The sequence below is a fragment of the Mesoplodon mirus genome, assembly GCF_964341445.2.
Source record: "Mesoplodon mirus genome assembly, chromosome: 16".
Classification (NCBI taxonomy): Eukaryota; Metazoa; Chordata; class Mammalia; order Artiodactyla; family Ziphiidae; genus Mesoplodon; species Mesoplodon mirus.
Genome location: NC_138992.1, coordinates 72488966 through 72633144, shown reverse-complemented (window position 1 = coordinate 72633144; position 144179 = coordinate 72488966). Strand labels below are relative to the sequence as shown.

General features: G+C 41.9%; 3 protein-coding genes across 9 annotated transcripts; 1 reads left to right on the top strand and 2 right to left on the bottom strand.

Annotated features, from left to right (window-relative positions):
- Window positions 1-3052: 3052 nt before the first annotated feature.
- CYP7A1 (cytochrome P450 family 7 subfamily A member 1) lies at window positions 3053-12020 on the bottom strand. The gene is made up of 6 exons (XM_082601180.1): window positions 11900-12020; window positions 10103-10343; window positions 8630-9207; window positions 6369-6499; window positions 4853-5028; window positions 3053-4235 (listed from the first exon to the last, which is right to left on the bottom strand). Exons 1-6 carry the CDS (start codon window positions 11977-11979, stop codon window positions 3936-3938), a joined length of 1506 nt encoding a protein of 501 aa, XP_082457306.1. The 5' UTR covers window positions 11980-12020; the 3' UTR covers window positions 3053-3935.
- A 37857-nt stretch (window positions 12021-49877) lies between these two features.
- SDCBP (syndecan binding protein) lies at window positions 49878-81307 on the top strand. 4 transcript variants are annotated; one of them, XM_082601346.1, is made up of 9 exons: window positions 49878-50027; window positions 65989-66054; window positions 70513-70591; window positions 71702-71811; window positions 74914-75072; window positions 76808-76983; window positions 78354-78525; window positions 79277-79368; window positions 80745-81307. In XM_082601346.1, exons 2-9 carry the CDS (start codon window positions 66004-66006, stop codon window positions 80797-80799), a joined length of 894 nt encoding a protein of 297 aa, XP_082457472.1. In that variant the 5' UTR covers window positions 49878-50027; window positions 65989-66003; the 3' UTR covers window positions 80800-81307. The 4 variants fall into 4 exon arrangements, with proteins under 4 accessions (XP_082457472.1, XP_082457471.1, XP_082457474.1 ...); XM_082601345.1 differs by having other exon boundaries at window positions 74911-75072; XM_082601348.1 differs by lacking the exon at window positions 49878-50027 and adding an exon at window positions 50237-50319.
- A 22-nt stretch (window positions 81308-81329) lies between these two features.
- NSMAF (neutral sphingomyelinase activation associated factor) lies at window positions 81330-143513 on the bottom strand. Of its 4 annotated transcripts, none has more exons than XM_082601342.1 (32): window positions 143350-143443; window positions 137273-137372; window positions 126978-127067; window positions 124026-124104; window positions 123859-123926; window positions 123743-123779; window positions 118114-118164; window positions 115514-115585; window positions 115176-115223; window positions 115019-115071; window positions 106010-106139; window positions 104274-104345; window positions 102491-102599; window positions 100299-100475; window positions 99189-99268; window positions 98439-98529; window positions 98277-98340; window positions 96281-96332; window positions 96057-96177; window positions 95533-95664; window positions 94760-94802; window positions 94284-94447; window positions 92731-92830; window positions 90394-90452; window positions 88110-88177; window positions 87289-87356; window positions 86757-86880; window positions 85745-85828; window positions 84722-84872; window positions 84179-84281; window positions 83951-84060; window positions 81330-83018 (listed from the first exon to the last, which is right to left on the bottom strand). In XM_082601342.1, exons 2-32 carry the CDS (start codon window positions 137341-137343, stop codon window positions 82924-82926), a joined length of 2766 nt encoding a protein of 921 aa, XP_082457468.1. In that variant the 5' UTR covers window positions 137344-137372; window positions 143350-143443; the 3' UTR covers window positions 81330-82923. The 4 variants fall into 4 exon arrangements, with proteins under 4 accessions (XP_082457468.1, XP_082457467.1, XP_082457469.1 ...); XM_082601341.1 differs by having other exon boundaries at window positions 92731-92839; window positions 143350-143442; XM_082601343.1 differs by lacking the exon at window positions 137273-137372 and having other exon boundaries at window positions 92731-92839; window positions 143350-143513.
- Window positions 143514-144179: the final 666 nt, after the last annotated feature.

Here is a 144179-nt window from a genome sequence, read left to right as displayed (position 1 = left end):
TCTCTGCCCGCGAAGGGGCTTCTAGTGTGTGGAAACCTTTCCTCCTTCACGGCTCCCTCCCACTGGTGCAGGTCCCATCCCTATTCTTTTGTCTCTGTTTATTCTTTTTTCTTTTGCTCTACCCAGGTACGTGGGGACTTTCTTGCCTTTTGGGAGGTCTGAGGTCTTCTGCCAGCGTTCAGTGGCTGTTCTGTAGGAGTTGTTCCACGTGTAGATGTATTTCTGATGTATTTGTGGGGAGGAAGGTGATCTCCATGTCTCACTCCTCCACCATCTTGAAGGTCTCTCCTAGGCTTATTTGACCTTACAACTGGTTACTATATATATATTTTTTAATTTTAGGCCCCTGTTTCAAATAAAGATCTTGGCTAAATGGGATGATTTAGCCTTCCAGAAAGTTCTAAATTAAGGTTGTTTACCAAAAAAATTATATCTGAGTTTTGTTTTGATGTAGTCCCCTCACATGCTTTCTTTTTTAAAGTGAAAAAAAATCTCATATACTAGTGCATTTTTTAAAAGTTAATAAAATTGTAGAACAAAATAGCCTGTGGGATTGCTCTACGACAGGAGTTGGCAAACATTTTCTGTAAAGGACCAGACAGTAAATATTGTTGGCTTTGCAACCATGTGGTCTTTGTTGCAACTACTCAGCTCTGCAACTGCATTGTAAGAGCAGCTGGGGACAAGAGCTCAAATAAAGGGGCATGCTGTGTCTCAAGAAAACTTCACTTATGGACATGGAAATCTGAGCTTCGCATGATTTCTATATGTCATGAAAGATTATTCTTCTCTTGATTCTTTACCAACCAATAAAAAATGTAAAAACCACTCTTAGCTTTCAATCTATACAAAAACAGGACACCTTTGTCCCACAGTGCTATGGACTAGTAACCCCTGCTGTACAAGAATAAAGATGTAGAAAGATGTGTGGACACATTCAGCAAGTGACAGGCACTTCCCTTTATTCTGCTTCACAGATGTTGCATTTTTTTTAAAGATTGAAGGTTTGTGTCAACCCTCATCGAACAAGTGTATCAGCACCATTTTTCCAACAGCATTTTCTCACTTTGTGTCTCTGTGTCACATTTTGGTAATGCTTGCACTTTTCAAACTTTTTCGTTATTATTATATTTGCTATGGTCGATCTGTGATCTTGGATGTTGCTATTGTAATTTAGAGCATCATGAACCGTGCCCATATAAGACAGCAAAATTAGTAACTGTTGTGTGTGTTCTGGCTGCTCCACCTACAGCCTGTTCTCCTTTCTCCCTGTCCTCGGGCCTCCCTATTCCCGAGACACAACAGTATTGAAATTAGGCCAATTAATAACCCTACAATGGCCTCTAAGTGTTCAAGTAAAAGGAGGAGTCCCACGTCTCTCATTTTAAGTCAAAAGCTAGAAATGATGAAGCTCAGTGAGGAAGGCATATCCATGTTGAGATACGCTGAAAGCCAGGCCTCTGGTACCAGTTAGCCAAGATGTAAATGCAAAGGAAAAGTTCTTGAAGGAAATTAAAAGTGCTACTCCCTGGGACTTCCCTGGTGGCCCAGTGGTTAAGAATCCGCCTACTAATGCAGGCGACACGGGTTCGAGCCCTGGTCCAGGAAGATCCCACATGCTGCGGAGCATCTAAGCCCGTGCGCCACAACTACGGGGCCTGCGCTCTAGAGCCCGCGAGCCACAGCTAGCCCACGTGCAGCAATGAAGACCCCATGCAGCCAAAAATAAATAAATAAAGTGCTACTCCCGTGAACACAGGAGCAATAAGAGAGTGAAACAGCCTTATTGTTGATATGGAGAAAGTCTCAGGGGTCTGGACAGAGGATCAAACCAGCCACAACATTCCCTTAAGCTAAAGCCTAATCCAGAACAAGGCCCTAACTCTCTTCAATACTATGAAGGCTGAGAGAGGTAAGGAAGCTGCAGAAGAAAAGTTTGGAGCCAGCAGAGGTTGGTTCATGAGGTTTAAGGGAAGAAGCCATCTTCATAACATCGAAGTGCAGAGTGAAGCAGCAAGTGCTGATGCAGAAGCTGCGGCAAGTTATCCAGAAGATCTAGCTAAGATATTCATGAAGGTGGCTACACTAAACAACAGATTTTCAACGTAGAAGAAACAGTCTTTTATTGGAAGAAGATGCCATCTAGGCCTTTCATAGCTAGAGAGGAGAAGTCAGTGCCTGACTTCAAAGCTTCGAAGGACAGGCTGACCTTCTTCTGTTAGGATGATGAGTTCTTCTTATGGATGAGAAAAGAAAGTGGTATCTTGGGATGGAATCTACTCCTGGCGAAGATACTGTGAAGGTTATTGAAGTGATAACAAAGAATTTAGAATCTATACACTTAGTTGATATAGCAGTGGCAGGATTTGAGAGGACTGACTCCAATTTTCAAAGAAGTTAAAACCATCAGATGACGATTAGCACTTTTTAGCAATAAAGTATTTTTTAATTAAAGTATGTACATTTTTTTAGATATAATGCTATTCCACACTTAATAGACTAAAATATAGTGTAAAAATATAACTTTTATATGCACTGGGAAACCAAAAAATTCACGTGACTTGCTTTATTGGGGAGATCTGGAACCAAACCCACAATATCTCCAAGAGGTGCGTATATAAAACATATTAGGAAAGGAAACCACGTTAGAAATTTAGCTTAAAACAAATTTTCTGTGAAAGAATTTTGTTCATCTTGAGCCACATCTAAATAAGTTTAGTTTTCTTTGTATGAAAAGTAACCTATGTAGGAGATAATTCCATGATAATATTATTAATAAATTTAATTATTAATAAATTTAATAAATAGCAAGATTAAAAATCTTTAATGAATTTTATGAAGTGTGCTGGAGATTTTTGAGTGAATAATTATTTTGCTTTTTCTAAGAAATGAATAATGAACAAAATTGTTGCAGCTTATCAGTAGGTAAATGCTTTAAACATTCGGAATATTTAAACATTTAAAACATACAAATTCACACTTTTATTTCTGAAAGGTGAATCATTTCAACATTATCAAATGTTATAATATGTTCTTAGTATTTGTAGTACAAGGAAAAAGTTAAATATAATTTACATATAAATACATAGAGAAATATCAATAAAAATATTATAGCTGATAACTCCAGCACTTAAAATATTTTAAAAGAAATTATTCTTTTCATAGATGCATATTTAGTAATATCAGGAAAAAACTGCCTTTTATGAAAAAAAATTTCCAATTAATGTGAAATCTAATGATAGACAAGATCATTGAAACCTGACACAGACATTAGAGTTTCCAGCAAAAATAAATTAAAACCTAAAGAGAATATATTAAAACCATCTTTAATGTTCTCAGGACATCGAGATCGTCATTTTAAAAGCCATGAATCCTGGATATAAGGAAAGCTGAAAACATTTTCTTTTTATTAGAAGGCATGACATAATCCTTTAAAATATCTTTTATAATATACATCTACACGCGTAGGGCCCCATATCTGGTCAAAAAGTCATGCAGTTTCACTAAAACGTGAATGTGTATGTTTTGCATAACTGTTGGGTGGTTTTTATAAAAATAAAGCAGTTTCCTTAGGAAAAAAAAAGAAATTTTGCCAATTGGAATATCTTCATTCTGGAAAAAAAAAAAAAAAGACTTTTTCCTCTGAAAATAATGAAGTTCAGTCCGTGGCTATATGAACATTCACTGACTTATTGAAATGAAAACAAATGATTGTGCTTCTAGGAACTAGTTTTTTTTTTCACTTGCAGGGTCTGAAATAGCCTGTGCAAACCATCAACAAGATGTTAAGATTCACAAGCAAGCACCGGTGAACAGAACTGGACCTGCTGCATCCGTTCTACCACCAGTAAACATGTCTGTCCAAAGGGACTGGTAAATGATGATGCTCTGCAGTCTTGTAACAGCATCAGGGGTCCTCTTTTCCAAGCATATGTTCACAGATGTTTGAATTTATATCTAAACTCAATATCATTTAATGGTGGTAAAACGCCCAGGCCTGCACGGGACTGGTCCAAAGGGGGACATTGAACACAGCTCTCCACAAGCTCCAGTTCAAAATAGGAAAGCATCAGAATCAAAAATTGCTTGATTTCCTGGACAGCAAATAATCTTCCAGGACATATAGCTGCTTCTGACCCAAAGGGCATGTAGTAATACTTTAACTTGAGTCCATTACTGTAGAAGGTGGTCTTTGTCTTCCCATTTTCATCAAGATAGCGATCATATTTAAATGTCTGCAATGAAGATACAAAGAAAACAAATGTATAAGCTAGTTTAAAAGGAATTTATCTTTTTCTTAACCTGGAAGTTCCAAAGAGTAATTTTATTTTTTAATCCAATCTATGAGTAATTTAGCAAATACCCCACCTCGAATCAGAAAGTAATAAGAAACGGGAACTTAAGGAGAACTGGTGGGAAAGGGAAACCTTTATACCTCCTATCCCGCCTGGGCAGCTAGTTCCTCTCTCTGTTAGACAGAAGTAGAAAGAAGGATTCAAATCAGGAGCTTAGAAGAGTCAGTATATTAGCCCCTAATTCCCTGGATTTGGGAGCAGGCAATTTTTAAAGAACAAGAAGGCAGCAGCTTTATTATCACAACTGCAGATATACTCTAGTAGAGATTATGTGATGACCAATACCAGGAATAAAAATTAAGATTTCAAGCTGTCATCCCTATTCTCCAAATTAGATCAATATTTGACATTAATAAAAGAGACAGTCCCTGTGGTTTCAATGATCAAATGAATTCTGCAATGGTAAATTTCTTCTTTATTTCAATCTGGGTAGACATCACCTGGACACTGAAATTTTTTTTTTTCTGGATTCAGAACTCTGATGAACAGTCACTTACCAAAGGGTCTGGGTAGATTTCTGGGTCTAAATGCATTAACTGCGGATAAAGAGCTATGATGTCATCTTTGCGGATATTATAGGAACCGTCCTGGAGGTGCAAAGTGAAATCCTCTTTAGCAGTCCGGATGTTGAGGGAAGCACTGGAAAGCCTCAGAGACTCCTTGATGATACTGTCTAAAGATTTTAAAAGGAAGAAAGGAGGAGAGGTAAGGGAGAAGGAAGAACAAAGTATTTTTAAAGGCCATGTAATGTAGAGTCTGAAATACTCCTAGCAGCCTATAACACAAACCTAAAGAGACTGTGGGAAGCTGGCCAGATAAAAATTTCCCAAACTTTTTCTGTGCTGTGATCAATGATTCAGTTGTGTCTGGATGTATTTTTAACCTGACAATCTGAGTTAATAATCTTTTGGTAAAGATATGATCTTCTTGGTCATCAATGGGAACTAGACTTTCATAATTTTATGGAAAAATAATCTTATTTCTACAAGACACTAGACATCTAATACAATTGAAAAAATCAGTAAATCACTTTCATGTGAATTATTCAAAGTTTATCACTTTTGAGATTTAATATAGTAACACTTTTACATAGAAATAGTTTTCCAGATGTTTAATGCAGCTTCACTTCATTGTTTACAAGAACCCATTTTTATCATCACACTATCTGATGTTGTGTGATTATGCCCTGCATTCTGGTAAGGGCATAAAGGGATACAAAGAACACGCTGAGGATAGCTGAAATATATGATGAGAAAGTCTCGCCTGACCTTCCAGTCTCTGTCCTTTTAACTGTCATGCTTTAAGTGCTCCTCACATGACTGTGCATAAAATCATAGCCTGTTAGCAATTTATTTCACAAGTGAGAAAATAAGACCCCCAAAACTGAAACGACATGTCCGTGGTTTCTACGGCAGGGCAGAGTCCCACGTGGAGCCTGGGCTCCTTGCCTTCTCGTCCCTTCCGCTAAGACACACTGCCCCTGAAAGCATACATTGGTTTATTTCCTCTAGAGAAACGTAACAGAAACAAAGAGAAAACTCTTTCTTACTCTAAAAATATGGTACTTTTGTATTTCTGTAAAATCCAGAGAAGCAAACATTTTTTCAATGAAATAACCTTCCACCCCACCACCCAACCCACGCAGCTAATTGTGGTTTCATAATGGTACTTTTTCCCCTTTCTTTTCATGAAGATGAGTAGCCCGTTAACTATAAGACTGCTGGTCAGAGCAGTAACAAAGGAGGCAGAGTGGGCAGCACAGAGAAGAGGCTGAAAGTGCCGAGTCAAGAGGTCCACATTATCGCTGTCATTGGCTCCACCATCCAATCCCAGGCAGTGACTTCACCTCTCAGCGCCCATTTCCTCACTTGTTATATACAAGTACTGAGTTGGCCAAAAACGTTCAGGTTTTTCTGAACAAGTAAGTAAGTATGCAACAAGTAAGTGCATGATGTGTACTGACAATTCCTGTTGGGAGGATGCAGTGAATGACATGTCACAAAGCACACACACCTAGCACGGGCATGTCATCCAGTTGTATCCGGTTCAAATAAATCGGATTGTCTTCAAAGCTGATGTTTTGACCAGCGTTCTCTAGCATTTTATTCACTTCTTCAGTGGCCGCTTTCATTGCCTCCGGGTTCCTATGAAAGGTTAAGAGAAAGGAAAAGATGCACTGAACAGTTTTTTCTCTACCAAAAGGTCTGCAAACAAATAGGTGTTTCCCCTTCTTTTAACCAGGTGGTCAAGATACAGAGAAGGTGGGAAAGGGACATTTCCATTTATTTTTTACTCTATTTTATAGTTGTGTTTTAAGTCCTTGGATGTTAGCAAGAACTGTTGCCTTAAAAGTCTCCCATGGGGGCTTCCCTGGTGGCGCAGTGGTTGAGAATCTGCCTGCCAATGCAGGGGACACAGGTTCGAGCCCTGGTCTGGGAGGATCCCACATGCCGCAGAGCAACTGGGCCTGTGAGCCACAACTACTGAGCCTGCGCGCCTGGAGCCTGTGCTCCACAACAAGAGAGGCCACGATAGTGAGAGGCCCGCACACCGCAATGAAGAGTGGCCCCTGCTTGCCACAACTAGAGAAAGCCCTCGCACAGAAACGAAGACCCAACACAGCCAAAAATAAATAAATAAATAAATAATTTAAAAAAAAAAAAGTCTCCCATGGGCTTCCCTGGTGGTGCAGTGGTTGAGAATCCACCTGCCAATGCAGGGGACACCGTTTCGAGCCCTGGTCCAGGAAGATCCCACATGCCGCAGAGCAACTAAGCCTGCGATCCACAAGTACTGAGTCCTCATGCTGCAACTACTGAAGCCTGCGTGCCTAGAGCCCGTGCTCCACAGCAAGAGAAGCCACTGCAATGAGAAGCCTGTGCACCACAACAAAGAGTAGCCCCCGCTTGCCGCAACTAGAGGAAGCCTGCACGCAGCAATGAAGACCCAATGCAGCCAAAAATAAATAAATAAAATAAATAAATTTATAAAAAATAAAAGGGTCCTGCTACATAGAAGTAAAACTTTGACCAGACTTTTATAAATAAATGTTTCTAATAAGGATTAAATGGTTAAATTAGTCATATGCATGGCAATTGAGAAAGAAAATTGCATCCACGATAACAATTCTAAAGTACTGGCTAAAATGCCAAAGGAAATTTAAATTTACTCTTAACATGCATGTAATTCCATGTAGAACAGCTTTTCCATTTATATAATAATTTATTGTTCTAACACTTGATTTGTGGAATGAATGCTACTTCACTTTAGTGCATTGACGTTTACTGGACCCTCAGTGCCCCGGTAACATAGCCATATAACATGATCACAGCAAACTGAGTCTCAGAAATGCTTGACTGGTAAGTCTTTGCGTGCTTATTGTGAAATGGCTACTCTTACCTATAGGATAGAAAACTGGTGTTGTAACCTCACTGTAAATATGTGAATTTATTCCAGAAAGAGCTTTCTCAAGTAAAAACTTTGGAAGGCATTTAAACTTTGAGAAAGATTAGTAATGGTTTTTTATATCTGAAATTGTTTAAAAATTTTTTATATTAAAGACATAAAATTATCAGCCTTCAATGGAACTTTGGCATTCCCAATCCTATGGAATAATAATTTTGTGTCTATGTGACACTCAACATCCAAATGAACTGGAATAATTCAATAAACCATGTGAATGTCAAATTCCCAAAAGGCTATCACTCTGGGAAGACATCACATTGTGCAAAATATGTTACAGACAGGGTTTTCTTTTAATATACAGTTTTAAAAGGCAAACTAGCTAAATCCCATCAATAATAATATGATTCTTATTCATAGCTATCAGAGTTGGTCGAATAGGATGACAGCAATCACTAACAGTGAAAAAACAGTTAATGCACAGATGAATAAAATACAGGCACTGTTCTTTTCACTGACAATACGTCAGCAATCACATAGGATATTTTTATGATTATAAAGACCAAATTCATGGCCTTTAGGAGGTGTCAGCTTGGAGTTAAGAGCAAGGGCTCTGGTGCCGACAGCCTACATTGACCCTGTACCAGCACGTCCCTTTCCCTGGGAAGGGCTCTGCTTCTACAAGATGTGTTTACCAGTCACAGCTGTTTTTGGAGCGTTGGATGAGCTGATACACGTTAACCTTTTACAAGGGTGAATACCACATTCTTGATTGACAGCATGAGAAGGTACCACTATTTTTTTTTTTTTAGTTAAAATGGTTGAATTTCTGCTTTCACCTAAAATGAAGAAATGGATAATTTGCTAATTACCTAATCACTTGAAATAAGCTCCAGAAAGTCGCTGGAATGGTGTTTGCTTGCGAGGCCCAGAGGACGGCGAGGAACGACTTGGCTTTCTCCGCGTCGTCCAAGGCGGAGAGCGCGTCATTCAGAAACCTGACCAGTTCCGAGATGTGGTCTCTCTTTCTGAGTTTCTGGAGCCGCAAGCCCTCCGCCAGTTTCTCCCGGGCGTAGTGGCCCGTCTTGAACACGTGAATGGGGAAGCCTGCTACCAGGGCTGGAAAGATTTTGTCAAATTGCTTGAAGTGGTCCAGGTGATTTAGAATGAGTGCTTTTTGTGCATCTTGCCCTGTGAGATCTTTGCCAAAGAGCGTGAAATACCCTGCTTCGAACATCACTCGATAGCAAAAGGCATACATCCCCTCTGACATCCAGGCGGGCGTCTTGGGCTTGGGAACCACCTGGGGTCTCAGGACAAGTTGGAGGTTTTCCATCATGGCTTCTGTGAGGGAATTCAAGGCATCGCCCTGCAGAGTCTTGATGAGAGTTTTACTTATGTTGTCGGTGGTATTTCTATCACTGGGATCAATACTTCTGTGTCCAAATGCCTGACCGTAAATGAAATGTGTGAAAAAAGAAATTAAACCTGACCTAGGACCAGTAAATGTCTGAAACACAAATTAGATGCTTTCATGATTCTCTACTTGTTAAAACAAAAAAAAAGGGAAACCGGCCTTCCCACATGCAATTTCATAGCATTTTACAAACGGCCAAATCACGCCCTTCCTTCAAGGCCAAGTTTGAGTCCCAGATTATCAGTGACACTTCCCTCACAACCACTCTGGTCTTCTATTTCTTATTTTTCTTATGCTTCTGCATTTATTTGCACATTAATTTGGTGCTAATCAAGAATGTTTTTAATCATTAGTTCTCTTTTATATTCTTTGTAGATGTATCTTAACCAGACTTTAAGCTACTTAGTAGCAGAGACCAGTTCTAATATTTCTTTGCAGAGACTCACTTAATATTGATTAATTTTTTCCTATAAAAGAACCTCTTAGATCTCATCTAAGTGATGCCAAAATATCTAGTCAATTCCTTAACAAAATTAAACAATTGTGTGGCATGAGTATGGTAAAACAATTGTTGAACGTTAAGTTTCCAACTTACACTCTGGGTCTTGTGTAGAAATTGTTGACATGAGTGAGTTTATACCTGTCTTATTCATACCATGCCATCTGGTTCAGTAAAACATTTAATTTTTATTTTACCCTCATAAGCTGATTAAGAAATGACTATACCAATTTTGACTTTTTAAATGATTAATACCAAGAGATTATGTCTAATTTGGTTTATTGTGTTTCTAAGAATCTCCATGTAAGGGTAACTCTCTTCAGCATCTCCAGCTTTACATCTGAGTATGTCAAAATGATTAAATAGATTGACATAGAAAAAGGTAGAAAATAAAAAAGCTTAATGCTATATAAATGCAAACCTGGTTACCTTTGCAGAAGCAGTGAAGTGAAATTTTTTCCAATCAAAGTATTTTCCATGATACAGCACTTTATGGTATGACAAGGGATTGGTGATGAAGTGGACATAGTTTCCCATTAGTTTGCAGGTGAAAACATGACCATGTTTCCTTTGATTTGCTCTGAGGAACTCGAGAGGATTAGCACCAAACTGCAGAGCACAACCCAGATATGGAATCAACCCATTCTCCAGAGGCGGTTCACCCATTTTCCTGTAAGACACAAAGAGATGGTAAATATGGAAAATTGCACATTGTTCTTTATTTATATTTACTTACATTAAATTTTTTACCCCTGACTTCAAACCTCAAAACTCTATAGTTTATTGATACCTTTTTGGTGGGTGGGGCCCTGCTCCTTTACTAAAATAATGAGTTATATTAACCTAGTAACATGATACGTTGGTGAAAATGAGAGCTAAATCCATCCATCCATGCATTCGGCAAACACTGAATGTCTAATATGTGATCCTCATTCTTCGCATAAGGATAAAAGGATCAACCAGGCCAACAAGATTTTCCCTATCAGTGTAGAGATGAAACTACATTCTAGTGTTTATATTTTTTCTAAGCATCGTTTGCCTAAGTATCTCAAAATGTTTCATCTGATTGTTTTCCTAAAGATATAGAATCCTGAATGACAAAAAGGATTGCAGAATTGAAGTTTTCAATATCTTCATAGTTTAAATATATTATTATTCTGTAATGATAGTTGCAGAGGGGAATCTTTGAGAAATTAGCACATTATAAAGTGAAATTGAGTAAGGTAAGTATTGACATAGTTATTGGTTATAATTCAATACTCTTTGATGCTCTTTTCAATGTTTTTATTTAAGAATATAAACATTTATTTTCCAACATAAACCACTATCCCTCTTGGTAGAATAACATAGCATAAAATAATTCTTTTTATTTTCATAGTTTTCAGATAAGTGGTTTAATTAAAACTAGAAACTAACAGTCCTGATAGTTAATATTAAAATACCATAAAGGGCAAAACAAAACAAAAAAACCTGTAAAAGGTAGACAACACAGCAATCTACATAGCTGAAGATATGCTGTGGGTAATTCTGTCCTTGGGGGATTGACAAAGCAGAGAATATTTACATACCTCCCCCCCAATACTCTTTGAGGCAATCAGAAGTTAAATAAACCATGGCTATATATCTGATTCTATTTGTATTTCTTGAACCAATTATAAATGATATATACAAATAAAAGTGATGTCTCATACATTTAACAGTTTCCCAGTTCGCCATGGTTGATTATCATTAATAAGAAAATAGTAATAGAATGATGAATTCAGGCTCTATACTCTTTCCCAGCTTAGACTGAGTGTATACAAGAACTAGCTGAAAAAAGAACATTTAGTCAGAGCATCTATTTAATCCACATGATAGGAATTGCAGATCCACTTACCACTTATATCCTTACTAATACAGACTTTCTCTTTATATGCACACATAAACACACACACAAAGATCTCATAAAATTTCTGTCAGTGATGTTTAACAAGTTTGTCCATTTTTACATTACCACTAGTATATGTCAATACTAAAAAGGAAACTTAGCCATTATATCTTTTGTGAGATATAATAAAAAAGATACTTTCAAAATTTTAAATTAAAATTTTTTACTTTAAAAAAAATTAAGGAAGAAAATGCTAGCGTATGTAAGTACAGAAAACCAACTTTATGGTATAACAATGAAGGTAAAAGAACATTAAATGAATGAACAAAAATGCAATTTAAAAGTAAAGCTTTCCTTACCTTCTCCTCATTCCAAGGACAAGCCACAAACAACAGCACACTGCTACAACAATCCCCCAGATCAAAGAGATGCTCGTCATTTTGCAAATCTAACGCAAAACTTCTGAGGAGGAGAGTCTGTGATGAGAAAGGTAAGGGTGTCACAACACAGACTCCAGCTAGACTTTTATATATGGTAAGATGCTTCACTTGAGTGATCAAAGCAAACAATTAACCATCCTATTAGGAAAAAAATAAATAACTGGCCTTGAACTAAGTCCACGGGTATCAGAAGAGGTTCCAAAACAATCAGAAACCTGCAATACTTGATAAGTTGAAGGTCTCTCAAACATATGTTGACTTAACATTCAGACCTGGGAATGACAGCTAATATTACAAATTTAGTATGCTTATAAAAAGAACAAGTAAACCTGTTCAGGATGAACATACCAAATAAAGAGGTAAAATATAATAATTTAAAGAAAAATAAGCATACGTTATCATTAAGCTAATGATTTGATCTTGTTACATAAGAAGAAATCAATTTAAATGATTCATGAGAAATACAGCAGTCAGGTTCAAAGGAAAGAGAACTGGGTGAAATGTTTCTGCTGCTTCATGTTTCAGGGCTTTTGCAAAATCATAGGTATTTTACTATACATAGTAACATGTTACTTACCTAACATCCTCAAGAAAGTATCCCACGTAAATGCATCTTCCAATTAAGCATAGTTTATTTTAAAACACCAAAATTTTATTAACCATTTTATTCTAATTGAAAATATGTTTACTAATTTTTCTAATTGTTAAAGGAATGCAACTTCATTTCAAATAATTTAAGACTAACTGAAACATATCTTGGTAGAAAGTCAATTCATAATTTACCTCCTCAACGACTGCCCACTCAGAGGTAACAACTGTTAACTTTTTGGTATGTATCCTTCCAAACTTTATTTCTATACACACTTACATAGTAATTGAGCACCTATTCTGTGCCAAGAACTCTTCAAAGGTATTCTGGCTACAGGTTTCAATAAGATGGACTTATTCCCTGCTCTAATGAAGACACTGTTTCAGTAGGGAGACAGAAAATAAAATTTAAGACTTATGAATAAAATGAAACTAGGTGCAGAGAGCTATCAGGGGATAAAAGCAACTGTAGGTGTGCTGATGTGCTCCTCTGAGATCTGAATGACAAGAGGGGATCGGCCAGCTCAAAACCAGAAGGAAGAGAGATTACCAAATGCAAAAGTCCTGAGTTAAGGATGAACTTGTTCTATCTAAGAACCAGAAGGGAGGTAGGATTGGTCAGAGCAGAGTAAATGAGGGGAAACTTGGTTAAGATATAAGACCAGAAGACAGGCAAGAGCTAGGTCACATATAGGGACACCTGAGAGTAGGGAGAGAGATTCTGGAGGGCAGCAGGTCAAAACACTATCTTCAGCTACACAGATTGCTGTGTTGTCAGGTTCACAATTGAACTTGAGCCAGAAGCTGGGGAGGAAAGTCAGGGGTGGAAATAGGTATCTCAAGTCATCACCACTTGGATGGCCTTTAGAGCCCAAAGACCTTATGAGATCACCGAGGGAGAAAATAAAGCCCAAGAAAAGAATAGAATTTAACACCAGACCCCAGAGCAGCCCATTTCTTGTGGTTAGAGAGCAGGTGAAGAGGAGACGGGTAAGGAAGGACCTGGAAGAAAACCGAGAGAATACAGTGTCTCAGGAAGCAAGAGGAGGATGTACTTGAAGGAAGATGAGACCTTTTCTGCATCACGTGCTGCTTTGAGGTCAAGGAAGATGACAAGGAAAAGACCTCTGGATTTGACAACATGGAGATAGTTGGTGAGTCACACATAAACACGTGCAAAGATGGGGTTCTATTAAAGACTTTTTTATAGCACTAAAAAAATGACTATCTATCATATTGTGGATGTTTTCCGTGACAATACATATATATGTATTATATGTGTATCTGTATAGATCTCTTCATTTTTTCCTGTGTGTATAGTCTTCCATTGACTAAATGTACTATAATTTAGTTAACCGATTCCCTACTGGTGAGCATTTGGTTTGTTTCTGGTTTTTGGCTACAGAATCCATAGGTTCATTTCATCCTTTTTTGTCTCCTTAAACAGAGACCACAAATATTATTTCATGGGTGATTTGTAATCATAATTATGAATATCAATCATTGTGTGTCAGTAGGTAGACTTCTCAATCCATTTAGATTTTTTTAGGGCATTGTGCCCACTAAATATACTTAGGCTGATGTGCTTTTTTGAATCACTATGTCTGAGTTCTATATGACTCATTAAAAGCAGAACCTTTAGGTGGCCTGTCACAGCAGGATACCACAGTCAGAGAAAACACCAATCTAAGAGCCAGACAGTTTAACCCTTTGGAGTCATCTCTCAAGCAAACAAATGGAAACAAACAAACCAGTGAAAAAAAAGGGTACATGGGACCTCTAGGAATTACCTGCAACTTCCCGTGCATCTATAATTTTGTCAAAATTAAAAGATTTTCAAAATGGTAAAGGAGAAGTACATTCACAACTCCAAGAAAATGTCCTTAAGCCTTGTCTTCCCCACCCCCTCTCAGAACACCACAAACGCCTTTCGAATATAGCCTGGATTCCCCGTACCCTCATGTATTCTTTCTACTCCTTCCCTCACTATCCCTCTTCCAGACAACAAAAGCCCAGGATGCACACACACCCAGTTTTCTTTAGTGGGATGAGGAAAAGCAGAGGCATGAATATCCATATTCATATTTTTCTTGTTTACACACGGTTTATGTCTTCCTTCTAGGGATGTCACTTCTCGTTACTATCCCATGTCCACACATGGCTTCTATCACACCCCTAACATACAGCCTCTAATCTGATGGGTGGGGATTCAGATGTTGGTTACAGTTGTCACAACTATTAATAGCCTGCAAGGAAGTACCTGCAAGGTTTCCTGATGAGTCAAGTGCATCGAGTTTCGCGCTTGGATTCTATGACATCTCAATGTGTTTAGCATAGTGATTGGTGAAATGTAAGGAAATAAACAAACGTCAGCTGAGTTGGAAAGTCATTTGCTTGCTTTTTTACTCTCTGCTATGTTTCAAACTGTGACATTTTATTACACACACACACACATGCTGAGCACCTACTATGTGTATCAAGCTCTGCGTCAACACTGGGAACACAGTAGGAAACAAGAAAGCTGTGAGCTCTGACCTGTGGGGTTTCCACAGCATCAGGGGAAAAAGTATGCGCCCTGATACAGAAGGAGTATGTTTTAATTGCCAGAAGGCCTGGCATGAACCGAGTTTATTTAAACACTCTAATCCCTCCGTAGTCTGTCAGTTTCCTCTGTATTTGTAGAGTAGTGAAGGGTCCACACTGATGTACCAAGAAAGAAGTTCTGGGCCTCAGAGAATATAGGGCCCGAGTCCAACTCACCATCCCCATGAACAAATACATACAAAACATGGGAACTCAAACTAGAGGAACAGAAAGTAGAAACAACTGCTCAAGCTATCTGCTTAAGTAACCTGATGGCACACAGGTGGTTTCTATTCAGAACTGCAGTAAACATAGTTTGTGTGTGATTGCTCTAAATAAAATTAGCTGTGAATATGGTCAAACAATTGAGTCAACCAGTTGTTTTCCTGAATTCACAAGTGAAACCAACTTAACGGTGGAACGTAGATCACCTCAATTAATGCAAAGCTTTGTGCTTTCCAGGAGCATCACGGGGCTCCCGTGGACCAGGGCTCCTCCCCTGGATCCCGTGGATCAGGGCAGGTCAGTGGGAGAACAAAGTGGAAAGGGCTGGTGGGGAGGCCTTGTTATGATTAATTTGAAGCTTTCATAATAAGCTCATAGGAACTGTGTCTATTCACATGCCTTCAACTATTTTTTATGAAAAAAACAGTTTTTTATGGCATATACAGAATATCTTATTCTCAAATATTGTTTTGAATCTTAAACACATGGTGTCAAGGTTGTAAATGCCTAGCGTATCTAAATGTGTCCATTGAACAAATACAATTTCACAGGACTAGAGAATAAGGTGTTGATAAGTTCTATTTCAGAGAATCATAATTGTTAAATTAGTTTTGAGGTTTTCCCTTTTTAAAGCTTCTGACATATTTCCTACCTGAATGAAATAACCAACTCAGTTAGGCAGGGAAGGTATTTTAGCTCTTTTAGAGATGAGTAAATAGAGGCATGAAGGTTTAGTGGCTAATGTCACATAGCTTGACGTGGTTCAGATGATCAAGGGAGTGGCAGCTGGGGTTAAACCAGGGTTTGCGTCTTGGCCCTGCCACTAAGTATCCGCCTTAGCACAAGAGGCTGTCCTCCCCAAGTCTCTGCTTTGTTACCTGTAAAATGGGGATGATCACAGTGCATGACTCATAATAAAGATGTTGAGATGCAAGAAGGCCATGGTGTAAAATGTTTCCCCGAGGGCTTGGCACAATCTATGTTCAGAAATGTTCTTTGTCATTCGTAAGTGGCAAATCCAGGACACAACCCCGTATCTGAAGCTCAGGGTTCCTCCGTTACAGCTCAGAACCCCACAGGAAGGTCAGTGGAGCCAACGGGCACCTGACTACAGGTTTAGGAGAGAGTAAGCACACCATCTATACGTTCAAACATAAAGCTGATCCGTCAAACATGTTCTGAACACCAAGCACGTGAAAGGCACTGTTAGGGAATGAGGGGGAGATGGATAGATCACTCAGCAAATAGTTCATTCATTTATTCATTCCTTCATTCCTGTTACCTTAGCACCCACTTGATGTAAAGCACTTTTTAGGTGCTGGAGATACAGAGGTAGATAACTAGGCTGATTCAAGGGGACACAGCCAATCAATAGAACACATCCACTATTTAATTTCTGATAAAGCAAGCATCGTTTATATTATCAGAAAGGTCAGGCAAGGCATCAGTGTTTGTGCCAGGATCTTCACATGCTTGCTCATGGAACCCACATGGTGGCACTAGGAGATGCACACACACAGTTGCCTCCACGTACGGGTGGCTTCATGCTGTGAAGTTGTGGCTCCAAGCCTCTGCCATGCCATACCACCTGTCCCCAAGGTAAAGCAGGCCTGGGGGCTAGACTCAAAGGCTAACGGTGGCTTTGCTGTTAAGGCTCACCTTAATCTGAGCCTCCTGGAGCTTATCCAGGAAGCTCAACTGGACAGAGAACAGGTGTGAGGACGGTGGTCCTTGGACTCACTGGGCCCAGCCAAGCTCCCCAGGAGGGTGAGAGACCTCAGGGAGAGAGAGAATGAAGCAGCCAGTCAGGGGGATCCACTGAGCCTTTTCCCACTTTTTACTGGTTATAAATAGTGCTGCTACCAGAACTCACGCTCAAGTTTTCGTGTGCACATACGTTTCACGTGTCCTGAGTGTTAGAGCTAAGAGTGGGTTTGCTGGGTCATATGGTGACTCTAATGAAAGCGAGGGTAGTGTCAGTGGGATCCACTAAACGGTAACTTGCTTAAGAAATAATGAACTGTAACGCGCCTTCCCTCATCAAGCTTGATTTAATTGTCTTCCAAGGGTCACGTAGCCTAAACAAGTTGCTTGCCCGAGTTGTTGTTCAAGAACTCGGACTCAGCTGTGTCCACTCTGAGCTTGAGCCAGCTAAGACTGGTCGAGACCCCTGACCCTCCAGCTGCACGTGCTCAAATGTCTGATCAGTGCCCTTTGACCTCAGAGAGCCCAGCACTCCCCTCCCAGAAGAGGCATCCCGTGGAGAAGCACGTAGCTTAGTTGCACCTGCTCAGAACGAGGGTTAACTCCCCTTTTCCTTATCGCCAATCACCTTGCCCCACGCCTCCACGCTCACTCCCCACGCCTCAGCTCATTCCATAAATAGCCCAAGCGTTGGAGGGTGGAGGTTTGCTTGCTTGGGTGTCTCGTGAAGAAGCCGTTTCTATGCTGCAAAGCTCAGCGTCTGGGCGTTTGGCTTGCTGTGCTATGGGCGAATGAGCCTGGTTCCGTGACGCTATGTTTTAATTTTTTCGGGCAGACTGTTTCCCGCAGTGGCTGCACCATTTTACATTCCCACCAGCAAGGTAAGAGGGTTCCAGTTTCTCCATGTCTTTGTTAACAGTTCTTTTTTTTTTTTTTGCGGTCCGCGGGCCTCTCACCGCTGCGGCTTCTCCCGTTGCGGAGCACAGGCTCCGGACTCGCAGGCTCAGCGGCCATGGCTCACGGGCCCAGCTGCTCTGCGGCAGGTGGGATCTTCCCGGACCGGGGCACGCACCCGCGTCCCCCGCATCGGCAGGCGGACCCTCAACCACTGTGCCACCAGGGAAGCCCCAACAGTTACTTTTGTCTTTATGTTTTTAATGACGGCTATCCTGTTTGGTGTGAAATAACATCTCACTGTGGGTTTGATTTGTATTTCCCTAATGACCAAAAATGTTAAGCAGCTTTTTATGTGGTTGTTGGTCCTTTGTAAAGCTTTGGAGGATGTCTATTTGAATCCTTTGCTCATCCTTTAACTCAGTATTCGTCTTTTTGTTCAGCTGTAAGAGTTCTTTCCATGTTTTGGATGCTATACCCTTATCAGATATGATTTTCAAGTATTTCCTCCTGTTCTGCGGGTTGTCGTTTTCACTCTCTTGTTCATATCTTTGGATGCACAGAGATTTTCAATTTTGTTGAAGTCCAATTTACTTTTTTTTTTTTTTTTTTTTTTTTTTTTTGTGGTACGCGGGCCTCTCACTGTCGTGGCCTCTCCCGTTGCAGAGCACAGGCTCCGGACGCGCAGGCTCAGCGGTCATGGCTCACGGGGCCCAGGTGCTCCGCAGCATGTGGGATCTTCCCAGACCGGGGCGCAAACCCGTGTCCCCTGCATCGGCAGGCGGACTCTCAAGCACTGCGCCACCAGGGAAGCCCCTACCTGTCTTTTTATTGTTTACTTTGAGTGTCTAAGGAGCATTGCCAAATCCAAGGTCATGAACACGTAACATTTATGTTTTCTCCTAAAGAGTTTTATAGTTTTAGTGCTTATACTTAGGTATTTGGTCCATTTTGTGTTTAACTTTTGTATATGGTATGAGGTTGGGGGTCCAGCTTCACTGTTCTGTATGTGGATATTCAGTTGTCCAGTGCTGTTAGTGGAAATGAGTGTTCCACTGAAGTCTCTTGGCACCTTTTTGAAGAACCAGTTGACCTACAGGTAAGGGTTTAGTTCTGGCCTCTTTTCTTCCCGTTGATCTGTAGGTCTGTCCCCGTGCCAGCACCCCAGTCTTTTACTGTAGGCTTGTAGTCAGTTTGGAAATGAGGAAATGTGTGTCCTCCCGCTTTGTTCTTTTTGAAGATGTCTTGGATATTCTGTATCTCTTACATTTGCATATGAATTTTAGAACTAAACTGTAAATTTCTGCCAGAGAAACAAACTGGGATTTTGATAGGGATTGCATTCACTCTGATCAATTTGGAGAGTATTATCACCTTACCAATATTGTTTTCTGACCCATTAAAATGGGATGTCTTTCCCTTTATTTTGGTCGTCTTTAAATTTCTTTCAATGATGTTTTGTAGTTTTCAGCTTACTAAATCTTGCACTCTTTTTGTTAAATTTATTCCTAAATTATTCTTATGCTATTGACAAGGAAAGGGCTGGGGGGAGGCCTTGTTATGATTAATTTGAAGCTTTCATAATAAGCTCTTAGGAACTGTGTCTATTCACATGTCTTCAACTATTTTTATGAAAACAGTTTTTTATGGCATATACAGAATATCTTATTCTCAAATATTGTTTTGAATCTTAAACACATGGTGTCAAGGTTGTAAATGCCTAACGTATCTAAATGTGTCCATTGAACAAATACAATTTCACGGGACTAGAGAATAAGAAGGTGTTGATAAGTTCTATTTCAGAGAATCATAATTACTACATTAGTTTTGAGGTTTTCCCTCTTTAAAGCTTCTGACATACATTTCCTACCTGAATGAAATAACCAACTCAGTTAGGCAGGGAAGGTATTTTAGCTCTTTTAGAGATGAGTAAATAGAGGCATGACGGTTTAGTGGCTAATGTCACATAGCTTGGCGTGGTTCAGATGATCAAGGGAGTGGCAGCTGGGGTTAAACCAGGGTTTGCGTCTTGGCCCTGCCACTAAGTATCCGCCTTAGCACAAGAGGCTGTCCTCCCCAAGTCTCTGCTTTGTTACCTGTAAAATGGGGATGATCACAGTGCATGACTCATAATAAAGATGTTGAGATGCAAGAAGGCCATGGTGTAAAATGTTTCCCCGAGGGCTTGGCACAATCTATGTTCAGAAATGTTCTTTGTCATTCGTAAGTGGCAAATCCAGGACACAACCCCGTATCTGAAGCTCAGGGTTCCTCCGTTACAGCTCAGAACCCCACAGGAAGGTCAGTGGAGCCAACGGGCACCTGACTACAGGTTTAGGAGAGAGTAAGCACACCATCTATACGTTCAAACATAAAGCTGATCCGTCAAACATGTTCTGAACACCAAGCACGTGAAAGGCACTGTTAGGGAATGAGGGGGAGATGGATAGATCACTCAGCAAATAGTTCATTCATTTATTCATTCCTTCATTCCTGTTACCTTAGCACCCACTTGATGTAAAGCACTTTTTAGGTGCTGGAGATACAGAGGTAGATAACTAGGCTGATTCAAGGGGACACAGCCAATCAATAGAACACATCCACTATTTAATTTCTGATAAAGCAAGCATCGTTTATATTATCAGAAAGGTCAGGCAAGGCATCAGTGTTTGTGCCAGGATCTTCACATGCTTGCTCATGGAACCCACATGGTGGCACTAGGAGATGCACACACACAGTTGCCTCCACGTACGGGTGGCTTCATGCTGTGAAGTTGTGGCTCCAAGCCTCTGCCATGCCATACCACCTGTCCCCAAGGTAAAGCAGGCCTGGGGGCTAGACTCAAAGGCTAACGGTGGCTTTGCTGTTAAGGCTCACCTTAATCTGAGCCTCCTGGAGCTTATCCAGGAAGCTCAACTGGACAGAGAACAGGTGTGAGGACGGTGGTCCTTGGACTCACTGGGCCCAGCCAAGCTCCCCAGGAGGGTGAGAGAGAATGAAGCAGCCAGTCAGGGGGATCCACTGAGCCTTTTCCCACTTTTTACTGGTTATAAATAGTGCTGCTACCAGAACTCACGCTCAAGTTTTCGTGTGCACATACGTTTCACGTGTCCTGAGTGTTAGAGCTAAGAGTGGGTTTGCTGGGTCATATGGTGACTCTAATGAAAGCGAGGGTAGTGTCAGTGGGATCCACTAAACGGTAACTTGCTTAAGAAATAATGAACTGTAACGCGCCTTCCCTCATCAAGCTTGATTTAATTGTCTTCCAAGGGTCACGTAGCCTAAACAAGTTGCTTGCCCGAGTTGTTGTTCAAGAACTCGGACTCAGCTGTGTCCACTCTGAGCTTGAGCCAGCTAAGACTGGTCGAGACCCCTGACCCTCCAGCTGCACGTGCTCAAATGTCTGATCAGTGCCCTTTGACCTCAGAGAGCCCAGCACTCCCCTCCCAGAAGAGGCATCCCGTGGAGAAGCACGTAGCTTAGTTGCACCTGCTCAGAACGAGGGTTAACTCCCCTTTTCCTTATCGCCAATCACCTTGCCCCACGCCTCCACGCTCACTCCCCACGCCTCAGCTCATTCCATAAATAGCCCAAGCGTTGGAGGGTGGAGGTTTGCTTGCTTGGGTGTCTCGTGAAGAAGCCGTTTCTATGCTGCAAAGCTCAGCGTCTGGGCGTTTGGCTTGCTGTGCTATGGGCGAATGAGCCTGGTTCCGTGACGCTATGTTTTAATTTTTTCGGGCAGACTGTTTCCCGCAGTGGCTGCACCATTTTACATTCCCACCAGCAAGGTAAGAGGGTTCCAGTTTCTCCATGTCTTTGTTAACAGTTCTTTTTTTTTTTTTTGCGGTCCGCGGGCCTCTCACCGCTGCGGCTTCTCCCGTTGCGGAGCACAGGCTCCGGACTCGCAGGCTCAGCGGCCATGGCTCACGGGCCCAGCTGCTCTGCGGCAGGTGGGATCTTCCCGGACCGGGGCACGCACCCGCGTCCCCCGCATCGGCAGGCGGACCCTCAACCACTGTGCCACCAGGGAAGCCCCAACAGTTACTTTTGTCTTTATGTTTTTAATGACGGCTATCCTGTTTGGTGTGAAATAACATCTCACTGTGGGTTTGATTTGTATTTCCCTAATGACCAAAAATGTTAAGCAGCTTTTTATGTGGTTGTTGGTCCTTTGTAAAGCTTTGGAGGATGTCTATTTGAATCCTTTGCTCATCCTTTAACTCAGTATTCGTCTTTTTGTTCAGCTGTAAGAGTTCTTTCCATGTTTTGGATGCTATACCCTTATCAGATATGATTTTCAAGTATTTCCTCCTGTTCTGCGGGTTGTCGTTTTCACTCTCTTGTTCATATCTTTGGATGCACAGAGATTTTCAATTTTGTTGAAGTCCAATTTACTTTTTTTTTTTTTTTTTTTTTTTTTTTTTGCGGTACGCGGGCCTCTCACTGTCGTGGCCTCTCCCGTTGCAGAGCACAGGCTCCGGACGCGCAGGCTCAGCGGTCATGGCTCACGGGGCCCAGGTGCTCCGCAGCATGTGGGATCTTCCCAGACCGGGGCGCAAACCCGTGTCCCCTGCATCGGCAGGCGGACTCTCAAGCACTGCGCCACCAGGGAAGCCCCTACCTGTCTTTTTATTGTTTACTTTGAGTGTCTAAGGAGCATTGCCAAATCCAAGGTCATGAACACGTAACATTTATGTTTTCTCCTAAAGAGTTTTATAGTTTTAGTGCTTATACTTAGGTATTTGGTCCATTTTGTGTTTAACTTTTGTATATGGTATGAGGTTGGGGGTCCAGCTTCACTGTTCTGTATGTGGATATTCAGTTGTCCAGTGCTGTTAGTGGAAATGAGTGTTCCACTGAAGTCTCTTGGCACCTTTTTGAAGAACCAGTTGACCTACAGGTAAGGGTTTAGTTCTGGCCTCTTTTCTTCCCGTTGATCTGTAGGTCTGTCCCCGTGCCAGCACCCCAGTCTTTTACTGTAGGCTTGTAGTCAGTTTGGAAATGAGGAAATGTGTGTCCTCCCGCTTTGTTCTTTTTGAAGATGTCTTGGATATTCTGTATCTCTTACATTTGCATATGAATTTTAGAACTAAACTGTAAATTTCTGCCAGAGAAACAAACTGGGATTTTGATAGGGATTGCATTCACTCTGATCAATTTGGAGAGTATTATCACCTTACCAATATTGTTTTCTGACCCATTAAAATGGGATGTCTTTCCCTTTATTTTGGTCGTCTTTAAATTTCTTTCAATGATGTTTTGTAGTTTTCAGCTTACTAAATCTTGCACTCTTTTTGTTAAATTTATTCCTAAATTATTCTTATGCTATTGACAAGGAAAGGGCTGGGGGGAGGCCTTGTTATGATTAATTTGAAGCTTTCATAATAAGCTCTTAGGAACTGTGTCTATTCACATGTCTTCAACTATTTTTATGAAAACAGTTTTTTATGGCATATACAGAATATCTTATTCTCAAATATTGTTTTGAATCTTAAACACATGGTGTCAAGGTTGTAAATGCCTAACGTATCTAAATGTGTCCATTGAACAAATACAATTTCACGGGACTAGAGAATAAGAAGGTGTTGATAAGTTCTATTTCAGAGAATCATAATTACTACATTAGTTTTGAGGTTTTCCCTCTTTAAAGCTTCTGACATACATTTCCTACCTGAATGAAATAACCAACTCAGTTAGGCAGGGAAGGTATTTTAGCTCTTTTAGAGATGAGTAAATAGAGGCATGACGGTTTAGTGGCTAATGTCACATAGCTTGGCGTGGTTCAGATGATCAAGGGAGTGGCAGCTGGGGTTAAACCAGGGTTTGCGTCTTGGCCCTGCCACTAAGTATCCGCCTTAGCACAAGAGGCTGTCCTCCCCAAGTCTCTGCTTTGTTACCTGTAAAATGGGGATGATCACAGTGCATGACTCATAATAAAGATGTTGAGATGCAAGAAGGCCATGGTGTAAAATGTTTCCCCGAGGGCTTGGCACAATCTATGTTCAGAAATGTTCTTTGTCATTCGTAAGTGGCAAATCCAGGACACAACCCCGTATCTGAAGCTCAGGGTTCCTCCGTTACAGCTCAGAACCCCACAGGAAGGTCAGTGGAGCCAACGGGCACCTGACTACAGGTTTAGGAGAGAGTAAGCACACCATCTATACGTTCAAACATAAAGCTGATCCGTCAAACATGTTCTGAACACCAAGCACGTGAAAGGCACTGTTAGGGAATGAGGGGGAGATGGATAGATCACTCAGCAAATAGTTCATTCATTTATTCATTCCTTCATTCCTGTTACCTTAGCACCCACTTGATGTAAAGCACTTTTTAGGTGCTGGAGATACAGAGGTAGATAACTAGGCTGATTCAAGGGGACACAGCCAATCAATAGAACACATCCACTATTTAATTTCTGATAAAGCAAGCATCGTTTATATTATCAGAAAGGTCAGGCAAGGCATCAGTGTTTGTGCCAGGATCTTCACATGCTTGCTCATGGAACCCACATGGTGGCACTAGGAGATGCACACACACAGTTGCCTCCACGTACGGGTGGCTTCATGCTGTGAAGTTGTGGCTCCAAGCCTCTGCCATGCCATACCACCTGTCCCCAAGGTAAAGCAGGCCTGGGGGCTAGACTCAAAGGCTAACGGTGGCTTTGCTGTTAAGGCTCACCTTAATCTGAGCCTCCTGGAGCTTATCCAGGAAGCTCAACTGGACAGAGAACAGGTGTGAGGACGGTGGTCCTTGGACTCACTGGGCCCAGCCAAGCTCCCCAGGAGGGTGAGAGACCTCAGGGAGAGAGAGAATGAAGCAGCCAGTCAGGGGGATCCACTGAGCCTTTTCCCACTTTTTACTGGTTATAAATAGTGCTGCTACCAGAACTCACGCTCAAGTTTTCGTGTGCACATACGTTTCACGTGTCCTGAGTGTTAGAGCTAAGAGTGGGTTTGCTGGGTCATATGGTGACTCTAATGAAAGCGAGGGTAGTGTCAGTGGGATCCACTAAACGGTAACTTGCTTAAGAAATAATGAACTGTAACGCGCCTTCCCTCATCAAGCTTGATTTAATTGTCTTCCAAGGGTCACGTAGCCTAAACAAGTTGCTTGCCCGAGTTGTTGTTCAAGAACTCGGACTCAGCTGTGTCCACTCTGAGCTTGAGCCAGCTAAGACTGGTCGAGACCCCTGACCCTCCAGCTGCACGTGCTCAAATGTCTGATCAGTGCCCTTTGACCTCAGAGAGCCCAGCACTCCCCTCCCAGAAGAGGCATCCCGTGGAGAAGCACGTAGCTTAGTTGCACCTGCTCAGAACGAGGGTTAACTCCCCTTTTCCTTATCGCCAATCACCTTGCCCCACGCCTCCACGCTCACTCCCCACGCCTCAGCTCATTCCATAAATAGCCCAAGCGTTGGAGGGTGGAGGTTTGCTTGCTTGGGTGTCTCGTGAAGAAGCCGTTTCTATGCTGCAAAGCTCAGCGTCTGGGCGTTTGGCTTGCTGTGCTATGGGCGAATGAGCCTGGTTCCGTGACGCTATGTTTTAATTTTTTCGGGCAGACTGTTTCCCGCAGTGGCTGCACCATTTTACATTCCCACCAGCAAGGTAAGAGGGTTCCAGTTTCTCCATGTCTTTGTTAACAGTTCTTTTTTTTTTTTTTGCGGTCCGCGGGCCTCTCACCGCTGCGGCTTCTCCCGTCGCGGAGCACAGGCTCCGGGCTCGCAGGCTCAGCGGCCATGGCTCACGGGCCCAGCTGCTCTGCGGCAGGTGGGATCTTCCCGGACCGGGGCACGCACCCGCGTCCCCCGCATCGGCAGGCGGACCCTCAACCACTGTGCCACCAGGGAAGCCCCAACAGTTACTTTTGTCTTTATGTTTTTAATGACGGCTATCCTGTTTGGTGTGAAATAACATCTCATTGTGGGTTTGATTTGTATTTCCCTAATGACCAAAAATGTTAAGCAGCTTTTTATGTGGTTGTTGGTCCTTTGTAAAGCTTTGGAGGATGTCTATTTGAATCCTTTGCTCATCCTTTAACTCAGTATTCGTCTTTTTGTTCAGCTGTAAGAGTTCTTTCCATGTTTTGGATGCTATACCCTTATCAGATATGATTTTCAAGTATTTCCTCCTGTTCTGCGGGTTGTCGTTTTCACTCTCTTGTTCATATCTTTGGATGCACAGATTTTTAATTTTGTTGAAGTCCAATTTACTTTTTTTTTTTTTTTTTTTTTTTTTTGCGGTACGCGGGCCTCTCACTGTCGTGGCCTCTCCCGTTGCAGAGCACAGGCTCCGGACGCGCAGGCTCAGCGGCCATGGCTCACGGGGCCCAGGTGCTCCGCAGCATGTGGGATCTTCCCGGACCGGGGCACGCACCCGCGTCCCCCGCATCGGCAGGCGGACCCTGAAGCACTGCGCCACCAGGGGAGCCCCTACCTGTCTTTTTATTGTTTACTTTGAGTGTCTAAGGAGCACTGCCAATTCCAAGGCCATGAACACGTAACATTTATGTTTTTTTCTAAAGAGTTTTATAGTTCTAGTGCTTATACTTAGGTATTTGGTCCATTTTGTGTTTAACTTTTGTATATGGTATGAGGTTGGGGGTCCAGCTTCACTGTTCTGTATGTGGATATTCAGTTGTCCAGCGCTGTTAGTGGAAATGAATGTTCCACTGAAGTCTCTTGGCACCTTTTTGAAGAACCAGTTGACCTACAGGTAAGGGTTTAGTTCTGGCCTCTTTTCTTCCCGTTGATCTGTAGGTCTGTCCCCGTGCCAGCACCCCAGTCTTTTACTGTAGGCTTGTAGTCAGTTTGGAAATGAGGAAATGTGGGTCCTCCCGCTTTGTTCTTTTTGAAGATGTCTTGGATATTCTGTATCTCTTACATTTGCATATGAATTTTAGAACTAAATTGTAAATTTCTGCAAAAAACAGATTTTGATAGGGATTGCATTCACTCTGATCAATTTGGAGAGTATTATCATTTACCAATATTAAGTCTTCTGACCCATTAAAATAGGATGACCATTTATTTCGGTCTTCTTTAAATTTTTTCAATGAGGTTTTGTAGTTTGCAGCTTACAAATCTGGCACTCTTTTTGTTAAATTTATTCCTAAATTATTCTTATGCTATTGACAAGGAATTTTTTCTCAGTTTAATTTACAAATTGTTCATTGCTAGTGTACAGAAATAAGCTGATTTGGGGGTGTTGATTTTTCATTTTATGAACTTGTTTATTAGCTCTAAGGTTTTTTGGTGGGTTCTTTAGGCTTTTCAATGTACAAGACAGTGTTTTCTGAAAATAGAGTTTTCCTTTCACATGTGGATATCGTTTCATTTTCTCGCCCCGCTGCCCTGGATGTAACTTCCAGTACAGTGTTGAGTAGAAATGGTAAGAGCAGATGCACTTGTTTGGTTCCTGATCTAAGGGGAGAAGCTTTTAGTCTTCCACCATTAAGTATGATGTTGGCTGTGGATTTTTCATAGATACCCTTTATCATGTTAAGGAAGTGCCCTTCTATTTCCAGCTTTTTTAGTGTTTTTTTAATCATGAAAGGGTGTTGGTCTTGGGATTCATCCTCTTTTATATGCATACTTTTTCTGCATCTATTGAGAGAATCATGAGGTTTCTGTCCTTACTGTATTAATATGTGTATCATTAATTGATGTTTTGTACGTTGGACCACCTGTGCATTCCTGGGATAAATCACACTTACTAATGGTGTATAATGCTTTTCATATGTTGCTATATGCAGTCTGCTAGTAGTTTTTTTTGTTTGTTTGCAGTACGCGGGCCCCTCACTGTTGTGGCCTCTCCCATTGCGGAGCACAGGCTCTGGACGCGCAGGCTCAGCGGCCATGGCTCACGGGCCCAGCTGCTCCGCGGCATGTGGGATCTTCCCAGACCGGGGCACGAACCCGTGTCCCCTGCCTCGGCAGGCGGACTCTCGACCACTGCGCCACCAGGGAAACCCAGTTTGCTAGTATTTTGTTGAGAGTTTTTACATTTCTCTTCATAAGGAATATTGGTCTGTAGTTAATTTTACTTGTAATAACTTTATCTGATTTTGGTATCGGAATGAGAAAGTGATCTCTCCCAATTTGTGAAGAATTGGTGTTATTTCTTATTTAAATGTTTGGTAGAACTCAGCAACGAAGCTGTCTGGTTCTGGGCTTTTCTTTTCACGAATTTTTTTTTAAATTTCAACTTCAATATTTTTCTTGTTAAAGTTCTATTCAAATTTGTATTTCTTCCTGCATCAATTTAGATAGTTTGTGTCTTTCTGGAATGTGTCTTTCATTTGGGTTATCTAATTTGCTTGCATACAATTGCTCTTATCATTCCATTTTTTAAAAATTTCTATAATGTTGGTAGTAATGTCTCCTCTTCTTCAGTTTAGTAAATTGAGTCTCCTTTCTCTCTCTCTCTGTCAGTCCAGCTAAAGATTTTTCAGTTTTTTCCTTTTCAAAAGAACCAACTTTTGGTTTTGTTTACTGTATCTGTTTTTCTATTCTCAATTTCATTTATTTCTGCTCTGATATTTATTTCCTTGCTTGATTTGGGTTTATCTTGCTCTTATTTTTCTAGGTTCCTAAGATGAAAGGTTATTAGTTTGAAATCTTTTTAATATATGCAATTATGAGTTTCTCTGTAAGCACTGCGTTTGCCACATTAATTTTGGTATTTTTATTTCATTCATCTCAAAGTATCAGTATTTTCTACTTTCCTTTGTGTTTTCTTCTTGATCCATTAGTTAAGAGTGTGTTGTTTAACTTCCACGTATTTGTGAATTTCCCGAATCTCTGTTACTGAATTCTAATTTCATCCCATCATGATTAGAGAACATACTTTGTATGATTTCAAATCTTTAAATTTATTAAGACTTGTTTTCTCATCTAACATATATCTGTCCCAGAGAATGTTCTGCATAGACTTGAGAGGGTGTTGTATTCGGCTGTTATTGTGTGACATGTCCTATATGTTAGACACATCAAGTCTAGTTTGCTTATACTGTTGTTCAAGTCTTCTATCCCTGTTGGCCTCCTATCTAGTTGTTCTGTTATTGAAAGTTAGGCAATTCAACAAAAACAGAGGCTTTAATACCTGTTTCTCTCTCCAGTTGCGTCAGTTTTGCTTCATGTATTTTGGGGCTCTGTTAAGTGAATATATACCTATAATTGTTATCTCTTGATGGATTAACCCTTTTATCGTCCTAAAATGTCTCTAGCAATAATGTTTATCTTACATGTGCTTGATTTTTCTCCTATTGTGTATTTTAGGAAATATTAAACATGTTCCAACCATAGCACAAAACAGAAGGTAATATGAAGTTAAATTTTTGTTTTAGAGTTCATTTATTACTTTTTTCGCTAATGTACATTTGTGCTAGAAATCTGATTCTGCGTCATGTTTTAAAAATTTAGTGCTTATATCTCCCTCTAGTGGACAGCCATGTACACTGACACTTCCTGTAGTTACAGAAACCAGAAGCAACCCACCCTAACTCTTACTGTTGGAACCATGAACTAGAATCCTAGAAAGCACTGTGTAAACCCAACTCATAGAAACAGAGCCCAGTCTTGCACCCCACACTTTGGAGCCACCAGAACCTAGGCTTGTGGAGCCTCCGTTCCGTTGTTATAAGCCAAGGCACTGGTGTTCTCAAAACAAGGTGGCAAGCCCAGGAAGGTGCAGGACCCTGGAGAAGCTCCGAACCCAGAGACACCAGGACCAGTCCACGTGAGCTTTTCTTTTTTTGTAGCATGCGGACAAAGATGAGAAACCCAGCAGTGGGTCAGGTTGCCAGTCACAGCTGCTGGTTGACTCATGCTGACCACACGGTTGTTTGGCCAGGCGGTGGTGCTGGATCTCTATGTAATGCGCTTCCCCTGTGACTGTCTTCAAGAATTTTCCCTTAAGTTTGGTTCTCAGCAGTTTGGCAGTGATGTTTTTAGGGGTTTGTGTCCTTGAATCTCTGGCTTGTGTTCTTTCATTGACTTTGGAAAATTCTTGCCTGTTGTATCTTCAAGGAGTCTTCTGCCCTGTTCTCTTTTTCTGGGACTCCAATTACATGTATGTTAGTTTGTTATCCCACAGTTACTCTTTATTTTTTTCTCTTTGTGTTTGTTTGTGTGATTCCTACTGACTTATTTTCAAGTTCATTGATTCTTCTGTAGTTTCCAGGCTGCTAGTAAGCTTATTTAAGAAATTCTTCATCTCTGATCCCATGTTGTTTGTTTCTAGCATTTCCACTTGACTGTTTTATGGTTTCCATCTTTCTAATGAAATCCCCCATCTGTTAATGCCCACTGTCCATTTATTCCACTAGATCTTTTAACATTTTAATCATCATTATTTTAAATTCCCTGTCAGTTCTAACATCATGGTCATCTCTGAGTCTGGATCTGTTGAATGCTTTCTTTTTTTTTTTTCTTCATTTGAATGCTTTATTTCTTGAAGGTGGTTTGATTTTTCTTTTTGTAGAATTCATCTATGATGAGATTTAAGTTCCTCCATGTTAGGTAGCAGGAAATAAAAACTCATTGTGAGAGGATCTATACTGGGGACTGTGGTTCAGTAGGAAGGCTTGAATGTTTCTGGTCAAGAGCTGACTCTGGTTGAACATATGACTGAGGCAGAAAATGGAAAATCAGAATCGTGAGGGAGAACTGGAATTTCTCTGGTTTGTGCAAGCTGGAGCATGCAACCAAGGCGCACATAGCCAGGACCCTCGGAAGACTGCATCCTAAGACAAAGAGGTAACAAGAAAAATATCGCTTAGGCTTTTAAACAAATTTTTTTGTCTAGTATTTTAGGGGTTTTAGTGGAAAGGAGGAATTCAAGAGGTTAGCAGTGAAGTTGCTCTGATAATTGTTGATGCTCCCCAGACGATGGAAGGATGAGGGGTTTTCTTCTCTGGCCTGAAACCAAATCGGGGGTTTCAAGGATCTACTCCGGGAGCTTGTCATGTGCCCCTGGCATTCGGACGACACAGCTAATAGACTTGCTGGAGCCACGAGAGTGAGAGGAGACCTTCATAGGAAGTAGCCTCTACCGCCAGAATTGGGCAGGGAGAGTCTCTAGTTTAGTCATCTTGAAAAGGACACACCCAAAAGGATGGTCCGGGGGAGACGGCTCCAGTAGGAAGGGTGCACGTGGGATGAAACTTCAAAAAGCAGGAGCTGAGGGCGGGTTACAAGAAAGGGCTTGCTGGTAGGAGGTCCCCCAAGGACGGGCGCTAAGACTATACCGAGGGGACCATCGGAGAAAGCACCGAAATAGACGTTGGAGGCCAGATGACAGCCGCTCCAGCTTCTAAGCTCCACCCACAACTCTCCCTGCCTGGAGGGCGGGCGGGGCCCGAGGCTGTACTAAATTAAACCTCAGACCTGCAGTGCGGGGGCTGGTCAGGGCGGAGACAGAAGACGTGCGAAGCCCCTCCCTTTCTCGCTGCAGGTTTCCAAGCTCAAGGCAGACATTATCAGGTGGAGGGGAGAGGCTTAAACTGCACCTAAAGAAATCAAACTTTGAAAATAATCTGCGCCTAAGACAAGAGGAACTGGGATCTGCCCCCAACCCTCGGCTATTCAGGGAAAAAATGAGGTATTTTAAACTATCATCCCTAATAAACAGAGCTGCTTCAATAAGCCAGTTCAGTACATTTCTCTGGGTAATCATTTAATCTAAATTTCCAAGCGTGTGAATAGAGATGTACCTAGTGGGTTTTTATAACATTAAAAATCTATGGGGGGCTTCCCTCGTGGCGCAGTGGTTGAGAGTCTGCCTGCCGATGCAGGGGACACGGGTTCGTGCCCCGGTCCGGGAAGATCCCACATGCCGCGGAGCGGCTGGGCCCGTGAGCCATGGCCGCTGAGCCTGCGCGTCCGGAGCCTGTGCTCCGCAACGGGAGACGCCACAACGGTGAGAGGCCCGCGTACCGCAAAGAAAAAAAAAAAATCTATGGGGCTTCCCTGGTGGTGCAGTGGTTGAGAGTCTGCCTGCCGATACAGAGGACACGGGTTCGTGCCTCTGCACGAACAGTGAGAGTCCCGTATACCGCAAAAACAAACAAACAAACAAACAAAAAAAACCTCTATGCCTGTACTTACATCTCTTTCTTGTTTCTACTGTTTATATGTATCTTCTTGATCAGATTTATCTATTTTAGTGAGTTTTTCAAATAACAAACTTCTGATGATATTGGTCAAATCTATGTTTTTGTTTCCTGTTTCATTTCTGCTTTTATATTGATTCCTTCTGTTTTTGGGGGGGTTATTTGATACACTTTGCCTGTCTTCCTGAATTATATGCCTAGTTAGTTTTCAATCTTTCTAGTTTTTTAATGTCTGTTTTTAAGGCTGTATTTTCATTGAATACTATTTTAACACTTTTTAAATTCTTAACCAAAGATTGCAGAAACACCCTTTTCCTTTTACAGTATTCAAGTAAATTTTTTTCATAAGGCAGTGAGATTCAGAATGCCATGAGACAGGCTTCAGGTGAAATAGTTTTTCAAGACAGTCCCATTTATTTTTCACTTAAGATCATTAAGAAATTGAATATTCTCTGCCGTGATTTCCCAACCATCTTATATTTAGACTTCTCCAACATCATTTCAGAGTTGTGTACAGTGAAGAAACTTCCCTTTTTATGTCTTTGTCTTGGGAGAGACACAAGAGAGACCTTCACACACCAACTCTGTGAAAGAGCCTGGTCATTGAATCCAGAAATAATTGGCAGCGATAATGTTTAACTTCATAACTTTTCAATTTTTCTCTAGGAGTACCGAAAGACAGATTTCTTCAGTTTTAGGATGTGGTCCAAGTCAGTAAGCAAGAGTGAATTTCCCTGACTTAGACCAAGCTATAATGATTCAGCAACACATCTCATTTTTTTCCTCCTTTTGTTATAATTTAAACTTCCTCTTGAGAAGGGCGTGGCCTCAAATTGTGTGGAACTCTGCTCTCCTAAGTGACAATTTATTTGGTCTACCCTTTTTTTCCCAAATGAAGGAAGTACTGTGACATGGCAAATTGCCAAGAAACCTTAGCTGGCGAGACACGATTTCTAAAGATTTCTTAGCCTAGTCTACTTTTCAGCATTTACTGATTGGAAATTGATGGATGTATTTAGGGCATAATGAATCCTTGCATTTGGCCATTAGCCAAGATGAAGTGCAAGAAAATAGCTGTTATCTGGTTCAGCTGCAACAGTGAAATAATGACATGCAAAGGCAGGACTGTCATGCATGGGTGGCTTTACCCCGCTGCTTAGGGATAACCATCTATGAGTTCTAAACTGGTTACTAATTAGGCAATGTGTCCACCCTGTTTTAGGTTTGTTTAATGAATAACTTTATGGCCTCTCTATATCGTATTGACTTTTTATACAGCAGTAGATAACATTATTTTATTTTGGATTAAAGTGATAAAGATCTAAATTTTAAGCTGGTGGGCCCAGTGATGTTATTTCTGGCTCCAATAGTTTTGATCCAAACGTCAAATTCTCCTTTTGAGGTTTGATTTTCCTTCAGCCGATGAGGAGATATTTCCCATAGCCTCTCAGGCTGTGGCCTTCAAAGCAATATTGATAATTGATAATGACATTAATTGCTTTCAGTAAATCATCGTTCATCCTTCTTTGGATCAATGTAAGAATTGCCCAGCATTTTCCCAAGCAGTAGTGGTACAGTATGGCCCCCACTGTCCCTGAAGCTTAGAGCAAGGCAGATATTTTTCAGAAGATGTGGTGACAGAAATGCCAGCGTTCCCAAACCGAGCCAGTAAAATCTCCTATAGGATTAGCCATGTAGAAAGGGAAGCCATCAATCACCAGCATAAGTTAAAAATCGAAGACCTCTGGTTAGAAGAAAAATAGAGAACTGGTACTTCTGAGCATGTGGAAACTTCCTGGGCAGATTTCAGATCTTCATATACCGTGAGACTCTGATATCATACCCTAGAACTGGGGCATAGCTTTTATCTCTTATTAATTACCTGGTTGTTATCAATTCTGCTTCCTGTGTGACATATGTATTTAACATACCGTGACTCATTATGCAACACTACTTTCCAGTTTATCTGAACACATTTCATCATTGCACAGGTTGTCTGTACCTGGTCCACTATAGCTATTGATTGGGCACAGGTGTTATGCTGGATAACTTAACCCACAAGGATAACTAAATACTGGAAACTCGGACACTACACCGTGAGCTGTGCACAGCTGCACCCCTGCCCAGAGATTCCCACAGTCCCTACCCACCGTTCCTCTCCTCACCCACACCCCACCCTCCATCCGACCTCAGTCCCAGCCCATCCATTCCTACAGCCAGGTCAGGGTTTATTCCTTTCTATGCATTCTTATTCCAGGTTTGCATGTTTCTCTAGTCCACAGAATTTTTAAGGATTGGCTGCAATGAAACATTTCCACATGGCATCCCTGTTATATACCACAAATACAAAGTTGAAAAAGAATTTCTTTACTTAGCCAATAGTTTGCCTTGCTGGTAGAAATTTATTTATACTCGTTAACGCATATATGTGGAATCTAGAAAAATGGTGTAACTGAACTTGTTTGCAGAGCAGAAACGGAGACACAGATGTAGAGAACAAACGTACGGATGCCAAGGGGGAAGGGGGGTGGGATGGAGTGGGAGATTGGGATTGACATATATACACTAGTATGTATGAAATGGTTAACCGATGAGAACCTACAGTGTGGCACAGGGAACTCTACTCAGTACACTGTGGTGACCTGGATGGGAAGGAGATCCAAGGAAGAGGGGATATATTGTCTGTGTGGCCGATTCACTTTGCTGTACAGCAGAAACTAACAACATTGTAAAGCAGCTATACTCCAATTAAAAAAAAAAGTTTAGGGCTTCCTTGGTGGCGCAGTGATTGAGAGTCCGCCTGCCGATGCAGGGGACACGGGTTCGTGCCCCGGTCCGGGAGGATCCCACGTGCCACGGAGCGGCTGGGCCCGTGAGCCATGGCCGCTGAGCCTGCGCGTCCGGAGCCTGTGCTCCGCAACGGGAGAGGCCGCAGCAGTGAGAGGCCTGTGTACCGCAAAAAAAAAAAAAAAAAAGTTTATGCTCAAATATTGTTGGATATATTCTGGTATACCTTCTCACTGTGTTCACATTGGCAGTCATCCTAGCCATTGCTTTAAAGTGGAATGTGTAGACACCAATTACCAACATGATTTGTTTCAGCACATTGATTCCTCTTATCAGTTACTTCAAAGAAAAGTTTGATCACTTCTTTGCAGGTGGGTTTGCTCCCACACAGCTCAGCCTCTTCCCACAGGTACCTCCTAAACATATTACTGGGCATTTTAATACATAAATAGAGTCCTTGGCTGCTTCTCCGCATAGAGGCCACCGAATAAGGGGAGGCTGGTACACACTCAGTCTTTCCTAAATATAAGGGTGTATCAGATAGTTAAAAAGTCATGCCATCTCTCGGAGAGGGAAGAGTCTCTTCTAGATATGATACATGGAAGTCCAGCCTTGAAGAGTAGCTGCTATTATCAAGAGCAAGAGGATCAGGAAAACATACTGGAAAAGGAAAATAAAGGATCAACTTAAAAGATTGCCATATCTTAAGTTATGTTTACCATACATTCTTTCATCTTGCATGTTCGGTATTACTTGACCATTAATTTTGCACTTTGTGGCTTAGTTCCTAGATAGTTCATTTGGACAAAGCGAAGTTTCCCTTTTTACCTAAATCTTTTTGGCACATGATAAGTTGTGAATTCTTATTCTGGTTTATTCGGTAGATTGCTATCAAATTGTTTCCCTGGTTTATGTAAACAAAAATGTGTAAGACTAAGCAAGTAAAGTTTGATTCTAATCTGAATAATGAATGATAAACATCAAGTCCATCAACTTTGTTAAAAATGGTTAGTAACTCAGTATTTGGTATGTGTTTTGTTTTTGTTTAATTGATGTAGAAAAATAATACACTAAGTAAATTTAAAACCCTTGTTTCTATTTTTTCTTTACCCAAGAGTTACAGTTGACCCTTGAACAACAGGGTTTGAACTGTGTGGGTTCACCTATATGCAGATTCTTTTCAATAAATATACAAAAATATACATGGAGAACAAAGTGTGTAAGACTTGTATTGAAGTGGATAGCCTATCCTTACATAGGCATAAGGTAAGTGATATTTAATATTTCCTTACTGTTTTATAACTCTGCTTTCAAAGAATTACAGTACAGTATGCCTCTCTGTCATAATTGGAAGAACTGCATGTCAGCCTACCATCACGAGTAAGTGTTCTTTTTTGAAGTGTAACAATATTTCCAATACTGTATTATGAATTTGACTAATTCTGTGTGCCATGAGATTTTTATAAAGATTCATTAGTGTACAGACTGAGCTACTGTGAAGCAATCGTACTGATTTCATGAGGCTACAGTAGAGCAGTTATATTGCTGCTGCTTCGTTATCAGTGCTTGAATCGTTATACTTGTAAATATGAGTATTTTTCTCATAATACAAAACACTGCATGTTATATGTATCATCCAAGACTATTGATATAGGTACTGACAGATGATTCATTTTGTAAACAGAGGATGTAAACTTACTGTATCCATAAATACAGTTCAGCACTGTGTGTTTCCTCTTATGATTTTCTTAACACTTTCTTGTCTCTAGCTTTATTGTAAGAATACAGTATATAGTACATATAACACACAAAATATGTATTAATCTACTGTTTATGTTATCGGTAAGGCTCCTGGTTGATAGGAGGCTATTAGTAGTTAAGTTTTGGGGCTGTCAAAAGTTACACGTAGAGTTTTGACTGAGTTTGGGGGTCAGCACCACATTGTTCAAGGGTTAACTGTTTAAAAGGATGATTGTAAGTCTTCAAAAGGAAGAGGTGTGTTTTGTTTTGATTTATTATTTTGTTGTGAATTTCCACATTTTCTGCATTGTGGTCAGAAAATGTGATCTTTTATGAATTCTGTTTTTAGGGCTCTGTTTAAATTTTTTCAGTGTGGCCTAATCATCAGTTTGGTGAGTACTCCATGTGGATTTCATAATAAAGTACTATATATTTTTACACATTAAGAGTAAGTTCTGGGCTTCCCTGGTGGCGCAGTGGTTGGGGGTCCGCCTGCCGATGCAGGGGATGCGGGTTCGTGCCCCGGTCTGGGAGGGTCCCACATGCTGCGGAGCGGCTGGGCCTGTGAACCATGGCCGCTGGGCCTGCGTGTCCAGAGCCTGTGCTCCGCGGCGGGAGAGGCCACAGCAGTGAGAGGCCTGTATACCAAAAAAAAAAAAAAAAAAAGAGTAGGTTCCATATCTCTTTTAATAAGAATTATTAATTATACTAAATTTTTTAATATCCTTTGATATTTTGATTTCTGAGTTATAATAACCTTTCCTACTGTGGTTGAAGATTTTTCAATTTCTCCTCATCATTCTGTCAATTTTTGGTTGCTGTATATTTGAAGCTGTGTTGATAGGTATATTCAACTAGCCCTCAGTATCCACGGGTTTTGCAACTGTGGAATCAAATAGCCTGGATCGAAAATAATTGAAATAAAAATTCCAGAAAGTTCGAAAAGCAAAACTTGAATTTGCATACTGCCATAGCATTTACATTGTATTTATAACTATTTACATAGCTTTTATATTGTATCAGGTATCACAGGTAATCTAGAGATGATTTAAAGTATATGGGAGGATGTATGTAGATTATATGCAAGTACTATGCCATTTTATATGAGACTTGAGCATCTGCGGATTTTGGTATCCATGAGGGGTCCTGGAACCTGTCCCCAGTGGATACCCAGGGACAAATGAGTAGGTTCATGATTAAGGAATGACTATCTCATTAATAAAAGCTTTCTGCTGTATAGTCTAATTAGTTTTATATTTATGTTATTAACCTATCTTCTTTATATCTGTTTGCCTTGAATATCTTTTCCATGCTTACAATTTATAATTTTTTAATGTGTGGTTTTTAAAGACCAAAGAGCTGAAGTTTGGTTTTTATCACAGTATGAATGAGAGCTTCTGTCTTTTAACAGAATGAAACTATCCTTTTCATGTTTATTTTGGTTTCTCATATGTGTCCATTCTACTTTTTATTTGTCCATCCTATGTTTTATTTTCCAGTTATCACTTTATTTCTTATCCCCTTCCTACTTTTATTGGCTTGAGGGGTTTTTTCCCCTCTATATTTAATTTTCATTCTCTTGTGGCATAGAAGATATGTAGGTATATATGCACATATATGTATTTGAAATTATGTATATTTGAAATAATGTATATGTTATTGAAATTATATATGAGAATATAGACATAGAAGCAAACCTCCAGGATTATGTCCTAATAGTTCTGTATTCCAATTCTTACACCTAGAAGCAACCTGCTCTTCCAGATGTTCACTTACGTTTAACAGCTAAAATATAATCTGTATGTGTATATATTAGCTATTAGGAATTGACGTTTCAATGTTAGTGGTGCTCTCTTCTTGGATTTACTTACTTGGGCTTGGAGTTGCTGTGAAATGTGCTTGCCTTCATATCAGCTGTTCTGCCTGTGTTTTGGGCTAACATTTCCTTCAGGCCTTTTTTCTGGTGGGGCAAAAAGCAGTTCGGCACCTGTGCACGTTGCCTACGTGCTTCTGAGTGTCTCAGAGGGAGGGGTCTGTTCCACTAGGACCTGCTTCAGTGAATTCCCAGCAGTAGACGGCCTGCCAGTTGAGTCACAGGTGGCCATGGGGAGTGGTGTCCAAGGCAGGAAGCTAAACAATCTGTTTTCACAGAGGCCACGTGTGCTAGGGTGGTGTAGTCGCCAGAACAACGACCTCCCAAAGACGTCCACGTTCCAATCCCCAGAACTTGAGAATGTGCACATTCATGCCACTTCAGTGAAAGGTGGTCCCAGCCAAACCGGCCAGAGCTCTTCAGGTAAACCTGCTACCTCCTTCCCTGCCCCAGACTCAAGAGAACAGACAGGTGCCAGTCACTGCACAGATGGGGCAGCGTGGAGGTTTGCGTGCGCTTCCCTGGAACAGTGCTGCTCCGTCCTGTTGGCTGCCGGAAATGCAAAACAGCCCGGGCATGGAACTGCGGCTGGTGAAAGATGAAATATGGTTCAGAAAGGTGGGGGAAACGAAGCAAGCGAAGAAGGGCCCTCTGCCCTGAGGGACCCATGCCTGCGAGCTGGGAGGAAGGCCTGGTCCTCCTGGCTCCCCCAGGGACTCTTGGCAGTGGGTCTACAGGGGAAGGAAATCTCTAGGATTATGTCTTTCCAGTTCTGCACCCGAGCCTCCTACATCTAGAAACAACAGGCTCTTTCAGATGGGTGGGTGCTTCCCAATCACAAGGTGCCTTCTGGAGACTGGGCCCATCCCAGGACCCGACCTCACAGGGCCCAGATGCACCATCCCTTCACCACTTCTCTCTGACTCAGTATCAGAGCTGGTCCCCCCCTCTAACTTTACAGTAACTCTACTTGATGGGGGGGGCATTTTCTATACCTAGCCCTGAAATTTTATCTAAGTCATCATTTTGATTCTAGAAGACTCCATAACTTCAAATCTTAGAGGATTAGAGTATAGCTTCTTCTCCAAGAAGTCTCTGACTTCTTTAACTGAACTTGAATTGGGTCTTCCTCCTGTGTAAGAAATCTGCTTCAAGATGATTTTTCCGTCCCTGGCTGTGACTGGAAATCAAGTGGCAATCTCTCTATATAAAGAGAAAAGTTAAACAAGTGTGGGTTTTGGTGGTACACCCATGATTGGGCTTAAATCCTCATCGTGTGACTTACCATGAATTTGTATGACTAACTTTGCACATCATATTCATTATCTCTAGTGACAGCAACCAAGTTTTACTTACCTTTGACAGTTTCTGGCATATTAAAAATGCTCAGTATACATTAAATATTTTGAAATAATACTGTGGCAAAGAATGCCAATTGCCTGTCAAGATCCATTCTCCCTTCTTCTTTAATGTCAAAACCCCAGGAAATGTGCTTGGCTACAAGATGCTATTTCTTAGACCCTTCTGCAACTAGATGTGGCCAGTGAGATATAATTTAAGTGGTCTCTGAAGTTTCTCAGAAGGCTTCTGTTGGGTTAAGTGTGCCTCACATGGCATATTGATTATTTTGAATTCAAGTTACTTAGGAAATGGCCAACACAGGAGGAATACTCTGACCCTCCCTTCTGTCTACCCAAAAGCAGGAAATATACTCTCATGTGAAAGGTGCTCTCCCTGCATATGGAGGTGGAAGGACACGCTTGCCATCCAAGATCTGGATCTCAGGGCTGAGAAGCCTCTGTAAGTAAACCTTGTTACTTCTGTAATTGACGACAGCAAGCCCAAACTGAGTTTACATTCTTTACTAATTGGGCACCCAAATCTAAGCTTATTTGTCCTGTCAATTCCTCACAAATGTATTGTTTATTTGTCTAGAAAGTATAAAAGCTGCCTGCTTTGGCCACTTCTTAGGCCCCATTTCTATGAGGCCTCTGTGTGCACAATGAAAATTTTTCTTTTCCTCCTGTTAATCTGTCTTGTGCCAGTTTTATTGAGTCCAGCCACAAGAACTTGAGAGGGGCGGAGGGGGAAATTTCCCATTCCCCAACACTTCATAAAAAAGGGGGGCTTTTAGGCCCATCTGCTCTTCCTCTTCTTTCTGTCTGGGATGTGGATGTGATGGCTGGAGCACAGCAGGAATTTTGTATTATGAGATGATCTTAGTTCTGAATTTCTTTTATGTGAGAAAAAGTTAATGACTATCTTATTTAAGCTACTTTATTTTAGGTTTCTGTTTACAGCTGAACACAATACTACTAAAGCCTTTTTTCTTTTTTCTTTTTGGCTTGTAGAGCAAAAAAGAAAAGAAACATGGAGAGAGGATTGAGGAAACAGGATGCAAAAAAACAAACCAAAACAGTGTTAAGATTCTAGGGGTGGTGTTTGCCCTAAAGTCTTTCAAAGGACAAAATGTATGGTTTGTTCTGCTATCACATGTGTTTTGGGAATGGGAATTAGCTCCTACACAATTGATAAGTGCGGGGTGATATCAGTGTAATGATGCTGATATGGGATTTCCAAGAGACCGGGAGCAAACTTTCCTCACAATTAAAAAGCAAGCCATAGCAATATGCAAACACCTTAAGAAAGAAATCCTACAGAGGTACCTTCCTTTAGTGAAAGCAAGGACTGGGTTAGTGGTTTCAGGAACTGCTATGCATTTCCCAATGTTAAGTTATCTGGTAAAGCCATGAAGACAGCAGGAAGTTGCAAAAGTGTTTTCCTTTGTGTTTAAAAAAAAAAAAAATGAAGGCTCCTAAATCAGATATCTAATTTTGAGAAATCTGGTCTCTTAGAAACAAATGCCCCTATATCTCAAAGGGGAAAATGCAGGCCCCCAAGTTCAAAGGCTGCATAGGGCAGGCTCTAGTGGAGACTGACTGAGCTTTTTTTCTTTTTTTCTTTTGAATAGTTGTTTGTTGTTTTTGTCGGTGCTCGTGTTATAAAGTTGCATGGTGTGGTCTGCCCCAACCCTGTTTATCCCATGTGCCCTGTTATTTTTAGTGGATGCTTTTGGAGAATGCAAAGCTTTAAATGAATGCACGTATGACTTTATAAAGAACTGGCTGTTCAAAGGAAATAGTAAGGATAGCATCAGAGCAAAGCATAACCAAAAAAAGACTCCTGTCACATCTCAACACTAATTCTTCAGTCAAGGTTGGCTTTCCAAACTGCCACTTCTCATGATTTTATTCTTTTGTCATCGAGAATAAAATCTTGAAAAATGCAAAGCCTTAAACACTTTACCCTTCACACTCCTTTTCTCAGGAAGCTACTGGAGGATGTAGCTCTTCCAAAGCCAGGAGGGTGTGTGAAGGAAGGCGTGCAGGAGGCCAGGATGCAGGAGACCAGGGGTGTAAGGACCAGAGCGATGGTGATGGAGAGTCCCCAGAAAACAGCTCTGAGGCTGACAGAGGAGTAAATCACTCAGATGGGGCTTGGGAAGGGAGGTCTCAGGGGAAATGGAGAGGCTGTGCAGATGCGAAAGTCACGCCGTAAGGTCTGTTGCAGCTGGACTGGGGAAACCAGGAAGAGTTAGCTGGAAGACCACTCGGAACCAGTTCCAACTTGATTTAGAAACGAGATAGGATGGTACTTGCGGGTCACACATCCTGCGTCGGCTCTTAGGATTTCAGAATGAAAAAAGCCATGTCATCTTGTCCCTTTTCAAGGGTTCCAGTAACAACCCTGTTCTTCAAATAGGAGATTTACTTGTACTGCGCACGTGGAATGTTTCCTGCTGTTGTGCTAGTGGCCAAGCACAGAGTGCGACTCCGTCTCCCAGGATCCTGGCTGGAGAGCCCCATCTCTGCACCTTCCCACGGGCGTAAAATTCTGATCGTTCCTGTGGCTCCTCCTGAGTATCCTTATCCAGACCTTTGGCTTCAGGTAACAACGGTGCACCTCCTTCGCCCAGTTTCCCAAGTCCAGCCTAGATCTGACACCTCAAAGTGTCCCCTGCTCGTTTGATCCACCTCTTTTACAGATGTTAGGTTTACGGTCACATATGCCCCCCTTGCAGAGGGTGGGCCTTCTTAGGGTCAATCTTTGGAGAAGAGGCTAATTGGAGGAAACGAGACCCCCTAAAAACTGCCCGGTGTGACGGAAAGGAATTCTGGCCTTTACATTCTCTCTGGCCTTGTTTTGTTGCCTTTAATTGCACAAGCCATCTGCTTCTCCCCTAGTGGTTTTGAGTTACTTCTCTGAGTAATCTTTCTGAAGGCGTTTTCAGTGACAACGAGGAATCCAAATTTAAGTTAAAAATGTAACAGTTGGAGGGCTAATAATGCAACTAGGTGACTGTTCACAGGGTTGCCTGTGGAGCTGAAGGGAACACTGAGCTGGCAAAGAAAACTGTCTCAACTTCTCTTCTCCCGGCCGCTGAAATATTCCACTGACATTGATTATTACAGAAATCTGAAGTTCTGAGTTGTTAAAAATGGGGAAAACAATGTGGCTCATAGAACCAGGAAAATACGGTAATTCCAGAACTCCAGAAAAAGGTTTTGTTTCTTGGGAATTGTGCCAGGCATCAAAGACGTTTTAAAGCATAGCCCTAGCCCTCAGGAAGTTTCTATAAGATGAAGTAATGATTAATACAGAAGAAACCACAGGGGAGAAAAGCAAAGACCACTGCTGATCACATGTAAAATATGGTAAGGACTGTAACAAGAGCTGCAGGACAAGGGTGAGGTCCAAAGGTCAAGTTAATACAATTGCCCTACTATCCACACACACACGGAACTAAATGAATGGAAATAGGGTTCAGAAGTTGTGCATTTTCCTGGCTGTGTAAACACAACTAATATGGTTGATTCTGAACATCTGGAACACTTTGGCCACGTGTAACTTGGAACAGAACATTTGGCATCCTTTCTAAGGGTGTGTGCATTCACAACTTGGGAAGGAATCTCAACTAGAATTCCACAGTTAAAAGCAAATACAATTTTTAACATACTGAAAGAGAACTATCCTGTGTGGTAGAGAAACACCAGCCAATAAAAGATGGAACCCAGGGCAACACAAATGTCCACGTGGCACATGTCCTGTGGAATGTGGATGTATTCAGAGACTTCAGTGACTTTAAATTCTTAATGGAACCCAGATGCTCTTAAGTATTCCAGATATTATTAAAAATTAAATGGAATAAGAAGTGGCCACAAAATACTGTAGTGTTCCTATAATAATTGTTTTGAACAGTGATGAACAAAGAGCTGCCTCCCTTTACCAACATGGCTGTTTCAAACCTACACTAGTAAAATTTTATGTATATTATTGATTACTTTTTTATATTTCCTGTTATAGAAATCCTGTACCAAGGGGGGTAAGATATATTTAAATTTCTTTCCTTCTAATTATTATCCATTATGGCCAATGCAAGAAGGTAGAAAATAGAACCTTGAAAATGACCCAAATGACAATTGAAGCTCCTTGTTTTTAAAGTCGCATGTTATTTTACCTTTGCTTTAAAATTTTACAGCAGCCCCACAAAATATTTTGTGGTGGAAAGAAATTTCTAAATATCATAAGATTTGTTTTAATTTTTTAAGAAAGCAGAATTCAACATACACCTTTGAAAGGGGAGACAAATGCCATACGGTAAGTTAATTTAACTTATATTTGCAAGTTATGTTTGAACTTAATGGGATGTCAACCAACCATATTTGTATCAAATGTCAGAGACATGGCTCATGACTGTGATGGAATCTTTAGAACAGTAGATCACTTCACTAGGGGCAAAATAATCTCCGATGAAAGAACTTTACAAATAGCTTCGTAAAAATGGTAAATACATGGGGAAATGGTAATTTAGGATGAGAGACTATCATCGTTTACAGAGGAATGTTTCTATTATCAAATAACCAGCTACACTCGATCCAAACTTAAAAAGTAATATTTACTAAGGAATAATTACTTGCCGTTCACAAATGTCTAGGCTGTACAAAATGATTTGCTTCAATGTTCTTTTTAAACAGCGAGCAGGCCTTGTGCATTTAAAAAGTGATCGAGTTGCCAAAATATCATTTACATTTTTTTTTCCCAGGAACATATTCCCTTTTAAGTGAGATTCTCTAGAAGGTACATAAATTTGTTCCAGGAAAGTCAGCTGAGGAGTGTTTTGAGTGGCAGTTTCACTTCTGAACAAAGCATTGTTCATAACCTTGTTGATATAAAACCCTGAGGAGGGAAACGTATTCTGGAACAAAGGCTAACGTCATGAGTTTAGGGCAGTCTGGTTTGTCATGTGGCTGAGATTTTTAAAAGGAAGAAGAAGTTACATAATTCAAGTAGATCAAGTGGTCTGCAAGGGTTTGACTATTTTCGGTCTTGATGGTGAAGTTAAATCTTGAGAAATAACAACACTGCTAATTAAGATAATGTTCCTATTTCAGGAACCTTAAAAAGACAAAATTCTCAGTTCTGAAAACTGAATACAAGTGTATTCGCCTCTTTACTCCTTCCCATAGCAACATTATCAACCAGAAAGATACCTAAGAGGCATCCTTTTAAGTGAGAGGCACTGTACTTCAGGTTTCCACTGTACATGGAATATTAAAGAGATGTTAATGTGCAGTAATATCCTTGGGTAGTCATACCCTCCCACGGTAATTGTTAGTGTATATTCATATTTGTGGGTCTATTTTTGTATCAGACCACTGAAAGTTCTAAAGAAAGTAACATGTTCTGGAAAATAACTACATTTGAGCTGTAGCTAATATATTTATCACGGTTTGACTCTAAACCAATAATATTTTGATCTTACTATGTCTACACAAATATTATTCAAAGATGAGTCATGTAGAGTGATATGATTATGTCTTGGTCAGTTTTCCTCACTTATTTTTTCACTGCTTTGTACTCTAATTTCGTATCATTAATTCACCTCCCCGCTCCCAGAAGCAAGAATCCCTCCCAGCGTGCAAATTATTACTCTTTGGGGAATTCCCTGGTGGTTCAGTGGTTAAGACTCTGCACTGTCACTGCTGAGGGCGCGGGTTCCATCCTTGGTCAGGGAACTAAAATCCTGCAGTCTGTGTGGCATGGCCCCCAAAAAACAAAAACAAGTTATTGCTTTTTCTGGAACATTCCTCTTAGAGGCTTCTATCACCCAGTTTCACGTGGGACTGCATAGCCATCATCCTAGAATCTCCCTTCAACATCGTCCCTTTAACTCTTTGGGCCTCTCTCCAGTGCTCTGGGAACCTTCTCATCCCGTTTTCCTTTACTGTAGTGTTCTAAGTGCAAAAAAGTGTACATTTCCTTTGTCATTTACTTCCTGACAGAGGGAACATGAGAGAGAAGCTTGTTGATTCCTTGGTTGATATCAGTGTCTTCATTCTATCAAACTGGAATGACATAGTTTAGCCCAGTAGAGACTTCCAGGTTAGGCATCACTTTCCCTCATAATTTTGAAGGTATTGCTCCATTGTTTTCTAGCTTCAGGCATTTCTGTTGAGAAGTCCAATCTATTCTGATTCTCAGTCATGGGTATATGGCCTGTTTCTTCTACCTGGGAACTTTTAGGATCTTCTCTTTAATGTTTAAAATTTCACATCTTCAAATTTGCCTTCCTTGAACTCTTAGACTAATTTTTGTTCCCTTGTATCTTTCCATAGTCCCTTGACCTTTTTTGTTTTTTAATTTATTTTACTGAAGTACAGTTGATTTATAATGTTCATTTCTACAGTACAGCAAAGTGATTCAGTTATACATATATCTATTTTTTTTCATATTCTTTTCCTTTATCACAGGATATTGAATATAGTTCCCTGTGCTATACAGTAGGACCTTGTTTATCCATTCTCTGTACGCCCTTGAGCTTTTTCTTAAACACCCATCACAACTCTATTTGTGTAATTATTATATTTTAAATTAATAGACTTTATTTCTTAGAACAGTTTTAGGTTCACAGAAAAATTGAGCAAATGGTAGAGTTCTCAAGTACTCCCATCTCCCCACAGTTCACCCTTAACCTCTTGTATTAGTGTTGTACATCTGTTACAAATGAACCCATATTGATACATTGTTGCACATCAGGGTTCACCCTTGGCATTGTACAGTGTGTTCCATTCCATCAACAATTCTTTGGCACCACCTGGGTGTCCTACGATTTCATTCAATCTGGCCCTAGCTACCCAGAGTATGTGTCAGATCCTACAGGTTAAGGACAAGGTCTCTAACAAGACTGCACCCATATCACACAGGAGCCACAGATGGCATCCTCATGACGTCAGCACTTCTGTCCAGCTTGGTTATAAATTCGGTGATTCCCACAATGCACCTTCAAATTTGGTGCTTAGAGTGACTCACTGGAAACACTGTACTTTGGATTACGGTTTTATTATAAAGTACACAAATAGCCAGATGAAGGGATACACAGGGCAAGGTCTGGAAGAGTCCCAAGCGCAGAAGCCTCAGTCTCTTGAGTTGGAGGTGCATCACTCTCCTGGTACACGGATATGTTCACTAATCAGGAAGCTCCATCAAGCACTGGTGTTCAGACTTTTTATTTGGGGTTTCATGACATAGGCGTGATTGAGTACATTACTGGCCCATAGAGGAACTCAGTCTTCAGCGCCCTCCCCTTCCTGAAGGTTGGGGAGTGGGGCTGAAAGTACCAACCCTGTAATCTTGTGCTTGGTCTTTCTGGTGACCAGCCTCCATCATGAAGCTTTCTAGGGCCGCTATTCCCCCACTCACATTTCAGCCATGAGCTACCTCCTTAGCATAACAAGGACAAACTGGCACTCATGAAACTCCAACGGTTTTTGAAAGACTAAATATATATATATATAAAATTATACCACGTATTGTCTGTAATGTCATGTATCTACCATTATAGTATCATACAGAATAGCTTCACCATCCTAAAAAAAAAAAAAAATCCCCTGTGCTTCACCTACCTTATCCTTCCCTGTATTTTCCAAACCCCTGGCAACCACTGATCATTTTTTTTTTTTTTTTTTTTTTACTGCTGCTATCATTTTGCCTTTTTCCAGAACAGCACATGGTTGGAATCATATAAGAGGTAGCCTTTTCAACTGGTTTCTTTCACACACAATATGCATTTAAGGTTCCTCCATGTCCTCCACGGCTGCAAGTCTTTGAGCAGATACGTATTTTGCAAATATTTTCTCCCAGTTTGTGGCTTGTCTTCTCGTTCTCTAAACAGTGTCTTTCATAAAGAAGAATTTTTAAATTTTAATGAAGTCTAACTTGTCAGTTTTTTCTGCCATGGATTGTGCTTTTGATGTTGTACCTAAAAAGTTATCATCAAACCAGAGGTCACCTAGATTTCCTCCTATGTTACCTTCCAGAAATTTTATTGTTTTGAGTTATAAATTTAGGCCTATGATCTATTTCATGTTAATTTTTGTGAAAGTGGTAAGTTCTGTGTCTAGATTCTTTAAAAAAATTTTTTTTTCTTTTGCATGGGGAGGTCCAGTTGTCCCAGTACCATTTGTTGAAAAGACTACCCTTTGTCTATTGAATACGTTTGCTCCTTTGTCAAAGATTCATTGAATGTATTTGTGAGAGTCTATTTCTGGGCTCTGTATTCTGTTCCATTGATCGATTTTTCTAGTCTTTTGCTGATACCCCACAGTCTTGATTACTGCAGCTTTTTTTTTTTTTTTTTTTTTTTGGCAGGCAGATTCTCAACCACTGCGCCACCAGGGAGGCCCTGCATTGGGTCTTTGTTACTGTGCGCGGGCTTTCTCTAGTTGTGGCGAGCAGGGGCTACTCTTCGTTGCGGTGTGCGGGCTTCCCCTTGCGGTGGCTTCTCTTGTTGTGGAGCACGGGCTCTAGGTGTGCAGGTTTCAGTAGTTGTGGCTCGCGGGCTCAGAAGTTGTGGCTCACGGGCTCTAGGGCGCAGGCTCAGTAGTTGTGGCACACGGGCTCTGCAACATGTGGGATCTTCCCAGACCAGGGCTCAAACCCACGTCCCCTGCATTGGCAGGCAGATTCTTAACTACTGCGCCACCAGGGAAGTCCCTACTGCAGCCTTACAGTAAGTTTGGATGTTGGGCACGCACAGGCCCGTGACTTTGTTCTTCTTCTTCCAGTTTGGGTTGGCTCTTCTGGACTTCTGTCTTTCCATTACAAACTTTCGAATCAGTTTGTTGATATCCAAAATATAACTTGCCGGGATTTTGACTGTGATTGTGTCAAATCTATCAGGTTGGGAAAAACTGACATCTTGACAATAACAAGTCTTCCTATTCATGAACATGGACTATCTTTGCATTTATTTGTATCTTTGATTTCTTTCATCAGAATCTTAGTTTTTCTCATAAATTTTGTACATATTTTGTTAGAGTTATACCTAAGTATTTTATTTTTTTGTGCTAATATCAGTGATATTGTGTCCTTAATCTCAAATTCCAATTGTTTATTGCTGTTATATAGGAAAGTGGTTGGCTTTTGTATGTTAACCTTGAATCCTCAACCTTGCTATAATTGCTTATTAGTTTTAGGGTTTTTTTTGTCAATTCTTTGGGACTTTCTACATAACCATGTCACCTGTGAACAAAACCAGTTTTGTTTCTTCCTTCCCATTGCAATTATTTTAAAATGTCTATCAGACCACATTCTCTCTGAGGGCAAAGTTTTCATCTTATTGTCATCTCTTTTATGCTCAGATTTTTATTTTACCATAGATTAAATTATTATGGCACTAAATAACTTAGCTAGATATAAAATGCTTCTAAGTTAATGCTGTTTTGTCAAGTACTCTGTTACTCCATGGTAAGTACAGAAAACTTAGGCAAACTGTGCCTCAGTGTCTTTGCATGTTAAAGAAGTTGTTGTATCTGTCTTTGATGTAAGGACCAAATAAGACTGCTCTATACATCAAGTTCTTCGGACAGTGCTTGGAACGTAGTCCTTAAGAAATACAGTTTTTCAGTTTTTGCATTAGGATAAAGCTATTATTTTTGTGCACTACCACACATAACCTTCAACAACCGGCAAACTTCAGCTCAGACGGACAAAGAGTAATAAATGCCAAAAGTTGTAACGCAAAGAAGGCAGGAGTCGAGAAGGGTTAGCGGGAGGAACGTTGCAGAGCCCGTGGGAGTGGTGGAAGTTTAGGGCTGGCTGGGAAATGGGCGAACGGTAGGGTCTCGGGACTCTCGATGTGTCGGAGGTGACGGGGGACTAAGTGACCGTGAGTGCGGATGAACAGCAGTGAGCTGTGGGGGGATCCCGGCCTTTAGGCAGGGAACTGTCTGGAGAGCGGAGCAGGTGGGCGGGAGCGGCGGAGCAGGCGCACGCCTCGCCCCGCCCCCGCCCTGTTACCATGGGGAGCGGGTCACCTGACCGAGCAAGGAGACAGAAGGCGTTGGGGGAAGGCGCGGGCCGGAAGGCGGGGACGCGCGGCGCGGGCGGTTCTCGGGCGCGCACTGTCCTCTTCTCTCTGGGTCTCGGAAGTCTGAGCCAGTGACCGGCGGCGGCTGCTGCAGCGCGTGAGTCCCTGCGGCCTCGGTGAGCAGCCCTCGGGGGAACGGGAGACCCTCACGCGGTGTCCCGGGCGTGGGGCCCCGGGCCGCTGGGCGGAGGGCGTCTCGGCGCCGCCTTCCCCTCCGTGGGCTCCGCTCCACGCCCTTCCCGGCGCCCGGCCGGGCCCGGGGCGAAAGTTTGCGCGAGCGGCGTCCTCTGAGCGCCCACTACCCTGTGGGTTTCGGGGTCCCATCCGGGGGTGGAGGGCGAGCCTGGGGCCCGGCCGGGGGCGCCGCCCCCAGTCCCCGTCCGCCTCGACCCTTTTTGTTCGTGTCGGGTGAGCTCCTCGGGGCCGGGGAGGGGAGAGTCGCCGGCTGCGGGCCGTCCCGGTGCCGCGTTCCCGGGCTGGGCTGCGTCGCCTTCCTCGGTGGCCGCTCCGGAACGTCGGGACGTGGACGGAGGAAGGTGGTGTTCGTTACGCGGGCGAAGCCTTCCCTTTCGGGAAGGGGAGGGGGAGAGGTGTTCGCGGGGCGCTGGCTTCTGGAGAAGTTGGAGGAAAGGGAGAAACGCCCCCAGCAGGGTGCGCTCAGTAGGAATCCTCCCTCGAGGGTCGCGATTCTCAGCTTTCGTTTCAGGATTCGCTTGTAATACGAGGCAGGCGGAGGCATGTAGATGTGGATAAAGTTTTCCTTTTTTACCAAAATGGATTTATTTAAATAGGGAGTCTCTTAAGGTGCTAGTGTTTAACGGGAGATTTCTAGGTTTACCTGGTCTGTGTATATTATCTGTACAGCTGTTCACGGTTATTTTTAATATTATATACTTCTCTTAGGAAGTACGTTTGGTTTACGAAACTCACAACATCCAGTTGTTTCAAAGAAGAAACAGTTGATTAAAAAGGAAAGTTACAGGGGAACGCAGCCGCAGCCTGGTTAGCTTTATCGCCAGTATATACAAATGGTGAAATAAAATGTGTCCATTCTTTTAAGTTTTTCTCTTTGAGGTTGAGGGCAAATGGTAAAAATGTTTTTTTTTTTTTTCTGTTACCAATTTCGTTCTACGAACTTCTGTTCTTTGAACTGTGTGTAAATATTATAGATTAGATAGTTTGTGCTGCAGAATAAAAATAAGGATATGGACTGTCTTTTTTTTTTACATCTTTATTGGAGTATAATTGCTTTACAATGGTGTTGGAATGTCTTTTAATAGGTTCAGGAAAGAGTCATTCTATTATAATCCACATTTAACTTTGGCACCGTTAATTTTTAGTTACGTTTGGGCATTATAAGAAAGGATATGAAAATCGTGACTAAAACAGGAAGCATTTACTAATAGTTGGCGGTTGAGTGTGCTATTCAGTAAACAGTTCCTTTAATTGAGCATGACTCAACTATTTTTTCTTCCCTGTTTTTTTTTTCGTATTTAGGTACTTCTTTAGGTAGTAAATACCATAAGTTTCTAAAAAGAAAGATTCCCCCCACAAAACAACTGTTACATCTAGTCATAGTTATATTCACATTTATTCATTTCTCTCCAAGTGCTGCCAAGATTTTTTGCACATTTATTTAGTTTTTGAGGAGGTAAGCAGTTACAGCGTTCAACATTTAAGCAAAAAAAGGGTATACAGTGTAAATTTTCCTTCCTTCAAGGTCCTCTAGCCAACCGTATTCGCTTCCTGTAGGAGCCAGCTGTTCGGCATTCCTTAGGTATCGTTCCAGGGATATTTTATACCTGTACAACCATATAAATATATTTTCCCCCTTCTGTTTTTTTTTATTGTGGTAAAGTACACGTAAATTTTACCATCTTAACCATTGTTAAGTGTACAGTTCAGAGATATTAAATACACTGACATTGCTGTGCAGCCATCACCGCCGTCCATCCCCTTGAGTCTTTTCATCTTGTCACACTGGAAGTCTCTGCGCATTAAACGGTAACGCCCCATTCTCTCCTCCCCCCAGCCCCTGGCAACCATCCCTGTACTTTGTGTCTTTATGATTTTGATACTGCAAGTACGTCACGTAAGTGGGATCACAGTATTTGTCTTGCTTGTGTTTGGCTTATTTCGCTTCGCATGGTGTCCTCAAGGTTCATCCATGTTGTATCAATAGCACATTTCAGAGTTTCCTTCCATTTTTAAGGCAGGATAAAGTTCCATTGTGTGTGTGTGTGTGTGCACGCATATATATGTGTTGACATTTTTTATCCATTCATCTGTCGATAGACACTTGGGTTGCTTCCACGTTTGAGCTGTTGCGAATTATGCTGCTGTGAAGGTAGGTATACAGGGCTTCCCTAGTGGCGCAGTGGTTGAGAGTCTGCCTGCCGGTTCAGGGGACACGGGTTCGTGTCCCGGTCCGGGAAGATCCCACGTGCCGCGGAGCGGCTGGGCCCGTGAGCCATGGCTGCTGAGCCTGCGCTCCGCAACGGGAGAGGCCACAGCAGTGAGAGGCCCGCGTACCGCAAAAAAACAAAAAGAAAACAAAAAAAAACTTTTGTATATATTGTGTTAGGTAAGGGTCCACCTTCATTCTTTTGCATGTGGATATCCAATTTTCCCAGCCCCATTTGTTGAAAAGACTGTCTTATCCATTGAATGGTCTTGGCACCCTTGTCAAAAATCATTTGACCATGTATACGGGGGTTTATTTTAGGCTGTCCTGTTCCATTGGTCTGTTTGTCTTTATGCTAATACTATACCATTTTGATTGTTTTTTTTTTTAATTTTTTAAATTTTTGGCTGTGTTGGGTCTTTGTTGCTGCACGTGGGCTTTCTCTAGTTGCGGTGAGCGGGGGCTACTCTTCGTTGCGATGAGCGGGCTTCTCATTGCAGTCGGTGGCTTCTCGTTGCGGAGCACGGGCTCTAGGCGTGCGGGCTTCAGTAGTTACCATTTTGAATACTCTAGCTTTATAGTAAAATTTGAAATCAGGAAGTGTGAGTTCTCCAGTTTTGTTTCTAAGATTGTTTTCAATTTCTTTTAGCAGTGTTTTGTGGTTTTCATTGTACAAGTCTTTTACCTTGTTGATTAGATTCGTTACGTAGTTTATTCTTTTTGATGCTACTGTAAATGGATTTGGTTTTGTGTTTTCCTTTTCAGATGGTTTGTTATTTATGTATAAAAATGCAACTGATTTTTGTGCATTGACTGTATCCTGTTACATTGCTGAATTTGTTTTTTAGTTTTAATGCTTTTTTGTGGAGTCTTTAAGGTTTTCTAAACCCTAAACATATAAGGTCATATCTGAAAACAGAGATAATTTTATTTATTTTCCAGTTTGGATGCCTTTTATTTCTTTTTCTTGCTCTGGCTAGAACTTCCAGTACTGTGTTGAAGAGTAGTGTTGAAAGTGGGCATGCTTGCCTTGTTCCTGACCTTAGTGGAAAAATATTCAGTCTTTCACCATTGAGTATGATGTTTGCTGTGGGTTTTGCATATATGGCTTTTATTATGTGGAAGTTGTTTTTTTCTACTCCTGTTATGTTGTGTGTTTTTATCATAAAGCGGTGTTGAATTTTGTCAAATGCTTTCCCTACATCAATTCAGATAATCTTGTGTTTTTTTCACTTCATTTTGTTGATATGTATTACTTTGAACAATTTTCATATGTTGAACCATCTTTGTATTCCAGAAATAAATCCTATTTGTTAAAAGGTGTCTAATCCTTTTAACATGCTGTTGAATTCTGTTTGCTAGTATTTTGTTGAGGATTGCATCAGTGTTCATAAGGGGTATTGGTCTGTAGTTTTCTTTCTTGTGTCTTTGTCTGGCTTTGGTATCAGGGTAATGCTGTCCTCATAGAATGAAAGTGTCCCCTTTTCAATTTTTTTGCAAAATTTTTGAGAAGGATTGGTATTCTTTAAATGTTTAGTAGAGTTCACCAATGAAGCTATCAGGTTCAGGGCTTTTCCTTGTTGAGAGATTTTTGATTACTGATTCAGTCTCTTTATTAGTTTTGGGTCTATTTAGATTTTCTATTTCTTTCTGAGTTAGTCTTGATAGATTTTGTGTTTCTAGGAATGTGTCCATTTCATCTAGTTTATCCAATTTTTCAGTGTACAGTTGTTTATAGTGCTCTCTTGTAGAGAGACTTAATGTTGTATTTCTGTAGAAACTCTTGATAGTATTCCCACTTTCATTTTAACATGTTGAGTTTTCTCTTTTTATTTCTTAGTCCATTTAGCTAAAGGTTTGTCAATTTTGTTGATCTTTTTAAAGAACCAAATTTAGTTTTCACTGATTTTTCTTTATTATTTCTATTCTCTATTTTATTTATCTCTGTTCTAATCTCTGTTACTTCCTTACTTCTGCTAGCTTTGGGTTTAGTTTGTGTTTCTTTTTCTGGCTCCTTAAGTTCCCCCTTCCTTTTAACACAAATTTGAGCATACTTTATATACTGCACTTAAATAATGCTTTGTTTTTTCCAGTTAATGTGATAATATTTTGGACCTCGTTCACTATTTTCTGTATCTAGTACTTCCTCCATTGTTTAAAGAATTTTGCTATTATAGTTGGTGCTTCAGTGAATAAAATTTTACATTTGTTGCTTTTTGTATGTAGGTATATTTATAGACGAAAACCTGAAGTGGTATTGCTGGGTTGGAGGGTATCTGCATATACGATTTTAGTAGATATTGCAAACTCACTCTTTGTGGAAATTACACTACTTTACACTTTGACCAGTAATGTATGAGTGTTTCTCAAAGCCTCATTATCAGAGAGTGTTGTCCAGCCTTGGATTTTTGCTAGTTCAGTAGATGGGAAATGGAATCTTATGGGTAAAAAGAAGTTATACTTAGAGTAGACTTCATATGACCATATTTCTTAATTGCTTATCATCATAGTCTCCTGGGATATTTATTAAAAGAATAATTCCTACGTCCTTCCATGAAATCTGTGTCAGCTTGGTAAAGTATTTTTAATTAGTGCCCAAATAATTCTGATCTGGTGGTGAGCCAAGTTTTGAGAAACACTGCCACGAAGACTGTTTAGGACTTTATCAAAGTGTGTTGCTTGACACCATATGTGAATCGTCTGGAATGCTTATGAATCCACAGTGTACTAGAAAACATCATTACTATTTATCCCCTGGGTCCAGTGGATATTTTTATTTTTTATAATTTAGGTCATTTTATGAATAACTTGCAGAAGTGAAAATAAAGGCATAGGGAAACACGGTTTTACTAGAAACAGAATTTTAATAACAGCTTGAACATGAGAAACCAAAAATTTTATTCTAAGTTTTCCTGGTTTTGAAGGAATATATAGCTGAAACGGGCAACATCTTTGAGTACAACTAATTGCTCATCAACTGTCATCCATACAGTTGGGAGATATCCTTTTTATAAATACTGTTCCAGATTTCAGTTACATCTCTAGTATATCTTAGCTTATCATTACTTTTAGTTTTTTTTCATGCACTTGGTTGTAAAAACACAATACTGATTTTAGATTTCATATCCATCTCTAATAGGTTCTAACGTTACTGTTTGGTAATTTTTGTACTTGCGTTGTCAAAGTGCAGTATTTTTGCAAACTTTCATGGTTCATGATTTTGCAGGGATGACCATCTAACTTAACATTTGCAAAGAATTTTCATTTATACTTTTATAAATACCAATTAGAATAGTCAGTGCAACAGATTTTTAAAAATTTCCCTACATTGCTGTTTTCATCTGGTCACCTTTGTTTAAATACCTGCCTTCATTTGGCTACTTACAAACCAAATCAAGTAAGTTTTGCTGTAGAGATATAAAAGAGGAAAGAAGATGTTAAATATCCCTTTAAACAGGATCTAGGGACTTGTTTCAAAATATTGCATGATAAAGTGCTTCCTTCGGGATGACTAACTGAAAAATTGTATTTTTTAATTAAGTATAGGCATATTGTTTACTCATTGATCTTTAAGTTTGAGGAATCTCAATTAGGATATTTTCATCTGAAAACTCATAGTCTGAGGTTTGCTTTTGATCAATTCCCTCATCATAAAAGTCTAGAGTACAGCTATTTGTTTCTTTGTATTCATTTCTGATTTGTCTAATAAATGTTTTCCTCCAGTTTAGTCTCTGTGCCATCATGGGTGAAAAATGAAAAATCCCACATTTTCTACTGTGTTCAAAGAATACAGTTTAGAAAAAAGGCTACAGGGCTTCCCTGGTGGCGCAGTGGTTGAGAGTCCACCTGCCGATGCAGGGGACACGGGTTCGTGCCCCTGTCTGGGAAGATCCCACATGCCGTGGAGCGGCTGGGCCCGTGAGCCGTGGCTGCTGAGCCTGCGCGTCCAGAGCCTGTGCTCCGCAACGGGAGAGGCCGCAACAGTGAGAGGCCCGTGTACCGCAAAAAAAAAAAAAAAAAAGGCTACAAAGATGGTGTTTCCAGACTTTATACATTTTTGGAAGAGGATGCAGTACTTTGGGCAACACATACTGAAGGATGACATAATGTATTCCTAGAATGAATAAGAATGTTTCTACTTTTTGTTCCTATTGTCATTTTAGTTTTTTTTTTAGCATACTTGGGAATAAGGGATGAATAATGATTAAGTAATCCCTAGATAAAGTAGCAAAACTGTTTCAAGATATGGGAAAAATAAGTTCACTAAGATTCCATAACGGATCTTAGATTTATAAAGGAGTCCAGTTGAACCCTTGTGATATTTGTAAGGTAGGGTGATTTTACTCTATTTAAAGGTTTTTTTTTTTTTTCCAGTTCATCCTTCCCTCCCTTTTTTTTGTCTAAGAAAGAATAAAAGTCGTGAAATAGAACTTCTGAAAAAAGAAACTCAAAATTTAAAATTGTGTCCATTGGACGCTGATGGTATACAAAGGGTTAAAGGGCAGATTTCGGGACTCTATTCCAGACTCACTCTTTTAGTTTCTGGGGCCAGGACTCAAGAATCTGTGTTATTAACAAGATTTCCAGGTTATCCTTATGGACTTGAAGACACGATGTTTTAGGACCTTAAGAAAGTTTTTACTTTACTACCATATGGAAGTACTTTAGGTTTCTTCTCTGATAGAGCATTTCAGTTGTTGCCTGTGCTGTGAGGTGTTATCTCACTGTGGTTTTGATTTGCGTTTCCCTGATGATGTTGAACACCATTTCATGTATCTGTTGACCATCTGTGTGTCTTCTTTGGGAACATGTCTGTTCAGCTCCTCTGCCCTTTGTTTAATTGGATTTTTTATTTTATTTTTTTCGTTGTGGAGTTATATGAGTTCCTTTTTTAGCTTGGCTGTTAATCCTTATCAGCTGCGTGATTTGCAAATATTTTCTACCATTTGGTAGGTTGTCTCTTCAACGTATTGTTTCCTTTGCTGTACAGAACCTTTTTAGTTTGATGTAGTACCACTTGTTTATTTTCCTTCTGTTGCCTTTGCTTTGGGTGTTAAATCCAAATAGTCATTACCAAGACTAAGGTCAAGTGGCTTATTGCCAACGTTTCCTTCTAGAAATTTTATGGTTTCAGGTCTTATGTTCAAGTTTTAATACATTTTGAGTTGATATTTGTGTATGGTGTAAGCGAGGGGTCAGATTTCATTCTTTTCCATGTGGTTGTCCAGTTTTCCCACTTACTGAAGAGAATGTACTTTTCCCATTGTATATTTTTGACACCTTTGTCACAAATTAATTGACCATACATGCGTGGGTTTGTTTTGGGGCTCTTTATCCTCTTCTGTTGGTCTATGTGTGTGTTTTTATGCAGTATCATACTGTTTCAATTACTATAGTTCTGTAATATAGTTCGAAGTGAAAGTGTGATGCTTCTAGCTTTGTTTTTTCCCTCAAGTTTGCTTTGACTATTTGGGGTTTTCTATGATTGCATACAAATTTTAGGGTCGTTTCTTTTCTTTCTTTTAAAAATGCCTTTGGAACTTTGACAGAGATTGCATTAAATCATTAGATTACTTTGGATAGTATGGACATTTTAACAATATTAATTCCTCCAGTCCAGGAGCATGGAATATCTTTCCATTTATTTGTGTTGTCTTTCATTTCTTTCATCAGTGTGCTATAGTTTCAGTGTACAGGTCTTTCACCTCCTTATTTAAATTAATTTCTCTGATGCAATTGTAAATGGAATTGTTTTCTTAATTTCTGTTTCTGGTAGTTAATTGTTAGTGTATAGAGAGGCAACAGATTTTTGTGTATTGGTTTTGTATCTTCCAGCTTTACTGAATTTATTAGTTCTAACATTTTTTTGGTGATTCTTTCAGTTTTTCTACATATTAGTAACATTTCACCTGCAAATACTGACAATATTACTTATTCCTTTCCAATTTGGGTGCCTTTTATTTCTTTTTCTTGCCTAGTTGCTCTGGCTGGGACTTCAAGAGTATGTTGAATAAAAGTGACAAGGTGGGCATCCTTGTGACTACATTTTTACATCCCGCACCCCCGTTTATACTTTTTATGTCACAGTTTACATCCTTTTATCTGTGTTTTCCTTAACAAATGGTTGTCGTTAGTTGTGTTTTGTTTTGTTTTTAACTTTTGTCTTTTAACCTTTATTCTAGCTTTGTGATTAATCCACCATGTTTACAGCTTTAGGTTACTCTGAATTTTTTTTATATATTTACTTTTACCATTGAGATTTATACTTTATGTTTTCCTGTTACTAATTAGCACCTTTTTGTTTCAACTTAAATCTCTATAAAATTTCTTATAAGGCTGGTCTAGTGGTGATGAACTCTGTTAGCTTTTGCTTGTCTGAGAAACTCTTTACCTTGCCTTCAAATCTGAAGGTCAACTTTTCTGAGTGGAGTTTTTTTTTTAAAGATTTAATTTATTTTTGGCTGTGTTGGGTCTTCGTTGTGGTACGCAGGCTTCTCCTTGCGGTGGCTTCTCTTGTTGCGGAGCACAGGCTCTAGGCGTGTGGGCTTCAGTAGTTGTGGCACACGGGCTCAGTAGTTGTGGCTCGCGAGCTCTAGAGCGCAGGCTCACTAGTTGTGGTGCACGGGCTTAGTTGCTCCGCGGGATGTGGGACCTTCCCGGACCGGGGCTCAAACCCATGTTCCTTGCATTGGCAGGTGGATTCTTAACCACTGTGCCACCAGGGAAGTCCCCTGAGTGGAGTAGTCCTGGTGGCAGTTTTTTCCTTTCAGCGCTTTGAGTTCTATCCTGCCACTTGCTTCTGACCTGCGGTTTCTGCTGGAAAATCTGCTCAGAGTCTCTTGGGAGTTCTCTTGTACATATTAAGTTGTTTTCTCCTGTCACTTTTTAAGGTTCAATCCTCGTTTTGATATTTTAATTATAATACGTATTGGTGTGGGTATCTTCATCTCTTTTTTGGAACTCTCTGAACTTCCTGGATCTAGATGTCTGTTTCCTTCCCAAAATTAGGGAAATTTTCAGCCATTGTTTCTTATGTGAAGGAAACTTTCTTCACGTAAGTTTTCTGTCTCTTTCTCTCCTTTCCTTCAGAGAACCTTACGATGCAGATGTTGGTTACATGTCTCCTAAGTCTCTTAAGCTATCTTCACTCTTTTTGCTGCTCTGATCAGATGAGTTACGCTGCCCTGTCTTCTGGTTTGTTTCTTCCTTTCTTCAGATTCATTTCTTCCTTTATTCTGCGTTGTCTAGTCTGCTGTTGAACTCCGTGTTTTTTAGTTAAGTTATTGTATTTTTTAGCCTTATGATTTCTACTTGGTGCCTTCTTGTATTTTCAGTGTCTTCTGAAATTCTTACTTTGTTCATCCGTTGTTCTTCCGAGCTTGGTGAGCATCTTTATGACTGTAATTTAAAACTCTTTATCAGGTAAATCACTTTCATTAAGGTCTTTTTTACTGAGGTTTTATGTTGGTCTTTCGTTTGGGTCATATTCTTCTGTTTCTTCATTTTCCTTGACTCTCTTTGTTTAGATAAAACAACCACCTCCCCAGTCTTAAACGACTGGCCCTCACATAGACGAGCCTTCTCGTTGGGCCCTGCACTAGCTCTTGGTTGTGTCTCATGAGCTCTCGGCTTTCCCAGCAGCCTACTTTATTGCTTTCGGCTCCCAGTAGTTGAGGGTGTGTCAAGGTCTGTCACTGGCCCAAAGGGGAGGATCGCGGTCGGTCAGCACCTAGATTCAGGCCGTTGGGAAGCCACACTCTCAGGCAGCAGTTTTAAAAGTATGCGAATTTACCTGTTTCAGGGCAATATTGGGAAATAGGCATTTTTGTCTGCTCCCTCTGCACTGAGCCCTGGTAAGACTGCCAGTTAACTGTGGCTTTGTTTGCTACAGTCCTGTTGAACTGGTGAATACAAGCCCCGCTGGCCACCAGGGCCAGGCTAGCCAGGGATGTCCCCTGTGGGCGGCAGACGTGTACACTGGCACTAGGTCCTTCCTCAGAGACGCTGGCTGCCTCGGGTGGGACGGAGGGAGAGTGCACAGATGGTACCTGCTGGCGCTCCCAGTTTCTGGAGAGAATTATAGCCCCTGGGGTGTGTTTAATTACAAGCCTGCTTGCTCTTCAGGCCCCAGCTTTGAAGATAAGGTAATCGACCTCTTTTATAGGGAGTCTGGGGTGCATTTCAGACTGCTGTCTTTACACTGTGCCCTGGGGGAGAACCTGTTAAGAACTGTTTTCTCGGTAGGCCAGCTGGTGGGGCACCAACTTGTATGGGTTCCACAGTTAGACCATCACTGGGCCGCACCTTTGGGTCGACGGAGCCAGATGATGGCGCCATTGTCCTCTCCACAGATGCAGCACACTGTTGGCTTGTTGGTGGTGGAGGGGACTCAGGTCGGGTCTTCCTCACACCTGAAGCTGCCTTCGGGGTGAGCGTATCATACAGCTCCAGCCCCTTCCATGCAGCCGTCAGTAGGAGCCATGTAGTCCTGTGGGACCTGTGAATGTACGCCCTGCTGGCAGCCAGAGCCAGGCGACCAAGGGGTTGTCCCCTGGGCGGCAGCTACAAAGACCGGAGCACCAGATGTGTTGCGCCGTATTTTTTTTTTTTTTTAAGATCAGTGGTTCTGCAGTCCTGAATTTTCATCATCCCAAGATTTTTTAAAAAACAACTCAGACTAAATAAGCTGAGAAACATTATTTTAACTTGAACGATCGCACCATTTTTAAGAGGGGAGGCCAGTTGTAGTGGGTGGTTTGAGAGAAGGAATGAGTGAGTCGCTGAGAAAATGATGAGGGCTGCCATTTAGGTGACGTTAACTGGACATCTTTATAAGCACGTTTTCTACTTTGTTAATCAGAGCATTGCTGCCAGAAAGCAAATTAACTAGTTGTTCCAAAACAACACATACGGTATCTGAATTTCAGAGTTCTTTGGCCTGTGCACATATTTAAGGGCTAAGGAAGTTACCCTGACATTGCCCTGAGGAGGTGGAGGGTGAGATGGAAAACTTGATACTGAGGCAGAATAGTCAAAATTGTTTTGTCTTCAGTTGTTCTGGAAGAACCCAGAAACTGTTCTAAGCACTGAGAAATCTCTTAGCAGTAATTGATTTGGGGGGTTATTTTCTAAAGGCCTGCACCCCGGCGTGCAGAGGCGGTCAGTGAGGTGTGAGATGCAAGGCGGTTGCCGGAAGCATAGAGTGGGCCAAGCCTGGGTTTAGGGGTCAGTGAAGAGCACCGGTTCTTTCCAGGAATTAGACCAATGAAACAAAGTTGTTACTGTGTCAGGGATGTTGGGAGCAGACTGTTAGAGTAGCTGGCAAAGGTGCTGTGCCTGCTGATCTCAGGAGCAGCGGGAGCTGTAAGCTCTCCCTTCTGACTGGTTGCTCCGTCAGCTGAAGGGAAGGCCTGCAAAGAGAATTTTGTCTTTAGTTGGTACAGTCATAGTGTTTGATAGAGTTTTAAGTGAGAGTAAGATGGGAATTCTCACGCTGATGTAATGGAATTATTTTCAGAGTTCTCTTAAATCTCACTATTGATCGTTCTGAAGTTCCAAACATAATTGAAAGGATTTCGAGAGTAGCTTTGTGGTTCTTCAAAACGGGCTAAGTATTTTTTTTTAATATTTATTTATTTATTTGGTTGTATTGGGTCTTAGTTGTGGCAGGCAGGCTCCCCAGTTGCGGCTCATGGGCTCCTAAGCTGCGGCACGCGGTCTTCCCAGTTGTGGCATGTGAACTCTTAGTTGCAGCATGCATGTGGGATCTAGTTCCCCGACCAGGGATTGAACCCGGGCCCCCTGCATTGGGAGCGTGGAGTCTTATCCACTGCGCCACCAGGGAAGTCCCCAGGGCTAAGTATTTTTGACACTTAGCTTTAGTTCAAAGGTTTAAATATAGCATACAAGTGAGTTAATGGAGTCCTTCAAGAAAAATAATACAAAAATTTATTATTTTCCTGGAACGCTTTTAACAGTGTTGTTCGAAGTAGTAGATTTCTTGGGAGTTCCCTGGTGGCTTAGTGGTTAGGATTCCAGGCTTTCATGGCCCTGGCCTGGATTTAATCCCTGTTCTGGGAACTGAGTTCCCATAAGCTGCTCGATGTGGCAAAAACAAGCAAAACAAAGCAAAAAAACCCCCCAAAAAACATAAAAAAAACCAAACCCAACAAAGTAGTAGACTTGCAAGGTGAGACAGTTAGAACTTTCCAATAGAAGTTTAACCATATTTTATTTACTGTAATTTTGATACTGTTGGCTAAAATATTTAATAAACATTTGTTTCCCGTCACGATAAGGTATTGTGTTAGATAAATAAAAAATTAAATGTGGGCCTTGATCTCAAGTAGCAGAGTTAAACATAAACTAGCTGTAATGAAAGGCAGAGTGAAACTGCTCAACTGAGAGAAACAAATAATGTCAGACTGAAGTCATCAAAGGTGACCTCACAGAAGTCACTAAGATTTTGATAGAAAAGTCCTGGGGGAATATTCCAGGAAAAAGACAAAGCTTTTATAAAGATGTGGAGACACAGAAACACTTGACCTGGGTAGGAAATGGCAAGTCATTTGTGGCTGGAACGTTGTAATGTTTGGAAAGAAGCTGGATGGAATGAGACCAAGAAATAGTTTGAAGTAAAAACATTGAGGAGTCCTTTGTACTTTAGAAGAATGGTGAGATTTAATTAAGGTCAACATACTTAAAATGAACAAACTAAATTTTTTTAAAAGTATAAGTTGGTGATATTTGTTATTTTTTTTAAAAATTCTGGAAAGCCTATTTCTTTTCTTGGCCTGAGTGTGTGGGTATGAGTGACCTCAGAGTTGTTGAGACAACTTCAGTCAATATTAGTTTGAAGAAAAGCTTCTATGGGGAAAAAAATTGAGAAAACTACTCCGTGAGTTTTGAAATGAGCCACTCATCCAGTTCATTTTTCATGAGGAAAAATGGGATCTTGTAGTGGCCAGTGGCAGAACCAAAAATAGAAATAGCACCTGGATTACTGGTCAACATTAGTTACAGTGAATTTAAAACGATTGTGTTTATGATGTTGATAAAATGGTTGAAAGTTTAAATAAAATGTGTTTAAGGAGAAAGCTTCTAGGGAAGTGATCTTTTGAGACACAAAAGGTACTTCATTTTGTTTCCCCGGATTAATAGAGTTAAGCCATGTTTGTGCTTCCTCAAGCCCTGTTTTCCTCTTCAAAACTGTATCAGTCTACTGCTATTCAGCATTTTATTGGAGGTTCTCCCATCCCAGGGCAATTAGGCAAGAAAAAGAAAGGCAAGAAAAAGAAAGAACATGGGCAGAGGATTTAAGTAGACGTTTCTCCAAAGAAGATATAAAATAGCTCCTAGGCACATGGAAGATGCTCAACGTTATTAGTCATTAGGGAAATTCAGATCAAAACCTTGATGATGCTGCTTCACATGCAGTAGGATTGCTGTAATAAAAAAAAAGACGAGAGTGAGTATGTACTATGCCGTCTTATGGAAGGGCCTTGAGCCTTCACAGATTTTAGTGTACGCGGTGCGGGGGGCGGGGGAGAGGAGCTCTTAGAACCAGTGCCCCCTGCAGATGCCCAGAGACAGCCGCACTGGCCAAGATCGAGAGAAACTGGAACCTCTCATGTGCTGGTGGGAGTGTCAAGTGGTGCAGTCACTTCAGAAACCAGTTCAGTTCCTCAAAAAGTTAGGGTATGCCCATATAACCTGGCAGGTTTACTCTTAGCTGTATACCAAGACAGTTAAGCATTGTATGTTTACACACACATTTGGATATAAATGCTCATTAGCATTATTAGCAGCATTGTTCATAAGTCAGAGTGTAAAGCCATCCAACATGTCATCGACCGATACCCAGAAGTGCCATATCCATACAATGGAATATTGTTCAGCCATTGAAAAGGAGTGAAGTATTGGTACCTGCTCCAGCATGAATGGACTTTGGAAGCATGATACTAAGTGAAAGAAACTAGACACAAAAGGCCACATGTCCTGTGATTCCAAGTTAAATGTCCAGAACAGGCAAATCGAGAGGCAGAAAGTAGACTCATGCTTGCTGGGAGCTGGAGGGACGGGAGAATGGGTGGGCATGGGGTTTCCTTCTGGGGTGATGGAAATGTTGTAATATTAGACGATAGGGACGGTTGCACAACTCGGAATGTACTAAAAACTGTCAAATTGTATACTTTAAAAGAGTGAATTTTGTGGTATGTGAAGTGTATCAGTTTTAAAAAGAACTGTCATTTAGTATCCAACTAGGAGACAGAAACCATATAGTAATTTGAACAGTGAAAGTTTAGTGTACAGAATTTTTAACGATACCATGATTGAAGAAACAGGGATTGGCCGGTCAGAAGTAAAGAGGACTTTAAAGAATACAGGAAGAGCACATTTAGTGAGTGTCTGCTCACCCCAGGGCTGAGACAAGTGCCCCAGGATGAGCTGTCCTCTTCCTGTATCGGGATCCAGGCTTTGTTGGAGAGAGTGCAGCCGTCACTCAGTGGACGGTGAAGTTGCTGAGATACCAAACTTACTGGATAAGTCTCCTTTTGGGGTGCTGCACCTTGGAACTCGCTTCAAGCCACAGGAAGGGGTGCCAGGGAAAGCTACTCACGGGGGATGCCTTGCTGGCGACACCATTGCTGGGAACGTGCTCGACAGAGTATTGGGGACGGTTGGCTGCTGTGCACAGCAGAGGCTGGGTGCTTAGGCTGCTCCACGCTGGCGCCTGGCTGGAGCTGTGCACTGGAACTTAGAGAAGAAAACACCCCTTCTCCTGCGGTGTGCCTCCAGCTTCCTCTGCTGGCAGAGCTCAGCACCTTGCCACCTGGCAGAAGAGCAGATAATTAGAGGGCCCGCCTCCATTTCCATAGAGCAGCCAATCGTGGGTGGATTTTGATTGGGAGGTAATAAATTGATAAGTCAAACCCTGTACTAGTTTAGAATATATTCTGTTTTGTTGGGTTTAAAGGAAGTGTTCATCTCAAAACAGCTAAACAAAATTTTGGAGTGTATATCCCTGTAATTCTTTTAGAGAATTTTGTTTTAAATTACTACAAAAAGCAATTCATGGTCACTAAAAGTCATTGAACAATATAGGAATGTTTAAAATATAAAAATGTCCCTCTTATCCCTCAGTCCCTTACCATCTATTTCATTCATTTCTCTTAAAGATAGAACTATTGTTAACAGTTGTTGTGTGTTGTTTTTTTACCTATACATGCTTATGTAATATGTGTATATATATATTTTCCTAATAATAGAGGTTTTATACATAGATAACACGTATGAGCTGTTGCAGATTTTTGTTAGAAGGATGTAATAATACTGGCCCAGTTGCCAAGCCCTTGTGTAAGCTAGATGAGTCACATAATCGTTCTCTTTGACTTTCTAAACTTCAGAAATGAAGGGGCTTTTTACTAAGGGAAGTTTAAGATCTGTAATGGATGTAGTTTGATCACAGAAGGGAGGGAGAGGTAGTTTGGCAACCATTCATCAGCCAGCAGTTTTTAGTATAGCTACACGCTCATATTTTTCCATGTGTTTTTGCGAATTAAATGTCCCTTGTGTTAAACATTTATACACATTTATGTGTATGTTGCTGGCTGCATGTACTGTTTAAATTTCAATAAAATCTGAATCATAGAAATTTTTTATTTTTTCTTTAGGAAAATCCTGCAAAAATGTCTCTGTACCCATCTCTTGAAGACCTGAAGGTAGACAAGGTGATTCAGGTATGTTTAAGACCTTTAAGTACTTTTTTTCCCCCATGTACTCTGCCATACGTTCTGGTTATAGGTGAAGTGAAGCAAGAAACTTAAATAGTAGATGTATTTGTCCGTTTTTACACTTTATAAACTTTTCAATTTTTTCTAAAGTTTTTCTAACTAAAAAGTTAGAAAAGCTAGAGATTCTTCTTCATTTTACTGTGGATTAATGCGTACAGGTTATTATTTCTTTGAAACGGGACTTAATCTCTTCAAAGGTAGCTTGCTTTTATAACTAAGGTTTAAATTAAATACATTTTTTTTTTTTTTTTTTTGGCGGTACGCGGGCCTCTCACTGTTGTGGCCTCTCCCGTTGCGGAGCATAGGCTCCGGACCCGCAAGCTCAGCGGCCATGGCTCACATGGCCCAGCCGCTCCGCGGCATGTGGGATCTTCCCGGACCGGGGCACGAACCCGTGTCCCCTGCATCAGCAGGCGGACTCTCAACCACTGCGCCACCAGGGAAGCCCAAATTAAATACATTTTTAAGTTGGTAAAATATACTCCAACTTCTTAGACGTTCATTGTCTTGTTTAAAATTTGTACATTGTTCTTTTGGGTTTTCAGATATGACTAGTCTTTAACATAATTGTCTTCTCTGAAGTTAAAAATCATAGAAATAGGTACATGCTGCTTTAGGAAGAGTAGTAGTGTAAATGCAAAAGTGTAGTGATTTGTTTCTTTTTAAATGTAAGCAGCAGTTTACTTGTTCCTGCTCTAAGTGGCTGTATTAGTACAGTTTTTCTAATTTCATTAAGTCAGAAATTTTTGTATTCCTTTATGTAAGTATTAGTTTTGAAGATAGATGCTTCTCCTTAAGTGAAAGTTTGCGATTGGGATCAATTCTTGCTGTTCTGTAAATTTTTATTTTTCTTTTTAACTAGAGATAATTATACTTAATGAACCCATTGTGTTTCCAGTTTACTTTCAACTTGTTCTCTCAAAGTCAGAATTTTTTCAGCTGTCGTTTGTTCTTCTAATTTGACAAGATAAATTGAACTCCCGGTTATACTTCTTTATTCCTAAAATCTTTCTGATATGATAAATGTGATGAAATTCTTTCATTTTGAGTTGTTTAGTACTTCAGAGCTTCTTCTCCTAAAGATCATTTTACTTGAGGTCTTGACCTCAGTTTACTCTAAATGAGATTTACTTTTTAACAATTATTTAATGAACATAAAAACGTTTATTAGAAACTTATGAGAATACAAGAATACAAGTGTTTTTTAGGCAAAATGTTGGCCCTTTTAGGGTGAAAACCACCCCCAGCAAAAATAGTAACAAATGTGTAGCTGAAATTGTTAGCCGTGTAGCAGTGATTGGATAAAAAGGTGGGGGGGAGATCATGAGCACTTGTTTTCCATCATAGCTCCCCTATGGATGTTGATGGGTGGTTTGTAAAATCTCTGACATCCGTTCAGCTGCAAAGGCTTTGATGCCGGACTGTTTTAAGTGAACTGTTCGGTCATCTGAAATCTCTGGTTTTTTCTTTGGTATTTTGTCATTGTTTTTCTCATGGTTTTTATTTCCACAAAGTTCATCTGAACAGGCACTTTCTTTTTAAAAAGCTTTTATTTGAAATATTTACCCTTCAAGAATAACAGTTAAGCCATTAATGTGATATCAGAGCACTAAGTGATAGGATTTGCAGGTGGGTCTGAGAAAACGACTAATTTCCTTTTCTTCCTTTTTTTTTTTTTTTGGTTTTTATGGAATTGAACTTTAAATTAACCATAGTAGACTTTGAGCAGAGGTTTTTTTATTTTGAAAGCAGCAGAAAGAGAAGGAACCAGTTGATACTGGCAAATGTTGGATTGGAAGATAAAGAGGGCTACAGTCTACATCAGGCTGACCTCTTTAAGGAGAAGCACGTTATATGGGTATTTCCATTAGAAGACTTTTTCTGTCCTGAGCAGAAAGCTAGCTGCCTGGAGATGTAACAGCAAGTAAGGAGGGGGACACACGGTTGTTAAATTCTCACTGGATTTAAAAAGATTCCTAACCCAGCCACTGCAGTCTGGGGCTGGTTTTGTTTTATTTTTTTTCTTCATTTTATATGGTAGGCGATACTTGGGTTTTTGTTTTTGAGATGCCTCTGTAAAGGTGGTATTCATTTTCTCATCTTCTGGCCTTCTCTACCACGGCAGAACTAAATTGCAGCAGTGAACTGGCAGTTCCTGTTTTGTAAACTGTTTTACAATAACCATTAGGCTTGTGGCTTTCAGTATCATACAGTCCCTGCACCTCCCTGTCCACTGTGAGTCTTTGACAGGAGCCTGTGGTTGCCACACCTACGCAAAATAAGCTGGTAAGAAACCGTGATTTCATCAGTTTCCTGTCACAGTGAGCAGAGATTGACACTGCTGGCTCCACGAGCGTGGTGTCTCCACATGCTTTCTGTAATGGCAGAAACAACACGCTCTGGCATAACTGCGCTCCGTGGGGACCCCCTGCTTCCAGACACCATCCCCCTCCCACCCTTTTTTTAAAAATAGTTTGAGATTTCAAGTATGTGTGAAATGATGTGCTACATTTAGTGGCTTATAATCCTTAAGCCCTTATTGTACCATCTTTCTTTTGTTTTTACTACAGGATATATAGTAAGTATATAACTTTGTTTGCAGAGAGCTTTTTATATGTGTTCTTACTTCAGTATTCCTTGGATGAGAACAATAGCAGTGAACGAAAGAACAGAAAATAAGAGATCGGTGTAAAAAAGGAGTAACTTTTTAAAATTAGTAAATTCTGTTTTTTCAGAGCAGTTTTTAGGTTCACAGCAAAATTGAATGGAAGGTGGTTTCCATGCCAGTGACCCCTCCCATGCACCTCCCCCCCACCGACTCCACCTACACAGTGCATACAGTGCCGCCTTCCCCACTGCAGCATCCTCACCAGAGCCGTGTATTCGTTACAGTTGATTAACCTGCCCTGACACAGCGTTGCCACCCCAAGTCCAGAGTTACACTTGACGTTCACTCTTGAGGTGGTTCGCTCTGTTGGTTTGGACAGGTGTGTGGTGACGTACGGCCACTGTTGTAGTGTCGTGTAGAGTATTTTCACTGCCCTCACAGTCCTCTGTGCTCCGTCCATCCCCCCTCCCTTTTTTCAGATTGGTGTCTTTTGCTTAGTGACGTGCATTTAAGGTTCCTGCGTGCCTGTTCACGGCCAGCTCATTTCTTTTCAGTGCTGAACAGTATTTTTTTCTTAGAGATCAGCCAGGAAGCAGTCCACTGGCCACTAGCTCCTTCTAGCTGATAGTTGGTGAAAGAATTTTCGTAATTCAGCATACTTTGAGTCTGTGGATATGTTTAAAATTATAAAGATTTTCATGCTGCATTTTATTTCAGTTTAGATTGTGACAGATTATGAAACAGTAAATATTAAAGAATGACTCAATAACAAGCATATCAGAACATTTACAGTCCAGAGAGTGAAGCACCTTCAGTGGTTTTGCAGACTTTCCTTATTTAATTAAGCTTCCATCTCTCCAAGCATCTTTGGGACTACTCGTAGCATTAATTTCAGTGCTAGGTTGATATGTAGGTCTAAACTTCATTACTTAATCGACATATTTCTGACTAAGTAAAAAATGATATTAGAGATGGATCTTACAACTTACTGCCAACCAATGCCATGTGTCTATTTTAGAAAGGCAGATGTATCTGTAAAGGAAAAAGGAGCTCCTTCAGTGGAACACTTAAAACGACACAGGCTGCGAAGGCAGCCCTGGGAGGAGTTCCTGGCGTGCTTGCGCATGAGTCGTACCGATAAGTGTACGCACTGGCAAAGTTTCTGCAAGTTTGACAGTTATAAATTACATTACTTTACCGTCATTTTTATGTCCGTGATACAGTATGTGTTTTGCATACTTTGTATTATTTATGTATTTAGTATAACATAACCCCTTCTCATACTTGCTAAAATGTAGATAAAGGTTATTTCAGTGGGATATGCTAAAATGGCAAAATAAATATAAGTAACTTAATAAATATTTAAATTTTTAGGTGTTTTTCTGATATATGACGTTTTATATAAATACGGTTAAGCTTTTTTCATATGTAAATAAGATACTTAGACTAATTAGCAAAAGAATAATGAAAACGTAATGTGTGTAACCTTCATTTTATAATGCATTTTGAAAATATTAATTTGCAGTAGCACTGTGAAATATTGATTATATGTAGAATGGTGCTAAGTCACATTTTATACGATAGTGTTAAATATTTATAACATGAAATACATTTTTGATTTGTGGATTTTCTTTGAAAAATATATTGCTGAAAGTGTTTGGAATTAAAATTTCTTGAATAAAACTAAAGTGTTTTTAGTTTCTTTTTGGAATTACTGGATTTAACTTATAAATTATATAAGAAGTTTAAGTATCTGTATAGCATTGGTGTTAGAATTTTCTTCTTTTCTTTTTCAGGCTCAAACTGCCTTTTCTGCAAACCCTGCCAATCCAGCAATTCTATCTGAAGCTTCTGCGCCCATCTCTCAAGATGGAAGTAGGTTTATATTTTGGGTTCATTCTCCTTGAACAGAGATACTTGTCAGGCCTTCTTTTGCTGAAATAGGGAATCCAAGATTTTTTTTTTTTTAACACATACAGCATGAAATGGTGGTTAAAGCTCTAGTAGTAAGAAGAAAAAAAATGTTCATTTCAAAAAATAACCCTTTAATCAGGAAAGTGAACTGTGAATATGAAGGTGTGTTTTATGACTTAATGAAAATTAAGTTAAATGGAATTCGCTGGCTGAACTGTCCTCTGTCTTTGCAGGGCTCGGGGGTTGGTAGAGTTGAAATTTCCAGCCACCTCCTTTTGAGGGAACTTCCCAAATCCTGGAATCTCTCCCCGGGTTTCATATCCTTCTTCCTGGTCCGTTTTCCTTCTAAGTTCATAGGGATTCAGGACAGAACTCTTAAATAACATGACTTAAGATACAAAAGGAGTGTTAAGTGGGTTTTTATGGCCTGTCATCTTACAACATTGTTTCTTTTAGAAAATTAATTTTAAGTCACAAAGCATGTCAAAAAGAGCTTTTGGAAATAGTACCTGACTTTTACTACTCAGTTAAATACTGTCAGTATTTAAATGTACTGTTTCCAAGATTTCATTGGTATGTGGTTAACATTCCTAAAATGATATGACACTAAATAAATTTACAAGGTTTCAGTTTGTTTTTTTGTAGTTCAGAAGGATCATTTCATAGCTGTGTTTCCTGGATGAATTTAAAAAGTAGCTGACTGGACAGTGTACATTTTGGTCAGTTGTTCTTAAGTGGAGAATCAGTGGTATGTTTACAAAATTCCTAATCAAATAGGTTTAAGAAAAAGAAAAGGCAAGGTAATTTGGAAAAATTATTTCTACTCGAGTATTGTGAAATCTGAGGTTTCAGTTCAAATGTCTTATTTTACTTTCATCTTTAACTTTTTCTGTATTTTCCATTTCTAATTGTCATTACAGAGAGTGGGATTTTCCAAATTGCTAATTTAAATCCATCTTAGATTTTATAAGTTAAATGTAATTTTTTAACACAAGTAAAAGTCCATAATAACAACAGTTTTTGAATATTCTACCAATGTTTTTTCTTTATTCATTTATTCGTTTATATTAGATCTCTATCCTAAATTGTATCCGGAGCTCTCTCAGTACATGGGCCTGAGTTTAAATGAAGAAGAAATACGTGCAAATATGGCCATGGTCCCTGGAGCACTAAGTCAGGGGGTATGTATAGTGTGATTTTGAATTACTTTACACATCGATATAAGCTAACTCGTCTTTGTGGTTAACTCACAAATTTATAACTTTCGCATTGACCTCTTCTCAGGAATTTTAGATTGCCTTCTGGATATCACTTTTTACATAGTCTACTTATGTGCTGTGACCGCTTTTCTAATTTATTAGGAGTGAAAGATTCAGATGCCTCTGACTGGTCCATTCTCCTTCATCTTCTGCATTTAGTCAGTTGAAGACCTAGTGATTCTGTTTCTGCTGTGTTTCTTCTATTCATGTAATCCATTCCAGTCCTGGTATAACCCTATTCAGGGTTTCTGTACTTGTAACCTAGATTATTACAGTAGTCTCTGACTTCTCTAGTAACTTCTTATATCAAACAGTGTTAGGCTGTGCTGGACTCATCATTCTGAAATATAGGTCTGTCATACCTTCTTTTTGCTCGTAATCATCTAACATTAGTCTAAAGTTCCTTGTAATTAGACACCAAATTCTTGGCTTAAATGTAGTGTATCTCGGTCTTTTGTTAAGGTTATTGCGATAAGACCATAGAACTTTATAGCACTTGTTATAATTATAGGTAAATGCTTAACTTCATGAAGATGGGTCCATGTCTGTGTTGTTGCCATGACCGCAGTGCTTAACACAGTATCTGGCTTTTATTTATTCACCAGATGTTTATTAGAAACTTACTTACATCAGTCAGGACAGTTGGGACAATAGAAACCACACTAGATTTTTCAACAGAGATAACTTAAGAAATCACAGACAGGTTGTAGAATTTAAAAAAGCAAAAGTGGAACACAGATGTAATTGCAGAAAGTAGCTGCTTCTCCTAGGGCTGGGGCGCTACACAGGGTGGAGGTTGGAATTACCAGAGCTGACGAGCATGGTGGAAGAGCCCCGTGACCTGGGCCTTGGAGGCGGGGACCCTGGCTGTGGGTACTGGTGCCTCTGAGGGGTTGTACCAGGGAGGCTGGTCCTGGGTGTGTCAATAAAATCTGGAGAATGGAATCAACTGCTGTCGGCAGCATTAAGGGCTAGGCCCAGGCAGTGCTGCCAGGGGGCAGGCAGGAGGAACAAGACACATGCCCTCTTCCGCGTGTGCTGGGGTGCTAACCAGAAACCCCCGGCAGAGGAGTATGTCATCTGCACGGTCAGGCCCCAGCCGCACCAGCTAGGGTGGGTTTGGAGCGGACAGTAGCTTATACCTGGTGCTGCCCGCTCCTGTGACCATTCAGTATATCCACACGCTTCCTTAGAGTTTCCCCTTAAAAGATGCAGTTCTTCCTAAGGTTGAGGTTCAGCAAATATTTTCTATTAAGGGAACCATGGTAAGTATTTTAGGCTTTGCTAGCCACATATGTCAGTACAGAGAACTCGAAGGCCTTCAGGCAGAAGTGAACTTGGCAGACCCGAGAGACAAGGCCTAGGAGATGGGCAGACAAGGCAGAGCGTGGTAGCAGATGGCGTTGGCGGGGTGGGCGTTGGAAGGGTAGTCAGGGCCAGGTGGTCTGCAGCCTTGTAGACCATGGTAAGGGATCGGTCGGGCTCTGAGTTGTGGGAGTGACATAATCGGATTTACTTAAAAAAGGTTTCTGCGCTTGCTGTGTGGCGAATGAACCGAGGGCAAGATGGAAGCAGGGAGACTATCTGGAAGGTTACCGTAGCTGCCCGTGGCAGGAGCAGGCAGGGGTCACGTGGTGGTGATCGTGCGGTCTCAGTAAGAACACTAGGCAAGTGCTTAACAGAACTTGCTGGAAAGAATGAAGATTGCTAAAGTAAAGCCACTCCAGAGCTGCTCCTTGTCTTGTCCTATATTCCAGCTAAACTAAATAATTCATTTGCTTCTTAAGTTTTTCTTTTTCTATCCTATTACCTCATTTTCCTCTTATAGCTGTAATCATTGACTTCTTGTAACTCTTAAAGTTATATTTTCTGGTATTGTGTTCTAATTTGTAGTATAGCTCTGTGTGTGTGTTACTCTGATAGACCATCAACTTTAGAATATGGTATCATAATTACCATGAATTCTGAACGAACAAATTTGCAGTCTGTGGTACGTGTGTAACTGAGGTTCCCTCTTTCCCTGTCATTGCTGCTCTGAGCATTGCAATTATTAGGTAGATCAGAGCTTTTTATGACAGATTCCAATTAAGAAGCCTTGATAGGGCTTCCCTGGTGGCGCAGTGGTTGAGAGTCCGCCTGCCGATGTAGGGGACACGGGTTCGTGCCCCGGTCCGGGAGGATCCCACATGCCGCGGAGCGGCTGGGCCCGTGAGCCATGGCCACTGGGCCTGCGCGTCCGGAGCCTGTGCTCCCCAACGGGGGAGGCCACAACAGTGAGAGGCCCGTGTACCGCAAAAAAAAAAAAAAAAGAAGCCTCGATAATAAATAAGCTCTTCCCTCACTGTCTCTGGTAGAGGAAAGGGTCCACTTAAAACAATAAACCGATTTTGGTCAAGAAAACTTGGAAAAAATGAGGAACTTGAAACAGTGGTACCTGACGGAGTCCCTAGTATAGCTATTCTAGGGCTGTTTGGTGTGTCTATACAGTTGGTTAATCCATAGATGTTTATCACTGGGGACGACAAATACCATTTGACTGTCTTGTGTGTCCGCACTCGTATAACGTGCACTTTTCATCCTCACAGTGGAGCTGGGAGCTAAGAAGTTTTCCCCTTTTATAGAAATTCTGAAAGCGTAAGTAGATTGTTGAAGATCAGGCCCTATAAAAGAACCCTCTGGAAAATGCTGAGCGAATTTCAAAAGCATGATATGGCCTTTATAACGTACAAAGATAATTTAAGTTGAAGACAAGCCAAAGTACGCATGAAATAAATGCCAGTGAATTCAAGGCAGCAGACAGAGAGAGTCCCTTGGAGACATATATGTGGGAATAAGTTACCTGAAGAATTAGTTTTAAAAAAAAAAGTCATTTTTGCAAAAAATCAAATTTTATCTGAAGGAAATAATTTTCAGATTATATTTTGGGAAACCACAACTGAATATATTCAAGTAAATGATTATTTTAGATATTTTCAGGGAGAATGTTTCTAAATATTGACAGGTTGTGTATGTTTCTGCCAGCAGGTGGTAGCAAGAGCTTCCAGTGTGAACTACATGGTGGCTCCTGTAACTGGTAATGATACTGGACTCCGCAGAGCAGAAATTAAGCAGGGGATTCGGGAGGTCATTTTGTGTAAGGATCAAGATGGAAAACTTGGGCTCAGGCTTAAATCCATAGATAATGTAAGTATTTTTTTTTTTACTATTTATTTGAATTTGTCTCAATAGTTACTAAGTGATCAACGTTAGAATAATTTAAAATGTAGATGCTTTAACTGGTTTTAATGGTGCTCCGTGATCGAGAATGTTTTAAATCTGACTTTCCACTTGGAGATGCCGCCCTGTTCTGAAGAGGCAGTTGGCACTTCCAGCTTTACCTTGAATGAAATTGTTTTTTCTTTTTTGAGTCCTTTTCTTGGAATAAAGTTGACTAGTCTGCATGTAAACACAACATAGTTTATACAGGTGGAATTCTGGCACTGAAATAGGGCAACACGTGTGGAAGTTAAGGGAAGACTGACCAGTGGGAATCAGTGGTCTTGTGATGTGTGTTTTTCAACTAAATGAAGATCATGTAACTTGTTGTAACGTGGTTTTACAGGTCTGTTATTTCCATCCTTCAGTTTGGGTTTAATGAGGCATTTTCTAGGCACCAGTGACTTTTAGAAGTACTTTGGAGTTACTTTTGCCTCTCACCTTACCAGATGGAACAAATGAAACCCAGTTACTCTGAGGAAACATTTAGGAATGTTGAGGATGTGCCGAGTCTTTACCCTGATTTGTGGGTTTATGCGTTATTTATTGGATTCCTTTTCAGTCTTCGGTCTTCTTAGCTCAGTGTGACCACCTTTGCACATAGAAGAGGATGGTGTGGCCCATGGCAGAAGGGGGCTGAGGGCATTGTGTTTGTCTTCGCACACTCGTGGCTTGTGCAGGACACATGAACTTGCTGCTCTGGGAAGCTCGGACTTCTCTGCTCTCCCTTCCTGTTCGGTGGATAGAGTACAATGCTGCCCTTTCCTCTGTCCTAAAGGACCACACTCTTCACAGCCCGTCCCCCACAGCAGTTATCCTTGCAGCCGGTTTGTCCACTTGGCCGAAGCTCGTTGGTCCAGCCACTTCGCTGGGTGCCGCCTAGTTTTCAGGCACTGCCCTAAAGTGTAAGACATGCGACATCACGTCTGACCCAGCTTAAGATGAGAGAAAGGATCTAGCCTTATAAAAGCTTCCTTTTCCTTTATGCTTACTTATTTATATTGTGCTCAACATCTGAGATTGAGAGTTTACATAAGTAAAAATATCCCTGTGGGTTTAGTTCTCAGTTAATTGTACAGTTTTCTGTATTTACTTCATAGTAGATTCCTTTAAGAACTGGAATGGTATCGAATGTGCCCACCTTTTTAGGCTGTTAAATCTAATTGTAGTGATTATGCATCATTTAGCAAGTGGGTAAAGGAATTCTTCAGCTCAAAAGGTAGAGTTCTGACCTTAGACTCTCATTTTTTAAACTGTAAGAGAAATCACATAACTTCTAACACTTCACTCCCTTTCCCCTAAATAATGATCAGGTGCTAATTACCTGTTTGGTATTCTATCAAACTCATAGAAGCTTACATTTATTATAGTAATCTGACTTTATTTTCCTTGGTCTTTTTATTCCAAGATGGAGGGGGGTGATGGAGGTTGGTTGGCTGGGTCATGATTTGAGGTAGAAATTACCATTGAGATCTCACTTTTTTACCTATTTCTTAGGGTACTGCCTTGATAAAATTTTTAGTTTTGTTCTTGGGGATAATGACACAATACTCATGTAAATTTTTTTTTAATAGGGTAGATTCCTAACCAGTTGGTTCCTAATTTTCCAGCATTTTTAAACATGCAGCAGTGGTAAATGACCAGTGATTTTCCTCTTCTCTAGGGTGTATTTGTTCAGCTAGTCCAGGCAAATTCTCCGTCCTCGCTGGTTGGTCTGCGATTCGGGGACCAGGTGCTCCAGATCAACGGGGAGAACTGTGCTGGCTGGAGCTCGGACCGGGCACACAAGGTGCTCAAGCAGGCTTTTGGAGAGAAGATTACCATGAGCATTCGTGACAGGTGAGCTGGCTAAACCGTTCACCGGGAAACTCAAGACTGGTTTTCCTTTTCTTGGGCTTTTAAGATTCTGTGAATATAATATTTTGTTGCAGAAAATGATCAAATGTTATTGATTAGCCTTATACTCTTGCAGTTGTGCAGTGCAGGTTGTTCTTTCATAGTTTGACTTTTTTAAAATAGCATTCTGGTTTAGCATACACTTTATTTCAGAGCTTACAGAAATTTGTCCTCTAAGAAGCACTTTCTGTTTCTCTAGAAAACAGAAAAGAAGGATAGAAAGGTAAGTAAGCAGCAGGCAGGCTTCTCAGCCTTGCTTTCCGGTTTTCTGCTCAGGGTAGACACGTGGTGCAGGGCCCCTGCAGAACTCCACAGGGTCTGCCGGTTCAGAAAACCCAATGTGGCCTTTTGGGTGGATGAGGCTCTAGTTGTGAGGTGGGAGGATGGAACGCTTTCTTTAGCTTGTTTATTTATAATGGAAACATTCAGCACATGTACTGCGGGCTTCCTTCCCGGCCACAGGGGCGTTGAGGGTGGACCCTGTATCACATTGTTAGCTTTGGGGGTTTTATTTGTCTTAGTTAAACTTGTTTTATCTACCTGTGTGTTTCCATTTCTCACACATGGTAGGTGTTGAGTAAACATTTTGTAGACGAATGCCACCTTTGCTTATATCTAAGGGAAATTTCAAAAAGTAACTTGGACTAACACGAAGACATGACTGTTGTGAAGTTTATAACGTGCAGTTCGTATTTTGTCGTGAAACCTGTGCAGTCACGTGGCAGAGTTGTAGAGTGGGCAGGTGCGGCTGGTGGGCGGCACGTGCAAGCACACGGCCCTCTTTCTGAACCGCCTTTTCTCCTAAGGGCCTGGGGAGCTTCCATCTTGCTGCTTCTGTGGTTCTTCTAAAACAGAGCAAAAATATCTTCTATAAAGTTTTCAAAATCAAGATGTGAGAAATATTTTAAAGGTTCTAAATAAAATAAGTATTTCCTAAGAAAAATTAAGCTCCAGGAAATATTAAGAAGTTAAAAAAGATAAAAATTCATTTTTAAGACTGATTTTTGTTCAAACCTGTCTTCATGTTACATTACAGTGAGTCCTGTAATGTCAAGGAAAGAGCATATTGATAAACTGCATGAAGCGTTAAGTCTTTGATGCTTATAAGAAGGAAATTGTAAGTTAGGCAAACCATAATGGAGAGAATTTCTTAGAAAGTCATCTTTTGCACTAAATCCGTGCCATACGTACTAAGTAGCTCTTACTGGAAACAGTGAGTTTATTGTGACAAAGTATCCAGTATGTCAGAGTGGAAATCCATGAAAATGCTTACTTTGGAATTAAAGTTTTAATTGAAGCCATTATGTTTACAGGCCCTTTGAACGGACAATTACCATGCATAAGGACAGTACTGGACACGTTGGCTTTGTCTTTAAAAATGGAAAAATCACATCCATAGTGAAAGATAGTTCTGCAGCTAGAAACGGTCTTCTCACGGAACACAACATCTGTGAGGTCAACGGACAGAATGTCATTGGACTGAAGGTCAGGAGCAGAACTTACGACTCATTCTACTGCAGTTTTATTTTAGCAGGCGTCTTTCATGTCTATTTCACTGGTGCTGTTATTGACCAAAATGTAGAACTTCCGTGGGGTCCTGGGCTCTGGCTGTGCTCTCAGGCTGGGGCTACCACCTGGAATTGTGGCTTTTGTAGCAGAGGGAGGGCTAGGCTAGATCTCTGAAGTCCCTCGACCTAGAACTGTGGAGACCTGAGAGCATTGAAGATTTTGAGGACACTCTGGATGAATGATTGCTTTTTTCAATCCAGGAGTTGTAGGAAATGCGTAGTAGTTTATGCTCAGATTAGTACTTCATTCTTATGGCTTATTCCCTCTACCTGTTCCTAAATAGAACTATTTTGAGGTCTAAAGGTTTTCATTAAGACCTGCTCGTTTCATTAACCTGGGTTAAGAATATACAGTTAGCCGAGGGGCTATGGTAATATTGTATATGGGGACAGTGATTAATTGTAAGTAATGAAAACAATGATTTGTTGACTGATATTTTCAACTCAGTTTACTTAACAGTTACCACTGATGAAATTGTGATTCTGTTTAATTAAAACTTGGTAAAGAAACTAGAAAAACTATAAATACCAAGGGTCAGGATTTTAGAGACATTAGCAAAACCTGAAAGGACATTATATATATATATTTTTTTTACCAAGAATAACTTACGTTTTATATGTATTTAATAAAGCCTCAGTAGAACTAATTTTCATTGTGTTTTCAACAGGACTCTCAAATCGCAGACATACTGTCAACAGCTGGGAATGTAGTTACTATTACAATCATGCCTGCTTTTATATTTGAACATATTATTAAACGGTAAGTAGACAAATTCTTCAACCTGATGCTATGTTCATGTGACTTCATAGAAGCACTGTGCTTCTCAAACCTTTGGGTTTTTTTTACCTAAGAGATGACATTGGCATTATCTAGAAATTTGAAGTAAATTATTTAAATCAGAGGAGTTGGTTGGTAAGGATGACCCCTCACAAATTCCCAAGTATGGGATAAAATCCACTTCCTAAATTTTGATGTTTCCTAGTAGAAAAAGGTACACAGCAGAGGTGGGCAGGCTCTCGTCTCAGTTTTCAGTGAAATCGTAGATTGTGGTCTGCCTGCAGCTCCTCCACACCTACTTGTGGTTCACGAAGAATTCTTGCATGTGGGGTGCTGGAGGAACAGTCCTTTTTTTTTTTTTTTTTTTGGCTGCGTTGGGTCTTCGTTGCTGCGTGCGGCCTTTCTCTAGTTGCGGTGAGCGGGGGCTACTCTTCGTTGCTGTGTGCGGGCTTCTTGTTGCGGTGGCTTCTCTTGTTGCGGAGCATGGGCTCTAGGCACGCAGGCTTCAGTAGTTGTGGCTCGGGGGCTCAAGAGCACAGGCTCAGTAATTGTGGCTCATGGGCTCAGTAGTTGTGGCACACGGCCTTAGTTGCTCCGTGGCATGTGGAATCTTCCCAGACCAGGGCTCAAACCCGTGTCCCTGCACTGGCAGGCGGATTCTTAACCCCTGTGCCACCAGGGAAGCCCTGGGGGAACAGTCTTGATTCCCAGAAGCATCTCAGGAGGCGGCAGAGCGTGTGGGGTGTGCTGTCCGTCCTCAGGAACGGGGACTGGAAAGCTGAGGAGGGAGAACAGGAAGGGGGCGGCGGCCAGGGCTGTCTGCCCAGCAGCGTTTACACTCTGGCTTGGCTAAGCCAGTGTAGAATTCTTCTGTCAGAATCTACCTTGCATGTGGAAATAGAATTTAAGATATTAAAAACATACCACCTGTAAATGGTTTGTTTCAGCTTCTGGGTAGAATGCAGCTAGCCGCTCTTGGGGTCTTCACGGGGAGAGTTGTCAGGACTGATCCTGCAAGAGCTCACTTTTCTTAAATGTAATAGCTCCCACCCACTTGCTGCCAACAATAGTGGCATTGTCGTTTTCTGTCTGTCTTCTTAACTATCCAGCCTTACTATACAAAGATACAAGGACTTTTCTGTATCTTATCTAACTTTACTAGCCAGGATGCAGATAGCTTTTCACACTGGGTATTTTGCAAACAACTAGGTTACCTGAGACCCTTAGATCTGAACTCATTGAGGAAAACAAAAGCCCCCCCCCCCCCGCATTCCAACTTGATGTTGACAGTGCTAGTGTGGATTGGAGTTTTCTGGGAACCCAAACCTCAGTATTTAATAAAAGTGACTCTCTTGTAGGATGGCACCAAGCATTATGAAAAGCTTGATGGATCACACCATTCCTGAGGTTTAGAAGTCACGGCACAGTGGAAACTTCACTGAAGTCCCCCCGTTTACGTCTCTGGCAACTTACCTTATGTTATGCACACGAAGCTTTCTAGGAGCCAGCAAGCATATGCTGCATGAGGACCTTCCCGTCTCACAGTAGGGCTGGGAATCTTACTGTTGGATCTGATATCTTGTTCAGACTTCAAGATAGTTGTAGCCTTATCCTGATTTTACAGTTGAAAGACTTACTTTCATAGACTAGTGTCTTTACTGGAATCCAGATGCTTTTACAACCCGTGTCATTAGGATGACTGATGCTTTGCTGGAACCTGGGTATCAGGTAGCTGTTCATATCACTTTAGTTCTATGGTATATGTGCATTTTTACTGTTACCATAGTGCATTTAGAATGATTTTTTTCTTTCAGTTCTGTTTGTATAAAACACCAATTAAGTAACACTGGTTTCATTCCATGTAAGCATTATACAGTGTGTGTAGGCTGCAAGAGAATTGACTGTCATTACGTTTTAACTACCTTTACTTAATATGCTTGGACTGTCACCTTAACAAACAACGTGAAGCATCTAGACTAAAGCCAAACTAGTGCTGCCTTTCAAAACCCCAACGCAGTTCTGTTAAACTGAAATGGACGCCAGCCCAGAGCACAGCTGCTTCGTTGCATTTGAGATTTTCTAGTCCTCGTGCAATGGAAACGTTTCCTCTGGAAGTTACTGGTATCACTTTCTGAGACATGAGTCACATACATAATGTAAAAATTCTTGTACTAAATAGGATCAACTTTGTTCTTTCACGTGTAGATTAAGCGGGATAATACCTGGTTTGGCACTTACATGTAACCTAGCTGCTCTGGGATGTCTTACAATGCTGGCCTGGGAATTTGTTCCATTTCCTGACCCCTCCCTGCAAACAGAATGACAGTGACACTTCATCCTGATTTGTTTTCCCTTCTCTTTGGTTTATGCCTATTCTATTTTAATTGAAGATGTATAAATAAACTTAGATTTAGTCCGTCTGTTATTTGCATCATTGGAAACACTAGGCCTGGGGGAGAGTCATCTCCCAGAGCGGCCGCCACCCGGGAGCCTGAGGAACGCCCCTCTGTACTGAGAGGGCCTGAGTGTTGGGAGAAGGGCCCCCAGCCGGGAAGCCCAGCCACACTTACAGCTGAGCAGCGGGACCGCACCGAGCCTATTGATTCTCCCTGGAGGCACCCAGGCCGAGTCACAGTTAACATTCACGATCCACCAGGGTTTTTAAACAGTGTAGAAATCTTACGTCGCATACTTTCTGTCGTTCGGAGGTGGTCAGTGCGACTGCTTCCCAGCTTACCTCGTGCGAAATTCAGAGAAGCCAAGCACGGCACGTCTCTCAGTTTGATTCTCTACCTCGTTATCTGGACCGGTCTGAAGATAGTTACAAAAGTACAGGATGATGTTCACGATACTCAGTATGGTTTTCTAGAAGGATCAGTACTTAAAGTACCCAGTACTTTGTTAATAAATCATTTAAATGAGAAAATGAAAACTGCTTTCATTACAGAAAAATATTTTTAATGTCATAGAAAAGCATTAATAGCTATAATGAAATAAACTGTTCCCATACACAGTAAACTGTTATAAGAACTGCTGATCCTTCCCCAGGTTCTTAGAATCTGGGGCCAGTCGGTTATAGAAAAACCACTCCGTGGAAGCACACATCCCAAAACCCAGTGGGCAGCAACTGTGTCGATTAGGAAGACATAACAGAGTGACTGGGCAGCAGAGAATACTCACATTTTCTTGGAAAGTCCTTAAATTGTTCAGTGCTTTGGGAATTCCCCAGCTGGTTTAGTATCTCTCAGCTACGCTCTTTGCCACCCAAACTTGTCTTCTGACTGTCGTCGTCCTGGGATGCCCACCTGCCTTACAAACGTTAAGTTTTTCTCCCCAGTGCTGCCACATCTGCATCTGCCTTAGAGGATGACAACTAATGGCTTTCAGTGAAGTCACCATGATTTATAAAGTTTAAAACCACAGATTTCTCATGTGGTAAGACTTCTAATTACTATAATTGCACATTCACCAGTTCACTTAAAAGTTTGGTTTAAAAATGCATTACATAGAGTTCAATAATATTCGAGGAAAAGGCACTCAATACTGCAATTTCCAGAACATAATTTGTCTGTCTTCCCCTCCCGTGATGACACTGCTACACTGTTCGTTCATCCACATACACGTTACGGCACCTGCGAAAAGAGACGTGTGGTTAGGGGGTGAGCTGGCCAGGAGCTACCACGTGGTCTTGTCCTATAATACAATCTGCATGAACCCAGAATAACTACTCAGTACAAGGAACTTCGGAGGAATAAGAAACTATTTGAATGTAAAGCTAAAGCAACTGGGAATTGCAGAACAGAATACAAATATTATATACACCTGTGACAAAAGTCAGGCAGCAGATGAGAAGTAGGGAATTGGTGTGAGTTTGCCGGTTTACTTCCATTTCTATCAGGAGTCAAAGTGTTATTTAAAGCTTGTGAGCTGGGGAAGAAAGGCATAGACAAGTCACTTTAATGTATAATGTAACGAAGTAATAACCGCACACAACAGTGACAGAGGGAAGAGAGTAAGGTGGGCAGTCAGTAGATACTTAGAACCGTAGCCATTACAAGAATTAACCATAAATCCTCCAAGGGCTCTAGAGGAGAGGAAGATGTGCAAATGTAAGCAGAGTGAAAACCCGACGGGCAGGACGATGACGCACACAGCAGCGCGTCCTTCAATAACACGAGACACCTCCAGAAACCCAGCTGCAGAGTCTTCCCAGGAGGAGGCCCGGGAAGGGGGGGGTCGTGGGAGGAAGACTTCATTTCCACTGTAATTCATTACTTTTGTACTGTTTCCATTACTTTTGTATTGTTCCTTTCTACCCTGTGCATGTATTAAATGCACATGCAGCTTTTACTTGGCTTTTAATTCTCCACGTGGAAGTTAAAAACTTCCATTCTGGAGTCTAATGTCTCTCAACCCAAGAGATGCAGATGGCCTGGCCAGCCAGGCTCTGGAGGGGAACGTCCACAGCACAGAGGGGACACGGGGAGTTTTCTGCTCGAGAAGGGCACATCCGCTGGTGGGAAAAGCAGGTTTGGTGGAGCCAGGTCAGCGGCAGACAGCTTACCTGTGTGGCCCTGGATTCTCTCCCTGATCTTCCCCCCGAGAAGGTCCCAGACAAGCAGCTCACCGGACTGACTCCCGGATAAAACAGAATTTCCGTCCCAGAGAAAGCACCTGCAAGAAGGATTCAGAAATCATCGTTGGTCGTGAAGGAAAGGCAGAGCAGGCCCTGCGCCGTGATCGTGAGCCTGTCCGTAAATGTCTGCACCCCGAGTAACTCGAGAAAGTGCACCTCTGGGGCTCGTCCGAAGTCACAGAAGAGATGAGCATTCCTGTCTGCACATCGACGACATTTAGACAGCCGTCTTCTCCTGCGCTGAGGACGTGGCGACTGTCTGTAACACAAGGCGGAACGTGGATACGGGTTACAGCTTCACAAGTGTGGTTTAGATTAATCTGAGATTTTACTTCTGAATCCAGGGGCCAAATGTTCACTTGAGCTGCAGCTACTTGTTGTATTTAACCAATGATGACTAGCCTCTCCCTGAAACGCTTCTGTTCTTAAGACACTGGGCTGGTGACCCTTTGGTGTGAATTCATTTACACCTTATAAATTAATTTCTCCAGTGAGGTGAGGAATTAAGAACAGTACCTGATACTGCTTTTCTAATAGATACAAATACCACATAGACCGTATTTTACCACGAAGCAGCCTTACCCGTAGGCAAAACCTCTTTTATCAGCAAACAGTGCTTTTCTTTTTATATTCTTATATATTTCAAAATAATAATTCCAGTTCCCCTGGTGTTACCTGTATTAAAAAGGCTAATACTACCTGGGCTGAAAGCAGTATCACATACAGTCCCTGAGTGACATGGAATCTGGTGCAATACGGTGGCTGCAATAAGGTCCCAAATAGTCACGGTGCCTTCCTTGGTGCCTGAAACCAACAGTGTGCTTGCGGCGCTTAAACTGATCGTATCGACCTAGAGAAGAAAACGGACGGTACCTCCATTTAGAGTCATGGCCGTAGAGCTGCGTTTCCCCGGCCCACTCTGAACACCACCTACTGAATGGTAATTCATTTAAAAGTGAAATTCTTCATATGTCAGTGAATACAATGAAGTGTTGCTGGGGTAAATGTAACACCGCTTTAAAAAGAGCCTAAAATTGACAGTCTCAGAATGATAACTCCATGAGTAATAACCGGTGGCAGGGTGCAAGACTGCCTGAAGCACAGCGGCTCCACGATCATCTGGGGAGGTGGGGACCTCTCCGGGTCATACTCGCATGCCCTTCTTGAACTACACAGTAAATAATATGTCTCAACCCCAGTCTGCTGACCGTGCAGATCAGGCACCAGTTCACAACCTCAGAGGAAAGGCAGTACTGCAGGCCATGGTATGTGGCCATGACCTCGTGAAGACAGAGTGGGTGAAGAGGACGCGGTGCCAGCCTTGTGCGCCCACTGCATGCACCATGCAGACAGGTTGGTGTCCTCACCCTAGACAGAGGGCCCCCTTCTCCACCCTTGGTGTCAGAAAACACATCTAGTTGCCCCAGTAGTGTGAGAATACCCCGGTATTCAACGTCGTGCTCAGACACTGGCCTTTTGGAAGTCTAGCTGGATGGTAGCTAATTCTCAAAGAAACAGCAAACTGGAGGAAAAAAGACAAAGAAGACTTGGAAGCCCAAAGAGTCAGCTCCAAGAAAAGAGCTGAGAGTTCGCCTGTGCTCTCCCCTCTGATGAGCAGAATAAGCAAAGCAAAAGATCATAAACACACAAGTGAAGCCAAGAACCTCCACCACCCTGGACGGTTCAGCCGGGCTCCCGTGTGGCTCTGTTGCCGGTACTCACACTGACGTCGTGCTCCAGCTCGGCCAGCAGGTCAAACTGGTGTCTCCTGGAGCCTGGCGTCTCTGCAGGAACCCCGGACCACACCTAGGACGGGACCCATAGCAGAAGGTAGTTGCAGACACTATAAAAGCATTTCTAACACGTGCAGGAAAAACTCTCCTGACTGACCAACTCCCCAGCTGCCAACAAAATGAAATGCTGTGAGGCTCGGTCCCTCTGCCACCTGCCTGAGCTTTTATTCCCACCACCACGTGCTTCCCGAGAGTCTGCTGTACCCGTGTATGCTTCCGTCTCTTGCACTTGCTGCTGTGACTTAAGGATTGTGTGAACTAAAGAAATCAGAGTGCGGAAGTGTTGTGTCTTAAGGTTTTGAGAAAACTCAAAAAGGCAAGTCACCAAAAAAATTAACTGAAATCACACGTAGGCAAGAAAACTTAACCTACAAGAATGCCCCCCCTCAGGGGTGGGGGCACAGAGATGATGAAAACCTCTTGAAGGAATTCTAATGGTTTTAGGTTCTTGCTTTCTGTTTATATAAATGCAAATTGGAAACCAAAGAGGATGAATACTGCTGTGGTTTATGCAATAAAGTTGTGCAGAATTCCGAAGAAAAGGCCAAGTATGGTCCTACGTCAATAATGGTGAAGGAATGTGTGTTTCTGTGTTCTGACTTTAAATACAATGTCTTGCCTTTCAGTGATTCTCCACTTTAACTTGATATTCACTGATCAACTGCTAGTTCCGTAGCTGCTGCGTGAGGTAAGAGGGGCTGCTGTATGTTTCCCTCTAAGTCTGCTGTCTAATGAGCCACCCAACCCCCAGTGGAACACACAAGACAAACTCAGGAAAACGTCCTTATATTAAGACGTGCACACACTAAACACAGGCAGTAACCTTCCACATCCTTATACATCATTCACACTTTGTGAAAAAGTGACTGAACAGCAGGGAGCTGAATGGCTTATGATATTTGTATTATCCAAACATTTTAATTTAGAAATTGTATATAGACCTTCACGGTAGAGTCCCATGACGCAGAATACAGCCTGTTGTCACGCCAACAGATCTTACTAACAGCATCATCATGTCCCATTAATGTGTCTTGGCGTCTTCCAAATGCAATGGAATAAAAATAGCTAACATAAAAGATAATGAGAACTATTAAGACAGCATTCCAGCTTCATGTTAAGACTCTTAAAATACATTTTCAAGAAACTTTAGATCATTTAATGCTATACTTATTAAGGCCCACTGGAATTACAGATTACTTGTTCTCATGTTATTAAACCAAATACTCAAAATATGAATTTAAAACTAGAAATTTCCAGGTCTGGCTCATCTGTGTTTTCACCTCAATTTAAAAGCTTAGAGGAAAATAAGAGTCCGGCTGGAGAAATTACTAGACTCAGATAATCGCGTCCAAATCCAACTGTCCTCATCGGCTCCCTTTGAAAACAACGGGAGACCCGCCCTCTCCTGCTTCACATCCACACAGGGAGCTGCGCTGCGTGTGGGGTCGCGAGGGGGCCCGCACAGATACATACACGTTGTTATCCCACGAAGAGCTTACGACGGTGGCATCTCCTGGTAAAAGTAAACACGATGATAAAGCCTGAAATACAAATGATCCACCATTAATAATTTACAAAACTTAGTGAATCCTTAACGGGGTAAAGCTATCTTACAAGTTCCCCCAAAATTAATGCTCAAATTCCGTTTATGTTGGCCTTCCTCATATTCATGAAGTGTCTTTTCATCTGGCTAATTCCAGATGCCTAGTTTCTTCCCAAATGTAGGAAAGTTAAAGGGTGTCGAGTGCATGAGGACCTAGCCTGACGGTCCTCACTGCCCTGGGCTGAGGGACCCCTACTTACATCAGAGCGAGTCGGGAGGGGTGCAGGTGGGGACTGTCCTCAAGAATCCAAACACCGGCTCTGGGTTACAGACTCAGGTGGGGAAGGAAAGCTTCCAAAAGTCCTTAGGGAATTTCAAAATCTTTCGGATGCTTTGCATTAACAATAAAATGTATTTTTTCAGAAGAACTGATTTTCTAGTATTAGGTATCCTATCAACTCAGAAATGCATTAAGTTATATAAGCAGCACACAGACATTTAGTCTGACAGTTCCAAAAAAGGCAAGATTTACTAAGGAGAATTCTACTTTTTAGGTTACAAATAAAACCACAATAACATGAGAAAGAGGCAACTTGAAAAAATTTCTAGTTTAGAAGGAATCTAAGGCATTTGGAACAGAAATAAACCCGACTGTTTGGGAAGAAACAAAGTGTCATATATGTGTGTATATAAAACAAACTGCTACATGAAATTCCACCATAACACTGATGTAAAATTAAAATGAACTCACCATATTTGAAAATGATATACTTCTTTGTAGCATCTTGGATTCTTTGGAAAACATCTTCAAGGTGGAATCTAATTTAATAATGACAAAGCAAACATATAAGAAAGATTTCCTGACCCTTACAGATGACCAGCACACGCAGAGGTTAACAGGTGAGGTGACCGAGGGCCGTGTCCCCGACGAGGACGCTACGGTCTGTGGAGTTCCGTGATCTGTGGCTCCACCACAAGGAGGTCAACTTAAAGCCATGACTGAAGGCAGAATGAAGCCTAATTACTGACAGAAGCTAAAGAGGAAGAAAAGAGCAATTTTAATATTAAAGAAAACAAAAGGATTTGGGCAGTGTAAGTTTCTCTTTTTCACATAGCCCAATCATGGTGTGATATCCTTGTCGCACATGACCATTTATGGAAGAGAAGCACTAACTTTCTAAATAATAATAAACTAGGTATTACAACGTCCAAGCTCTTAATTTCCTTGCCTAACAGAAGCTTTTAGAAGTGCATCAAGGTAAACCTCTTAAACGACAAGACTGCAAATTACAGTGTGCTCCAAACATCCCATATTTGCAATATGTAACATTACGTTTCCTAATTTGAAAACATACAGCATGATAAATAAAAGGTCAGATGAGCTTTAAATAATGTCTTCTGTATAGTAAAATCTAACATTTCCACCTAATTTTTGCCAACACCAACACGCAGACATGCACTGGGGCGTCCTACAGAAAACGGTCAGCCAGCCTGGTGTGTAAAGCTGCTTTTCTCAAAATCAGAGGTTCCCTCTTGTACTAGAGGTAATCACGTCAGAGGCTGCTAAGAGCTGGTCCCCCAGGTGATGGGGTCACCCGTGGGGTCGCCCATAAGCCTGGATACACACCACCTCTGAGGAAGAACCGTAACTCTGGGGTGATCATCAGGGTATACATAAGTCAGTAATGCAGGCGTAAACAAAAATGCATATAAATCAGCAACATGAGTTATTAACAGTGAAGAAACAAACAGAAAAAAGACCCAAAAGCTTTTGACTGAAAAGAACCCCCCCATGCCCCCTTATCTGGCAAGTTCACAAAGAAGTGCTAGGCTTAATAAGCCTCAGAGGATTAAAGCCCTGATGCTCGTAAAACTCAGGTTTACAAGGTCAGACCAGTACAGGGAACGGAGGGATTTAACAAACCATGACAGACAAATCCAGCCAAGAATGCTGGCTTTGCTAACAGGTCAGGGTGTCGTCTCGGGTGGTGGCGCTGGCAGGAACCCTGGCAAAGCGCGACTGCTCGCTCGTGCCACCGCGTTGTCGTCTCGGTGACCCTGGAGCGGCCCCGTGTGTACGCTGCGTGTGAACCAACTCTGGTCCACAGTGGGATCATTTTCTGTGCTTTGTGGAAAACTCTGGTTTACGAAATCTGAGCTCATATTTGAAAGAGAAAGGAAGGACGCTACGGATGTGAAGCCACGATCCCAGAACCTGAGAGCAGTAACTGATTTACCCGGAGGTGTGCAGTTGGACAGCACCTTCCCTTAAGTTAATGGATGAAAAGGAGAATTTCCTACGATGACGACCAAAGCGCCAGTAGCCAGCCACTCACAGCCAGGTACGAACCCTGTCCAAACCAGGTGTCTTAAAGCTCAAACAGGGCAGCTAAGCTACTCGCTTCTCATCTCCGCTGCCCCCGGCGCGCCTGTCAGCACGCTTCAAACAGGACGGCGACGAGATAAACAATGACTTACTTACGGCGTAGACGGCCGGGAAAGGCAGCGCTGTGGCTGCCAGCAGAGGCTTGACGCTTAGCCCTTTTGTAGGATCAAAACAGTGAAGTTCCGGTGTGTCATCAAGCTACAGTTACAAGTCCTATCAACCAGCCGCTGCAGGGCTTCTGCGTGATTTTGGTAACGTGTAAGACATTAACAACGTGTGAGTTAGATTCTGAACTAAATCCTCCAGTCAACACCCAGAAGCACACACCAAGTGACGAAGGTGAAAAGCTGACAGCACGTGTGCCCTGTGCCGGCGACGCCCCGTGTGTGGCTCGGCCCTCAGGGCGGGAAAGGTCCCAGCACACGCTCTCGCCGCCCCAAATCCTGGGAAACCTTATCAGCAACAGAGAGGCATTTTTCATTACTGTTTTTGGCTAATCACAGTGGAATGTTACACAATACACCACAAACTAACTGCTCAAAATTTATTTTACGTGGAGGCGGCACATGAAGGTACAGTCCTGGACCGAGTCAGGAAACTTGGATATTTGTGATTCCAGGTAACCCTCCTTTCAGGTAGGAAAACCTACCTTGTGAGGTTGTAAAGACGGACGACCCACTCTGAGAGACTGCTATGCCCGTGACTGCCCTGTTGGAAAACAAGGTTTCATAAATTACCGTCAACCACGTGCTAGGACACCAGTCTCCTTCAAGGCCTTGATTTAATTTAATTCAGCCCAAGTTTCTGTCATCGTTTTCGTCACAGCTCGTTCTGTGGGACCTGTCCCACCTTCCAGCAAGTCATGGCTTGGCAACTCCTAATTCTGTCCTGGCAACGCCTGCGGCTGGAAAACACCCCGACCCTTAGCTCCCGGGCTGCCCTGCCCAAAGGCTGCCTGCCCACATCTGCCCCCTGAATAACCAGTAATGCTAGGTGACCGCCGCCCAAACCACTGACGCCCCCCGAGCAGTCACTGCACTCGCTTCATCACTTAGCATCTGGCCAATGACGATGTCACCGTCTGGTCCTGAGGCAGGCTGGGGCCGGGGACCCTTTGCTGCAGTACCTGCACCTGGACAAACGTCTCCTCCAGCCACAGATACAAAGAAACTGTGAAACTATAAGGGACTGAAAATAACTGCATGCATGCCCAGCTGGGGCACATTATGGGCAGCGAGATACAAAAAGACCAAAAATCCCAACTGCCACTTCTGAAGAGCTGGGAGCAAAAGCAGGGCACTGCCCGTGCCCCCTGCACACAGCACCACCCAAGGGGTGGGCACGCCACCTAAGCCCCGCTCCAGCCGACCCCTGGACACGCCCCTGCCCTCACCCCAAAGAGGGGACCAGCTTGCCACTGCCTGGTGGGCCCAGCAAGGGCACCTGCTGTTTGTTCCCCATGCCCCGCGGCAGGAGCCCCAGTAAAGCCTTGCCTGAATCTCCTGTCTGGCTTCTTATCAATTTCTATTGATTAAGGAGGCCATGGACCCTGCCTGGTATCAGTCCCGGCACGTCCTCTTAAAGGTTCACTCATGTCTTCACTGCCTCGGGTGACAAGGCCCCTTTCTATGTGCCATTTAGAGAAGGTGACAAAGGAAAGCCGTTGTTATAACGAATAAGGTGGGACTTTGGGTTGCTTTGCAGGAGGCTGTGCTCTGATTTGGAGCCACCGATCGGAAGGGGACCGGCCCGTTCCGTTCCACCCATGACCAAGTGTACGTGATATCAGACAGGATGTCGGTGGCCCTGGAGCAGAACAGTGGGCCTCGTCCCTGGCCCTGAGTTTTCTTTTCTGGAACAGGATGGGTCAGCGAGGTCAGTGCTTCCCCAACCTTCCCACCAAAGTCCATCACTGTCCCTGCAGACAGGGGACCAGGGACACTCATGACCCCTCTAGGGCCAACAGCAAGCCTGATTTTGGGGAAGAAAAGGTTGGTTTGTTTTTTTAATAGATCTTTATTGGAGTATAATTGCTTCACAATAGTGTGTTAGTTTCTGTTGCACAACAAAGCGAATCGGCCACATGCATACACATGTCCGCATATCCCCTCCCTCTTGAGCCTCCCTCCCGCCCTCCCTATCCCACCCCTCTAGGTCATCGCAAAGCACCGAGCTGATCTCCGTGTGCTATGCGGCTGCTTCCCACCAGCCAACTATTTTACATATGATAGTGTATATACATTGATGTCACTCTCACTTCACCCCAGCTTCGCCCTCCCACCCCATGTCCTCAAGTCCATTTTCTACGTCTGCGTCTTTATTCCTGCCCTGTAACTAGGTTCATCAGAACCTTTTTTTTTTTTCTCTTAGACTCCATATATATGTTAGCATATGGTATTTGGTTTTTTCTTTCTGACTTACTTCACTCTGTATGACAGACTCTAGGTCCATCCACCTCACTACAAATAACTCAATTTCGTTTCTTTTTATGGCTGAGTCATATTCCATTGTGTATATGTGCCACATCTTCTTTATCCATTCATCTGTCGGTGGACATTTAGGTTGATTCCGTGTCCTGGCTATTGTACATAGAGCTGCAGTGAACTTTGCAATGTTCTCTCTGTGTGTGTATACACACACGTCTGTTACCATGTTTTATAAAAGATACATTTTCCCTGACAATGTCAGTAAATGCAACACGTGGGTAAGACGTATCCTGTTCCTCCCCGAAGGTTCCCACCATCAAGGACTGGAGGGCCGTGTCCTTCTCTGAGAGGCGCACAGCTGCCTGCCATCTGCAGACCCCATCCCGTGCTCTAGAATGACCGACAGCAGAAATGACACCCATTTTGTGCCAAGCCTTCCCGTGCTACACTGACCCCTGGTGGCTGATCACTACTATGGACAGTTTAGGGGGATAAAAACCAATCAAGACCCCCAGGCCAAGACCCCGGCAAGTGCGAAGCCGCGGCCGAGACGTTCTTACTCTTTGTGGACTTTGTGCTGCTCATGGAGCTGCAGTCGCGTGATGTTACTCCAGGCCAGCGTTCTGCTTTCTTCGGTCAGGTCTTCAAAAGACTCTTCACCTGGAGAGACTACGTTAAATTGCAGCTCCGTCAGTCAGCTAAATTTCTGACCAGTGTCGGAGATGACAAGCATCAGAGGCACAAGATTTTCTATTAAAATCAAATAACCAAGAAAGCAAAACGCCCACCGAAACAGAACTGCTTCAAAAGGTACTTGTTAGATAGCTCCATGTTAGTCAAGGGAGAAGAATGAGGTACATAATCGAAATAAAATAGCAATCATTTGGAGAAAGATTAAAAAGTATCTTTGAATACTGTGGGTCTTTGTATACTTTTATCAATGTTTGCACAGTTTTCACTCTACCCCTAAACTGGGAACTTCAGGAACTATGTAACCATTTCCTTGTCAGCAATCTTTGTAACCACCTGACAGTTCCCTAAGAACACTGCCCTTTGCTTTTGGTTTCCAGACAGAGAAAGAAGAGACGAAACCAATTACTACCGCGTTCCTGGACAGGACTAGCTAAGCAGTCCCTTCACTTCTGTTTTAAGAAAGGCTGGAACAATTTCCCTTTTAAGCTAATCCTCGTGGATGGGCCTGGTGACTAAGCAGAGCACGGGTTTAAGGGCATCACGAGATAATCTCCAGCCTTCATGACTTAACCTGTGGGGCTTTCTCCCCAGAGAAGCGCTGCCGGCCAGCCCTGGGTCGCGTGACCGCGAGAGGCCCAGCTGTGTGGCCCGAGAAGCCTGGACGCTCCTGGGACACAGCGCAGAGCGGGAGAAAATGAGAAATCCAGCGGTCTGCTCCCGAGGTTCCAGACAGTGTCAGACTCCTGGGAGCCTGGGGGGCTGAGGCTGTCTTGTGTGAAATGTAAAACGTGGATTGACTGGATGAAGGCAAGCATCTCCTCCTCCCTTTCCAAATACCAGATGTGAGACGGAGTCAAGTTCATTCCAGCACCTGGCATAGACACTCTGTAAATGTCTGTCAAGTGACTGAATAAGAAAAGAGAATCAAATGAAGAAAACAGAGCGCCCCGAATTCAACCTCTGTGTGTCGGGGCAGAAGAGGAGAGTGAGGACGCCAGAAGTCATTCCTGGGCAAGAGCAGGAAAGAGCAGGGCGCCGGGGAGCTACAGCAGCCACGGCCAGGGCGGGCCAACAAGAACACAAGAATGGCTAGGAATCAACCACCAGCCGGGCAAACCTCCGAAGAGAAAGAACGTAACAACAACAGTGAAAAATACTGCCAAGTCTCATTAAATTACCAGGAAGTAAAAGTGATTTGATTTCCTTTAAGGTCAAAAGTTAAACAAAACAACAAAAAAAGAAACAATAAAACAGAAAAGATTTGTTTGTTTGCAGGAGAAATGCAGTGAGACAGGAAAACAGAATCATCTCTAAGCTGCCCAGGGTTCATGACTGGTCTCTCCAGAATCCTCAGAAACGTCTTAATCAGACAAGAGAAACAGAAGGTGCTCACACTGTTTATTCTCTTTTCAAAATTTACCTGGAGAATCTGCCGTGGAAGCGTTATAACTGGAGGGCTGGGACAAGCTTTTAAACTTTGGGGTGATCCTTCGAGGATGCGGGGTCACGAAGAGCTGCTTCGGTGTCTGCCCAAACTCCAAGATCTGGGTGAGCATGGCTACCTTCTCGTCAGGATCCTCAATGCTTTAGGGGCAGAGCACAGACCACGTGGTGACCTCTAGGTGCAAAGCTCCTTGATCTGTATCACTTGAAATTCGTGCACTCGACAGGAGAGAGATTAACCCTCCAACAGTAATAGACGCTACGTGCCGGGACTGTCTAGACCGTATCACACATCTTTAATTTCTGAGGCTCGGTAATTTACATAGCGGTGAAAGCAAGGTGTAATTCACTGTAACATTTCCATACCTTAATATCATCAAATGACTGCACTCATCATTTAGACAAAGAGGTCATTTGTAGTCAAGTAGAAACTCCTTACTGACATATACATACCTGTTCAAGTCGACACCTCCTTCGTAGGTCAGGGGATGAAACACTGAAAAAAAGAGATGTAAAACACTACTGAAAGATGTACTGTTTTGTTATAATATACACTCTTTATTTTAAAAACTCAACAACTTTAAACTTTTATTCAAAGAAACTGATTTTCACTTTGCGAAACAGCCTAATAATATCCAGCTTGGGTAAATATCAAGCCAAACTATTATCTTTTCTGAGCAGCGATCTAACTGGCCGTGAGACGGTCCGCTACCTCGGTGTACTTCTCGGTCAGCATGCCTCTCCCCGGGAGAGCACAAAGCACCCTGTGCGGCGTGTGAGGGGTCAGGTCCACACACCCATCCCCGTCGCCAACACTGAGAAGCCTGGCGGAGGAAGGACGGGCCCCGAAGAGGAGAGGGCGACCGCGGGCTTCTCTCTGCTCAGTCACAAAGACGCTCTGGGGCCTCGTGGGAACCAAGGCCACCGTTCCATCCTACGCTGACTGAGCTTTAGTAAAAGTGATGGAATGGGATGGAGAGTACATGCTAAAATTAGAAGACTCTAGCAAAAGACCTCCTGGGACCACGGCGAAGCGGGTATTTTTAGACAAAAGCACTTTCTCTCCCGCCTTTTATTCAGTATCTAATCTGGGGTCGCTGAGCCAGGAGGCACCGCCTGCTGAGACAAGATGCTTCTGCTAAGGAAATAAGCTGCTCTGAGTTCAGTTTGGGGGTTGCTTTTGTTTCCATCAAACACTAAATGGAGTTTCAGCGACTGTTACACACCATTGTGGGCTCCGACAGCATCCCTCCCCTTCTGCTTGTAGCCAAACACGAGATCGATCCACTCGTGAAGGTGCTCTGACACGTAATCGCTTTCCAGTGCGTCTCTGCTCTTCTGGAGAAAGTCCTCGGGACCTAGTAGGTTAGACTCGATCAAAACACCCCAAGTCGCCACTTTACTTTCTCCCGGTCCTTTCATCTATTCGTATGCAGACAGAGCTTCTGGGACAGGCACGAGGGACATGCTTCTTAATGAGTCTCCCCCCAATCATATAAAATATAAATTTGGGGGGTGGGCGGAGAGGCAAAAACCATTGTTACAACACTTAGCTCTCTGGAATGCATAATTATGGTTTTACATCACAGACGCATAGAATACTTACAATTTGGAATAAGACTTTACCATCTCATTTAGATAGAGGATTATACCGTTATTTTGAAAAATCTAAGCAACTAAATAATAATGCTGATATTGCACGACTAAGCAGAGAATTTCTATAATTCAGTGCTTCCAAGGTGGTACTCACTCCGGGCCCAAGGGGGGAGTTCTACGTCATCAACCATCTGCCCTCCTTGTCTCTTTCCCAAATCCAGCTTCAGACTATTGACTAAAAAGCTGACATCATCACCATAGAATTCCGGAATCAGCTGAAAGTTTCAGGGGAAGGAAAAAAGAAGAACAGTAACAAACATTTTTTAAAGCAGTTACAAACCACAAGCCCAGTGAATCATTGGCTTGGTAACTGCTTACCTCTTTAAAATCAGTTGCACCATCCAAACAGTTTTTCCAAGTTTCTGCAATACTAAATATGAAAAAAAAAATTCAACTGATGTTAAATCCAGGGTATGGAAACAGGAACAGCAGCACTTTCGAGGCTCCTGGGTGCTATTCTACACTTGACCTAAATTATGTCATCTCGCTCATTAATTCACAATCCTCAGTATTCACATGAGCTGCCCCACCGGAGGAGCTCGTGTGGATATTGGAGATTCACAGAAAACTCTGGGCCCACATAGGGAGTGAGCAAGGAGTCGGGATGTGGACCTGGGGGTGTCCCCAAGTCCAGGCCGGGGACCTCCCCCAGACATGGCCTTATCGAAGGGCCACTCGGGGCAGGTGCTTAAACATGAAAAATCAGCAGTTCTTTTAAGGACTCATTTCGAAAATGGATTATAAACAGACATGTGCAGAGCTTAGAAAAAGACTGGAAAGACACAGACCAAAAGATGAACAATGAGTGTTATCTCAGTGTGGTCAGGTGCCACATGAAATTTATTTTCTTCTTCATATTCTGATTTTGGGGGGTAAGAAAAGATTACCTTTATAATAAAAAATATTATTAAACACTGACAGGGATTGTATTCAATTCACAGCAAGATTATTTAGAATAATGAGATGTTGGAAACAGCCTAGGTGTCCAACCATAGAGAAATAGTTAAAATAGTTAAATTATGGCATATGTTAGGATGTGATACATTAAATTTTAAAAAAAAATCACCATTTTGAAGAACATCCAATAATATGGGGGAAAACTTCAAGATCTAACAAAAGGCTATAAAATACAAAAGGCAGGACAAAAATACTGTATTTAAAATTTGTTCTCCATCACTAATCACTAGAGAAATGCAAATCAAAACTACAATGAAGTATCACCTCACACCAGTCAGAATGGCCATCATCAAAAAATCTAGAAACAATAAATGCTGGAGAGAGTGTGGAGAAAAGGGAACCCTCTTGAACTGTTGGTGGGAATGGAAATTGATACAGCCACTGTGTAGAAGAGTATGGAGGTTCCTTAAAAAACTAAAAACAGAACTACCATGCGACCCAGCAATCCCACTACTGGACATATACCCTGAGAAAACCATAATTCAAAGAGAGTCATGTACCATGATGCTCACTGCAGCTCTATTTACAATAGCCAGAACAAGGAAGCAGCCAAAGTGTCCATCGATAGATGAATGGATAAAGAAGATGTGGCACATATATACAATGGAATATTACTCAGCCATAAAAAGAAATGAAATTGAGTTATTTGTAGTGAGGTGGATGGACCTAGAGTCTGTCATACAGAGTGAAGTAAGTCAGAAAGAGGAAAACAAATACAGTGTGCTAACACATATATATGGAATCAAAAACAAAATTGTTCTGAAGAACCGAGGGGCAGGACAGGAATAAAGGCCCAGACGTAGAGAATGGACTTGAGGACACGGGGAGGGGGAAGGGTAAGCTGGGACGAAGTGAGAGAGCGGCATGGACATATATACACTACCAAATGTAAAATAGATAGCTAGTGGGAAGCAGTCGCGTAGCACAGGGAGATCAGCTCGGTGCTTTGTGACCACCTAGAGGGGTGGGATGGGGGGGTGGGAGGGAGACGCAAGAGGGAGAAGATATGGGGATATATGTATACATATAGCTGATTCACCTTGTTATACAGCAGAAACTAACACACCATTGTAAAGCAATTATACTCCAATAAAGATGTTAAATATATATATATAATACTTACACAATTGAACAAATATCAAAAAGAAAAATAAAGATGTTAAAAAATAAAATATGTTCTCACATTTACACACACACACGACTACACAAAGCCTGAGAGGAACAGATACAACAATTACTGTAGTGGTTTTTTTCGTTTCCTTCCATTTTTGTTTAAATCTGGTTTTCTGAAATGAACGCGTCGCACGTGCATGATGAGAAAGTTTACAAAGCGCCAAGTGAGGTGTTTATGCCCAACCTGTTGAACATTCTGTCTGCGTTGTCGAATCTTCCGTTCTGCAGACACAGCATATACTCTGGTGCTAGAGGGGAAAAAAGTCGGAGTTAAGCAAGACCACAGAACCACTGAAGAGTCCACGTGAAGTAACATGTCCCTGGGAGAGACGGCGAGGAATCTTACCAATCCTGACCAGATAAAACAGCACGTAGCCCGGGGAGGAGTAGTGGCTGCCGTACATGAACTTGGGCTCCGGCATCTCCTGGTAGCGTGCCTACAACACAGGGAGAAAAAGTCCTGAGTGCTGGCTGTGAAGACAGTAACCGACTCCAGTAGTAAAAGCCTAAGGAAATCATGGCCTGGACACATTCTAGCCCCTAATGTCTCTCCTAAAGAGGAAAAGGGGAAGATAAAAAAGCGGGGGGAAAATCTGAGCAAACACAGCATTCTTGCAATAAGCATCTTGGTTTTCTTGGCCTCATGGTAACAATGTCTGCTGGGGCAGGACTGAAAAGAAGAAATTTTATGCATCTCTTGTGCAGTTCACCAGAGAGCCCCTTCGTGAAAATAAATGGGTAAACCTGTGACCGGCTCAGCTTCCTACCTCCTGAATTGTAAGCAGAAATGCAGACGGTGAGCAGCTAAATTCATAGGGAAGGCAGCGGGCAGAGGGGGAGAGAGAGAGAATACGCTCAGAAACGTCGGTCTCTCCAGATATACTTCGCCTAAGTCTTGAAGAAACGAGCTTCAGGTATATAAAAACACAGGGGAAGGGGGTTCAATCCCTGGTCAGGGAACTAAGATCCCACATGCTGTGTGGTGTGGCCCCAGAGTAAATAAATAAAATTTTAAAAACCAACAAAAACAATCAAACAAAACATATGCCAAGGCTCCTGGGTTGCTTAGACACCAGGAATCCCTGAGTCCACGTACCAGCAGCCTCTCCAGACGTTCCTTGTTGAGGGCCCCTACTGGCTTACTGAGATCCCGGAAGGTCCCTGGATTTGACAGATCTATAAAAGAAATAAATTTTTAAAAATTACTTACAATAAATAAAGCAAACAAGCTTACCCTTAATAACATTCTCTCCCTGAATGAATTCACATGCACACATTTATTTCCAAATAATAAATAGCTTTTTAAAAACAGATCCATTAGAATTAATATTTCTGATGATTATTAATATAGCTGTAAAGGTTAGAATTTGAAGACCTACTGATAAAAAAAACTATATTCCAAGTTAAACAACGAAAAATAAATTTCAAAAGCCATTATTGTACCAAAATTTACTTTTTAGGTTTGAATTATAGTGACTATTATTATTCTGTGATAATAGCATAATTTGAGAACTGGGGACCTGAATCTTATCAGATAAATAAATTATATTCCTAGAAAATCTGCTACCTTTCAACGACAAGGGTGCAATCAGTGAACTGTCAAAAGTAATTCAGTGTTCACAATATCTAGTTTTAAGATATTACAAAATAAAATTACACTACAATCACATTTTTGGTAAAATAATTTGAGAGAGAGAGAGAAGTGTATATACCACAAGTTAAAATGGTTCTCTCTAGGTAATGTAATTATTGATGAGTCCTGTTTCCTCCTTTCAGTGTTTCGGTACTTTCTAAGTGTTCTTTAACGAACAGCTATTATGTTTGGTAATCACATATTTTAATGTGAATTGAAAAGTACTACGGTGACCTGAGGCGCAATTTTCAAAGTGAAAACTTAAGTATTTGGAAACAGAGTACTTATTGGTAGCAGTGGTAACACTAGCTGAAGATCCCATGCATGTCTTCTGGGTGTGGCTTTCGAGAAGTATGTGAGTACTTTTTTTTTAGAATTAAAAACAATTCAGAGACAGTAGAGAAAACATACAGAACACACGTAATTCCCATGACACCCATCCAGTATCGTGGCACGGAGACGGGCCACCGTCAGTAATAAAATCAAACGGGTTCTACTCTGTTCACGAATCACAACGTGGTTCTAAGAGGGAATGTGTTCTTTGCTCTAAAAGCCTGGCTCGGTGGCACGCACCCAGCTCGGAGCTGCTGTAGTCGCCGACGACCCAGGGGAACACGGGGTACTGGGAGAGGTCATTGCAGCTGCGGTCGGCCAGCGTGTTGAGATGCAGCAGGTACTGGTAGTTGGACAGGAGCCCGCGCTGCCACTGCAGTGTGTAGCCCTCGGCCGTGCGCTCCGCCACGTGGTGCTCTGGGGGGACAGGTGAGGACAGGCCCGGGTCACACTGAGCTCCACGTGTGCGGGCGATGGTCACTCAGCATGTGAGGGCGCTACAGAGGCTTTCAGTGTAAACCCTTCAACCCATTTCTGAAAAGTACATTTTAAAAAAAGAAAGTAGGCTACAGTTTGTTTTTACCAAAGAGTTGTTCTGTCAAGTATGAATGAGCATCTCCAAGATCCAGGAGGGAAATTATTAAATGTATGATATAAAACATATCTATTAAATATATAAAACATATCACATCTATGAAATATATGATATAAAACAAATATTAAAGTATGGAGCAAATACATAAATATGACATGGTAATATATATAACATTTGCTATATTTATATATAGTCTACAATATGTACTAACAAAGAATCCTTCCAAACGTGCTTGAGTTTTAATGCCTTTAAGAAGCCATGACCATTTGTAAAAGCTCATTTCCTCCATTTCTTATGAAAGTAAAACGAAACCATCTTTTAGTTTTCTTTCAGATCTGGAAGCAGGGTACACTAAGGCTGATTTGTCACTGACTACGTATTATTTATGCAAGTGAGGAATAAGGAAAAGAACAGAAACTGCTGAAGGAGAAAACAAGTATCTGTCAGAGTTCTCAAACTAGAAGGACCAGAAAGACTGCCCAGAAATAACCTCAGGAAAGATGGAAGCACAGATGGTGTGGCACCAATGATAACGTTCCTGTAAAATGAGTCAACTGTTCTATTTTGTTTAGAAAATTCTGCTTTCAGCTTTGTACTGGCTGCATCAAACTTATCTAACTCATTTGCTGGTTCAATATTTATTCTTATATACTTTGCCAAGTTTCTTCTCTAATCAGCTACCAGGAAAGGGTTTAAAAACTCAAAACACTTATCCTCTGATTTTCTGCTCTCAGAATGTCTCAGAGAAAGTCTGAACAATCTCAGGAATGAACTCAGAGAGAATAAACGCTTCACAGAAGCAGACCTTTTAGGCCACGGCAAGTTTTTTGACTTGAGATTTTAGGACTCACCATGAAAGTTGAGTTTTTTGTTGTCATCTTGTTATAGTTAGAAAAATTAAATGAAAAAAATTAAATCAGGAGGCAGGAGATAACAGTAAACTTATACCAAAGCTATACTTAAGCATTAAGTTAAAGTGAACAACAGCTTAGTGTGAGAAGAAAAAAAATATGAACTCAAACCTACTGTAAAATACGCTCTCTATTGAAAATAAACTATTCCTCCTTGAGAGAAAACTTCTTTTCTAAGGGAGTAAGTCACTACACATCTCATAAATGATTTCACTGCACACGGGAACAGCAAACTAAGATGGTATTAATAAAATCCCAACATTGATTTTTAAAAATTCCATTCTACTCATCTGGCAATTTTGAAAACAAGAATAATTCAACCATACAACTTAATATGTTTATGCTTGAAAAGAAAAATACAGGTGTTCTCTCTGATAAAAGTGGGAAAATTCACATTTCCCAAGGAAGACTGAGGAAATATTAGTTATAAGCAAACTGAGTCCCACGGTACCATACTGAGCATAGAAGGTTCCTATGTTCCTTTTGTACCGTTTTCCAGCTTTGTGATTAAGACCACAATTAATGATCACAGACATACGACTGGGTAACCCACCGTCTCACAGAAAGAAACTGAGTCCTGGTTTTCATAAACTAACAGAAAACAGGACTGGACATAAAAATAATTAGGTGGATTCGTATATAATCCATTCAACTTGGGGGTTGTTAAGATACAAAAAACATTTAAATATATTTATCAAAAGTTTTTAAAACACAGGATTGGAGTGAACTATTACCAAATTTCATTTATATTTCCCGTAATTTTCAGTGTGCCGTTCTGCTAACTGAAGTTACTGATGAGAAGGACTAAGTAGGACCACAGAGATGATTCCAGATGCAGCACTGCTGTCCTCTCACTTCCCACCCCAGTTACTCGGGAGCTGAACCACCTTCACACGAACAGATACAATGAAGAGTGAGCCCCAAACCTAGATATGTAGCAATGTAAAAATAGAGGTCATCTCGGTCTTGACGTTCATAGAACTTCAGGTAGACGTCGGAACACAGATCATCTTCTGTGCAAAACACTTCCAAGCCCTACAAATCCAGAAAGAGAAGAATAAAACAAACGGCATCTCAACGTGAGTGACGCAAGTACAAAAGCCTTTCAACTAAACACTTGCATTTTTTTTTTTTTTTTTTTTGCAGTACGCGGGTCTCTCACCGCTGCGGCCTCTCCCGTTGCGGAGCACAGGCTCCGGACGCGCAGGCTCAGCGGCCATGGCTCATGGGCCCAGCCGCTCCGCGGCATGTGGGATCTTCCCGGACCGGGGCACGAACCCGTGTCCCCTGCATCGGCAGGCGGACTCTCAACCACAGCGCCACCAAGGAAGCCCCTGCATTTTTTATTTGCAGGTCTTGTATGCATATTCCCCAGCAATGAATTTGATTTATAAGGACAAGACGTGTCTCAGCTAAACTTTACAAAATCCCTTTTGACCTCGAGGATCTTTATTAATGACAGCATTTGTGAGTTTAGTATGTTGAAATTCAAAACTGGCTGATCCACGTCTTCACCTATCTTCTTCAGAGACAAAGGTTTAGCTTTCTTTTACAAATTAAGTCATAATTATGTCAACTTAAACTGATAATTGAATAACTCATTTAATTAGTAGGATGCAATTATTTTAAGAAAACTATGAGCTGCGTGAATGTTGTGAGGGTGAAGCCGAGACGGGACAGGAATAGACAGGGAAAGGATGAAAGGGCAGCACTGTCCTAGGTTCAGATACAGGCTTCCAGCGTTACTAGTGAGGGAACCGAGGGAGTGAACTCCTGGAGTCTCAATTCCTTTGTAAAATAGGGTATCATCGACCTCACAGGGATTGCGCTGATAAACGAATATTGTACATAAATTGCCCAGTAGGCAGAAGGTACTTAATCAATGCCAATTTCTTTTTTTCTGACTGCATCTCTATACCCAAAGGAGGAGGAGATTTTTAACAGAATCTGTTTCCCTAATCCTCTGTTGGCACTCGAAATGGAGAATTGCCTTTTAAGTAAAATAGGCAGGAAAACAGTTAAATTTCATAAACACAAAACACCACAATGAGATGCTGAAATATCCACAATGCTCTTGTAATGCCACCTACTGGTTAACCTCTGAAGGAGAACAAATAGATTTATATCGACGTCAAGCTAAAATCCCTTCGAGTCACACCTTCCGTGGCGACTGGTTTCTACAATAAGCGTGTGAGACTCACAGAAGTGTGGACACAGGCTTATTCAGGAGAATGGCGGGGAGGGCCGCCCAGGTGACTGAAATGGTTATTTTATCCATTTCTCCCTCTCAGCAAGCCTGAAGGCTGAATTAATACAAGTTAACCATGAGGATGCTACAGTTCCACTGAGACCTGCTGTCGCAGCTTCCCAACTTTGCCTGGAGATGTCGCCGCTGTAACTGGACCAGTTCTGCGTCCATTATCCCCACACAAACCCAGGAGGACCCTGAGAACTCGGCAGGGAGAAAACTCAAGGGCACTTGGGCCCTCCTGCTCTTGGAGCCACAGCCTCTTTCCCAACAGCCCTCCCCCCCCACAGGAGGAGTCGCTCCTTGATAGATAAACCTCCAGCGCAGCCAAAAGAAAGGGCAGCGGGCCTCAGGGCCCCTCTGCTCACAACACGAACAGCCGCGCCTTTCAGACGAGCCCGAGTGGCCAAACGGAAGACAAGACAGTCATCCTCTCGAGGGGATGTTCCCCTCAAACTCACCAGAGGCATGAGACCATGTCTCCTCTTGTAAATGCGGCGGATGTCGTGGAGTGTTATCTGGACCATGGGTTTCTTTAAAAGTAGAAAGACAACCTCAAACGTCAAGATTCTGACACAATTAGATGCCACCCTTCAGCTGCCCCACCTTAACTTCCTGACGGGTCCCTCCTGGACACCTGGAAAGTGAGCTCTGAGAACAGGGCATGCCTCACTTTACACGCCGGTCTGCCCTTTTCACTAGCTGTGTGACCGTGGACCAGTCCCCCTACCCACCCCCCTGGCCGGTACCCCCCAGGATGATAATGCAGGCATCTAGCTTTCAGGTTTCTGCAGGGTTGCTGAGTGGTAAGAAATATTAAAGGATTGGTGTAGACCTCCTCTCAGGAATGTTCCTATTTTATAGACCTACGGTTTGCTCAGAACTGACATACAGCTTTTTTTTTTTTAGAATCCTGTCTTTTAGCTCCTTAAACTACAGTGTAATAAGGCTCATAAACAGCTATAGTATAAAGCAGGGCCTCTAAGCTTTATAAGGAGGAAAATTTTCTCCCTTCTCTGGAGCCTTAAAATGCTAGTGAGAGAGGAGCAAGGTCGTAAAAGGTACTGAGACTGGCTAAAAGGCGACAGGTCCACCCTCCTCCCTCCAAGTAAGAGGGAGGGAGAGCCTGCAGACGCAGGGTATGTAGCCGTGGAAGCTGCCTGAAGACCGGCCAAGGCCCCCAGCCCAGACCTGGGACCCTGAAGCTGTGGCTTATACTCAGATATTGTTGCTCAAGTATTGACCCAAGCCACAGCAACAGCGTTGGTCCAGCCAACTGATGAGGCCACAAAGAATGCCATCAGCAACGTGTACTGTGTCCGCTGGAGGGCCCGGCGAGTGTGCCCTACCACCTGGTGGACAGAATTGTTATAGCATCACCTTTCACTTAGGAAAGTGTTCACGTTTCAGTGACAGGTGATGCCTGACCAGCCGGAGAACTTCTTCCATGGCAGAGAACACTCCTGTCTTGAAGCTACCTGCCAAGCGGTCCAACTGCATTAGCAGAGCTTAGGGTTTCTGTTCTTTCAGTGAGAACCACTCTGAAAAGGGTCCGTATCTAGATAAAGCCGCCGGTCTTTACAAGTTGTAGTGCAGAAATCTGAGTTCAGCTTTACTGTGTGGCCTCGTGAGTCTAAAGTCATCGTGCAAGAGGAGGTGTTTCCAGCATCACAGCAGCAGAACTGCAGCTGCCCAGTGACAGCCATGCCACATGCAGCTCTGCACTGGCTGGAGGGGCCACTTCACACTGCTCCTCTGGGACAGATGCAGATCTGCTGATTTGGTGTGTAATTAAGGGAAAACGAGAAATACAGCTTAGGTGTACGTATAAGCAGATACACAGAAAACATCCAGCTCTCCTTAACCTTAGTATATTTCATTGCTCTCTTGCAGATGTGCTTCCGAGTAGAAAGGCATAAACCTCTAATGACCCTTTACTAAAATCAGAAGGGGCAGGGTTTCTTTTCCCCCGAAGTAACAGAAAGTAAGTCAGAAGAGCTCAAACACGGGTGAGGGTGCATCAGGATTACACGGGGAGCCGTTAAACACCAGATGCTGGATGGGGACGGGGGGTAATTGTGACCCTCCCCAAAATGTGAGAACACTCTAACTGTCAAGTCAAGTTCACAGGAAAGAGAGCTTGAAGACACAAATGGGAACACCAAAGGAGTCCTCCGCTGGCCTACAGACTACTTACCGGGTACCCATTGAGAGGCTGGAAATACAGGTTGGTGTCAGTGATGCACACGTGGCCAGGATTCGTCACCAGAGGTGTCACCATTTCTGCTTTGCATTCCATGTGCAGCTTTTCAGAAACACTTTGGAATCTGAGAATATGTTTTTTCCAGCAAAAGCAAGAAAAATCAGAACTCGATCTACTTTCTAGATTTAACTTTATCTGAGGGGGCTACAAAGTGACTCTGCAGAACAGGTGTCTAAACACTGCATCTGATACAAGAAAACTGGTGATATAAATCAGTCGCCTAAATAAAACTGACTTTCTTTTCAATGGTATAATGAATACTTGATTTTTTTTAAAAGCAGATGAGGTTACATATCAAAGAAGAGAAGACAGACAAGTAAAAAATACCAAATAACCCTGTTATTGGCACTCTTCATTTCTCCCCAAATAAGCAAGTCGGCCTTGAAACTATTCTTACATTAACATAATTTTCTATTTTTGTGTCATTAAGACCTATTTTATTGTCACAGAAACTGTTTTGGCATGGGTAGCACTTACTTCACACCACATTCTATAAGGCTATGGGTACATAATTACAATTACTTGCACGTCAGTTCCAACGTATAGTCTTTTGTGGATCTACTGCAGTAAAACCAGTCAAAGGTGATCACCACTCCCTCCTAAATTATGTTAACTCATCAAAAAAGTCCATTTTCGCTCTGCTTTACTAATTAAAAAAAATATAGAAGGGAAATAACCAAGTCATCAAGAGTTTAGGCAATTACTTAGTTAAATAACTGAGCTAAAAATAAGTCCCCTCTGGGACTTCCCTGGTGGCGCAGTGGTTGGGAAACCACATGCCAATGCAGGGAACACAGGTTCAATCCCTGGTCCAGGAAGATCCCACATGCCATGGAGCAACTAAGCCCGTGCGCCACAGCTACTGAGCCTGCACTCTAGAGCCTGCAAGCCACAACTACTGAGGCTGCGCGCCACAACTACTGAAGCCCACGTGCCTAGAGCTCGTGCTCCACAACAAGAGAAGCTACCACAATGAGAAGCCCATGCACCACAACAAAGAGTAGCCCCCGCTTGCAGCAACTAGAGAAAGCCCACGCACAGCAAGGAAGACCCAACACAGTCAAAAAAAAAAAAAATGTCTCCTCTGTAAGTAGTAGAACAAAAGCAGGGCTTCCCTAGTGGCACAGTGGTTAAGAATCCACCTGCCAATGCAGGGGACATGGGTTCGAGCCCTGGTCTGGGAAGATCCCACATGCTGTGGAGCAACTAAACCCATGCGCCACAACTACTGAGCCTGCGCTCTAGAGCCCGCGAGCCACAACTACTGAAGCCCACAGGCCTAGAGCCCGTGCTCCACAACAGGAGAAGCCACCACAGTGAGAAGCCCACCACCAAAACAAAGAGCAGCCCCCGCTCACCACAACTATAGAAAGCCCGTGTGCAGCAGCGAAGACCCAAAGCAGCCAAAAATAAATACATAAAATAAATAAATGTATTCAAAAAAACAAACACAAAATCATACAGCAGCAGGCTTCTTCTTCCAGTTTGGACGTGAAGGAGACCTCACAGCTCTCATCCCAACCACAAAACCTGCCAGATGAGCTACACAATCCTTGCTATGTTTAGAAACCCATCAGAAAGCTCAGGTGCAGAGAAACCTAAATGAAGGGACCAGCAGTTGAGTGGCAGGACGAGGGGCAATCTTCCACAGGGGGCAAGGGCTGCAGGATGAGGGAGACGCCAGACAGCAGGAGTCAGGCCTGGAGGGCAGAGGTGCTCCATGGGCGGAGAGCTCGAGGCTCAGCTGTGAAGCACAAGGATATCTCCAAATCCTTCAAGGGCACCGACCCCAAGCCCCGTTGAGGACAGTTCTGCTCACTCCCACCGTGGAACTGGGCATGGGGACCTGGATTTAACCCAGCTCCACTCATTACACTGACAAAGCCCCCAGGGCAAGCAGCAGGCAGGATGGGAGTGGGCGTGACCACCTCCAGAGGCAAATATTCCTTAGGTCAGCCTCTACAGTTCCTTTAAAACAAACTTCCCAGCACACAAAAAATTACAAGAAACACAAAGAAGTGAGTAAATATGACCCACGCTCATGAGAGAGAAGATTCCATGGAAGAGGACCCGGACGTCGGATCCATCAGAGGGAGACGTTAAGATAACTGTAATAAATGTGCTAAAAGATCTAGAAGAAAAGATGGAAAACACACGTGAAGGGAAGGAAAACTTCATCCGAGAAGTAGAAACTGCGAAAAAGAACTGAAAGGAAATGCTAGAAATGAAAATCTGGGCTAGAGGAAATGAAGAATAACTTAAACAAGCTTAACAGACTGGGCATGGCAGAGGAAAAGTCCAATGTGGCTGAAAACAAGGCCAATAAAAACGTCCTAACTGAAACAAGACAAAAGAAGAAGAAGAAGAAGAATTTAAAAAAACACAGAACAGAGTGTCTGAGATCTAAGCGAAACTATAAAACATACTAACATGAGTGTAACTCAAGTCACAGGAGAAGAGACAGGAGACGGGGCAGGAGAGACACTGGTGGAAAGTGGTGAAAACTGTCTAATATAAGACACCAGTTCACAGGCTCCGTTACCCGGAAACCCCCAGCAGGACAGGCGCAGAGAGACTACACCTTAATTCACAGTAACAACAGGACAAATGATGTGACTTTTCACAGGAGACAATGGACAGCAACATACAATGGAACAAAAACCCTTCAAGTAGTGAAAGAAAACCGTGTGAACCTAGTATTTTATCTCCAACAAAAACACCCTTCAAAAACGAGGGTAAGATAGAGGTATTTTCAGACAAAGCTGGGAGAATCCATCCTGACCAGATATGCAATGTAAGAAATGCTACAGGAAGTTCTTTGGGCTTCAGAGAAATGACACCAGATGCAAGACCAGTTCTGCAGGAAGGAAAGACAGGCATTAGGAAACATAAGTATTCAAATATCCAAGTAAATAGAAAAGAATTATTTCTCAGTATTTTAATTTATGTACCTATAAATGCATGTATCTCAATTCTTGGGACTGGGAGTTTGGGATTGACATGTACACACTGCTATATTTAAAACAGATAACCAACAAGAACGTACTGCTAAAAAAAAAAAAAGGAAAAAAAATTCTTTAAAAACCTAAAATAACACCATATCATGGGTTTTATAGTATACGTAGAAATTTAATATAAAACCACAGATCACAAAGGGCAGGAGGGGTTATGTGGAAACACACTGCTGTAAGGCTCTTGAACGACTGTAAAGGAGTGTAATACACTCTTACCTGAAGGTACGCTATGTACAAGGTGCATATTGTGAGCTCCAGAGTGACCACTAAGAATGACACCAAGCACTACAGCTAAAAAGTAGAATACTTTAAAATACCAGATTTACCCAAAAGAAGGCAAGAAAGGACGATCAGAGAAACAAAGAAGAAATGAAATGCTAGGAAACAAATACTAAGATAGTGGGTTTAAAAACCAACTATATCCATAATTACATAATTATAAATGAATTAAACAATCCAATTAAGAAGCAGAGACTTTCAGACTATATAAAAAGACAACTATATAAAGTGTGTTTTTTGGAAACAGAATAAGACACAGACAAGTTAAAAGTAAAAAGGATAGAAAAAGATATAGCATGCAATCACAACATGTAAGAAAACTGGTGTCTTATAAATGTATGTAAACCTAATAACAGAGCCTGCCAGTGCACAAGGCATAAACTGACAGAAATACAGGGGAAAATAAACAATTCCACAATCATCACTGGTAATTTTAACACCCTTCTCTCAGTAATTGACAGAGCAAGTCAACAAAAAGTCAGTAAAGTACAGATGATCTGAACAACCATCAGCCAACTTGCCCCAAATGACGTGTACAGGGCACTACACTCCACAACTTCAGAGCACACGTTCCCGTCACGGGCCTGGGAAACCCGTGTCAGGACAGACTGTACGCAGAGCCACACAACACATCTCAACAAACCTCAAAAGACTGAACCAGGGCTTCCCTGGTGGTACAGTGGTTAAGAATCCGCCTGCCAATGCAGGGGACGTGGGTTCGAGCCCTGGTCCAGGAGGATCCCACATGCCGCGGAGCAACTCAGCCCATGCGCCACAACTACTGAGCCTGCGCTCTACAGCCCACGAGCCACAACTACTGAGCCTGCGCTCTACAGTCCACGAGCCACAACTACTGAGCCCACGTGTCTCAACTACTGAGGCCCGTGCGCCTACAGCCCGGGCTCTGCAACAAGAGAAGCCACCTCAATGAGAAGCCCACGCGCCACAAGAGTAGCCCCCGCTCGCCACAACTAGAGAAAGGCTGCACGCAGCAACAAAGACCCGACACAGCCAAAAATTAAAAAAAAAAAAAAAAAAAGACTGAACCATATACTCTCTGAACCAAGAGAGTATTAGATTAGAAATCAATAACAATACAACAGTAACAAGATTCCCAAATACAGAGAAGATAAACAACATACTTCTAAATAACCCAAAGAAAAAACCCAATGGGTCAAAGAAGAAATGACAAAGGAAATTATGAAATATTTCATATGAATGATAATAAAAACATATTAAAATCTGAGGGATGCAGCTGAGCAGTGCTTAGAGGTAAATTTATGTTCTAGTTCTACTTATAAAAGAAGGTCTAAAATCAGTGATCTAAACTTTGTAGGAAGCTGGAAAGAGAACAAGTTAAACCCAAAGTAAGCTGAAGGAAGGAAATCATAAGCGTGGAAATCAATTTTATATAAAATGATTTTTATATAAAAATAGAGAAAAATCAATAAAGTCAAAAGTTGGATCTTTAAAAAGGTTAATAAAATTGGCAAACCTCTGGCAATACTGATAAAGAAAAAACATAAAGCATCAACGTAAGGAATGAAAGAGGGACCATAACTGCAGATCCTACTGAGGTTCAGAGGACATTAACAACTTGGTGCCAGCACCTGACAACTTGGATGAACTGGACAAAGGTTTTGAAAAATGCAGCTTGACAAAATAGACACAAGAAGAAACAGACAATCTAACTAGTCCTATGTGTCAAGCAAATAGACTGACTAAATAAGAACACTTCAGGCCTACATAGCTTCACCAGTAAATGTGGTTAAAAATTTAAGCAAGAAATACAATCCTACACAAACTCTTTTGGGAAACAGAAGATAAAGGGAAATTTCTAAACTCACGTTATGTGGCTAGCATATCCCTGATGGCAAAACCTCACAAATACACTAAGATTTACAGAGCAATATCCATAAACAGAGATGCAAAAATCCTTTATAAAATACTAGCAAAGCAAATCCAGCAATATGTAAAAAGAACAATATATCATAAGCAAGTTGGATTTATCCCATGAATACAAGGTTGTTTTAACACTGAAAAAAACAACATAATTCACAATATTAACAGAATTAAAGAAAAAAAAGATCATCTCAATAAATGCACGAAAAGTACTTAACAAAATTCTAAACCTATTTTTGAAAATACTCTCAGCAAACCAGGAATAAAAAGAAACTTCCTCACTCTGATAAAGGGCATCTATGAAAAACCTACAGCTGGCATCATTCTTTAATGGTGAAACATTAAACCCTTTTCCTGTAAGATCAAGAACAAGGCAAGAATGTCTGCTCCCACTGCGTCTATTAATCAAACTGTGCAATGAGGCAAGAAGTAGAAATAAAAGCCACAAGTATTTCTGTGAAACTGTCATTATTCACAGATTAAATAATTATGGATATAGAAAACTCTATGGAATCTACAAAAAAACATGCTAGGACTAATGAGTAAATTCTGAATTTGGAAAAGTCACAGGATACAAGGTCACTGTTTCTAAAAAACAAAAAAACAACAAAAAACTACTTCTATATACCAGTAACAAACAATTGGAAAATAAAATTTCAATAGCATCAAAAAAATAAAAAATCTAGGATTACAGCCAACAAATCTAGGATTACAGCATCCACACCCACTAAACATATAATAATGGGGGAACTGGATGAGGGCAAAAGAACTCTTTGCACTCACTGTCTTTACATCTTTTCTTTAAATCTAAAATTAGTCCAAAGTATTTTAAAGAGGACATTTTGGGGTACAAATGGGGAAACCTGAATATGGAGCTATAAATTACCCGGCATACAGAATATTGCTACTTGAGTGTTATAACAGTACGGAGGAATGTCACAGAACTTTCTTGTGAGAGATACATGTTGAAGTAGTTACGGGTGAAGTGTCAGGAAGTCTTGCAGTGTCATTTCGAATGGTTCAGGGAAAAGTTGTATGCATATATTTTATATGTATCATACAAACATACATACATATGCACATCAGCTATACATGTATACATACATACAACATATATACAGACATATATGCATTATTTATACATGTACACACACACACAGAGCAAGCATGAGCATGTAAGAACCAAAGCAAATTCAGCAAAATGTTGACAAATTGACGCTTGGTGACTCATAAGGTATCTGTGTTCACTATATTATCTTTCAACTTGTGAAGACTTGAACTTTTTCAGAATGAACAACAGGGAAAAATAAATATAGTTTCAATGAAAAAGCATTTCCTTGGAAGTATGATGAAAATTTATCTCAGCAAAAATTTCCCTTCTTTCTTTTAGAGGAAGTATACAATCCTGAAATATCTCACTTCACACTGCAAAAAAGTCTTCCCCAAATTCTTCAACCTAACACTTTGGAGACTGGATAAGTCAAAAGTTTTATAGTGAACCATTTTTAAAATTAATGTCATGCTGAAGTCCAGGATTAAAGTCTAAATCGCTACTTAGAAAAATTACGCATTCTAAGTGTGTCAAAAGAAACTAATTCTTATTACTCCTTTTCCTTCCTAAAATGGAAGCTATTGTTTCCTCCCAACAATCCATTTAACTAATATATCCTACAAGTACAAAAATGAAAAGAAAATTAATGCTATATAGGTGAAACAGAAAAAGAAGTAAACAAACATAAACACAGAAAACACGTTATTGGCCAGATGGCTTTTCTGGCAAATTCTTTAACATTTGAAAATGTAGTGTAAGGGTCACAAATCTCACAAAGGTAGCAATAAAACAGAATATTACAAACGAATCTCATTTATACACATAAGCTTCTAGCAAAAGCCTAGCACATAATAATCCATAAATGAATCTATTCAACCAATACTTTCTACTTTGCCCTAGGCCTGAGGATTCCAAATACAAAAATCTAAAAATAAACATCTAAAATAAAAATGATATCTAGTGATTAGAGACTGAAACAATCGCTACATAAGATTTTGTACATATTAGAGAATCTCTATATAAAGTTAACGGAATGGGTCACAATGTGTAGCAGGGTTGCAGGTTTACACAAAAATCTACTACATTCTAAGTATCAACAATAAAATGAAATATTTTAGGATATCATTTACAACACCATCAAAAATACGAAGTACTTGGAATAAATGTAGCACAAGAGAAGAAAGAACTTTATAAAGAAAAATCATAAAGAAGACTTAAATAAATGGAAAGTTTCACTGCAATCACAGTCAAAATCCCAGCACGCCTTTCCTTTATGAAACTTGACAAGCTGATTCTAAATTTATACAGAAGTGTGTAAGACCAAGAACAGTGAAGACGTAAGTTAAGAAGGGGAAATATGGTGCAGGACCCTGTACTGCCTGATATTAAGAGTTGTCCTAAAGCTACAGTAATTCATACAGTGATACTGCAGATGGAGACAAATAGCCCAAATCTACTTAACAGAAGGAAATCTACTTAAAATAAGGCAAGAAACAAATAAGAGAATAGGTTAATATAAAAGTATACTTACTTGCAGAAAATATATTGGATACTTAGAAAAGCCAAAAACCCCCAAAACAAACAAAAACCCAACACACCCCAAAACCAAAAACCGAAACAAAACTCCACTAGATCAGTAAGAACATGGGTCTCTAGGTCCCCGCAGGACACCTTAGGAAGGGACCTAACAGCCTGACGGGTCGGGAAAGACTTTCCAGAACAACTGCCAGCTCAGCTGAAACGAGAAGAGCAGGAAGAGCTGGGCAGGTGCAGAGGAGGCAGGAGGCCGAGCATTCCGAGCAGAGGCTCAGAGGCAGGAGGCCACAAGGCGCCTCGGGCACCGCCCAGAACGCAGAGATCCAGAGCAGAGCCTTCAAGAGCCACCGGCGGCCGGAACAGTGACAGAGGCTAAACCAGGGCGCCCCGTGTGCAGGTGAGGTGAAGACTTTACCCCGAAGGCACTGGAAGTCTGGAAGAGTTTCCAACAGACAAGCGATATAAAGAAATAAGTTCTTTAGAAAGAATGGATTTTAAAAGTACATTCGAGACAGTGTCATGGACATATACACACTACCAAACGTGAAACAGATAGCTAGTGGGAAGCAGCCGCATAGCACAGGGAGATCAGCTGGGTGCTTTGTGACCACCTAGAGGGGTGGGATGGGGAGGGTGGGAGGAAGGGAGACGCAAGAGGGAGGGGATATGGGAACATACGTATATGTATAACTGATTCACTTTGTTATACAGCAGAAACTAACCCACCATTGTAAAGCAATTATACTCCAATAAAGATGTTTTAAAAAAAAAGTACATTCGACACAGTGCAGAAGACAGGATTGGAGCAGGGAAGGCTGGAGTTGGGGACAACCTAAACGCTGTCACTGTGATCTTAGTGGCAGGGGCTGGTGGCCTGAAAGGAGGCGCTAACGTGTGAAAGGACAGAAGCTCGTAGACTGGGAAGATCGTGGAGAGCAGCTGGCACCAGGCCTTTCTGATGGACAGATGTCAGCTGGGACAAGTGGCAAGGAGGCCCCAGACCCTGCTCTGGCACTGACGCCAGGGCCGTCCCCCCAGACGAGCAGGTCTGGGGTGGGGCAGGTGGTAACGCCCACTATAGGTTCTGGACACACTGAATGAGGCACCAGGGGACGATGCCACAGCTTTCGTAATCAGGGAACAAAATCATTGAAAACTTACCTGTTTTTGTCAAATGACGTCCTAGCCAAACGGGACTGCAAAATGGCTGTTATCTTTAAAACAGAATCATTTAAAAAGTATGGATATAAGGATTTAAAAGTGACATATCAATACATGTTCATTCACAATAAAGATACAGATCTTTAGAAACTCTTACCATAGCAGTTTGATCCCCAAGTTTATCCAGACAGGATGCTCTGTGAAGCTACGATTATATAAATATACATGAATTTATTTTTTCTCTCAGATGCTGTGAAGATATTTCCTTAGAAACAATGAAACACGACCTGTTACTTAGTAACAGGTAAGAATGACTCTGATATATCTATGGCTTCTTCCTAATGTATAGTTTTCAAGTTCAACATATTCAAGTAAATTTGTTTCAGATTTATAAAAAAGGTTATGGTTTTGGTAAGACGTATGAGTATGAAATTCTTTAAAAAAACGTTTATGCCTCAGTTTGCCAGTGAATGTCTGAGAAAAGCCCTGGCTTACCTGAAGCAATGTCTCCACGACACCTTCCACCTTCCCTGAAACATCCAACTCGAAGACATATTCCATCGTGCCCTAAAAAAGAGGGAGACCAAGCACGTCAGGACCCATCCCTTTACGACATTTGCAGCCCCCGCTGACCTATGCAGGCGCCTGCCTGGCGTGTCCTCCCACAGCCCACACGGAATGAGGGCCCCGGGGGAGCAGTCTGTTGGATTTACTGCTGTATTTACTATTTCCTTCCTTCGGCTAAGTTTGGGCTTAGTTTGCTCTTCTGTTTCTGGTTCCTTGAGGTGTATAGTTAGGTTTTTTAACTTGAGATCTTCAAGGTAAGCGTTTAACACTAAACTTCCCTCTTAGGACTGCTTTTGCTGCATCTTTTCAGTTTTGGTATGTTCTGTTTTCGTTTTGATCATCTTGAGGTCTTTTGGGTTTTGTTCTTTTACTTCTTTATTGGATTATAATTGCTTTACAATGTTGTGTTAGTTTCTATTGTACAACAAAGTGAATCAGCTATATGTATACCTATATCCCCTCCCTCTTGAGTCTAATTTCTCTTTTTTATTTCTTTGACCCATTGGTTGTTCAAGAGTGTTGTTTCATTTCCACATACGTGTGAATTTTCCTGCTGCCATGGATTTCTGGTTTCACTCCATGGTGGTTGGTATCTTCTTAGATTTGTTGACTTGTTTTGTGACCTGACACGTGACCTGTCCTGGAGAACGTCCCGTGTGCATGTGAGAAGAGTGTGTCCCCTGCTACTGCTGGGCAGGATGCTCTGTATGCGTCTGTGAGGCCCATCTGGCTGGAGTGCTGGTCGAGTCCTCCGTCTCCTGAGTGACCCTCTGTCTGGATGATCTACCCGCTGTTGAAGGCGGGGCTCGGACGGAGTCTCCTCGGTCCTGTGCTCCTGTCAGTCTCTCCTTTCAGTCCTGTCAGTGCTGGCTTCATACACTCAGGTGCTCTGAGGCCGGGTGTGCAAGTGTTGTGACGGGTAATTTTATGTGTCACAAGCTGCACTCTTCTCTTTCCCGAGGGTGAGTCTGCTGGGCTGTATCTGCCCATGTCTCTGGCGCAGGGTCCCCTGGAGCGGCTGCACGATGCCCAGCTCTTTCCTGTTTTCAGGGGTCCCCAGGCATCTAGAGCATTATGGGTCCTGTCAGAGGTCCAGGACAGGTGAGACAGAAGCCAGTCCCTCAGGCAGCTGCCCCCAAAAGCCAGAACATTGGACCTACGGTCCCATCTTGTCTTTCCCTCCGCAGGGAGAAGATGGGAGCTGGGAGTTCCCTCCCAGCACGTGGCACAGTGCCGGGGAGGGGCTATGGTGAAAGGATGCTACAATGTTCCCACAGCCTCAGTGTGGCTCATTTCATGCTCACCTGGGGCACAGGGCACTCTTCACTGGTTTCTGGATTTCTCACAAAGGGAACTGAGTCAGTCTCTCCATAAGGGGAGAGATCAAGTCTCATGATCATGGTCCAAGTCACAACCCCGCCCCTTTAAACCTGAGAATCCTTTGATGTCCTAATTCACAAGAGCTTTTCTTTGCTTCAGAAAACCTTACTCATTTCCTTCTATGTAACTTTTCAGCAGCTTTGCACTTCAAGTGGGTGACAGGAGAGCCTTTGCCAGAAGAGTACAGCAGGCAGCGGTTCTCAGCTTGGGGGGCGGGGGGGGGCATTCCACCACCCCTGCGGGGCACCTGTCAATGTGTGGTGCCACAGGACAAAGGCGGACAGTGCAGAGGGGGCACTCCGTGCGTGGGAACAGCCTGTAACGTAAGGGACAGCCCCTCACAGTGAAGAACCGTCCTTCCCAAAGCGCCAGGAGCACCACCTGTGAGTGACGAGATCTCAGTATTCACCGTTTCTGAGTGACCGGCGCATGCAGACGTCTCTTGTACATAAAACTCAGAGGGGGCTGCACGTGGCTGGCGCGTCCCCTCCAAGCTGCTACTGAGAACCCGCAGGCTGGCCTGTGACCGGAACTGCCATCCAGCCTGTAGGACGTCTGCTCAGAGAGGGTGGCTTTTCCTAATTCAGAGGTATCGTTTATAGGAGCACTAGTCCCATCTCTAGGTCTCGTAAAAACTCTTCTGCTAGGAGTTATCCCTTTACTGCATACTAAGCTGCAGCATAAAGCATTAATTAAAGCACAGAACGGTTGGATGTAACGTCTAGTTACACGTCTTGTGTTCACGGCCCCTCAGAGCTTCTACCCAATCAGCATTTATAAGTTATTACTGAGCTCTTAAATAAGGGTATTTTATAGCCTGTAAGTATTTCTCAAACATTTAGAAGAAGTTCTCATTGATATCCAGTAAATAATCTTTTAAATGATGCATATTCTGATTTCAACTTTTAACCTAATAATTTAAGCTTTTTTTTCCCCTAATAGACACACCTATTTTGAAGTTTAAAAGTTAATTGAAATCTCTTGGACTAAAGTCTGTCATTCCCTTGGGTAATTTTTTTTTTTATAACTGCTAGGGAAAGCTTTTAAATACCCATTATATTGCATTAAAGAAGTTAACAGAGACACAGAATCTTATTGCTCAAAATCACTATGTAAATTGCTGGGGATAAATGAAAAGCTTTACTTACCCTTTCTATTTTATATGGTGCAACAATGTTGTGTTCTTTAATGAAATATACCTGAGAAAGACAAATCAAAACTTGTAAAATATTAAACATTATCACAGTAATGAGTTACTGTTAATTAGGATGTTATGAATCGAATTTAAATCGTTATATAATGTTTCCAAAAGCACTTGCATTAATATTAGTATGGCTTTAAAGTTCTGATGTTAAAATAACAAACATTAAATTAAAAAGAGATTCATCAAGGCAACAAGGTAGCAACCACTGCCGGATAAATACAATGTCTAAGATGTCTTATGAATGTCATCACTTGTACCCAGTAACCAGACAAGTGAAGGAAGCTAATCTAAGGCTGATTTTCTAAGAAATGAGTAAAACAAAGTCACTGTGGTATGAAATCCATTCATCAACATAAAGAAAACTCTCTTCTCTAGACAGACAGACAGACACACACACACTCATTCCCCTTTATTCTATCAGCAAAAGAATATTTGGAAGCAAAACTCTAAAAGCCTAAAGAACCATAACATATTTCTGAAACACTGTGACCTGGTAAGTAATCAAAAAACACAAAAGTTCTGTTTATTTGGTTGTGTGCTTAACCCAGGAAGCTTAATACTTGAAAGAGTAGCTTATATCTAGTCACGCCTTGATGTAAAGCTGATTTTGAGCTTATTTGATATGAGACCTCTTATACAAACTATTGAAAGGAGGTGAAAGGATTTGGGGGCTTTATTCTTAAGTTTATTAAAATTATACTAAAATGTATATTTTTATAATGGAAACTATACTTTCAAATGAAAAAGTACCTACTCCTTTCAAGATAAGGACTTTCTAGAATAAAGCGACAGTGTAGAATGATACTCTAGAAATAATGAGAACACAGGTGTGGACCGGAATCATCAATAGTGGTGTCCTTCCCCAAACAGATGGCCATAACTGCTTTCATATCTGCCAGTCAAAACAACATGAAGTCAAAGATAGCCCCTGAAATGTTTGCTTCCCTAAAATTATTAGAATCATGGAAGGCAGACTTAGAAAATCACCTAATCTGATATCTCCCAGGCTTCATAAAATAATTTTCAATGTGCATTAAAAAGAGCCATGAACAAGAGGGCTAACTGATCCCAAAACCACTGGAGGCTGGCCCTTGAGAATCTCAACGCTTCGCATCCAGTCCTAGCGTAAAGAAATCTCTGCCTCTGTGTTTCCCACAGCTTTTCCCATGCTTGCTCGATCACAGCACTTGAGCACGTCAAGAAGCTGGAGATCCGCAGAGAGTGGAGCCAACGCTGACCTCCTCCACCCTTTCATTTCCAAGGTGAAGAAGGTGAGATTCACAGCAAAAAGGCAGTGGTATGAGCTCTAGTCCTCTCTCATCTATAATTTTTTAAAGATCTACAGATGAATTAAGTACAGCTAACCCTTGAACAACGTGGGGTTGAACTGCATGGGTCCACTTACACGTGGATTGTTTTCAGTAAATATATTGGAAAAGTATGTGGAGATTTGGGACAATCTGAAAGAAGATGAACTGTGTAGCCTAGAAATATCAGAAAAATTAAGAAACTGTTATGTCATGAGTGCATAAAATATATGTAGATACTAGTCTATCATATCATTTACAACCATAAAACATACACAAACCTACGATAAAGAGTTAAAACTTATCGAAACTTATGCACACGCTAACAGACCGTATATGGATGGCACCAATCTTAGTCAAGAGAAGTGTAAATAACTAAAGATGCAGCGTGAAATCACAGCTGCATACGTTCACCGTGGTTCACACTGTGTCACGGTCATAACTTCACAGCCGCCTCCTGGGATGCTGCGCTGAGGTCGAGTGCTGAGAGGAGCCTCCGAAGCCCGCGGACGCTATTCATCTCCGCGTAAGCAGCAGTGAATCGGGCATCGCGGTAAAAGGTGACCCCTCCTGGTTCTCGTGCCCTTTCCATCGTGTTTAGTATAAGGTTGCAAACCGGGGGTGACACCCTGGGACCCACACAAAGTGCCACTATAGTGATGCTGGCAGCGCTCCCGAGAAGCAAATTCATGACGTGACGAGAAAACGCTGAATGACTTGATATGTGTACCACTGGCCGAGGTGAAGTCAGCAGCTGCGCTTGCCGCCATTTCAGGATAAATGGATCCAATGGAAACACCATTGTAAAAAGGAAAAGGAAATTCGTGAAGCCATCAGGCGGCTACCCAGCAGGCGGGAGAACCCGGCACTTTGTGTCAACTACCTTTTTATCACGTACTGAAAATGCAGCTTTTATGTGCGTGCAGGGTTGCTGCGTGATGACTAAATATGAAATCATCATATGACAACTTAAAGCAAAAGGAAGGTGAAGGATCTAAAGCTGGAAAATTTAATGTCAGCAAAGGATGGTTTGATAATTTTGGAAAGAGATTTCGCTTTGAAAATGTCAAGGTAACAGGAGAAGCAGCTTCTGCCAACCAGTAGGCAGCAGACGAGCTCCCAGACACCATCAAGGAAATCACGCAGGAGAAAGGGTATCCGCCCGATCAGGTGTGAATGCAGATGAAAGTGCCCTCTTCGGAGAAAAAAAAAAAAACCCACAAAGGACATTCATTAATAAGGAAGAGACACGAGGACCAGGATTTAAGGCAGGAAGGGATAGGCGAACTCTGCTGTTTTGTGCAAATGCAATGGGGTCGATGACCAGGACTGCCCTGATCTATAAAGCTGCTGACCCCCAGCCTTGAAGGGAAGAGGAAACCCCAGCTGCCAGTCTTTTGGTTGGACAACAAGAAGGTCTGGACAACAAGAACCCTTTTTCTGGATTAGTTCCATCGATGCTTTGTCCCTGAAGTCAGGAAGTATTCTGCCAGTACAGGATTGCCCTTTAATGTTCTTTTAATTGGACAATACCCCTGGCCACCTAGAACCCCATGAGTTCAACACCAAAGGTGTCCAAGTGGTCTACTTGCCCCCAAACCCAGCATCTCTAATTCAGCCTCTAGATCAGGGGTCATAGAACCTTTAAGGCTTATTACATTACATATGGTACTCTGTGCAAAGGACCGTCAACACTGTGGAAGAGAACATCATGAGAGTCTGGAAGGATTACACCATTGAAGATGCCACGGTTGTTACAGAAAAAGCCATGAAAGCCATCAAGCCCCAAACAATACATTCCTGCTGAAGAAAACTGTGTCCAGATGCTGTGCATGACTTTACAGGATTTACAACAGAGCCTATCAAGGAAATCATGAATCAGATTTTGGATATGGCAAAAAAAGGTAGGGGGTTGAAATGTCTCAAGATATGGATCTTGGAGAAATTCAAGAACTAATGGACACCACACCCGAGGAATTAACAGAAGACAACCAGATGGAGATGAGAGCTTCCAAACCAGAGCCAGATGATGAGGAAGTAGATGTAGAAGAAGCAGTGCCAGGAAACAAACTGACATAAGACCACCTAGCAGCAGGCTCTGATTTTTGAGACTGCTTTTTGACTTCTTTTATGACATGGACCCTTCTAGGACACAGGCACTGAAACTAAAGCAAACGGTGGAAGAAGGATTGGTACTGTATAGCAATATTTTTAGAGAACAAAAAAAGCAGAAAAGTCAGCCAGAAATCATGATGTATTTCCGTAAAGTTAAACTGAGTGTGTCTGCCTCTCCTGCCCCCCATCCCCCCTCCATCTCTGCCACCTGCGACAGCAAGACCAACCACCCCCCTCCTGCTCAACATGAAGACAGACAACAGGAATGAAGACCTCTGTGACGCTCCACTTCCACCTAATGACTAGTAAACAATCACCCTGCCGTGCAGTTAATAAATTCACCTGTTGTGTTTGTCTTCATGTGAACATCTAATAACCATGTGGAAGAAGTGTATGATACATTTCTGTGTTCATCACTGTCATCACCACCTAAGTATTCATAGTGTAGAACATCGTGTGCGAGACTTGTACTGAAGTGGACAGCCTATCCTTGCATAGGCATAAGGGGAGTGATTTTAATATAAGCTTAATCATGTGTTAGTTTTCTGGTTTCATAACTTTGCTTTCAAAGAATTACATTACTGTTCAGATGTCTTTCTCTATCATCCCGGGTTTAAAAAAAAATGTAATCATGTTTGCGGCTTCCCTGGTGGTGCAGTGGTTAAGAATCCGCCTGCCAATGCAGGGGACACAGCTTCGAGCTCTGGTCTGGGAAGATCCCACATGCCGCGGAGCAACTAAGCCCATGCACCACAGCTACTGAGCCTGCGCTCTAGAGCCTGCAAGCCACAACTACTGAAGCCCGCACGTCACAACTACTGAAGACCGCGTGCCTAGAGCCCGTGCTCCGCAACAAGAGAAGCCACAACGAGAAGCCCACGCACCGCAACGAAGAGCAGCCCCCGCTTGCCGCAATGAAGACCCAACACAGCCAAAAATAAATAAATAAATTTAAAAATTTTTTTTGAAAAATAAAATGTAACCACGTTTCCCATACTGAATTATGAATCTGATACAACACTGTGTGCCATAACACTTTTAGAACGATTCACTCAACAGTGTACAGGCTGGGCTACTGGGAAGCAATCGTATTGAGGACACAGGCTACGATCAAGCAATCATCCTGCTGCTTCTTCATGATCAGTGCATGAATCACACTTGTGAATAACACGTTTCTTTTTCACATTATCTTTTCACTTTTGATGTCTAATGTTAGTAACACATTTAACATCTACAGTGTTTTGTATCACATTAAGACAATACTGATGTAGGTACTGACAGACATGACTCATCTTAGAAACAGATGACACAAACTTACAGTATGGATAAGTACAGTACATACTGCAAATGCATTTTCTCTTCCTTATGATTTTCTTAATAACATTTTCTTTTCTCTAACTTATTGTAAGAATACAGTATATAATATATATAACATACAAAACATGTGTTGTCAACTGTCTATGTCATCAGTAAGGCAACAGTAGGCTATTCGTAGTAAGTCTGGGGGAGTCAAAAGTTATACATAAATTTTCACCTGTTTGTGTGTGTGGGCGCGGGGGTCAGTGCCCCCAACTCCCGCTTTGTTCAAGGGTCAGTTGTGTATGACAGGAGGAAAAACGTGTGATTTATCTCCGTACTGCCAGTGTTCACACAGTACTGGATGCAAAAATCTATATTGAGTAAATGTGAAATGAAGAAAAGGTCATGACCCCAAGCATTATACTATAATTAGACAAGGCTACACATCTTGAGCCGTGGCCTCGGTTGTCACCATGAGTCCATCTGAGCTCACTGAAGCGGGGGGCGCTGGCCTCCCACCTTCCAACTGCAGTCCTTTATCTCCACCCTCACACACTGTCAGGACTCCTCAGGACGGACCCACACAGCCTGCAGGCACCACACGCTTCATGAACATTAAGGAACGCATCAGGGATCACTGCTTCTAAGACATATAGTTCTCAATGACTAACTTTAAAAGAATTTAAACATCATTCCCTGTGGCCTTCATTTGAGATTTCTACAAACAATTTCATTGTGCTTAAAAAAATGTGTATATATATGTATGTATATACACACACACACACATGTATGTATTTATTCATTTAAATGTTCGTTCAGGTCGGAAAAAAATGTTTACTAGGTGCTTCTTACCTGACTGAAAATGAGTGAGATCCCCCCGGATACTGCCCTAAAATGCAGATAAAAGTTATTAAATATATGTAATCTTTTGGTAGAAGTAAAATTACACAGTTGTGACAATGACGTACTTTGTGAAGTGTCTATTGGCTCCATTTTCTCCATGTTTTCCTATTTTTATACAATCTCTCAAAGGAATCTGGATAAAATTGAGAGAGAAATATTATAAAAAATAAGCCAAGGTAAAATATATACAAAAAAATAGGACCATTTCTGTTCACATTTAAAATGCATTTACCTTAATGATGGGCTGGGATATTGCATCTGGTTCAAAAATAACTGATTTTGAACATATTTTTAAGGAGCCTCTGATTTTCCTAGAGATGAAAGTACAAAAGGTTATTATTAATGAATGTAACAAAAGTCACAAAAGAATCATAATACATTTTAACTAGAATGTAGATGACTAAAGTATCAACTAATAAAAGATCAACAGAGAGAAGGGTATGAAAGGCTGGAAAATACAGCAAAAATATTTTCCTCATCTCCCCCTCCCTAGAGGTTAAAGAATCTGCATGTGTTATAATACGGCCTCACTGGTTGAGCAGTGTCTCACGTATTTTATTCGCATTACTTCAGCTGGTCCTCACAACTACTGTGAAAGGGAAACAGTTTTCTGATCCTTAAGAAACGCAGATCCATCCTGTCTGTGGTAAATTCTTTTGACTTTTAATTTCCTATATCTTAAAGAACTATTCAGAAAGCAATACTAAGTATCTAACGTTGATTAGGTAGGGGATTTTTTGTTTTCTTATTTATAATCATGCAAAAATAACAAGCGTTTGAATTTAGAACACAGAACGCTTTTACCGGTGATTCTGGGGTACAAAGGAATTCCAGGAAAAACTGGTTCTATGATAATAAGCAATTTTAAAGACTATCTGCCTACTACTATAATATCAAATAAATCAGTTATCAGCTTCACCATTCTCCTTTCTTGGGACATTTATAAGGCTCCAATGAGTTTTGGGGAAAAGCCTGCCTGAGCATGTTAGAGGCCCATATGCCTCACTTGCCTGAAGCCAATAAAAATCTATACACTTGATTGTCTTTTATTGACTAGATGACTTTTATCAATTGATCAAACCAAGGCAATAACTTATTATATAATCAAAACACAGGTTAAGAAATGCTGGAACATCATCTTATAAAAAAAAAATCACCTTAAGATTAGTTTCCCAGAGTACATTTTATGTACAAGTGAAGCTCTAAGGATCTTACGTTTTTTAAAATCACTTGTATGACATCTGGACTATTTCTCCAGTCATTCCTCAGTGTCCTAGTGAACGCTTCTTACTCTGGCCATTCCAGGGCCTCTTAACTGAAGCAATTACGTTACTTATACTCTAGAAACACCGACCTGCTCTTCCTGCTTCTGTACCCACCCCACCACCACCACCCCACCTCCCACCCCACCCCCGGCTGAGTCAGTTCTTCTTCTATCAAAGAAACCTCACATCCTTCCTGGCTTACAAATACACCAATGGCGTTCTAACCCACAGGATAAAGTCCCATCACAGTCTGAGAAAGGCCTACCTCTGTGTACGTAGATAATATGTACCCAGTGCACAAGAAGGCTGGTCATGCTGAAGGTCATGATTTAGCCTGCAATTCTTCTTCCTCAAAAGCTCTTTTAAATTTTTATTTTATATCATTTCTTTCCATGCTGTTATCTGCATTTACTTTCCTAACACCCTAAATTACCTAATAATAACTTAAGAAAAGTACTTTTATGGCAATTGCTAAACAAATACAAATAGAATAGAAAATTCCCAAGTATCAATCACCTAGTTTCTGCAGTTGTTAACATGCAGTCATTCTTGTTTTGTGTACAACACCTCAGAACCCTGCTGGATTTTAGATAAATTCCCAGACATCCTATACTTCATTTATATATACTTTAACATGAATCTCTGAAGATAAACTCTTTCAATAAATGACCTATCACTGTTGTACCTAAAAAAATTAATAATTCCTTAATATCATCAAGGATACAGCCAGGATTCAAATTTTTCTATTTCATAAGTGTGTTCTTATAGTTAGTGTGTTCAAATTGGAACACAAAGTCCATATTACATTTAGTTGACATGTCTCTCAGTATCTCTTAATCTAAGGCAATTTTCATTTTCCCGCATTACGAACTTTGCTAAACGCATCTCTGTGGTTTTCCTCTATCCCATTTCCTTTATATAATTGGTAAGATTAAAAGACTTGACCAGCGCAGGTTTGATTTTCTGGTAAGGGTTCGTCAGAGGCAGTGCACATGTACTTCCCTCATATCAGGAGGCCGCAGTGGGTTCAGGTAATGCCTATCTTGATACGTGCATTAAAAAATTTCTCAGTGGCTTTTCATCTGCTGGTTTAGCAGCCATTGAAGATTCTGTCTATATCAGAGGTTGGCAAACTTCTTCTATCAAGAGCCAGATAGTAAATATTCTTGACTTTGCAGGCCATTTGGTCTCTGTCACTATTCAGTTCTACTTCCGTGTTGCAGGAAAGCAACCACACACAGTATGTAAACAAGTGGGTGTTCCAATAAAACTTTATTTACAAAAACAAGTAGCAGGCCAGATGTGACCGTAGTTTGTCGACTCCTGATCTAGATCCATTATTCACTAGGGGTTGAAATTTTTAACATTCCCTCTGTGTTTATTATCTAGAATTCAACAAAGAGCAGCTTTAATGATCTGTGATTTGGTTACCCTAAAGTACAATTTGTACAAGGAAAACAGGAAAAATGCTTGATTCTTTACGTTTGTCAAGTTTTAGAAAAATGAGGTGGTGTCCTAGTATCCTTCGAAGGTAACTGATATACATATATACACACACACACATGAAACAATATATCTCTATTACATATGTGTCACTATGAACTCATGGATTTGAGCCCTTCGGATACACTTCGATCCACTGCCCCCACTGTTCTTTTCTGGTGTTCAATCTGTCCCATTTTGTGCCCAGCTCTTCAGGGTGGCCTTGTGCCCTTTTAATTCACATGCAGTCATTTTTGATACCTTCCTTCCTTGCCAGTCTGACAAGATGGTCCAGGCTCACCTCCCACATTTCCTCCCCTGACTTAGACACTTCTCCAAAGAGCCCTCGTCCCTTTTAGTGGAGAGCAGCATGCAGAGTAGCTCACTGCTGCTGAGTTCTAACCAGGCCTTTTCAGAGATCCGAAAATCTTCCTTACCTTTCATTCTGACTGCCCTTGTGCTGAATATGACTAGCTGTATGCTGTTCAAAGTAGTACTCCTCCAAGTTAAGCAGCAGCAAGGAAAATCTAAATTTGAAAAAAAAAAAACAAAAACCACATGTTTATTTTTTTTAAGTATAAGAAAACAGAATATTTCAAGCATGTGTTCCCACAGTGCTTTTCCATCCATTACATCAACAAACACTTATTAAGTGTATATTATATGCCAGGCACTCTTCTCTATCAAGACAGACCTGCCCAGCTATGCCAAAAATAAAATAAATAAAATTGTTTACCAGGTGGATTTATTATTCCTTTACAGAAACTCCAAATTTCATGAAATAAAACCATGTGTAAAACAGATAGCTGGTGGGAGCCTGCTCTGTGACGACCTAGATGGGTGGGATGGGGGTGGGTGGGAGGGAGGTCCAAGAGGGAGGGGCTGTATGTATACATACAGCTGATTCACTTCACTGTACAGCAGAAACTAACACACCATTGTAAAGCAATTATACTCCAATAAAACAACAACAACACAAAACTTACTGTTGCCTGAACAGAGCTCGGAGCTTTCCCACCTACAGAGTGTTCCCCACGACTACACACGAGGCTTCCCCACCCCTCTTCCCCACCACACACCGTTCTCCACTGTCATGGCTCGTGGGTGGGTGAGTTTCTCTTGCTACTTCCACAAGACCAGTGCCTCTGAGAGGCAGAACTTTAGATATTCCTGTTACAACCAATCTAAGGCTTTGCACACAACAGGTATTTAATAGATAAAACAAGTAAGCTGAACCAAATGGGAATGAAAATCAGTTCTTTTTAAAGCTTTAAGTGATTTAAACTTTTAAAAACAAAATAAAGTAACAGAAAAAGTATTAATTTAGTTGCATGGCCACAGAAACAAATATATGGCAAAGAACTGAAAACAACGGTTTTGTTTGTTTTGTGGTAAGGACCAGGAAACATCAACGGCATCCAGAGTTACGGGGAGAAGTTTTCATGAAAAGTGTGGTACTTGAGATGCGTCATGAAGTTCCGGTGTATTAGAGGAAGAAGACATCTAGATTAAATACGGCAGAATAAACATAAGTATTTATTTCTGCTCCCTCTGGAAAAACACTACAATGTAAGCAAAAATATTTTTTAAATAGTACCCCCACACACAAAAAATAGTAAAACCCACAGACTAAAGGAAATTGGAGAGACGTAAAAGCAGATGAGAGATACCAATAAATTTGTGAGACACGGAAAGCAGATGGGAGGAATCAGCAGTGATCAGAAGCCAGAAGAGCAGATGCCTCCAGAAAAGGTACCAACCAGGAGAAAACCAAAAAGTTCCACAACTGCAGGTATCAGGTACCAAGAAGGTAGGGATGGAGCCTAGGGGGATCGTTGAAAGTCCAAACAAGGCCAGCAGCCAAGATTCCTCCCCTGATGGTTCGCCCTACACATGGTTTTTCAATACCAAAATTAAACAAGAGACTCCAAACTAGGCATCAAGCACAGTGGAGAGCAGCGCTACTGCATGAAAAGATAGTGATTAAACAGAAAGCAGGAAGACATGTAACACTCTAAGCAGCAGACTGTGGGCTATTTTTGGAAAAAACTAAATAGCCCTAGAGAAAAGACCTATGGATACTAACATTTCAAAGAACCTTCTACAACATCATCCCACAGTGAAGCCCAACAGAAAAGGCCTACCCACAGTGACACAGAATTACATGCTTCACCCTTAAATATGAATGGACACCCCAAGGTCACCAGCCTCTAATGTGAAAGAACTAGACCAAACAAGCAGAAGAACACAGCTTGAAGGACTAGAGAAAATGAACAGAAGAAAAGGTCAAAAGACTATAATTAATACCCTTACAAAGAAGAAATTATATCCATGAAACAAGATACTGCTTGCTTTAAAACAAACTGAACCAACAGAAAAATAACTCATAAATTAAAAATGATGACAGCGGGAACTAGCTTTACCATCAAAACAGGCAATTTTTATTGGCCTGTTCTACATTTTAAAAGCCATGAACAAGAATTAATCACAGGCTAAAAAAAAAAAAAAGAATTAATCATAGGCTAAACTGCCAGAGCTCAGTGTAAAATACTCACTATTAATACTTATTCTGAATTTCAGTGCAACCACAAAAGTTCAGGTTGGTAGGAGCGTCCTTTGATGCCCGAGATAATTTCCAAGAAGGTATGAATCAGAGAGATACTAAGTACCTTGGCCCTTATTTTTAGCTTGTATATTAATAAGGTGAAACCTTTTGCTTGGGCTGGAACTATGCAACCCTCTCTCCTCCTTCTTCCTCTCCCCACTCCTCCTCTTAGAGAGAGGGTAAAATAACTATTCGTCAATAAGACAATGGCATAATTTTGTTGCTATAAAAACAGCCTTCCTATGGGCTTCCCTGGTGGCACAGTGGTTGAGAGTCCGCCTGCTGATGCAGGGGACACGGGTTCGTGCCCCAGTCGGGGAAGATCCCACATGCCGCAGAGCGGCTGGGCCCATGAACCATGGCCGCTGAGCCTGTGCGTCCAGAGCCTGTGCTCTGCAACGGGAGAGGCCACAACAGTGAGAGGCCTGCGTACCGCAAAAAAAAAAAAAAAAAAAGTCTTCATAGACAACCAGCTCTTCCATATAATTTTTAAGATATAATCCTATCTTTAATACTGTTAAAACGTCCATACCAGCCAAAGTCATCTACAGATCCAATGTAATCCCTACTAAAATCTCAACGGCATTTACTGCAGAAATAGAAAAAAAAAATCCTAAAATTTATACAGAATCAGAAAGTCAAAACAATCAAGAATGAAAAACAAAGCTGGTAGCCTCACAGTTCCTATATCAAAAGATATTAAAGCTACAGTATTAAAACAGTGTGGTACTGGCATAAAGACAGACATAGAGACCAAAGGAACAGAATGGAGAGCTCAGAACTAAACTCTCATAACTCTGGATCTTTTTGACAAGAGACTCAAAGCCACACAATGGGTAAAGGACAGTCTCTCTTCAACAAATGATGTTAGGAAATCTGGATATTCACATGCAAAAGAATGATATTGAACCCTTCATACTATATATAAAAATTAACTCACAATGGACTAAAGACCTAATTTTAAGACCAGAAACTATAAAACTCCCAGAAGCAAACATAAGGTGAAAGCTTCTTGACCTTCATCTGGGCAATGACTTTCTTGGCTCTGACAACAAAAGCAAAAGTAGACACATGTGACTGCATCAGATTTAAAACCTTCCACGCAGCAAAGGAAGCAGTCCACAAACTGAGAAGGCAGCCTATAAAACAAGAAAATACTTGCAAACCGTATCTGATAAGGAGTGAATATACAGAATAGAGAAAGGACTCCTACAACTACTCAGCAACAACAACGATTAACCCAATTAAAAAATGGGCAAGGGGCTTCCCTGGTGGCGCAGTGGTTGGGAGCCTGCCTGCCGGTGCGGGGGACGCGGGTTCGAGCCCTGGTCTGGGAGGATCCCACGTGCCGTGGAGCAACTGGGCCCGTGAGCCACAACGACTGAGCCTGTGCGTCTGGAGCCTGTGGTCCCAAGAAGAAAGGCCGCGATAGTGAGGGGCCCGCGCACCGCGATGAAGAGTGGACCCTGCTTGCCGCAACTAGAGAAAGCCCTCGCACGGAAACGAGGACCCAACACAGCCGAAAATAAAAAAAAAAAAAAAAAAAAAAAAAAATGGGCAAAGGACTTGAATACGCACTTCTCCAGAGAAGAAGATACGCACATGGCCAGAAAGTGTATGGAAAAGACACTGAACATCACTAATCATCAGGAAAATGCAAATCAAAACCTCATACACGATTAAAAAAATAACAAACATTGGCGAGGATGTGAAGAAATTGCAGGTGGAATTGTAAAATGATGCAGTTGCTATGGAAAACAGTATAGAGGTGCCTCAAAAAATTAAGAATAGGGCTTCCCTGGTGGCGCAGTGGTTGAGAGTCCGCCTGCCGGTGTAGGGGACTAAGGGTTCGTGCCCCGGTCCGGGAAGATCCCACATGCCGCGGAGCGGCTGGGCCCGTGAGCCATGGCCGCTGAGCCTGCGCGTCCGGAGCCTGTGCTCCACAACGGGAGAGGCCACGGCAGTGAGAGGCCCGCGTACCGCAAAAAAAAAAAAAAAAAAAAAAAAAAAAAGGCTAAAACAGTAAATCTTAGGTGTGTGTTTTTTTAAGTTTTTTTTTTTGATTTTTAAAAATTTTATTTAAGTATCTTATGTGTTTTTTATGCCAATAAAAATATAATCACATCAGCTCTTGTACAACTAAAGTCATTACTTTGGTAAATGAATTATATCCTCCTTAATTTACCAATATGCCTATTTTGTAAGTAATGTAAAACACATGCTAAAGGGATATAACCAAATCATATTATTCAAAGTCAAAGGACTAAGAAACTTTTTTGAGTTTTTCTTATTACTGAAGTATTCAGTTATACCTACTTGAAAATTTCTGTATGTAAAAAGTATTACTGTAAAGTTTCATGGTGTTCTGAACAATGATTTTCAAAGTGCATTCCATGGAGTAAAAGGTTCCAATCTTTAAAAAAAGTAAAAATAAAGTTTTATAATTTTATGATCTCCCTCGTTAGTGGTGTCTCAGACTGTAAATTATCTCTTTAGGAGACTCGGGGCCCTGCTCCTGGGTATTCCTTAGTTTACTCCACCTTTTCAGAGGTGTAGTGACATTTTCTTTAGATAAACTGACTCATTCCGCAATTTAACTTTCCTGAAAAAGATCTGTCCCATCCTCATGTCACCTAAATTGCAAAGCATACCGTTCAACACTTAACCAACAACGTAAAACAAGTCCACTCCAGGCCAGCCCTCAGAGTTAACCCTGCCTTCACGGCTACCCAACAATTATTCAACACTCTGTTGATAAACAGTATTTATAATGGAGCCAGAAGATTTTGCTGGTCAATCATTTCTAGTTGGAGATGTAAAACTAGCTTCACTGTGCTGAGGAGGATTGTGAGACTGCAGGAAGTGCCAGGACACCTTAGTGACATGTGCATGGCGGGAGAAAGGGCCCGAGTGGCCTGTATGTGCATCTCTCCTCTGAACACCCCACTATCCTTGGATTAAGCTAGACTGTAGGGCCCCTACTACCTAGAGAGCTGGTTGAACTAAACTGGGCATTTTTGGTAAACTTCTTAAAATGGCCTCTGAAACAAGGAATGAATTAAGAAAATGTTTAAGAGACAAGAACACGGTCCTGTGACCCACTGTTAGAAATGTGCCCCCAAGAATACATCTGACAGCAACCTCTGAATAGTCAAACAAATCTTACCTAACTAGACGAACATCAATTTCTCCTTTCTCAATTCTGCTATTAAGACATCACAAAACCAAACCTTTTTCTCTGCCAGAGTTCAGCTGAACTAAATCTACTGAATTTTCCTGACCTACCAGTCAGAACTCTGTCAAAAAAGATCAGATTAGCATGAGATGACTTCATACTGAATTCATGCTGGAGACGGATGATGACTTCCTCTTCTAGCCGTTTACAAAAATCTGTCTGATCTAGAATTAGCACTGAACCTACTTATGCACATATGCTCTTTCTGCACCTTTCCAAGTTCCTAGATCATGGAAACAAGCTGTGGTTCCAAACTCAAACTCTCCTAGGAGTTTACACCAGGAGACTTAGGCACGTGGGTGCCCTCTTCATCTTTACCCATCTTCTGAAAGACTAGCCTGTCACTTTCAGTCTGATGGTATCATTAATAGAATACAAAATAAGAGTCACTTCCTCTGTCATGAGTAATATTTTACACTGCTGGGCTGGGCCCTAGGCAGGAGTCTAGTTTTACACACAACTCCAGGAGACTTAAAAATACATATATATATATATATATATATTTTAATCTGTAGCATCGTTTAAAGCAAGCACTCGTCTGGGGCTTTAACTTTCTTGATGCTCACTTACAGGACTGTGACATCCTCTTAATCTGTCCTTGGTTGTTACCCTTCTTGCTTTATATATATATATTTTCAAATTATAAGCTCGGAGGAACACTACATGTACCACCATTCTATGTTTATTTGCTTGTCTGATTATTTTGTAACTCTTCACCAAAGACCATTTGGATTGGACGCTCTGAATTATATTTCTGACAGTTTGACAAACTTCCTAGGTCAATATCCTTTTCAGAACTGTCCAGTAATGATCCTGGTTTTTCCCCCTTCCTTGAAACTTATAATATCTGCCTTCTGAAAAATTTAGTTTCTATGCATGTCAGAATCCTTCTTAATCCCCCTGGGCTTCAACAATAAATAACTTGATAGGACTGCCTTTTCTGATGGTTTCTGTCATTGCTACTTGGTTAATGACTCTTTAATATTCAGAATTTTGAAAAGTTCTCAAGTTCTCTGCCTTAAAATAATTTAAAACTTCAACAAGGGAAGGCAGGAACGGGAACTAGATCTCATCAAGCTTTGGCTAGGTAAGGTCTCTCATTTTCTGTGTTGCCATTTCCTGTTTTCAATCTCTATCAGGTACACATCCACCATTTTTTTCCACCCACTTAGGTGGCCTGTAACAAATGAACACAATTATGTTATCTCTGTTCCTCTTTCCAGTAAGTCCTCTGGGTTTTTCCATGTGGTTCATGGACTCCCCCTGCAGACACAGATCTTCTTGGCCTTCAGAGCCCACTGCCTCCCCTCCTAATGGGTCTCCCCCTTTTGAATAGGTCTACAGCTTTTTAGCACTAGATTCTGATCTTGAGTCCCATCCCATCAAGCTTCAGTGACACCTAAACACATATTAATCCCCTTTTGTAATAAAACTTGACTCATTTTATTATCCATGTTCTATGCATTTTTGCATAGAGACATCTGAGTGATTAAATATTATTTCTAGCCCCTGAACCAATTGTTTTCTCATGTAAATTACTGGCCCTTCCCCCCTGGAGCAGCATTTCATGCCCACTGTCCCCCAGTGTAACCAATTTCACTATTTCATCTGGCCTTCTGATCCCTTCCCTTGGGCGTAAGTTTACAACTCTCTCTATCAGACCCTAGGAAATTACATTCTCCTTTGACTATGTGAGATGCAGTTACTTCCTGGCCAAGATGGTTCAGATACAGAAATCCCTTTCACTGACACCATCCATAAAGCCAGTCATTTCTATTTTCAAGTCTCAACAACCTGTGAGAACAAATGGCCAAAGTATCACCTATGCTCTCAGTCTTTCAATTTCTTCACCAAGGGTCACAGCCCCAGGGAGGATACTTCCATGAGCCTTCTCTACACTATCAAGAAGATAAAAGGTGGAAGATAAGTTTGAAGGAACAGACAACAAGAAATCTAGATGAATGCTTAATTACTGTAATCTACAGCAGTGCTTCTCGAACTTTAAGCATCTGGAGATCTTGTTAAAATGCAGATTCTGGGGCTTCCCTGCTGGCGCAGTGGTTGAGAGTCCGCCTGCCAATGCAGGGGACATGGGTTCGTGACCCCGTCGGGGAAGATCCCACATGCTGCAGAGCGGCTGGGCCCGTGAGCCATGGCCGCTGAGCCTGCGCGTCCGGAGCCTGTGCTCCGCAACGGGAGAGGCCACAACAGTGAGAGGCCCGCGTACAGCAAAAAAAAAAAAAAAAAAAAAAAAAAAATGCAGATTCTGGGGGACTTCCCTGGTGGTCCAGTGGTTAAGACTCTGTGCTCCCAATGCAGGGGGCATGGATTCGATCCCTGGTCGGTGAACTAAGAGCCCACGTGCTGTGTGGTGCAGCCAAAAGAAAAGAAAAAAATCAAATTAAAAAAAAAGCCAAAAAAAAAGCAGATACTGACTCGGAAGATCTGAGTGGAGCCTGAAATTCTGTATTTTCTAACAAGTTCCCAGGCAGAGCTGATGGGATGGCCCATGGACCACACTTAGTAACGAGGTACTAATGTCACCATAAACCAGGCGTGGAGCATTCCTGAATCATACTAAGTTTCAGAGATACCATAAAAAAAAGCACTGGCCTAGGATTTAAAACAGAAGCAGCATGCTGTGGCAGAAAAGGGGCTGGACCGGATCAGAGGACATTTGCTCTAGGCTTAGTGCAGCCATGTCTTGGCTTTGGACTTTTAGTGAAACCACTTTGCTTACTCAGGCCTCCAGCTATAAAGTGAGGGGAGGGAGCTATAGATTAGATTACCTCAGAAGTCCTTCCTTAACCAGTGGGTCTATAGATTAAATAAACCTGGGCTTAAAGAAATCAGCAGGAATTCCATTTCAGGCATCACGGCAGATTAGATGTCCAAAGAAACAATCTCGATACAGATCCTCTAAAACTGCTGGATAAATTGCTAAAAATTTCAAATGCTTGGCTGAGGTGATAGAAAAGTAAGGGAAAATCTTAGAAGAGAGAAACAAAAGTCAGCAGGCACTGGAGCAGTCTTTTCCCAACTCTGAGTAACAGAGCCTGAATTCAGGAGGGGCCAGTCATGGGGGGAGGAGGAGGGAGTAGAAAAAGCTAGGATCCCTAAAGTAACCACCCTTTGAGGGTGGAAATAAAAAGCCACCCACCCTACTTTCCCCAGAGGGATATGGTAGGACCTTGGCTCTGGGCTGGGGACAAAATAAGTTTCCTTTAGAGTCTGAAACCACAAGCCTACCTTGACACACGTTTGGGGCTAGCATTCACACTACCTTTTTAGCCAAATAAAACTCAAAACAAACCACTGTGGTCTCTACCCCAACCCCAGGCAAATATACATGCAAACACTTTCTGGAAAAATACACTTTAAACCCAGATCTCCAAGAATTCCCGAAAATAACTCAAGGAACAAAAGGCCACAATCCAAAATCATAAATCAAGTGAGGAAGTAAGATTACTGAATGGAGGTCAGTACAAGTAGCACTGAATGGAGGTCAGTACAAGTAGCAAGCTACTCAATGAAACCTGTAAAGGCTACAGATAATTATTTTCTGTATCTGATCATTACAAGGATAAGTTTAAAGAAATAGAAGGATATCAAAAGTACAAGAAAGGAACACACTTTTATCAAAAATGATCAGGCAGAGCTTCCCTGGTGGCGCAGTAGTTGAGAGTCCGCCTGCCAATGCAGGGGATATGGGTTCGTACCCCGGTCCAGGAAGTTCCCACATGCCGTGGAGCAGCTGGGCCCGTGAGCCATGGCCGCTGAGCCTGCGCGTCCGGAACCTGTGCTCCGCAACGGGAGAGGCCGCAACAGTGAGAGGCCCGCAAAAAAAAAAAAAAAAGATCAGGCAATTGTAAGCAACCCAAACAAAGCTAGAAATTTAAAAATGTAATAAGTGAAATTAAAACTTTCGAGGGATAGACAGCAAATTAGGCAACTAGAAGAAAAAAATTAGTAAACTGTAAGATGGATTTAAATAAGCCACAATGCAGCACAGAAAAAATCAAGTATTAAACAGTCATTTTGAGATATTAAAAGAATGGGGAGAAGCAATATTCCAAGAGCCAAAGGCTTGGCTACAAATTTTCCAAAACTATTCCAGCTTTAGGAACCCCATCCAGGAGAGATGAATAGAAGGAAATGTCTGTATAGACAAACAGCAAAACACTACAAAGAAGAGATCTTAAAAGCAGCCAGGGAAAAGGCAGATTCCTTACAAATAGCAATGAGACGAATGACAGGGGTTTGCTGCAGGCTGGTCTCCCAGAACGGAAGGTGGCCGCCCACAAAGCTCCATAGAGACCTGCCCTGACCTGTGTTAAACGCAACAGTCTGGGTCAACAAGATTGAACCCCTGGGACTTCCCTGGTGGCGCAGTGGATAAGACTCCATGCTCCCAATGCAGGGGGCCCGGGTTCGATCCTTGGTCAGGGAACTAGATCCCACATGCAAGCCGCAATTAAGGAGCTCACCTGCCACAACTAAGGAGCCCGCCTGCCGCAGCTAAGACCCAGCACAACCAAATAAATAAATAAATACATAAATATTAAAAAACACAACAACAAGGTTGGACCCCAGAGCAAGTGTTGGCAGCTCCCTAACCATGAACACAGACACGTGAACCTACCCGGCCATATTATGCAGACTCAAGTGCAACGCTTAGACAGCCCCCAGTCAAGCCAGGGAAGGGACCAGGCCAACCCACAGCCACAAATGTTGCACTGGGCCTGGCGAGCAAGGTTCCATCACAGCGTAACTCCGCTGTGTCCCAGCCCTGGGTCACCCCATGGGGTCCAGGCTTCTCCTGGAGTCTGAAGCCTGACCCTGCCAGGGAGCTAAGAGCCACACCAGGAGGGCACGGCGCATCTGTTACTGACCTCTCTCTCCTGTGTTGAGTCTCCCCCACCAATGTTGCTCCAGCAAATGCCTGATGCATATTCCTGGCCATTTGCCTTCATTTGCAGAATCTTCAAAAGGCTGAGAGAAGTATACATCCAGCAAAACCGATTTTCAAAACAAGGGCAATATAGGGACATGTTCAGACAGACAAAAACAAACATAGTTTACTATCATCAGACCCTCATCAGGGGAACTTCTAAAGGACATTCTTCAGGAAAGAGAAAATTCTGGAGGGAAGATATTATATGCAAGAAGGAATGCCAAGACAATGGTAAATATGCATGTAAACTATACAAGCATTAATAATTATAATGTCTAATTTGTAGGGTTAAAATATATTGAAAATACTGGACAATAACAGACTATATTTTTTGTGTGTGTGTGGTACACAGGCCTCTCACTGGCAATTGTAAGCAACCCAAACAAAACTAGAAATTGAAAAATATAATTTTTCAATTTATTTGAGTTGTGGCCTCTCCTATTGTGGAGCACAGGCTCCGGACGCACAGGCTCAGCTGCCATGGCTCACGGGCCCAGCCGCTCCTCGGCATGTGGGATCTTCCCGGACCGGGGCATGAACCCGTGTCCCCTGCATCGGCAGGCAGACTCTCAACCACTGCGCCACCAGGGAAGCCCCAGGCTATAATTTAAGATGGGCCAACAGGAATTAAGTGTTCCAAGGTCCCAATATTGTTAGGAAGGAGGGTAAAGAGAATGATTAGCCTCAGACCTTAAGTTAAATATTAATGTTAAAATTTCGAGGGTAAGCACTAGAGAAACAGAAACAGTATATAACTTCCACACTCTTCAGGAAAAATGAAAGGGAACAAGGGGATCTTAGTTAATCCAAACAAAGGAAAAATAAGAAAAAATTAAAGAACAAAATAAAAAAGTAAAAATGATTCCAAATAAATTGGTAATATTAACAAATGTAAATGGACTAATCTGTCAAGACAAGAAGTATCAGAACAAATTAATAAAAAGTCCAACTACAAACTATTTATAAGAAATAAGCCTAAAATCTAAAGACAAGTTGGAAGTAAAAGAATGAAAAATTATATATAGTGCAAATAACCAAAAGAAAACTAATATAGTTATATTAATATCAGACAAAATAGAAAAAAATCATTGCTAGGAATGAGGAGGTCGTTATCTACTGATGAAAGATTCAATCTGCTAAGAAGACATCAATTCTAAGCTTAAATAGACTTAATAACATACTCCTGAAAACAGTTACAGCAGAAATTGATAGAAATACAAGGTGAAGTTAGCATCATGAACCCTCTCTCAATCAGAAAAAATTCATTCAAGATCTAAACTAACAAGCTTAACGTAATAGATATATATACAGAATCCTGTACCAATATTAATATACATCTATTTTCCACCTCACATCAAACATTTGTGAAGACTGACTACATACTAAGTCACAATACAAAATTTCAGAGTATTAGTATTATACAGACCCCAATCACTGAACACATGTTAAAAATTTTTTTTAAAAAGATAACTTTCAAAATCTGTGAGTTGGAAATGTTAAATATCTGATGAGCAAAAGATGAAATCACAGTGGCATTTAGGAAAAAAACAAGCGATGAATTCCTTAAATGCCCATTTTATATCACATTTGAAAAACCATACAGCCAACACACTCAGAATCCATTTATGGAAGATTCTGGTGTCTTCTTAAGTGGTAGCCATTTTGGAAGACGCTAATTTGAGACAGTAATAAGGGAATAAGGTGATAGGCTAGTAACGGATTTTGGGTAAAGCCAGTATAAATTCTAAGTTAATCAAAAAATTAGCAACATCTATTTCCACTTTCACTGTTTTTTTTTGTTATGTAAGAATAACTATGATGTAAAGAAATAGGATTTATGTCGATTTCTCTCAGCCCATCAGCAGTCCTGACTAACTGAGTGCTGATTCTGCAGTTTATCTCCATTTTCGACACCTGGCAAATCCCAGAGAGGTATTAAAGGAATAGGATGACCAGTCTTAAAAACGAAAGATTAAACCAGAGTCTAACCAATCATTTTGCCATCTCAGCAAGTATTTTCAGTATAACAAATACAGAATCAATTGACAAAATAAACCTATTAAGTAAAAGATATGTAATATCAGCCAAGAAATTTAATATCAGCATAAGCAAGAGAATTATCCACATGGAATGTTTGAAGCAAAGTTGAAGTCTAAGGAATGCCTGTAAAACGATTAATGTAATATGTGAGCCCAATACAGAACTCATCATCATCATGTTTTATCCTGGAATGGCAGCTTACAAGCCACAGCTAAGTAATTTGTTCTGTGACACTTAGAGAGAAAACTGACTCTCTTCCAGTGCGGACATGCCTCAACTATCTCAATTTCTATATCATCCAAAAAGAAAACAGCTGTGGTTCCACCACACCACTCTTAGATGTGAAGGTAAAAAATATACAATTAGCTTACTCCTAAATCTTGAAATAGAAATATCTTAAATAGCAGCTGTTTGTAGAATATCCTCATATGCCAGCCCACTGTACACATCTGCCATTCCCAACAATTCCAAGGGAAGCTATGTGAATTGTCTTTTTAGATTTTTTTGCATTTATCTTAACACCAGCAATGGACATTCTAGAACACCAGTAAGATCAATATGGTTCCTTCCCACTAAGTCTTAAGCGGGATAACAGGTTACTTAATCTGAACAGCCAGTACCTCTTTTTCTAATACTGAAAACTACCCAAAGCATTTCCTTATAGCATCACCAATAAATGATACCACTCTATAGTTGTTTAAATCAGAAACCTGAGAGTAGGACTGCTATGTTTAGCAAGTAAAAATACAGGACACCTAGTTAAACTGGAATTTCAGATAAATTACAAACATTTTTTTTAGTATAAGTACATACCAAATATCACATGGGACATACTTATATAAAAGGTTACTCACTGTTCATCTGAAATCCAAGTTTAACTGGGCATCCTGTATTTTATCTGAGAACTCTTAAGCTGGGATTCTTCCTCTATTGCCTTCTACATGCAGTCCACTCCGCTAAGACTTATCAATGCTACTTCCTAAAAACATCTAAAATCCATCCACATGGGCTTCCCTGGTGGCGCAATGGTTAAGAATCTGCCTGCCGATGCAGGGGACATGGGTTCGATTCCCTGATCTGGGAGATCCCACATGCCGCGGAGCAACTAAGCCCGTGTGCCACAACTACTGAGCCTGCGTTCTAGAACCCACATGCCACAACTACTGAGCCCACGAGCCACAACTACTGAAGCCCGCGCGCCTAGAGCCCGTGCTCTGCAACAAGAAGCCACCGCAATGAGAAGCCCGCGCACCGCAACGAAGAGTAGCCCCCGCTCGCCACAACTAGAGAAAGCCCGTGTGTAGCAACGAAGACCCAACACAGCCAAAAATATATAAACAAATAAAAAATAAAAATAAAATCCATTCGTTTTTCTCCATTTCTTCTGCCACCACCTTGGTCTAAGCCACAATCTAAGAATCTCCCAACAGCCTCTCTGCTTCTACTTTTGTAGAAATATCACTTATTCTAAATATATCAGCATTTATTTCTTAGTATGAAGTTGATGCTAACTTCAAGTTTCTCCTTTCTGGATCATTATTGGGTAGCAGTAGAAATCTCAAATCTCTAAAGCAGTGTGACAGGGACCAATGAAACTGCAACTCTGAAGAGGTGAGGCTTTCACAGTGACCTGAAACAGTTCCAAGGAAAGTAACAGTTCTCTTGGGTGTGCCGGAGTCAATGACCTCTGTCAATCATTTTGCTAATTGGTGTTTATTGCCACAGAGAGATAAGCTAGGGGGAAAAACCTGTGCAGCCACGGTAAATTTGGGGCTCAATAAAGTTGGTTTAAAATACTCGTCTTGAGACTTCCCTGGTGGTCCAGTGGTTAAAAATCCGTCTTGCAATGCAGAGAACGCGGGTTCGATCCCTGGTCAGGGAACTAAGATCCCACATGCCGCGGCGCTACTGAGCCCTTGCACTACAACAAGAGAGCCCATGTGCCTTATCTACAGAGCTCATGTGCTCCGGAGCCCATGTGCCACAACTAGAGAGAAGCCCGCACGCTGCAACAAAGAGCCCACTGCAACGAAAGATCCCATGTACTGCAACTAAGACCCAATGCAGCCAAAAAAAAAAAACCAAATAAATATTTTAAAATAAAATACTCTTGTCTTTCAGAGAGAATTCTAAGATTTAGAAAGAGACTGCTTGTGAGACATATTCCTGTCATTTAAACTGCTATTCTAGGGACACCTGGTTAGTGTACCCATCAACCCATGGTTGCAAAGCCACGGGGCAGGGCATTAGAGAATTTGGGCAGTCAGGAAGTAGGATTCAAATAAAAATATGTGGCACTGACTTTGTCCAATTACCGATGCTTAAGAACAGTTGCTGCCTCCTGACTGATGAATAATGATTTTGTTGTGAGAGCTACAGTCATCCCTGAGTGCTGCTAGCCTGTCACGCTGCCCAATCAATGGACACCAACAAAGCAGCTTATACACAGAAATGCCAGTGCAGACTTTAAGACTTGTGTGACGCTGCAGAGCCGTACAAGCTAACCAAATTAAACACAAATTACTGTCGTAGAAATAACTGGCAGGTCTAAAGAAAGCAGGATTCCCTGTATATCAAAGAAGCCATAGAATTGTTACAAATGACTCTTAGATCATAGAACATGATGGCAATTCAAGTGTTTCAAAGTTCTCACAATGTAAATTTGAACATTCATCTATTTAATACAGAATACCAAGTCAATGTTGTTGGTACTGAACAAAGAAACTATTCATACTCTCTCCACATGAAACAAGCATTACAAACGAAGTCCCAAAAGCCTCTTACAAGAGTGAGTTACTTCATTCAGGATCCAGTTATCATTACTCAATAAACAAGCCTGTTTGTGGATAAAGCCTAATCACGCTACCAAAATCGTTCTTGGAAGCCCTATCCAAGATACGTTTTTTTTGGTATATCTCCTTCTCTACAGTGGAAAATGAAATGCCAGGCTATGGATATCCTGGCAGAGGCCAACATTAGAGATGAGAAAAGGGTATGAATGTTTGCACCGGGGTCCAGTCAATCCCCAAAGAAGTGTGGGCGCTGCGAGATCGCACAAGCCTTAAAGTCTGCACTTGTTATCTCATGTATAATCTGCTTCGTTGGTCCCCACTGATCACACAACATCAGGGCAGGCTAGCAGCGCTCCGAGATAACTGGCTCCCACATCCAAAATACTCTGTAAAATGACTCATTCCCAGCTCCTTTTGGCACCTGGGACCACAGACCCAAGGACCAGCAAGCTGTTTCACTAGAAATGCACTGGAAGTCTACTTAGAAGTGAGCTTTCTCATAAGGGACTTCCCTTGGAGGCTGAGGATCAGAAACTCTTGAACCGTAACTGCTTCGAGGCCATTTCAGCCTTTGCTCGTGGGACCCCAAATCCTCACCGGGATGCCAGTGATCATGACCGCTGTGCCTCAGGGCTCAGGAGTTCAGAGCCTCCACGTGCGCTTACAATAAGGTCCACTGCTCGGCAGACAACGTCTGGCGGGTTGGACCCGGGCTTTTCTCAGAATCAGGCCTCCCTCAGAGGCCCTCTCCCAGCCCAGGAGGGCTGGGATCTACCCAGGCATTTGCTTGAAGGCTAAAGTCCGCGGTAACAAGACGCGGTGATGGGGGGCACCTGCGTCTACCCCGCAGGCGGGGGGGTCCCCGAGCCGCGCGGTGCCGCCCGAGAGTACAAGCCGGCGGCAGGGGGCCGAGCGCTGGAACCCGACGCCGTGGGCCTGGGGGTCCGCATCGGGGGTCCGCCGAGCCCACTTACACCCCACGCCCCCCCCACACCCGCGCGGCCCCTTCCGGGTGAGCCGCGCCGCGGCGGCGGGACCCGCGTGGCCGGCCGGGCTCCGCCTGCGCTCGGCTCCGCCGCGGGATGGGCCCCGGTCCGGCTCCCGCTGCTGCCCCCGCGGCCTCGGGCCCCCAGGGCCCGGCCTCCGCCCGCGGCTCGGCCCTTCCCCGGGGCCGGGCGCTCACCTCTCCTTGGAGTAGAGCTGCAGCTGCTGCTCGCGCGGCTTCTTCCGGATAAACGCCATGGAGGGAGGGAGGGAGTGCCGCGCGGGCGGGCGGGGCGCGCGCGGCTCCGGCTCCGGCTCGGACTCCTCCCGGCGCTCCGCTGCGCCGCCGGCCGAGGAGGTCGGGGAGCCGCGGAGGCGGGCCCGGCAGCCGGCCTGCGAGGCCCGGCCGGGAGAGCGCGCCTGCGGCCTGGCGTCCCGAGCGGCGGCGCTGGCGTCCCGGAGCCCACGCTGCGCCCGGCGTCCGGCAGCGCTCACCGCCGCATCCTCTCGGCGTGGGGACTCGGGGCGCCGTGACTCAGGCCGGAGGAGGGGCGCGCAGTCACCCGAGGCGCCCCGAGCTCAGCCGCCGGGTGCCCGGGACCCAGAGGCCGGCCTAGGGTCTCTCCTTAGGCCCCAAACGTCCGCGGCTTCACCAGCTACCCCGCAGCTCCGTTTTACGCTTGAAGACGGAAGGCGGCCCGTAACCTCTGCCAATTTGTTGGCCACAGGGGTTCCGAATAACATTTGGGCCTTTAATCTCTTGGTAATTGAAATAATTAGTCACATGACTTTCTCATTTTCTTAACAGCTTTATATAACTCACATGCCAAATAATTCAGCTATTTATAGTGTACCATTCAATGGTGTTTAGTATATTCACAGGTGTGGCCAATTACCATTAGAGTTGAAACTAAGCAGGACCCGCGGGGCTGGAGGATCCTGGGTACCAAAGCCTTGTCGTGCTCCTTGTTTTTTGTTTGAAGAAAAAGGCTTTGGTCTCCTAGGCCTTCGCTGAGTTGCAAAGGGCAG

What these genes read in the sequence shown, in the direction of transcription:
- NSMAF (XM_082601341.1), bottom strand. Translation starts at nt 137,343, where the DNA reads ATGGCCAGGAATATGCATCAGGCATTTGCTGGAGCAACATTGGTGGGG. An exon ending in TTGGGGATCAAACTGCTATG is followed by an intron (nt 115,072 to 115,175) that starts GTAAGAGTTTCT and finishes TCTGTTTTAAAG; the next exon opens with ATAACAGCCATTTTGCAGTC. An exon ending in TTCCACGGCAGATTCTCCAG is followed by an intron (nt 92,840 to 94,283) that starts GTAAATTTTGAA and finishes AATTTAACGTAG; the next exon opens with TCTCTCCAGGTGAAGAGTCT.
- CYP7A1 (XM_082601180.1), bottom strand. Translation starts at nt 11,979, where the DNA reads ATGACGAGCATCTCTTTGATCTGGGGGATTGTTGTAGCAGTGTGCTGT. An exon ending in ACTTCACTGCTTCTGCAAAG is followed by an intron (nt 9,208 to 10,102) that starts GTAACCAGGTTT and finishes ATTTACGGTCAG; the next exon opens with GCATTTGGACACAGAAGTAT. An exon ending in AGCTTATTTCAAGTGATTAG is followed by an intron (nt 6,500 to 8,629) that starts GTAATTAGCAAA and finishes AACCTTTCATAG; the next exon opens with GAACCCGGAGGCAATGAAAG.
- SDCBP (XM_082601345.1), top strand. Translation starts at nt 66,004, where the DNA reads ATGTCTCTGTACCCATCTCTTGAAGACCTGAAGGTAGACAAGGTGATT. An exon ending in GGCTTAAATCCATAGATAAT is followed by an intron (nt 75,073 to 76,807) that starts GTAAGTATTTTT and finishes CCTCTTCTCTAG; the next exon opens with GGTGTATTTGTTCAGCTAGT. An exon ending in AGAATGTCATTGGACTGAAG is followed by an intron (nt 78,526 to 79,276) that starts GTCAGGAGCAGA and finishes TGTTTTCAACAG; the next exon opens with GACTCTCAAATCGCAGACAT.